Source organism: Marmota monax, unplaced genomic scaffold (assembly GCF_021218885.2).
Source record: "Marmota monax isolate L192 unplaced genomic scaffold, Marmota_monax_Labrador192_F-V1.1 WCK01_AAM20220418_F8-fsc00133, whole genome shotgun sequence".
Taxonomy (NCBI): Eukaryota; Metazoa; Chordata; class Mammalia; order Rodentia; family Sciuridae; genus Marmota; species Marmota monax.
The window spans coordinates 2944164-3050189 of record NW_026694821.1 but is presented as its reverse complement, the minus strand read 5'-3'; the positions used below and the strand labels follow the sequence as shown (position 1 = coordinate 3050189).

Genomic DNA, 106026 nt, shown 5'->3' with positions numbered 1-106026 from the left:
TTTGGTGGTAGCCACTGAAGCTCTGGAAGACTCTCCTTTCCTCCAGATACTCAGGAGTTCCCCCTTTGGACTCCCCACTTCCACAACTCTCAGAGGTCCAAAGGACACACTGCTTCCCTTTGGACTTGGGAATTTTCCCACTTCCTGGGTGGTAGAGATGAGTACCCTTACCATCTATGACAACCGAGCTCAGATGGATCCAGTACACATGTGCAAACCAGTATGACCTGCAGTTAACAGATGACTGTGCGCCTACACAGGCCCACCTCCTTTTTCTACTCCTCTGGTCATTGAGGAGCCAGTCTGTAACCCTGATCCTGTACTGACTCCCTTGTGCTGCAGCATAAGCCTCAATAAAGCCTTGTTTGGATGGTTTTATACTACTTATTCATATTTTCTATCTTAATTGAGCAAAAAACCCCTCTGATTTGTAACACTTGTATTAGGAAGAATTTCTTTTTTTTTTTAATATATTTTTTTTACTTGTTGATGGATCTTTATTTTATTTATTTATATGCAGTGCTAAGAATCGAACCCAGTGCCTCACAAATGTGAGATAATTGCTCCACCACTGAGCTACAACCCCAGCCCAGGAAGAATTTCTTAAGACAAATAAAGGAAAATAGGAAGAGAATAAACTAATAATTTGGCTTCATTAAAATTTGTAACTTTCATATTAAAACAAAAAGTCTAGCCACAGACTGAAATATTTATGAAACACATATCTGGTAAAAGCTTACATGGATCAAAAGAACTCCTCTAGAACTCAATAAGAAGATATACAAAACACCACCACCACCAACAACAACAAAATGAACAGCCCAGTCTGACTTCAGGAATGGATGGGTAAAGGTTTGGCAAATTTTCTCTCGACAGCAATGATAAGACTTAACAAAACTATCAAAATAATTATTTTAGAATCTTGGAAATAGATAAAAGGCATGCAACAAAACAAGAATCAAGAAAACCTACTGAAGCATGACAAAAATGAGGGGATGCTATGGCATTTTAGCCTGAGTCTGCTCCTACTCTCCTACCCACTAACCCCAAGTTCTGTAGCACTGCAATTGTACCAGGGTAGAATAGGCTGGGAAGGTTTTAGCCTCACTGCTATGGGGAGTTAAACTGATTTGGAATAGAATGTGGGGTAAACTCCACGTGCACGGGTATTTTTGGAAACAATACTTACACTGGAGGCAAACAATCACGAGAAAGCCAGTACTGTAGCACCATGAGGATGAGAGAGTGCTACAGAAGCAGTAGATAGGCAGAACCACCAGAAATTGAAGGCAAATGTTCATAGCAATTATTCAATATAGCCCCCAAAAGTAAAAATTCTCAAATTTCTCTAACAGATAAACTATGATATACCCAAAGCCATACTATTCTGTAAAAATAAGGAAATAATTAATATACACTAACCATGGGTTAAGGTGAAATACTATGTTGAGTGAAAGAAACCAAATGCAAAAGACCATTTTTTGGATATGATTCCATTACCTATGAAATATCCAGTAATGCCAAACCTATGGAGGTAAGTTAATGGTTGCCTAGAGCTGGAGGAAGGGGAAATAAGGAATGATTGCTAATGAGTAAGAGGCTTCTTTAGAGTGACAAGGATATTCTAAAATTAGGTTATGCTGAGGTCTGCACAACTCTGTAAACATACTAACAATTATTCGTATGTACTACTATTAGTGAGTGAATTTTATGGTATTATGTTATATTCAAAGAAGCTATTATAAATAATGGGATAAAGAACTGAACAAACTTTTTACCAAAGAAGTTTACCTCAAATGTGTAAGGCACTGGGTTCGATTCTTAGCACTGCATATAAAAGAATGACAAATGAACACATTAAAAAAGATGTAAAATGTCATTAATCGTTAGGTTAATTAAAACTAAAACCACAAAAAAATATCACTACCTACCCAACAGAATGACCAGAATTTAAAGAACTAACAACACTAAGTTTTGGCAATAATGGGGCAAATTGTAACCCTCATATATTGCTGGTGGGAATGTAAAATAGGACAGCTACTTTGGAAAATAGTTTGTCAATATCTAATAAATACTTACAACAGCAATTTCATCCCTAGTAATTTATTGAAGAGAAATGAAATCACATGCTCACACAATGATTGTATACAAATGTTCATAACCATTTTATTCATAATAGCCCCAAACTAAAAATAGCCCAGTCCCCCACCAATAGAAAGATAACAAAGTGTGGTATATTTATTCATACAATGGAACACTACTGAGCAAACAACGTTGATACTTCCCACAAATATTACGCTGAGCAAAATAAGACTTAGATAAATAGAATAATACCAAATTTCAGATATAAACAGAACATAAAACAGATTAGTGGCTGCCTGGGCTTGAGGGTAAATGGGTAGCAACCCACTATAAAGGGACTTGAGATAAATTTTGAGAGTGATGTGAATGTTCTCTACTTTGGTTGTGGTTATGGTTATACAGGTATGTACATCTGTCCGGAATCGTCAGGTAGCAAATTTATAATGGGTGCTTTTGTTGTGTAGAATTTGCAACTTGAAATAAAGCTGCTTTCAAAAAGCAGTGAAAGTTAGAAATCTAACACTGTGCTGACTGAGGAAACAGCCTTCTGAAAATTGAAAGAGACTAACAAATCTGGCTGGCTGGCTCTTCTGCAATCCTGGAGCTTGTAGGACACTTCCATCTGTTCTCACCTTTGCTGTGACCTGGCACAAGGCATGAAACCATTACGTCACCAACAAAGGGTTTTTCCCATGACTGTAATGACCTTACTCCTTGTGACATCTGACACAAATGCTTATTCAAAAACTATGGATTTCAAACACCCACATTACGTGTTTGCTCTATTATAACTGATTACCAACCTTTTTGCTGCTAATACTGAACCATAAACTTCATAGCTATCATTTCCCCCATCAATTTATATGCAATCTTACAATTATCAAATATTTAATAGGTTATGTGCTGAATGAACCAACACTTTTATTAACCCTGCATTCTAGTTTAAATAACAGCCACACACTGTTCTTCAGTGTGCAAAGACTTTTGAAGATAACCAACATAAAGCTAAGAATGAAAAAGAGAGACTGCAGTTACTTATATACTTCAGCCTCAGTGCTTTCTAATCACTGATGAGTTTAAAAAATGCAATTTTTGAATTACTAACTGCTATATTTTTCATTCCTGGTACTTAATTTCTTGTGTTCCCAGTTGCTTATGGGAATTTGCTCTAAGACTTGATGAAAAGTGCTTCTTCAGGAGTGAGAGAGAATGAGGATATTATAAACATTTTTGTTCAGTTTTGAGTGTCAAAAGTTGAGTTTTTTAAAATCCAAAGGAAGAGATAGAAGCCTGAAAGTCAAAGGGTATGGATTAGTCAAGAGCCAAGTTCTGGAGGTACAAAGGACTTGAAGGAATCCACAAAACTTTGTTGTGAAAATCAAGGATCACAGCCTAGCTACCAGGCAGTTTTATTCTATGAACCAGAATTGGGAAGAATTCTTAAAAATACCAGAGCAGTGTTTTCACCCAAAGTAAAAAATATGATCAAGAATCACTGGCTCAGGAATCCCTGCTTGGGAATCCTAAAGCAGAAGTGCGTATTGTCCTCTTTCCCAGTGTGTAGACCAACCTTAAATACTAACTCCACCCCTTACCTGACTCCATTCACCATGGCATTTCAGCACAGAATCCCTAGGCAAGCCAAATTGCAACTAACTCAAGATATGGCAGACCTGACTTACTGCTGCCTCTCATTCTGCATTTTGCAGAGTACTCCCATTTTGTGACAGAGGGTCTTGTGGACAAGCTTAATGGTCATGGCAAAAAGTCAACTATAGCTAGACGGTATGACATTCATGAAAATGCCCCCAAAGAACTCAACCCCAGGGGAAAATCTGACTAGAACTTACTCATCAGAACTGCTCATGGTTCATACTGACAAGTAGGTAAGAGCTTACAAACATACCAACTCCTGAGACTGACCAGTTAATCAAAGCCTGTGTGCCCTCACCAAAAAACTATAATCATAATGAAAGCCAGTGCTGTCTGTGAATGCACATAAAGAGGATTCTCAACATCCTCAACCTTTTAAAGATATTTAAAGTTTTAAGATACTACCTCAATTTTAATAATAACATAAGACAAGTATTGTGCACGTTTAATAGTTAAATCAACTTTGAAAGAGATCCAATAATCTTAACAACGTAATTACAAGGTCTTCAGAAATATCCAGGTACAGATAAAGATAGGAGTCAAAAAGATTCTCAGAGTAAAGTCATCCATACCCCTACTATTCAGTACAGTAGCCAGTGGTCGCCTAACTCTTAAGCACTTACAATGTGGCTATTCCAAATACAGATGGGCTGTTAAGTATAGAACATATAGCAGGTTTCAAAGTCTGAAAAAAAAATGTTAACACTTGATAATTTTTTATATTGATTACATGCTAAAATGATAACAGCTTGTGTATTTAAATAGCTTAGTTATTTGGTATTTTTCTGAAATATAAATTTACACTGTTGTGAAGTCTATGTTGTTACCTTAGTAGTCAAACAGCTACTAAATGATCAAGCCAATCAGAAAGCATTTTTTTTGGTTAGCAATTCTTTAAATTCTATATAATAATTAGCAGTGTATTCAAAAGTTCACAGAAAATGTTACCACAGGAATAAGGCACTATATGGCAGAATTTTAAAACTTTTATAATTATAGCATCACTAAGATACTTCAGAAAAGTAATTTTAAAAGCATTTTTATGTGGGAATCAAATCTTAAATCATGTAATATTTACAAAAACAGAGGTTTTTAACATTTTAGGCCTTGCTGTCCTGAAGTCATAGGATATCCACAAGAGAACCTCTGAAACAATTTGGAGAAATTTGTAAAAACTTATATTGGTGTTCCCATGGCCATTGACTGAATAATCTGTGGGGAGAGTTGCTTCCTTGAGCCACAAAGCTATCCCAAGGTTGCTGTTCCTCCAAGAACTAAACGTCAGTCAACCAGTTGTCATTCCTTTCTTTCACGAAATAAGAAGGATCATGATGTGGCTGGCAGCAAATCATAGCTTTCTAAAAAGGGTTAAATTTCTTCTGGTCCCTCCTCCTACTTAGCCTAACCCAACCTATCCAAAACAGCAACTTCTATCAGTAGGGCAGGATCCATCTTTTCCATATATCTATTTCTGTTAAGACCCTATTTTCCAACAGTAGTTCTTTTTGCTGAGAAAACACATAAAAGTGCAGGATACAGGAACCAAAGACAAACACCTCAAGAATGAGTGAGTGCATCTAAGTATTTCATTAAGCAACTCTGGGAAAGCATGGTCCTATTCCGACAGGCATCTGAAGCTACGGGCAGAGAGGAATTCTAGGAAAGGTCCCACTCCACCAAGCTAGACACTGTTCAACTAGTTTTGTGTTCCCCAATTACACAATTACTGATAACAGTGTTGGCAATATTTGGATTTACACTCCTCCTGAACCCTAAAAGACTACACATGCATTTATCACACTTCCTGCTTTCTCACAACTTGCCAAATATTCATGTCTGGCTTCTCTCTTGAGGCTCTGCCTCCCACTTAAAATTTATTTCCTTCAATTTAGAATTAGTGTTCCTTATTTCTGATTCCCCAACAGATACACTGGCATAATCCACTTTTGCCAGGTAGAGATTCAACCTTTCAAGATGTGAAAAGAATACTAGAAGTTATACTCCTGGGCTTGTCTCTCATTTCCTTATATGCAAATGACTTCTAAAATGAATCAATTCTACTCTCTAAATCTTTAACCCACTAAGTTTCAAGTTTTCAATTGTGTGACTATTTCAATGAAATTGTAACAGGTGCATTAAAATGGGTTGGGAATCATAATCTAGAGCTTTTATCATTTTATCTGAATTATTATAAATTTCCTAACACTTCTCTCTGCCTCTAATCCCATCCTGTCTAATCTGAAATGTATGATTGTCTTTTTCCTTCCTAAAATCATAATTTGGTGTACCTATCTCTGCAAGATTTTTTATTTGCTTACCTCTCTAGACAGAGTAACTCTTGAAGACTGTCATGCTTTTCTCCATCTTGGATATGTGCTGTTTTCTGCCTTAAGAACACCATCCCCAAACTTCACACTTGGCATATTCCTTTATCCACGTTCCTTAGAGGTATGATCTATTTGTTCTTAAAGACTTACCATTCTCGTCTAGTCTGAGTTTAATAACTCTTTTGTATCTTCACAACAGCTTGTGTTTACCTCTGCCAGCATTCATTACTCTCCTTACATGCTTGATTATTTTTTGGCTTCACCCACTATAAAATAAGTTCCTTGAGGGCAGCCATCTTTCATTTCTGTATTCTTGGTCCTAGCCATGCACAAATTGTATAATGCTTAATTTTTAGTTACTGAGACAATAGTCACTAGATTTTATGAGCGTGGAAATCAGAACCCATAATGTTCTCTATTAATATCTTAGCTTCTTTAAACACATCAATTAAGGTCTTAAGATATTACTATCACGCTTCATGACTGGACAGAATAACAAAAACTTATTCATAGAAGGGCACAGAATTTTTGTTTATATTAACCACAAATATTATTAAGAGCTTACTATGTGCCTCATCTTACATATATGTACCTTCCCACTTAATACAATAATCCTTATATAGGAATTGATATTACCTTCTTTTTTTTTTCAACAGAAAAAAGTGAGGATAAGAGAAATTATCTTGCTCAATGTCCAGCCATCTGGCTCCAGAACTCAGGTTCTTAATTACTATGCCACAAAATTCAGTACCTCTGATATCATGAAAACTATGCTTCCAAAGATTTATTACTCTTCTAAAACACAGCAGAATGCTACTAACTACAACTTTTAAAAGTTATGACTGTATACTATACTAGCAGAGCATCCCTCCTCAAAACTTAACAGCTCTCCAATCATATTTCAATTATAATTTACAGGTAGGTTTACATTAGAAATTTCAAAGTATATCTTCACTTAAATAATGAAGAAAAATCTCTTTGTCCATTGCCACTACAATAATTTCTTAAGCTGTTACAGAATTTTAAGTAGTAATTTTGGAGTCAATTTTGTGGTAATGGATATACAAAATTAAAGAAGCAATAACATCAATTAATTCATGGTGACTTTTCAGCATTCAGATATTTCTCAGTTTTATTATAATATACTGTCAACTTATGGACAAAGGAAATATGACGATTTTCCTTAAAAGCATTATTTTCTTCACTTCTAAATAATGGGATAATTTAGCAAGATCATTTGGAAGTTTATTTATTAAAATATCAATAATGAATTGTTCCATTTTAGTTTAGAACACACTAATACAAGTTGTTCCTAATACATTTTCTCTATTTGTTGTGACTGGTACTTTTTGTAACTTATTTAACAGAAAAATACTTTCAAATAGAGGAAATTAAGAGGTATTACAAAAGAGTTGTGGAAACCATGGATAAAGCAATAAAACAACAGAGGTAAATAAATTCCTATCATTACCATGATTTTCAAACAATGAAACTCACATAAAGAGTCACTGGAAAGAAATGTAATGAAGTGATAATCAGTATCATCATCAAATTCCAATGTACTTTTTGTATCTCCCTCTAGAGTATGCTAACTCTATTATATGCACCCAAATACTCAAAATCGAATAATAATCAAACATTTTCAAAATACTGAAACCAAGTTTACTGATAACAGGATACAAGGCAGCACTGTAAGTTTATCAAACAAATGATCAGTGCTCACCAATTTCAACATACCAAATCAGAAAAGGAAAGCATGAACATTTAATTACAGAAGAACTCAGTCACTTCTGATGCCAAGAGGCAGTGTCCGTGACAGGTACACCTCACTGTCTAGGGCAGAGCTAAGAAACATAGTGTGGTTAAAAGTTACTATAGTATCACTTAAAATGTTTCCATTTATTTCTGAAATGTTAGTTCATGTCATGCTATTCTCTCTCTATGAACAAAAATCTATCTCATTATTAGCCATTGGTCTAAAATTAATAATGGCTTAAATAACTGAAAATCAAACAATTCCTCTAAGTACAGTAACATTGCATTTTCAGCTAAAATTAAATAATTAAATACACCTGGTTTTGTCAAAGCCTTTTACTGTCCACAGTTAACTTAGGAGTTCAGGTATTTCCCATTTAATACAGGAATTGGGTGATTGAAAAAACATTCTGTTTCCTAGCTTAAGCACAGCATTCACAGAATATGGTACTCAAGTACTGTTTGGGAAGTTATTACCAAAAATGTTTTACCAGCTGTCCTGAATATGAATCACTACTTGTAGTATACCAAGTAGCACTTTCCTTTTAAGAAAACCAAGTGGCAACTCAGTTTTACAATGAAAAGATCTGGGTAAAGAAGGAAAGACAGTAGATAGTAAAATGAATAATATAATCACTGTTATTTACAACATTGCAAAAAATATATATATCGGAAGTTACGTACCTTAGGAAAAATAGGAGGATGGGCCAAAAACAAAGCACAGACATGCTAGTTTTTTTGTTTTTGTTTTAAACTAAGAAAATATCTGTATAATAACAAGGTACAGTGAACAAATGACACTTCATGTTTAATTACTCATTATTACTATATACTGAGTTTACTTCAGTATAAATCAAAATTGCAAGAAAATGGCCCAAATGAACTAGAAGACTTCTAGCAACTAACAAATTGTACTCATATTTAATAAGCACCATTTACTTCTAAGTAGTTTTACACAGTTTCCAACACTCTGATTTAAATGGAAACTTCCTCTGTGAAAGAATAAGATAATTTGGATATTATTACCAATGCATAGTGTGGGTATAAATTAGGTGATAAATCCAATTATTCTTGAATTTTAAAAAAGTTTCATGCTTTGTTCAAATGTAGCTTACTGTTGAGAAAATTCCCATCTTCCACTCTCCAAGTCAGTACATAAAAGTAGATAGTATTTACATTGAATTTACAGTATTTTTCACTTAAAGGAATAACCCTATGTCTTGCTATAATATCTAAATGATTGCCCTTAAACTTCACCATATCCTTACTTAGAAACACAGCCATGAGTCAAATAAGCTTTGAAAAGAATTCTTCCATTTTCATTAACTCATTGAAAATGAAATCTAATATATACTGCAGATATGCTAAGGTGGTCCTCATCATTTTGGGGCTACATTCTAGTGGGCAAAAACTGAAATAATCATACAACATTTAAAAGAAATATAAGATTTGCACTTAAGAAACCAAAACCTATATATTATGCAGCAGTTAACGACATGACTTTTCAATGTTTCTTTTATCACCAAAAATCAGTTATAGAAACAATTGTTTATATTTCAATCTTAAACATGGCTCTTAAAACAATATATAATATGATTTGTAACTAAATCTGCAAAACATATGAAGACTATAGTTAGTCTACTATTTCTCTGGTAAAGAGTCAGACAAAACAATTTTTCTGTTTTAAACATTCTGGCAAACAGAAAAAAAAAAGATGGATCAAAGTAGTATGACAAATTGGCAATAAATCCATTATGGACAAAAAGTGGCACTAAAGTGAAATTTAAAAACATATTGCTTTCTATATATGCACATGTAACCTTATTTGAAGATGAGTACTTACAAAGATTCTTCTAGAAAGCTATAAACCAACTTGATAATCCAGGCTTTTAATTTCCATAATATTTAGTGTTCAGTAGTTTCAGCTGAATATTTAAATATCCAACATAATTTTATGTCCCACTTATACTATTCAGTGTTTGCATACAGACTGCAAATATTATAAGAGATATTATAGAATAACACTTATAGTATTTTCCAGAATAACTTTGATTTTGAATAAAAACTGGAGCATTTGAGCTTACCCCTCCTCCCGCCTCCTTTTCCCTAAATTCTTCATTCTAAGAAGTCATTAGAGATTGAATTTAAAATAAAAATAACAACTTTGTAAATGTTAACAAAAAGGGATTGTTTTAAACAGATTTCAGTAAAAATTTCTATATACAAACATTAATAATCAAGTAGCATCGACAGTGACAAACACTAAACTTTCTTTAAAATCCCAGGAGCTTCAATTGTAGCAGCTGCAGCACACAGCCTTATGATAGACATAGGCTAAATTATTAAGACTGAGAATATGGGACAAGGTAAACAAGGAAAAGTGAACTTAAGCCGGTACAGTTCAAAAAGTAAAGTTTACAAGTAAGCTATATCAGAAAATCAACTGCCAGAATATAAACAATTAATTACCACAGCTATAATAAATCTCTTAAGAATGGAAGACAACAAAGTAATTCTTATCACAATATACCAGTAGTAGAAAACAAATTAATTATTCACAGTCTAAGAGGCTTTCCTTGGGGGAGTACATGAGGGGAGGGTGCAAAAGCTTACACAATTGAAAATGTGAAATAAATTCAAACTAAGATTTTATGAAAAAAATTTAAGAATGTTTCCCTTGAGGGAAAATAATTTTCTACAACTACTAAAAAAAAGCACCTATGAAACTGTGCTGTTGGCTGACACAATGGAGGTTTTGGATTCTTTGCAGCAATTGCAGCATAACAAATGGCATTTTTCACAGCATAACTTGAGGGAAAATGTTATCTAGTTTGAAATCATACAGAAAGCAATTAAAAATTATTTTAATTATTCATAATACACAAATTTTTCTGGGTAGCAGCAGTTGCTCCTGTGCTTGCCCTTTTAGAAAGTATGAAACAGAAGCAATAGAGTAGGGAAACAAACTAAAGGAAAATAAGAGCAGCAGAGTTAAATTAAAAAGCAAATACTTAAATACATTAAAGAGAGCTTAAAATAAGGAAACAGTATTGTGCAACTCTCAATTAAACTAAGTAAAGTGCACTGCCTAAATATTTACTGATAACATTTTCCCTATGTTGAAAATGCAAAATCTACTTATTGTTGATATATTTTTTTTTTCTAAAAGACATTCACTATTGTAGCCCTGATAGCTCTCTTCCAGTATTTTTAACCATTCAGATATATTTTGGGGGAATATTTATTCACATAATTTTGCTTAATACATTATTTTTTCTACACAAGGCTCAATTTAAAAGTCTCTAACATTTTCAATAAGAGTAATAACACATTAATAAATTATAAATGAACAAAATCTTTGTATTTGCTTTAAAAAATCATTTATCAAATGTTAACTTCCAGATTATCTGGAAAATTAAAGGTGTGAATTGCTATAAACCTGACATCCCAATTTTAAATCCTGATGTTTAAAGGTATATAAAATACCCCTCAAATTATTCCAACTTCCACTTCAGAAATTTCTGTTTTACTCTTTTTCATAAATTCTAAGCTTATGCTCTGCTACACATTTTACCCAAATGTGGGAAAACTGCCTGGAGATGCAAAGTACAATAAAATAATCACATGAAAAAAGAAAAAAAAATACCCGTTAAAACAAAAGTTATTATAGCTGGCAGCACTTAAAATGAATAATTTATATTATTTTAAAAGTTGCATAGCTGCAAGATGATTGCTGATTAAATGTTGAGCAGTTTTATTTAAGAGGAAACAATATATTTTATAAACTACAATTCAGTAGACAATTTCTACATTTATTTAATTAAAATGTAATTATGTAACTTGATTTATTCTTTGGGCAGCATTCTGATAATATTTAAACCTTTAATTTAAAAACAAACATATTTTAGTTTTCCTATGTAGAAATTAGTTTTCCACACTTGGGGGAAAAAATGGAAGAACTTGAGATCATGGTCTACATTCAGAGAATGTTTTACTGCTTGATTACATTTCTTGGTTTCACATTTAAGACTTTATGAGAAGTAACTTATATGGTTTTTCAATTTAAGAATAAGTGAATGCAAAAACATTACGTTGGGGGAAATAAAAGAGACCCCAAATTAAAGAAACAAAACAAAACAAATCAAAACACAGCTAGTTGCGCAGCTCTAGAGAACTGAATAAAAAGTAAATCAACTTTTAAATCAGTTAACTTTGGCGTCTGAATACAAAATGTTCATCAGTATTACCTATGTAGATGACTATTAAGGGATGTGCAGCATTTTCAAAATCCCTGTGTGTCCCTTATATGCAAGTTTGGTACACTGAGTTCTGTGGTTACTGTCCTCTCTTCAGCAGGATGTTTTTTCTTTTTTCTTGTGTGATTGTCCATCTCTGTATTACCAAGTCTCACAGAACTCAGATTTCTGGCTGAGTAAGCCTGCATTTTTGTTTTTCCAGAGACAGATCCTCAAATCCTCTAGATTTTTCAAGCATCCTGAAAAGACAAGAAAACCTATGTAAAATAGATAAATTTAGTTTAAGCTGTGGTTCATCATAGTAATACAACTCAATACATGATATCCATTTCCTCATGAACATGGTTTTAGTAATTATAAATTTTCATATCCTATTTACTATTCCAAAAACTTGTAAAACTAATGTTCTGCAGAAGAAATCAAGACACAGAAGGACCAGTTATAAAGTTTAACATAGTTACAAAAATTTGCCAGTACCTAACAGCTATTCCTCTTCCACAATAAAAACTACATGAGGATAAAGAATACACACAAATACACAAACTTAATTTTTCAAACTTCCCCCATGTAACTAAAAATCTCAATATAAAAATAGCAAACAATTTCCTAATCAAGACCTGAGATATTCATGTATCTCTATTTTGGGTAGATAACTGAATTCTTAGTTATAAAAAATGTTGGACCTTGTTGTTATATACTTTCTTTCTGATTTTAGCATTTTAATAACACCAAATCCTCTTCAAACCCATATACTTTGCCTGTAGGCTAGATAAAGGAACAAAGAATTTATCACTTGACAAATAAGAACAGTCAGGAAAGAAACAAAAATGTGAGTTAAGATAGATTATATATTTTATATATATATATATATATATATATATATAAATTCTTAAAAATGATTCTTCAAGGCCTTTAGAAGACTGACCTCACTGGTACAAATTTCTGTAGGGAACCAACTACACAGTTCAACGTGCCCCACATAGTAAGTTAGTTTCAAAACTTACAATTCTATATTTTTAAAATCCCACAAAGATAACATTAATATGTAAAAAACCAGAAATCCTGCTTAAAACTGACATATCTCTGTCTGTTGAATGAAGATGTGTGTTCCATGTGTCACATAAGCTCACTGTGACACTAAAGAAAAAATTTTTAATTTAAAAATTCCACCTCATAGAAAAAAACTATTGACGCCACCATGGGACTGAATGTTTGTATCTCCTCCAAATTTCCATGTTGAAATCCAATCTCCAGTGCAATAATATTAGGAGGTGACTGGTCATGAGGGCTTTGTTCAGGAGGCTACATTCCTTCTGCTATCTAAGAATAAACAGAAGGTGCCACAAATGATGAACAAGCTCTCACCAGACCTGGAATCTGGTGGTACCTGATGTTGTAGTTTCCAGTCTCTAGGACTATAAACAATAAATTTCTTATTCATAAATTAACTGTATGAGGTCTTTTGCTATAGCAGTGTGAATTCACAAAGATAATTAAAAGGAAGAATCTTATCTGTAGGTGAAAGATTTAGATATATTAATTTGGCTTGTAAAATACTAAGATAAAAATTTCATTTTATTATCATTGGGTTTTAGTACTTAGTTCTAGACATGCTTCTAAAATTTTAGCCATAATTTTAATTTATGGGCCTAATCATCAGACAACACTAATAGCATTCCAAAGTATTCCCTTCAAAAACCTTTTTTCATAGTGATTAAAAACATACATGAACATGTACCCCAAATACCACTCTATCACAATACTTTTCTAACTAGCAAATATCCCAGTTCATATTTTCAATGTGTCAAGGAATGATCTAAGTTCACAGTAAAAGGTTCATCAATTGATAGTCTTTAACTACTCTACCACAAAAGGTTTTCACATTTCACATGCACAGCCTTACTGTTATGAAAAAGATCTCTCAATGCAGTTCTCATTTCAGTTATTAGGACTGCTATTAAATTACCTCAAATCTCTTATATCAACATTCTAATCTGCTACCCTAAAATAAACCTTATCAATACAGCAACAGAATTCCTTGAGTGTTTATAACCACAACACTTATATTTTTAAATTTAAGAGTAGGAAATGGTAGAACAGTACAGGACAAGACCTCAGGATATCACTTGTCATCAGTAACACTACACATTTAGCAAAACTATGAGTCTCAGACTCTAACTCCTGAAATAATTCCAAGATGAGCTAAAATGTCCTGCTTTGACATAAAAATCCAATGTGTTGCATCATAAAACAGTCCTTTCCTAAAAGCTTGTCATATACTTGAACATAGCAATTAAGTCAACTTGTATTTTTCCAAAACTAAATCATGCCATTTAATTTACTTCATGGATTATGAAGAAAAGCAACACCTGGTAAAATTATCCTTCAATTCACTAAACATTTTCAGGTAATGCAGAACAAAAGCTAAATCATCAGAGCAAAACTAATCATTTGGCTTCAAAATCACACACACACATATACATACAGCCTACTACTACAACATGCTAAGAATATAAAGATGAATGATTAAATTGACTGAATAAATTCATGATGTAACTTTCTGAAGAAAATGCTTATACTTATTTATAATAAAATTTCTAAGAACATAGTCTTTAGAGCCAGAATTCTATTCAGTTCAAATTCCAACTCCACTAATAAACCAGCTATGTGACCTTGACAAGACTAGTTTTTTAAACTTTCTCTACTTAATTTCCTCATCTGTCTAAAAGTATTAATTCAAAGAGTCAATGTAATAAAATATTAGCTCAAAGAGTCAATGTAATAACTAAATAAGAAATGGATATAAAGTATTTGGAACATTTTTCTGGAACATAACAATTCTAAGTGATTAGACTTAAGTTACATTAGTTAAGAACACATCTGAGGTTATGCTCAAGAGTGTGAGATCTGATTAATTTGCTAACTAACTTTTAATTGATCTGTAACTTCTGATGAAACTTTTCTTTTTTGTTCTTTAAACCACTTTATTGAGGAATAAACAGCATACAAAAATGGCACATATTTAACATATGCAACTTAAGAGCTTGGTACAACTTGCTGTTTTTTGTTGTTGTTGTTGTGCTGCTGGGGACTGCCTAGCATGCATGGTGCACTGGATTCAAACACTCCTCTCTACCACTGAGCACATCCCCAGTCCCTAGAAATTGCTTCCATTTCCCCACCCCCCCCCCTTTTTTTTCTTTTACAATTTGCTTTATGACATCATGGAACTTAGAATACTATGAACCTCAGGTTTCTTGCTGGGAAAACTGGGTTATAATATGTACTTCATGGGTGGTGGTGGTTGTTTTATTTTTTTCCCCAATACTAAACTATAAATAAACAAATGTGGTTTAAGAGAATGTAGCAGTTACTCAACATCTGATCTATTTAGGAATGAAAAAAGTTCTTTTTAACATTTTTTTGTTGTTGTTACTTTGGGTTCATTTGTTTGGTGTTGGGGATTTAACCCAGAGGCAGGTATACTAAACACTGCACTTTACCACTAAGCGACACCTCTGACACTTTAAATACATTTTTTAAACTGAGTTTTCTACACAACAGTCTAACAAAATATCTAAAACATACATATACACACAGGCTCATGCATGTGCATCACAATGAATAAGGATGAATAAAAATGATGACTGAAAATGTGTAATTCAAGACAGCTTTTTAAAAAGTAAAACAACAAATGGAGAATTACCTATAAAACAGGAATCTGATGCTTAATCTGAAGGGTGCTCAGGACAAGATCTATTTACTTCAAACCATTCATCTATGCAGCTAGAAAAGAACAAACCAGAAATTAATTTAAAGATACGTCTAATAACTATGTCAACCATAATAAAAATGTTTACTTTCTTGACTTTAACATATGTTTGGAAGAAAAAAATTTAAAGACCATATTTGGTATATTCAAATAAAACACAAGCAATCTTTGTGAGATACTGGGTATTTTATTTTATTATTATTATTTTTTGAGGTACAGGGGCACTCTACCACTAAGCTATATCCCCAGTCATTTTTATTTTATTTTTAGACAGGGTCTTGCTAACTTACTCAGGCTGGCCTTAAACTTGTGATCCACCTGCCTCGGCCTTCCAATTTGCTGGGATTACAGGAGTACATTACTATTCACAGCAAGCACATGTTTAGGGGGAAGCCCCTCTAACCTGGGTGTCAGGGGGAGCTATTCTATGCCACTAAGGAAAAAAAACCTTTCCAAAATTACACCGTGAAACACTTGAAAATTTAAACAGAACTATTTCCTAAAGACAATCTCAAGAACTACTCAAGAACTATCAAGAACTACTATTTTATTCAAAATTAAAGGACCAATTTATAAAAATATTTCTTTTCAAAATAGTTATGCACATATCAACCTTTTCATGTCATTTATCAAATTTTGATTCTTGACAACATCATTTTTAAGATCACACTTATATGATTACTGAACATTTATTTTAATTCTATCCTGCTCTGTAATGCATATACATACACAAATAAATATACTGGCATCCATTTGAATTTAGAGTATTTCACAATCTTGTTTTTTATTAGAAGTTAAATTTTAGGGTGCATGTAATTATCCTCAATGTAGATCTATACTCTCCAGTATAGCCATAAGGAGTAAATTTAAATTTATTAAGAAAAAATCCTTAGTCACATTTCAAGTGTGCAACAATGATATGGCTGGCTAACGGCTACTCTATCAAACGGCACAGATTCAGAACTTTACATCACTGTATGAAGTTCCAATTCATGGTACTACAACAGATGATAAAATCAAGGTCCTGGAAGGTTAAGTAACTTTCCCAACAGGCATTAAATTCTCCAAGCAGGATTCAAACTGTTCAACATTCTCCTTGGTGACATGTGTCAAATTTGCCTTACACCACAAGGTTAGCTTAACCTAATATGTTGAAGGGCAAAATTTGTATTTATCATTCTCATATCATAACAGGTTGGTTTAGTACATAAAAATGATAAAAACCGGTAAAAGAAGCCAGGCATGGTGGTACATGCCTGCAATTCCAGCTATTTGGGAAGTTGAGGAGGGAAAATCATTTGAATCCACAAGTTCCTGGGCAACTTAAAAAAAAAAAAAACCCACCTCAAAAACAACAAAGAAAAGCGAAGGGCCCCATCCATGTTTCAAATATTTAAAACAATTTCTGTTGCCATTAAGATTTTTGTTCTCTAAATTCATAACAGATTTGGCTTATAACATTGTTTTCAGCCAGCTCTCAACCACTTGTTATAAAAGCCCTCTGTTCTACCAATACTTCTGAAAAGGAAGGAGTGAGACCTGAACAAAATACTCCAGATACATTAACAATAGTACCTCTGAATAATAGCTATGTGACCTAAACTGAGTACTATTATTTACTTTTTATAGCCACGTAATACTGGCTCATAACGTGAAAGTCATCATTAAAATCCCAGGTGTTTTTCATATAAAATGCTATCAATCCACATATTCTCCATTCTTAAATAAATATTTTTCACTGATTATTTAAAATACTATATTCCCTTTCCTATCCCCAGCTTTTCATTCTTAGCTATTTTCTTACTCTATAACTATATACGTGTGTATATAGTTATAGAGTAAGAAAATATATATATAGTTATATATATATAGTTAAAACAACATATTATGCTTATTCTAACTTTGTTTGTACCAAGAATTGAACCCAGGGGTGCTTAACTACTGAGCTGCGGCTCATTTTATTTTTTATTTTGAGACAGAGTTTAAGTTCTTAGGGCCTAAGTTGCTGAGGCTGGCTTTGAACTTGCCATCCTCCTGCCTCAGCTTCCTGAGCTGCTGGAATTACAGGCACATGCTACCGTACCCATTTCTACGTGTTTTTTTTTTTTTTTTTAATTAATGCTTTTTTCCTCTCAATTTGTTTAAAATTTGTGATTGTTAATAAGGTTCACTTTTTTAAATTCCCATTGTATAGTATTCTGTTATATAAATACACCAAAATTTTTGTGTCTATTCTCTTCCATTACTTACAGACATTTCCAATGATTTACAAACATACTCTGAAAGGAACTTGCAACAGAATATAAATTAATTTTGTCACTACTCAGTTTGAACTGTATTTTTTTAAAAATATTTTTATTTATTTATTTTTTTAGCTGTAGTTGAACACAGCATCCTTATTTTTTTTTATTTATGTGAATGTGGTGCTGAGGATCAAACCCAGAAACTCCCATGTTCGAGGCGAGCGCTCTACCGCTGAGCCACAACCCCAGCTAAACTGTATTTTTTTTTTTTTTTTTAAATTATATTCTGGCATGAGGTCCTAATCTCTCCCTGGTCCTGTACTTTGTGTTGTCTGGAGCAAAAGATCAAAAAATTTTCTAAGGCATATATCTGTAGGTGGAATTACTGAGTTGTAGTAAAAGTACCGCACACACTAAGTTGCTGAGGCTCTCAACCACTTGTTATAAAAGCCCTCTGTTCTATCAATACTTCTGAAAAGGAAGGAGTGTCCACTAAATAGATGAATTTACATTTGTTTATTTGTTCACTATTTGAGGTTCCTTTTTTCTGAATCATTAACAATTTTTATAATTTTTCTACTTTGATTTATCTTTTTCTTATAGATGTTTAGAAAACTATTATTCTACAATATAATATACATGTTTTTGATAAAACTTGCTTTCTACAAAATCATACACTAGAAGTAACAGAGATTATGTGGAAAAAAAAAAACAAATTAAGGGTAGATCACTCAATACAACTTTGCAACCAGAACAAAGACATTCATATCTAATAAATAAAACACAATTGTAAATATAGAATGTTTTAAAAACAACGGTGAAGTTGGCATCAGTCAAAGAGGATTAAGGAAGGATGTGATGAGTTACAAAGACAAAACTGTGAATAAGTACTGCTAAATCCCATAGGCTAACTTGAACTAAGAATAAGAACATGGGGAGATGGGTATTCTTTTATGGCTTATTGTGTTAGCATATGTTTTTATTTGCTGTTATTCAATGCAGCAAAATTTTATGTGCTAGGAAATATCATATATAACCCAATAAAAGATGTCATTATATTATTATCGCAATGAGTACAATGAGTTAACCACATTAGGAAAAGTGACAAGAGTATTATTTCACATTTAAAACCTCTGTTGTTGTGTTGAAAGTCACATTCCTAGATCAGTTTGTGTTTGCACAGTATCATGTCGCAAGTAAGTTTTTGATTTCAACATAATCAAATTTATCAATCTTAAGTTTTGTGCCCCCACCCCACTCCAGGAATAGTATTATCTTAGGAAAAATAATTTTTTACCAAGAAGTCAAAAACATTTTCCCATATTCTTTCCCCAAGACTTCAGATTTTGATTTTCACAGTCTGGAATTGACTTGTATTTCAAACATAAAACAGGAATTCAACTGTTCATATTAATAAATAATCAATCAAAGCACCATCTAATGAACAGTTTATTCTTTCTCTATGACACTGTAATATTATCTCTGGCAAATCGATTTTTTCATTTATTCAACAAACTTTATATAGCATCTATCAGTGCCAGCACTTCCCAAAATTGAACTCATTTAAACCCTTTTAACTATATTAAGTTGATATTATTGTCCTCATCTTACAAATTCAGAGAGAAAAACTGAATAATGTGACTAAGAACACACAGGGAATTAGTGGAGGAGTGAGAGTCCTGACTTCAGAATTGATGTTCTTAACTCTCATGCTACGCTCTTTGTCCATACAGGCATATGAGTATTTATGAACTCTGTTTTGTCCCAATAGTTTACCTGGGTCATTTCCATACTATCTTAATATAGTCTTGCAATAAATGTGTATAGGACAAATCCTCTAACATGGTATTTTTCATGAGTATCTTCACTGTTCCTGCCCTTGGCTCTTGATTACACTAAAAAAAAAACAAAACTAGGTGAGGTTTGATTGGACTAGTATTAACTATATAGAGGTTTAGGATAAAATAACATCTTTCTGACACTGAGTTTTCCTATACATGATATGATATGATGGATACCCTCTATCTTTCTATAAAGTTTTAAATTTTTGTCTAAAGCAAAGCGTTGCATCTTTTGTAGAATTTATTCTGAATATATACCTCATAGCCCTTGTAGTTTCTGGTGCTTTAATGTTATTATTTAAAGGAAAGTTACATTTTGTTTTTTTTTTTATTGGGATATGAATACAACCAATTTCCACGTTGATTTCCTATCTGGGAACCCTGATGAACTCAGTGATTTTAATAATTTATCTAATATGTATTCTTAGCTTTGTTTTAAAATCATTAATACATAAGCACAAAACTTTATAAAAGCTTTCTCACATTTATTGAGTTGGGGGGTCTTTCTCCTTCATTGATGTAGTCAATGACATATATAAATTTTCTAATCTTATGTTTTCATTAGTAGCATAAATCCCATTGGTCATGAAGCATTATTTTAGATATGTATTATTACTTTTTTGGTACTGGGGATTCAACTCAGGGGCACTCAACCACACTTCATGTGTGCTTGAAAAGAAAATGCATTCTCTAATTGTGAAATACAGATACACTCATTAGTTTAAACTTGGTAAACTGCAGTTCTCAATTCTTCTTTTTTGTGTACCCACTTGATGATAACTGTGTTGAAATTTCCTATTATTTTGGTATATTTGTCTATTTCTTCTGATAGCTTGTAAATATTTTGAGGGTATGTTTTTAAAAAATAAAAGTTTTACATATTTTGTATCATTATTTAGTGACTATTTCTAGTAATGCTTTCTGATATAAAGTTATCTTTGTGTGACATTAGTTTAGCTTTGTTTTATTTATTATTTGCCTGGATATAGTTTTCTATCCTTATACTCTCATATTCATCTATATCCTTATGTTTAAGTGTTTTGTTAATCAATAATATGTCTCAACCTTTCAAACTATATTTTCAGCTGGTGAGCTTGTTCTTTATAGATTTGTTTTAATTGTTGATATATTTTACCTCCTTATTTTGCATTATTTACACTGTTTTCTTTACACTTTCCCTAGCTGCACTTTAAGTAAAAATGCTACCTTACTTTGAACCCTACAGTTTTAAATTGTTTTTATAGTCACCTCAAATAGTTGTAATTTGTTTGTTTGTTTAACCTAAAATACAGTTCTGAAAGCAAAACGACTGTGTAAAAAACCAGACAGGCTCTGAAGTTAAGCAAATGTCAAATCCGGCTAGGATTTTATCTCTACCATTTAGTAGCAATGCAACCCTGAAAATATTCCCTGATACCTTAGTTTATTTTCTCTATTGTAAAGTGAGATTGTTACAAGGCTTACACAAGATACCTATTTAAGAAGCTATGGACAATAACTGGGGTCATGGTAAATGCTTACAAAAAAGAATAGCCTTTTGAATACAAAAGATGTGGAGTTCAAGTCTTAGATAGCAAGAGAAAAAAGGCCCTTACATTTTAAAAAAGTTGAGGGGAGGGGTTTCAATGATGAAAACAACCTTTCTGACCTAATCACAATGTTTGAAACTATGATAGCCATCTTTTGCTCCAATATCAACTTGGTTAGTAGAAAAATAAACTTACCTTTTATGATATATGCATAGGCAAGGCAGTCGTGCTATAGTATCTCCCTGCTGCAATTCTTCAAGACATATTGCACATTCCCCAGCATCTTTACTCAGTACATCCTCTGTAGGGTAAAAAGGAATTCAGGACAATAAAATTAGTTAGCAAGTTGAAAAAAGATTTATGTGAATGCTAGTTTACATACAGTAGTGATCTCAGCATACTTGAAGTATCTTTTATCAGAATTACACAAAACTCAGCATCCATACTAAGAATACTACTCATGAATAAGTGAACCATGTTTATCTCCATTGACATCACTATCCCATGTTTCCATTTTATTTATGCATTACTATAAGCAAGAATAGTACAGAATCTTAAAACTTGCAAAGGATTTTGCTCTAAAATCAATTAAGTCAGTTGTCTGGAATCCATTTTCATTCTCCTACTAAGCACTATTAGTTTGGTTTCCAAGAACAGTTCAGAAAAGCTTAGAGTGTAACATGATTGAAAAGACATGAAAATAAAATACAATTTTTAAAATACAAAAGGAAGTCACCCTGAATATGAGATTTTTACAAAGCTGCTTGGCGGGAGGGGACTGGGGCAGACAGAAGGAAAACAATAGAAAGGAAACACTAAAAAAATTTAGCAGAGGCCTATAATTCCAAATAATATGGTATAACCCTACCACTTCAATTTTTTTTTCTTTAACCACAAAGATCAAAGGTTTTATGAAAGAGACTTTTGGAAATTTGAAGATTTTAGACATTATATGCAGCAGTTCTTCATAACTATTTTCCATGACAATGCCAAGCCAACTCCAGACAGCAGTTACTGGCTTCCAGAGGGCTCTGCAGGTATTTTAAAGTCCATAGCATACTCAAAATTATTAAAAGGTAAACTCCTTATTATGAAGCAAAAGTTCTTTAAAAAATGATTCTCAACTCATATTTTATAATGAAACTTTAAATTACATTTAATGTTAAATTTTATTTTTAAAAGGATCCTGCCTTAAATAGAGCTAGTCAGATATGCTTTGTGACTCTTAAATGCAGAATAACTAAAACATGCTATTACTGAAGAGTATAAAGAAAAAAAATGTTCAGAACATGTGGCTACCCTTTAATGATTCATTTTGGGAAAGCATATTCGGAGAAAACACAACTCTATTTGGTCCACAGAATGGAAAGTACCAGCTAGACAGTGGGGGAAGATGGGCAGCCCATAGGACAACTTCTACAGAATAAGGAAAGGAAAAGCCTGGGTGAGAAGAGTTAGCTGAACCTAGGGAATATCCAGAGTGATTTTAGCTAATAACCAGGGAGCTCAGAAGCTACTATGTTATAGAGACTTAAGCTGGAAAAGATTTCTAGATAAGCAAAGCTGGATAAATTGAAAATGAGGTTTATTTTCACTTCCCTTAAGTTTTCTTTCTACATTCTTGACCTTGGAAGTCTCACCCACTAGTCCCACCCCATCCAAATTGAAAGCCTTTTCTCAATTGCCATTTTTCTCTTAGTATCCTGAATATCTCTCAATGAAAAATTCAGACAGGGAGCCAGTCTAGTGTGAAGCACCCAACTAGGATGGCATCAGTGAAAAGAAGAAAAACAGGAAGAAACACTAATAAATTTTAGTAGTAGTCTCTAATTCCAAATAATATGGTATATCCCAATCACTTCAATTTTTTTTAACCACAAAGATCATCAATATTATAATGAAGAATTATGTGAATATAAGTTCTATAATGAGCTTAAAAATATCAATCAGAACATTTTATCTTACATAAGACATCAATAATTATAAGACATATCATTAGTTTTATAAATGGAGTAAGAAAAAAATGCCTTCATTAAAAAATAAAACAACACTAATTTTTATTTATTTATTTATTTTTTAGTTTTAGGTGGACAAAATATCTTTATTTTATTTTTATGTGGTGCTGAGAATTGAACTCAGTGCCTCACGCATGCTAGGTGAGCACGCTATCACTTGAGCCAAATCCCCAGCCCCACAACACTAATTTTAAGAAGCATCTCATTTTAAGAGATAAAGAAGTGTAACAAAGAAGTGCTATCTTACAACTGATAGAATAGGGCATTACATTTTCTACCTTTAGGAAAATATTAACAATTCACCATAAATTAAGAAAGTGAGATTAGCTTTTAAAAATAAAGAAACAGTACTGCAACATTTTTGCCATAAGCCCAAAGCAACATTCCCAATGAAAATAAATAGAAACCTAAAACATACAGACTCTGAATAAAAAGGAAAATAATTTATCTTACAACATTTTTATGTTGACATATGACCAGTTCTAATTCCTTTATTGCAATAGATTTTTAAAGTCAATTTTTAAGATCAGAATAATTTTAGTATTTAATTAAAATATTTTACATGTAATTAAAAAACATGTTATTAATTTTAATATTATGAATTTTATTCTACTTATAAGAAAATTTGTACAAAGACATTTTCAATCTGTACATAATTAATGAAAATTTATATATATATATATATATATATATAAATGTACTATATAATGCCATTTTAAAATTGACGGGGGCAAGGACTATCCCTCAGATGCTTTGCAGGAACTAATTTGAAAGAATCTTTATTGAATTCAGAATACTGTATTAAAGTAAGCTAATTTAATCATAAGCTCCCTTAAGCCTTAGTAATAAAAAATAATCAGAATTATAGAAAACACAAATTTGTATTGAGAAAGGTACATGTATATATAAATGAAGCAGCCCAATATCTACCAACACAGCTTCTAGTAACATTATCTCTGCTCAGAGAATTAGACATTTTCATATTGCAGCCACTGATTGCTCAAGTGTGTTATGATAAGCAACTCTAAGACAACTCACTGTTACTATAAAACTTCATCACTGATGCCTCAAACAGCAAATACTTAATTTTCAAAATTTAAAGTCTTATTTCCAATGGAATCAGTCTGTGCATACTTAAAAACATTTTCAGTTTTGAAAATTCACTGTGCAATGTAATTAACTTCTGCCTTCCTAGGGGTCTACTATAGTATTCCCCTCACTCACTGCTTATGACATTGACCTTTCATTCAAAGTTTAGAGGTTTTGTCTTCACAAGGGGACTAGGTTTCACAACTGTGAAAAAAGTTATAAGTAATATGATATTCACAGTTAAGTAGGGTCTGGAAATACCACTAAATCCAGGAAATGGAAATATCTTCAAAATAGTTTGGAAAAGATTATTAAAAATCTTTAGACAATCAATTAAAAACATTCAGGATATGTACCCAGAGGTATTTAGCAGTCAACACTTTAGGTCAGCTACTAACTAGCCAAAATTTATATAGAGAAAGGAACATCAACAGATTTAACTACCAGAGTTGGCTAGTCTGGGTTCCCCAGAAGTACTAATAGGTGCAGTCAGGTGAGATTGCAGATAGGAAACTAAACTTGTGTTGCTTTTTCAAAATGTCATTCTTTCATCACCTATCTAAGCGTCTGGAACAGGAAAAAAAATCAGTGCATTGCTTTTCAGTCTCATACTTCTTTTACTAACTATGCATCAATTTAGACATACAGATAGAGTAAAAGTTTAAAGACTAAGAGGGTAATGATTTTTTATTAGAAGTTTGGCACCAGAATCGCTTAGGGAATGAAAAAAATTATATATGTGAGACCCTAAAGATTCTGCAATATATGCCTACCAGAGACAAGAATGCTATTAAAGAAATAGTATGCTGAAGCAGAAAGAGCATTAAAGCTGTGAACTTAATATGAATTTCCATCCTGTTAGGTATGTAACCTCAAAAAATGTTAGTCAACTTCTGAAATGTCATTTAACTCTTCTCTTTAGTATTACTATATTATAGAAATAACATTTTAAATAATCAATATGAAACTTTTTAAGTTACAAAAGACACGATGTAATAATTTTCTTATTAGAAAATACTCTACGGACCTCCCCAAGAACAAAGTCAATTATCTCCCTATTTGTTTTTCTCCCCATCCTGATGGTCCCTTTGTTTCAAACTTAGTTTCATCCAATAATCCCACACTGACCAAGAACTTCTATCAAGTATGTCTGACCTAGCCATTTCTAAACACCTGTTATGATTGCCAGGCTGGGAACAACTCCATGCAAACAATACCACTGAACTGATTTATAAAAGTAGTTTAATTCCATACTTACAGCACTTACAAGTATTCACTCTCTTATGCAGTTTTAAACATACTTATCTTAGATTAATTCTATAAAGTAACTATTGTTACCTGCATTTTACATATAAGAAACCTGAGGCTCAAAGAAGTTAAATAACTTTCCAGAAATTACTAAATTACTAAGTTATGGGACCAGGATTCAAATTTGGTGCACCTAAGTTTTTAGCCTTTTGCCTACTTTATGAATTTTGCTGCAAGAAATAACTTCACTTTAAAGTTGCATAGATACTGATGCGAATGTACAGTTTTAGACAATCTTAAGTTTGCAATACTCAAGCTGGAAGTCACTACATATTTATAGGAAGACTTTTCAAAACTTTTCATGTTTTATTTTCTGGACTTATTAAACTGTTAAACTACTATTAGAATATGAGTTTACACTTAACTATCAACACAGTTTAAAATGGTCCTGTCCAATAGAACACTCTGAAATAAAGGTCGCTCTTCTGTCTAAATGGTAACTTTTAGCTACATATGTTCTGAAAATTGTTCTTGAAATGTGACCAGTACAACTAAAAAAAGGAATTTTCAATTTTATTTAATTTTGGCAAAACGTGAAATCTATATGGTAGATAATGAACGTACACTTATAAATTAGACTTCTGTAAATTCATATTTTACTTATATAGCCTCCAGCTCTTATATTTACATTGTCCAAAGAAATTACTTAAAATTCAAAGCAGCCAAATACGCAAAATTAAAATATTTAGCAGGTTCAAGCACATACTCAGATAGTCATTGTCAAGACAACATGAAAAAAGCAGACAGCCAAATTAAAAAAAAAAAAAGAAGAAATGAACAAATAAAACTGAATTTGTTAGAGGCAGCCAAGAAAACTTCATGCGAGAACTTCATAATAATCACAACTTTATTTTCAGATCAAGCATCCAAACAGGTATATGATCTTTTCAGCAAAATACAATGTCAAGCACTATTATGGATCAGGCATTTTACCTGAAGACTTATTTTTTGTTCTTGAACCCTCAATGATAGCAGTAGAAAACAAAAGCAGCTGAAATGTGAAATAATCCCTAGAAAAATCAAGAATTAAAAAAATTCACAACATTAGTAGGAAGCAATTACTCAAAGAATGAAAAGTTTGGATCTACAAAGTTTATTAATAAATACTTTCAGATATTAAGTTATCTTTAACTGGTTTAAAAGAAGTTAATACTAATATTCTATACTTCAGATCTATCTATCTATTTCTATGCTCAAATATCATAATGGGGTTTTAAAATGACATTTCACAAAGGGAAGCTACCATTTTCACTGTAAGTTAAATATATCAATAAAATTATGGGACTAACCTTTATCAATTTGCCTAAAACTGAAATGTTCCCCATCAGGGTCAGCTTTTATCCCTTTTAGAACCTTATTATTTTAGCTTAAATAGGAATTACTGAATTCTCTGCCTAAATGCCACTGACAAGTATTACACTGGTGGAAATATAAAAAAGTTTAAATAAGAATTGATTATTAAACATATAGCTACCCTTCAATCTGTACTGTTAGAAACAATGGAGGATTAAGATTAATTCTTCAAAAGGAGATAGAATTTGCAACTCCTGATGAGTTTAAAAAAAACAAAACTGTACTCTGGAATATTTTGGAAATTGACTTGGCAACTTCTCCAAGAAAATGCATCAAAAAAAAAAAAGGAACTCAAACCAAAATGCTAAAAGGTAAAATATATGGAAGGTATTCTAACTCCATACTCAGGAGACTTAGCCTTCTTGTGCCTTACTTTCTTCTTAACTTGAAGTTAAAACCAAACTCAGAATGAATATTATATAAAAGTACATTTATAACAAGCTACAAGTAATCATACAAATCACCTAAGAAATCATTAGATTATCAAATTATCACCCAACTTCCAATCAAACTAAAATAATTTTCCTATGCTCTTTGCTGTTGGAAATAAACAAAAAAGCCCAAACTCAATAATCACATTGATTTGGCAAATTCTAAAACAGTGATTTTTCCAAATGAGTTGTCCACATGAAAAAATAGTTTTTTGTAATTGCTGTACACATACTAAAATGGAATAACAAGACTTTGAAATAAGATTCTGGGTTCATTTGTCTTGAATCACTAGAGAGAAAAACATTAGTCCTGGGAAAAAATAAAAAGCTAGTATATATCTGATTTTCAAGCTTACTACTATATACTATTTAAATTAGATAAATGTATTGATAATGTATATAGATTCTTAGTGGCATTGGAAAAGAAGTCAAGGAATTAGAATTTCTAATATGATAATAGCAAAAAACCAAAACAAATAAATGAAAAGAAAAAAAAAAAAAACACCCTGCATGTATACCTTAGTCCTTGTTAGGCTCAAATTCCAATTCTTGCAATTTACTTAAGAATATAATGGGGAAAACAAATACATCTTCGGGTAAGGTACTACTAAGAATTAAATAATACTTGTCAAATGTCTATAGAGCAGGTATAATCTGAATACTAGGTTTGTGATTACTGGAGGGTGGGGGTTGGCAGGGACTTCCCTGAGTTTGTTTTCTGCAACTAGAGTGGTAACAATACAAGAAACCTGCTTGACCTGTCTTAGAACTGCTGTGAAGATCTAATGATAATTTAAATTAAGGCAGTCTCATGGAAAAAGAACAGGCTTGAACTTGGAACAAATCACAAACCTCTTGGAGCCTCATTTTCTTCAAATAAACTGTAAGTCATAAAACCTACTTCTCACATGGTCTTTAATATTGATGATTAAAAATAACAGTTAATAAATGTGAAAATACATAAGAAGCACTAACTAAACATTAGCTAAATATAAACAAATTGATACTACAGCAATATTGAAATAATCTGAAAATTTTCAACTCAAATTAGTATTACCACGTGTAACAAGTTCATATGACGAAATTTTTAAGTATACTGATGTACTGACTCCTTTAACCCAGAAGATTCATATCAGCCAACCAAGCAAAAAGCACTGAATATATGCTGTTTGCCAAGAAATGCTTATATGCTTATTAGTACATGAGTGAAGTTTTAAAAATATGTATGCATAAGAAAAATATTTTAAAAATCCATTCCTGATATAAGCAAAGTGCGAAATATAAATATCTGAAAAAAAAAGACGCTGAAAAACAGCAGCTCTGACATTAATAGTTATATACCATTAACGATGAGAGGTCTTTCTTGATCCTTTTTTACCCTGCTACTAAAATAACTGTACTGATTGCTGGATCCTGAAAAATTTAAATCCAGATTTAGATACAGGTTCCAGATTTCTCTGGTAATGAATCCAAATGAAAATCAAGGAAGAACAGTGTTATTTCCCCTCATCTAGGAAGTGGGTGAAACAATACTGATTTGGAAAGAAGTTTATTTTTCTTAATAGCGTTGGTCAAAGTTTTCTAATCCTTAAATTGCCAGCAGTCAGCAATACCTGAGCCAATCTATTAGAAAATAGAAAGAAGCCAAGGATGTAGCTTAGGAAACAAACAAACATAAAAATCCCTAGAAGTTCGGATTTAATTTGAAGAAAGGGAAAGTGACTTGATCAATCTGGAAAAGGCTGGGGAAGAAGAGAGTAAGGAAAAAAAAAAGTACCAAATCTACTAGTGATAGTATAAATGGTTACGTGCTGAATGACAGAACACTTTATATACACTGTCCAGGATTAAGAAATAAACATATTTGCCATGAATATTGAAAAATACAAGAAAGCAACTGTCTGAGCAAAGGCAAAGCTATAAGAGCTCAAATGTGAGGATAAAACTTAAAGCAGAAGAGAAAAATATTACAAAAATGAAGATGAAACTAAAAAAAGAACAAAGAAGAAGAGATATTTCTGAAACCACAGTTAGGGATGCAGGGGGACAGAAATTTTTAAAATGAGCTGGTATTAGAGTTAAGAATTAGGAGAAAAAAAAAATTTTAATATTTTTTTTTTTAGTTGTAGGTGGACACAATATTTTATTTCTATGTGGTGCTGAGGATCAAACAGAGTGCCTCATGCATGGTAGAAGAGTGCTCTACCACTGAGCCAGAACCCTAGCCCAAAGAAAAAAAATTTAAGACAAGAAAAGGAGACCAAATGATGCCTATCTATTGTCAAAAACATTAAAAAACAAGAAAAACATATGAAAATATTATAGAAAAGCAGATCTAGATCTACATTTTAAGGGCTAACCGAATCTATAAAAATGCTAAAAAAAAAATCAACATTATTAAAAATACATCCTAATAGATGCTTACCAGTCAAAAATATAGGTTTCCTTTCCCAGCACCAAAAAAAAGGGATCCATGGTGGCAAATGATTATGTCAACTTTTCAAAGAAGAGAGAATAAGGTTGGTCTCAGATTTCTGTATAATACTATTCTAAATTTACGAGCCTGTAAAAATACTTATTCATATTCTCAAGTTAAAAAGTATAAGCCAAAAATTTTACATCCAAATTTGTATGCAAAAACCAAAAAAAATAGTAGATAAGTAGTAAATTAAAGTGAAAGGACTGGCAATGAGAACTGAATACCACAAAAGTGGGAACTATCATTAAATAATGTCTTAAAGTATCTACCCACCAACATTATTAGAAGGTGAGGGTTGTTAGGGTAGGAGGAAATTTTAAGTTTAACTATACCACCTTATTTTTAATAACTAGGGGGTCAAAAGCACCATTTGAAACTGATAAAGCAAACCCAACATACAGTGAGTAGTGTTTTTTTGTTTGGTTTTTTGTTTTTTTGTTTGTTTGTTTGCTTTTTGGTGGTTTTGGGATTGAATCCTGTGTTACTCTACCAACTGAGCTGCATTCTCAACCCTTTCTACTTTGATACAGGGTTTGTTAAATTGCCCATGCTGGCCTTAAACTTGTGATCCCGCTACTTCAGCTACCTCAGAAGCTACACCATGTGCTTGGCAGAGTACAATGTGTATTTAACAATACAAAGTAAATTCTGAGATAATGTAATAACTAAAATTAGGACAGGGCTGAGGGTGTGTAGCTCAGTGGTAGAAAGCTTGCTTAGTATCCCATGTTCTAAGCCCTGGGTTCTAGGCTGTGGGCTTAATCTGTGGCACCATAAAGATAAATAAATTGAAATAAAATATGGACAGAGTGTGGAAAAAAATAAGAAATATACTAATCTCATCACTGTTCACACAACAAAATTAATAGTATCTGTGTTGCCAGGTCCAGTGGCCCACTCCTGTATTCCAGCTACTTGAGAGGCTAAGGCAGGAGGATTGCAAATTCCAGGCCAGCCTGGGTAAATTAGGGAAACTCTGTGTCAAAACAAAAAATAAACACCTGGGAATGTAACCCAGTGGTAGATTCCCCTGAGTGCAATTTCTCCTACTGTCAAAAAAAAAAAAAAAAAAAACTACCACCACCAACAAAACCCCACAAACATAAAACAAAACAGAACAAAAGAATGTTGAAGAATGAAGATTAAGGGTATTTCATAAAGTTGTGATCACAAAAGTAATCACTAAAAAACAATATATAATTATTCCTAATTAAAAGAAACAGAACAAAGAAAAACTATCCACTTAGTGAAAAACAGTTAAAAAACCACAAAACTGAAAAGAATTAAAACTGGTTAACCATATCAAGAAATATAAATGGGTCAACCAACAGAGTAAGAGGAAAATAAAGATTAGACATAATTCCAAACAAAACTCAGAAAAACTAGGCATAAGAAAACCAGAAGAAATCAATTATTAGTAGATAATAAAAAACACAAATATGCAAATTAAGAACAAGCTGAGGAAATACTCACATTTTGATAGAAAGTAAACAATCCAGAAGAGACTACTTTGCTCAACTGCATGAAGTAATGAAGTAGATGATTTTTTGGAAAATATTAAAAAACAGATTAAAGACAAATCTTTCAAAGAGATTAATTTCCATAGAAAATAAAAATGAATGACCCTTCAAAAAAGACTGAGGCCTAGCTACTTCCATAGGGAATTATACTAAACCTTTAAAAGCATTTAATTTAAATGCTACTTAAATGCCTGTAGAACACAAAAGTCTCCTAAGTTATTCTTTTCTGAAGCAAGCATAATTTTGATGGGCGTGGGGGGAGAAAGCCAAATGAAGAATAGAATCTGGGTATTAGGATGCCACATAAAAACTAACTTGGCAAGAACACAGTGATACTAGAACAAAACTAAATCAGACTAATCAATGCAAGAGAAAAAGCCAAGAATAGATTTAAATACCTATAAGAATGTGATGCACAATAAGCAATCATAAACACAAACATACATGCATCCCTGACTAAGCAAGGCTATCAGGAATACATCCCATAGACATATTCACATAAACTCAAAAAAAAAAAAAAAAAAAAAAAAAAAAAAAACACAAAGAGTAATTTAAAAGGCTTTCTACAACAAACTGGTTAGTAATATTTTGGTGTATCCACCTATGAAATAAGGTAATTTTAAGGAAAAATATTTGTAAAAGTTTAAAGACTAAGAGAGTCATGATTTTTTATTAGAAGTTGACACCAGAATCGCTTAGGGAGTAAAAAAAAAAAAAAAAAATTATGTCTGATGAAAAAACCCTCAAGGTTTAAAGTTATGTACCAGCATGGTATTACTCTGTAAAATGTGTGCTAGTAGTATTGGGTACCTTTGAAAAAAAGTGAGGTACCAAGGTGAGAGAGAGATTTTTTTCACTGCATATCCTTTTTATCTCTGTTTTGGTACAATACAAAAAGAAAGTTAAAATTAATTTTAAAAAATGAAAGAGAAAAGCGAAGATATCAGGCAAAAGCAAATAAAAGAAATCACGGCTGGAAAACAATTTTCCATGGGTCTCGCTCATCTTTCTGTGCATCTGTACTATCTTTTCAAGGATGTTTGTATGACAAATAGCCCTGGAAGGGAAAGCTACTATCACATAGGACAGACATGCCAATGTCTCAAAAGACAAATGTACCCAAAGTTGAGGGTTTCTCATTTGTAATGCAACTCTCTTAAGTGTGCAGATGTCACCTGGTCCTCTTCACATTGCCATGTGGAAATTAAAGCTTCAGAAACTGACACCAAAAAAGGCTAACATTCTTGCTGTTGTTAATGCAATGAGTAATGAAGTTCTTTGATTTTCAGTGGGAGTCTTATATCTTCTGCCAGGAGCCATGCAACTAACTTGTTAGCTTACAAGCTAGGGTAAACAGATCCTTTAGTTTCTATTAAACTTGAGTCAAAATAACATTAGAGGGCTACAGGTGTACAGCTCAGTGGTAGAGCACTTGTCTACACAGGAAGTGCAAGGCCTTGGTGATCCCCAGCACTGTAAAACAACTACCACTACCACTACCATTACTAAGATTACTACTATTAAATAAAGAAGCATACAGGACTAAAAACCTGTACAGGGTATAGAAGATAGAACAAAAGAGTTTCTATCCAAAAAGGATTAAGCCAAATATTGGTGCAAAGGGCATAGCTATGAAATACATAAAGCCAGAGAAAATTGTTGCAAGGCAAATAATACCAAATAATCACAATGGCGACACTTTGACAAATGTTTTCCTAAGTTTATCAGAATATGTGAACCAAAGGTCCACATTCTGTGACCTTGCTTATCTGTAAGTAAGGTAATTATTATAGGTATTTAAATCTATTTTTTATTTTATTTTAAAAATATAAGCAAGGATATAAAATATTCCAATAATACAACCAAACACAATTTATGCAGGTGTGGGCGGCGGCTCTGCCCTGCCCCTCCTACCACGCCAGCGGACCACTGGGCCTGTTCTGCCGGTCGGTCGCAGGTCTGCCCACCTTGCGGGCGTCGGTGGCGGCTCCGCTCCGCCCCCACTCCAATTGGGGTCACGTGACCACCATGCCGGTGAGCCACTGGGCCTGCTCTGGGCGCGGGCGGCGGCCCCGCTCCTCCCCTCTGGCTCGACGACAAAGCGAGACAGACTCGGGTGTCTGTGACTCACCCTCCCTACCAGGAGACCAACTGTTTCTGTCGCCGCTGGTATTGATGAAGTTCTCTCCTCTGCCGCTTTCTGATGACATCAGATCTCTGCCATGTTGGTATCCCATGCGAATGGCAGCATTTCGTTCCCTTTGCCGTGTGACCAAAGCAACGGGTGAGTCCTGACTGGCCCTCACAGGCCCCGTCTCAGTCCCGTTGCCACTGCCCACGAAGGCTCGGTTGGTATTTACCTCACAGTACTCAGCAGGACCCGGACCGAGAAGCAGTTTCCACGGGCTCCTTAGCCCTGGGCCAGAGCAGTTCCGGGAGCCGGAACTCGGCCGCTCCGTGCTCAGTGCATGCTCTGATAAGAGCAGGCTCCAAGAAGCAGTTTCCGTGGGTTATTTAGCACTGAGCCTGAGTAATTTATCTGCAAACCGCAGGCGAATGGCAGCCTGAAATTACCTGTCCTATAGCTGAATGAGCTGCGATCAGTCGAAAACAGGGATCGTGATGACGTCAGCTCTCCAAGATGGTGGCCGCTGGCCTCCTCTGTGGTCTGACCAGTGTGGAGAACCGAATTGGACCGCTTCCTTCCCCCGTCTCAAACCCAGAATTCAGCACTGAGTACAGTGCTTGCACAGCTGGCAGAAGCCCGCAGAAACTGCAGCGCTGTATCCCTACGTTGCTATCTCCTCGTTTCCCAGCGCGCGCCGCAGACTCTAGCCGCGGGGCGATTTGCCGAACAAGCAGCGTGACCCTCCGTGCGGACAAATCTCTCGCGTTTGAGCCCCCGTAGCCGATCCTCGTGCGATGGAAATCCTTCCTCCAGGTTCCGGAGCACCCCACTTTTGCTGGAAATTCCTAACAAGACAGCCTTTAGTCGTCCTGACTCGTCATTCTCCCGCACAGTGACGCGGCACACGGGGGCAATGCACTCCCCTCGCCGCCATCTTCTCCCTGCATTTTTATTTCTATACAGAATCAAAATGCCTCTATGAAGCTGGGTGCGGGGGCACATGCTTGTCATCTCAGCAGCTTGGGAGACTTAGACAGAATTTTGGGTTCAAAGCCAACCTCAGCAATGGCAAGGTGCTAAGTAACTCTGTGAGATCCTAACTCAAAATGAACTACAAAATAGGGCTGGGGACATGGCCCAGTGGTCGAATGCCCAAGTCCAATTCCCTATACTCCCAGAAAAGAAAAACAAAAGAAAAAAAAAAATGCTTCTATGAAGATTTCTGCTAGAATTCCATTTCTCACTTGATTTTCAAAATAACCATGAAGATAGGCGCCATCCATATCCAGTAATATTTTTTAAATGTTTTTAGATGTTGATGGATCTTTATTTTATTCATTTATTTATATGTGGTGCTGAGCATTGAACCCAGTGCCTCACACATGCTAGGGAGGAAAGAACTCTACCACTGATCCATGGTCCCAGCCCTCTAGTATACTATTTTTCACAGGATAGAAATGCAAGATCAAGATCACATAGCTATTAAGTGACATAATCGGGCTCTGAACTCAGAAAGTTGAATTCAAAGTCTGTACTTTTACAAAGTACCACTACACTTCATAACATTTAAAACACAAACTGTATGCTATATGTTTACAGAAGGGCAGTGAAACTGAATTTAATGCCATATAAACTGGGCCTAATATTCAGGAGGCTGAATGAGATTTAAAAACAAGTTTGTCTCTTATATGACCATTTCTGATTCACTAGCTTTAAAAAAGCAAAGAACTACTAAATTTCAAATTACTCCACAAAACAAGAAGCCATTTTAGAAATGTTAACATAAATAGAGTTACAACATTATTATTTTGGGCTACTTTCAACATATTTGAAGATGTTGAACAAGGAAACTAAGACTCAATACTCATAAAATTTATATCAGTCACTGACTGTACAAGGGATTACTAGGAAAACAATGAAACACACGAAAGAGAGGGAAAAGTATATAAAATAGGCAGTTTCTTTTTGTTTGGAATTTGCTTTATGGTGTCTCTAGCTATGGATTTATTTTTATTTATGGCAGTCCAGATCATTGTGCTCTTTATTCTCCTTTAATCTTCCTGTTCTTTATTCTCCATTGTATATATTTAGAATTTGTTATCTATATGTAATACATATATTTATATTGTTTATATATTTGTTTCATATACTTATATGCTCATTTCATAATATTATTTATATTTACCTATATATAAATATAATGGAGACTGTAAAATTTTACTGGTGTCTCATGGGGATTTTGCTTTTGCCTCTTCAAATTCTTTTAGAATATAACCTACTCTTTTGTATAAAACAGAATTAAGAAGGCCCAGCGGCCTGCTGAGGGGCAGAGCCGCCCCCCACCCCCCGCGCCTGCCAGGTAGGCAGAACTGTGACCACCAACAGAAAAGGCCCAGTGGCCCGCGGAGGGGCAGAGCTTCCAATCACTCCTGCAAGGTAGGCGGGCCTGCGACCCACCGGCAGAAGAGGAGCAGGGGCCTGCTGAGAGGCAGAGACGCCCCCTCCCCCCGCGCCTGCAAGGTAGACAGAACTGTGACCACCCACAGAGCAGGCCCAGCGGCCTGCTGAGGGGCTGAGCCGCCCCCCCACCCCCCGCGCCTGCCAGGTAGGCGGAACTGTGACCACCAACAGAAAAGGCCCAGTGGCCCGCGGAGGGGCAGAGCTTCCAATCACTCCTGCAAGGTAGGCGGGCCTGCGACCCACCGGCAGAAGAGGAGCAGCGGCCTGCTGAGAGGCAGAGCCGCCCCCTCCCCCCGCGCCTGCAAGGTAGACGGAACTGTGACCACCATCAGAACAGGCCAGACCTGCAACCGACAGACAGAACAGGCCCAGTGACCTGAGGAAGGGTAGAGCCGCCCCCACCCCCGCGCCTGCAAGGTAGGCGGACCTGCGACCCATTGGCAGAACAGCCCCAGAGGCCTGCAGAGGGGCAGTGCCGCTGCCTGCGCCTGCAAAGTAGGCAGAACTGTGACCACCGACAGAACAAGCCTAGCGGCCCGCAGAGGGACAGAGCCGCCGCCCGCGCCTGCGATGGAGACTTTGCAACTATACAAGACCAATATAAATATATAGGGGGAAAATTCAATAGCACAACAGTTTCACCAAGTAGAAAGGAACGCGAACAGTATGAAGAGACAAGGAAAGAAAGGACCACAAGCAATGCAGGTCAACTCAACATTAGAAGAGGTAACAGCTGCAGCAGATGGAATGTCAGATAAAGAATTCAGGATATACATGCTTCAGATGATCTGGAGTCTCAAGGAAGACATCAGACAGCAAAATCAGACACTTCAACAATGAATTACATAAACAAATCCAAGAAGCAAAAGACCAACTATACAGGGAGATAGAGGTTATAAAAAACAAACAAACAGAAATCCTAGAAATGCAGGAAGCAATAAACCAACTTAAAAACTCAATTGAGAATACTACCAGCAGAGTAGAACACTTAGAAGATAGAACATCAGACAATGAAGATAAAGTATTTCAACTTGAAAAGAACATAGACAGCTCAGCAAGACTGTTAAGAAACCATGAGCAGAACATCCAAGAAATATGGGATAACATCAAGAGACCAAATTTAAGAGTCATTGGGATACAGGAAGGGACAGAGTTTCAAACCAAAGGAATGAGCAATCTATTCAATGAAATAATACGAGAAAACTTCCCAGACTTGAAGAATGAGACAGAACCCCAAATCCTAGAAGCCTATAGGACGCCGAATGTGCAAAATCATAAGAGACCCACACCTAGACACATTATAATGAAGATGCCCAACATACAGAATAAGGAGAGAATTTTAAAAGCTACAAGAGAAAGGAAGCAGATCACATTTAGGGGTAAGCCAATCAGGATAACAGCTGATCTTTCAACACAGGCTCTGAAAGCTAGAAGATCCTGGAATAACATATTTCAAACACTGAAAGAAAATGGGTTCCAACCAAGAATTGTGTTTCCAGCGAAATTAAGCTTCAGGATGGAAGATGAAATTAAAACCTTCCACGATAAACAAAAGTTAAAAGAATTTGCAGCTAGAAAACGATCTCTTCAAAACATCCTTGAAAAAACAGTACAGGAAGAGGAAATAGAAAATAACAATGAAAACCAACAGTGGGAGGTAGGACAGTAAAGGGGGGAAAAATAATCAAAGAGGAAAACAAACCATGTTTAGTAACATAAATAAACAAATATGGCTGGAAGAACAACCCATATCTCAATAATAATCCTAAATGTTAATGGCTTAAACTCACCAATTAAGAGACACAGGCTAGTAGAATGGATCACAAAACAAGACCCAACAATATGCTGCCTACAGGAGACGCATTTGATAGGAAAAGACATACATAGGCTGAAGGTGAAAGGTTGGGAAAAATCATATCACTCATATGGACTTCGGAAACAAGCAGGTGTGTCCATACTCATATCAAATAAAATAGATTTCAAGCCCAAGTTAATCAAAAGGGATAAAGAGGGACACTACATACTGCTCAAGGGAACCATACACCAACAAGACATAACAATCATAAATATATATGCCCCTAACAATGGTGCAGCTATGTTCATCAAACAAACTCTTCTCAAGTTCAAGAGTCTAATAGACCACCATACAATAATCATGGGAGACTTCAACACACCTCTCTCGCCACTGGACAGATCTTCCAAACAAAAGTTGAATAAGGAAACTATAGAACTCAATAACACAATTAATTACCTAGACTTAATTGACATATATAGAATATACCACCCAACATCAAGCAGTTACACTTTTTTCTCAGCAGCACATGGATCCTTCTCAAAAATAGATCATATATTATGTCACAGGGCAACTCTTAGACAATATAAAGGAGTAGAGATAATACCATGCATCCTATCTGATCATAATGGAATGGAACTGAAAATCAACGATAAAAGAAGGAAGGAAAAAGCATGCATCACTTGGAGAATGAACAATAGGTGACTGAATGATCAATGGGTTATAGAAGACATCAAGGAGGAAATTAAAAAATTCTTAGAGATAAATGAAAACACAGACACAACATATCGGAATCTATGGGACACATTGAAAGCAGTTCTAAGAGGAAAATTCATTGCTTGGAGTTCATTCCTTAAAAAAAGAAAAAACCAACAAATAAATGATCTCACACTTCATCTCAAAATCCTTGAAAAAGAAGAGCAAAACAACAGCAAAATAAGTAGAAGGCAAGAAATAATGAAAATCAGAGCTGAAATTAATGAAATCGAAACAAAAGAAACAATTGAAAAAATTGACAAAACTAAAAGTTGGTTCTTTGAAAAAATAAACAAAATCGACAGACCCTTAGCCATGCTAACAAAAAGAAGGAGAGAGAGAACTCAAATTACTAGCATACGGGATGAAAAAGGCAATATCACAACAGACACTTCAGATATACAGAAGATAATCAAAAATTATTTTGAATCCTTATACTCCAATAAATCAGAAGATAGTGAAGGCATCGATAAATTTCTTAAGTCATATGATCTGCCCAGATTGAGTCAGGAGGATATAGACAACCTAAACAGACCAATATCAATTGAGGAAATAGAAGAAACCATCAAAAGACTACCAACTAAGAAAAGCCCAGGACCGGACGGGTATACAGCAGAATTTTACAAAACCTTTAAAGAGGAACTAATACCAATACTTTTCAAGCTACTTCAGGAAATAGAAGATAATTAGAAAGTATTTTGAAACCCTATATTCTAATAAAATAGAAGACAGTGAAGACATCGATAAATTTCTTAAGTCATATGAGCTGCCCAGATTGAGTCAGGAAGACACAATTTAAACAGACCAATAACAAAGGAAGAAATAGAAGAAGCCATCAAAAGACTACCAACCAAGAAAAGCCCTGGACCAGATGGGTATACAGCAGAGTTTTACAAAACCTTCAAAGAAGAATTAATACCAATACTTTTCAACCTATTTCAAGAAATAGAAAAAGAAGGAGCTCTTCCAAATTCATTCTATGAGGCCAACATCACCCTGATCCCGAAACCAGACAAAGACACTTCAAAGAAAGAAAACTACAGACCAATATCTCTAATGAACATAGATGCAAAAATTCTCAATAAAATCCTGGCGAATCGAATACAAAAGCATATCAAAAAAATTGTGCACCATGATCAAGTAGGATTCATCCCTGGGATGCAAGGTTGGTTCAATACACAGAAATCAATAAATATTATTCACCACATCAATAGACTTAAAGATAAGAACCATATGATCGTCTCGATAGATGCAGAAAAAGCATTCGACAAAGTACAGCATCCTTTTATGTTCAAAACACTAGAAAAACTGGGGATAACAGGAACTTACCTCAACATGGTAAAAGCTATATATGCTAAGCCTCAGGCTAGCATCATTCTAAATGGAGAAAAACTGAAGGCATTCCCGCTAAAATCTGGAACAAGACAGGGATGCCCTCTCTCACCACTTCTATTTAATTTAGTCCTTGAAATACTAGCCAGAGCAATTAGACAGACAAAAGAAATTAAAGGCATAAAAATAGGAAAAGAAGAACTTAAAATATCACTATTTGCGGACGATATGATCCTATAATTAGAAGACCCAAAAGGGTCTACAAAGAAACCACTAGAACTAATAAATGAATTCAGCAAAGTGGCAGGATATAAAATCAACACGCATAAATCAAAGGCATTCCTGTATATCAGCAACAAAACTTCTGAAATGGAAATGAGGAAAACCACCCCTTTCACAATATCCTCAAAAAAAAATAAAATACTTGGGAATCAACCTAACAAAAGAGGTGAAAGATTTATACAATGAAAACTACAGAACCCTAAAGAGAGAGATAGAAGAAGATATTAGAAGATGGAAAAATGTACCCTGTTCATGGATAGGCAAAACCAACATCATCAAAATGGCGATATTACCCAAAGTTCTCTACAGATTCAACGCAATGCCAATCAAAATCCCAACGGCATTTCTGGTAGAAATAGATAAAGCTATCATGAAATTCATATGGAAAAACAAAAGACCCAGAATAGCAAAAGCAATTCTAAGCAGGAAGTGTGAATCGGGAGGTATAGCGATACCAGATTTCAAACTGTACTACAGAGCAATAGTAACAAAAACAGCATGGTACTGGTACCAAAACAGGCAGGTGGACCAATGGTACAGAATAGAGGACACAGAGACCAATCCACAAAATTACAACTTTCTTATATTTGATAAAGGCGCTAAAAGCATGCAATGGAGAAAGGATAGCATCTTCAACAAACGGTGCTGGGAAAACTGGAAATCCATATGCAACAAAATGAAGCTGAACCCCTTTCTCTCGCCATGCACAAAAGTTAATTCAAAATGGATCAAGGAGATAGATATCAAATCAGAGACTCTGCACCTGATAGAAGAAAAAGTTGGCTCCGATCTACACATTGTGGGGTCGGGCTCCAAATTCCTTAATAGGACGCCCATAGCCCAAGAGTTAAATACAAGAATAAACAAATGGGACTTACTTAAACTAAAAAAGTTTTTTCTCAGCAAGAGAAACAATAAGAGAGGTAAAAAGGGAACCTACATCCTGGGAACAAATTTTTACTCCTCACACTTCAGATAGAGCCCTAATATCCAGAATATACAAAGAACTCCAAAAATTAAACAATAAGATAACAAACAACCCAATCAACAAATGGGCCAAGGACCTGAACAGACACTTCTCAGAGGAGGACATACAATCAATCAATAAGTACATGAAAAAATGCTCACCATCTCTAGCAGTCAGAGAAATGCAAATCAAAACCACCCTAAGATACCATCTCACTCCAGTAAGACTGGCAGCCATTATGAAGTCAAGCAACAATAAGTGCTGGCGAGGATGTGGGGAAAACGGTACACTTGTACATTGCTGGTGGGACTGCAAACTGGTGCGGCCAATATGGAAAGCAGTATGGAGATTCCTAGGAAAGCTGGGAATGGAACCACCATTTGACCCAGCTATCGCCCTTCTCGGTCTATTCCCTGAGGACCTTAAAAGAGCATACTATAGGGATACTGCCACATCAATGATCATAGCAGCACAATTCACAATAGCTAGACTTTGGAATCAACCTAGATGCCCTTCAATAGATGAATGGATTAAAAAACTGTGGCATTTATACACAATGGAGTATTACGCAGCACTAAAAAATGACAAAATCATGGATTTTGCAGGGAAATGGATGGCATTAGAGCAGATTATGCTAAGTGAAGCTAGCCAATCCTTAAAAAACAAATGCCAAATGTCTTCTTTGATATAAAGAGAGCAACTAAGATCAGAACAGGGAAGAAGAGCATGAGGAAAAGATTAACATTAAACAGAGACGAGTGGGGGGAGAGAAAGGGAGAGAGAAGGGAAACTATGGAAATGGAAGGAGACCCTCATTGTTACACAAAATTACATATAAGAGTTTGTGAGGGGAAAGGGGAAAAAAAAAAAAACAAGGGAGAGAATTAAACAACAGCAGATGAGGTAGAGAGGGAAGATGAGAGGGAAGGGGAGGGGGGATAGTAGGGGATAGGAAAGGTAGCAGAATACAACAGTCATTAATATGGTATTATGTAAAAATGTGGATGTGTAACCGATGTGATTCTGCAACTTGTATTTGGGGTAAAAAATGGGAGTTCATAACCCACTTGAATCAAATGTATGGAAGATGATATGTCATGAGCTTTGTAATGTTTTGAACAACCAATAAAAAAATAAATAAAAATAAGTAAAAATAATCTTACTGCATTTAATCACAGATTTCTAAAGTAAAAATTGAACTTATGATGATATAAAATATACCATGATCCATGAAGTTTGAAGCTCAATAAAATCAGGACTAAGAATCTGCTAATATTTAATTCATTTTTTGATTTGTTTTGAATTATTTTTGAAGATGTTGAACAAGGAAATCAAGACTCAATCAATACTCATAATATTTATATCAGTCACTGAGTATACAAGAAACTACTAGGTCCATAAACAAAACAATGAAACACATGAAAGAGGGAGAAAAATAAATAAAAATAGGCAGTATCTGACTTGATATAAGGGCAATATAATGTTGATGTTCACTGAGGCATTTACACATTTTTTTCATTCCTACCAAAATACCACTTCCAGTAAGTAACATTACCCAATCGTTCAGGATCCTTTCCTGCCACAATTGCCCTGGGCCTCCTACCTGAAGCTCTGCTGAGCCAGCTTCCTAAGCCCTGACAATTTCCACTTAGCTACCCAATTTTCTTCTTTGGATACTAGGATCTGGGTGTTCACAAACATACTATGAATTTTTTATTTTTATTTTTAGTTGTAGAGAACACATACCTTTATTTATTTATTTTTTTATTTTTGTATGGTGTTGGGGATCGAACCTAGTGCCTCACACATACTAGGCAAGCGCTCTACCACTGAGCCTCAACCTGGCCCGACATACTATACATTTTAAATAAGAAAGTTGTTGTGGGCTAATCTGAAAATCAAAATAATATTTAAATAATCAATTTAAATTTGATTTTAATTATCAATTTAAAGTGAGAATGCATTTTTAAAACTCCAAATTACCAACTCTTTCTATTCAGAAATGTGTCTATAAACACATCCAGATTGAAACCAGCCCAACTTCTCTCCTTGTTGTGAATGTTTATAGACATTTAAATTAATACCCAATTCACAAATAAATTTCAAAATGTCAGGTCTAGCTACTTCAGGAAAGGCTATAGAAAGATATAAGTTAATAGCATTATGCTGAAAAAAATTTCTTTTTTGAGAATTAATATAATTTAGAGGTCCAATCAATCTGACTGGGAATCAACATTTAGGAATTCAAATATAAAACTTTAAGCTTAGAGTCCAGGTGACTAAAAAGATTCAGCTTCAGAGATTCCTTGACTCACCTTGCTCTAAATGTCATAATACTAGATACCTTGGTTAGACTTTAAAGAGGCTAGTTTTCACACAGATTCGGCACTGCTATAAATGGCAGTCTAGGGGATCTGCCCTTAAAACAAAGTTTCCCCATAGTACAGAGGCATTTTACTAATCTGCCACCTTTCTATGACCCTCCAAATCAGTCCAGTAAAAGCTTCTTTTCTCTTCCATTACTCATACAAAGCCATCATCCAAGAATTAGTTTTAAAACTTCAAAAACTACATATAAATTTTACGGAACAAGCGAATGTTTATATAGTTTAATATTAATAAAAATTTTTAAAGATTCAAGCCTCGCTACATTAAGAATGGCTGAAACTTCATTAATTTTTCTCATGTTGTTTACTAATTTTAGATTTTGGAAAACTACTAAATACTTAAAACTTTAACCTTTGGTTTACAGTATCCCCAAGCAGAAAGTTATATATGGGTTCTTTGAGACACCAATCTAGCAGAAAATTTAATGACTTGAACATAGAAAATTTGAAAATTAAAAAACTGTTAAATACCAACACCTAAGAAGACTGTATTCTAGATTTACAGAAAGAAAGTGTGCAAATACTTTATTGTACTTTTTCGATTCAAGGCTTAAACTTTAAGTATGTTTAAGTATGTTTATTGATTGACTACTGTGCTGAGTATTGAACCCCAAGCTGACGTCAGGCATACTAAGTAAATGCTCTACCATTAAGCTACACCCTCAACCCAGACACTTGTAGTAAACTTAATTATGGAGTGTAATGAAAGGATAACGGAGCAAGTAGTGGAAACAAGCCCATTTTTAGCCTCAAACTATGAATTTGAGTATTTTTTTTCTTAAGTAACAGAATTTTAACTAATTATGCAAAATAGCCAATTCAATTTCATAATGTAAGAAGGTTAGGATATTACCAATAGGAACATTTACTACACAAAATAACTGTAAAAGCCATTTTCATTGGCAAATGAATGGGAAAGAATATTCTACTGTCATCACTATAATAGTGTGGCTGGAACACTAACTTTGAGGTATGGCAGGTACCGATTCCTAAACAATCTCTAAACACCAATCCAAAGTAATATGTTCATTTCAATATTAAATTCTACCTTTCCCAAGATTTCAGTTACCTCAGAAATCTCCTGATTAGTAAACTGCTTGTACACTTACTATGTTTTTCATGTAATACCTTTAAATAACCAATAAATTTTAGCTCAGAGAAATCAGTGACACTATAAGCTCCACCCGTAATTTATTCATTGTTATAGTCCTACTTCCTAACACATACCTTATACATAATAGATGCTCAAAAGATACTTGAAGCATCCAGTCCATCTTTCAACTAGCTTCACTGTTGATTAATATTCTATTGACTTATTTCAAACCAAATTTTACATCTAAAATTTTTCTTCTGAATTTTTCGGTTTATAAAATTTTGAGGGGAAGAACTTTCACTTTTCTCTTAGTCAATTTATTATGAAAAAACTACTTGATTTTTTTCCCAACGTTTATTCCAAAGTATGCCAAGACTATACGTAAGATCTCTCCTAGATACTAAATAAATAGCTAGGGATTTTGGTCCAGAAAGAATAGCACAGTCTAAAGCACCAGACCTAACTAAAGTGCCAACTACCCTCAGGAATTGCAGAATAGAAATGTTTTGGGGACAAAGACAGAAACAGATGTAAATGCATGGCATAAGTGGAGTTCATCTCTATTTCATTCCTTTTTTTCTTCCATTTAGCCATCTATTTACTATACTTACAAACTTTTATTCTGTATTCCTAAATACGTATCCTTTGTTTATCATATACTTTAAATAATTAAGAAAAAAGCTGCAATTTCATCCATGCATGCTTACTTTAGAAAAATGGTCATTTCGAAAACTACTTATTACTTAGGCTTGACCTGAAATATTTTATTTCAGTGTAGAAGTTCCCAAAAGAATTTTCTGGAGTAAGGGAACTAAGGGAGTCTTTGAGATTCTTTTTAGTTTTAGAAGGTAAAAAACAATTTTTATATTAACACTAAACCATCATTTGCCTTTTTCATTCCCATTGTCTCTGTAACAATGGAAGTATCCAGAAGACACATGAAGTGTCATATCACAACAAACTGAATGTAGAAAAGATAGAGAATTCTTTGTCATCAAGCCAGACATCACAGTTTACAAAGATGTAAGATGTAAATGTCACTCTAGTCATTAAGTATTTTTTGACTTAGAAAATTTACCTTTTTTCACTTAAAAATTATGTCAACATAATTACATTTAATGCTTGAATTAAGTAAAAAAAGGTTAATTCTGTTAATTCCTAATATGCCAAACATTGACATATATAACCTAGTAAACAAAAGCTCTCTAAAATTCTCAGTAATTTTTTGAGAGAAGGGTCCCTGAGAACAGCTCAGAATGACTAATGGTCTAGCAGAGGGCACAAGGGCCTTCCTACCATCTAAATTTTACTGAAAAAACGAAATTTACAAAATGTAAGGTAATTCTATTTAAAATTATTAGGACAGTGGACTTACCATTATAGGTTATTCTTGGCTTTGTTAAACACATCACAAGGTGCAAATCCATTTCATCAGAGGGTACAAATTTTGAGCATACAGGGCACTTAAATCCTAAAAAATAAAAGAAACCCAAGTCACTTGACTATTCTTAATAATCCAACTATGATTTTTAAAAAGCATCTCAAACTTCAATATCACACAATAATGCATTATAGTACTTGTGTACAATTTAGTGAGAAAAGTTTGTGACCATATTTAAATTAGTTTATTAAAATCATCCTATCATTAAAAAAAAAAGAAACAGGTTCAAATGAGAATTCTCACTCTTCCTAATGTTCTGGTCCAGTAATTCTCATGTTTCTAATTTCTTGCATTAATCTATCGACACATATAATTTCATTTTATAGTAGCTTTCCAATACGACCATCTTAGTGAAAATTACCTTTCCCAACCTGAAAAGGTACACAGAGTCACAAGTTTTTACAGTCTCATAGGACCTTAGAAACTACTCAATATTTTTAGAACTTATAAGGAAGAATGTGAAGGCTTTCAGAACAGCAAAAACAGCCTACAATCTAAGACTCCTCTCATTGACATCTACATTAGTAGTTGCTATGGTTTGGCTAGAATATGAGTAAGTCCCCCAAGATTTCCTGTGTTGGAAGTTTCATCCCCATGTGGTAAAGAGGGGATGGGACCCTAAAAAAGTGGGGCCTTGTGGGTGGTCTTTAGATCACTGGTGGCATGCCCTCAGAAGGGATTAAAGTAGTTCTAATGGAATTCTAGGGTTATAAAAGTCTGAGCCTAACCTCTTACTGGCTCTCTAGCTTCCTCCTGTCTGATGATGTGATCCCTCCTTGCCACTGTGAGGCCTTCACCAGAGCCACACTAATACCAGCCAGTACCATGCCCTTGACCTCCACAACCATGGGCTAAAGAAACCACTTTTCTAAAGTTACCAGACCCATATTTATAAAAATATGTCAAAATATACTCATGTACATCTAAAAAGAATAAATAACATGAAGAATAAATAAAGTTACTCAGCCTTGGGTATTTCATTATAATAACAAAAAAACAGTATCAAGTGGTCTTTTCACCATACTGTTACTAAAGTCATAACACAAGTAACAACAGCATCAAGCCAGGGCACATTTTTGACAAATTAAATATTAGTTCGTCTCCCACAATTATTAGTTTTAACTACTAAATATTTGCCTGAAGTACTCCATTAAAAATAAACCTACTAAAGGAGACAATCGGTCATTAGTCAGTTTTATTCTACTACCTTACTTACCAAAGAAAACTGTCTCGTTCCCTGATTCCTTACTGCTTAGGCAGTCATCATGTTTCCCTACTGTCTCACTATTCTCCCGACACTCTCCACCCCAACACGGTAAGACGCTTGAGCAGAGCTGGAATATAATCCCAATTTGTAGTTTGGCTAGGGACAAATGAGGAGTGAAACAAAAAGAGTTCCAAGAAAAACTGATTGAATCAGCCTAAGAAAGAGTGAGAGACTATACTAGTCAATAGTAAAAAGCAGTAGCAGCAAAGTCAGTAGGCAAGAGAGAGTGGAGTGTCTCTTATTGACTTGTGTGTAAACTGGACTTATAAGGGAAAAGAAACTATAGGCAAGCATGGGAAAGGGTCCACATGGGAGATCCTGGAGCAAACACACAGAGGGAAGGAGGAGCAGCACTGTTAGAGACAACTAATATAACCAGTAGTGAAAGGGCATTCTGCAGCTCTCTAGGTTCAGGGACCATCTTCTTTCTATGGTGACGTGATAATGGCAACCAAATGAGTTAGACCACAACCATAATCTCATACAGAACTTTACAAGGATTTGAGAAAAGGTTTTAGCATAGCTTCTCATCCAAGTATTCAATTTCAAAAATGAAATATATGCTTTTGAACAACATTTTAAAAATCATATTAAGGGCTGGGGTTGTGGCTCAGTGGCAGAGTGCTTCCTTCACAAGTGTGAGGCACTAGGTTTGATCCTCAGTACCACATTTAAAAATAAACAAAGATATTGTGTCCACATATAAAAAAATATTAGTAAAACCCCATATTAATTGCATTTGAAAAGAAATGTTTTACTTCAACTTCCTGAAAACCACCATAATGAAAAGTGGGGGAGGAGGATTCATTTAAAAAAAAATCAAACTACAAAAAATTAGTAATTGCCTACTACAGACTACATCAGATACAATGAAATTTGATCAACTTTGGAGAAGGCAAAGAGGCCCTCAAAGCAGCAACTAAATTTCAAGGACCAACAATCTTTTTTCCTTGGAAATTTAAAAACTTGCTGCTTTTGAGGTTAAACAGGGCATAAAACAGGGACAGAGGTGAACAATGTCAGAACTACTGATCAGAATTATCTGAGTAATGACACACAATCCCTAAATCTTTAATAAATGTACATTATAAAAAGCTTCACTGAGATCATCCAGCAACCCTACGGAGGAAAAACAGTATATACAAAAAAACTACTGGAATTTACAATGTGAATTTATTTTATTTTTTTTTAAAATATTTATTTATTTATTTATTTTAGTTCTCGGCAGACACAACATCTTTGTATGTGGTGCTGAGGATCGAACCCGGGCCGCATGCATGCCAGGCGAGCGTGCTACCGCTTGAGCCACATCCCCAGCCCCTACAATGTGAATTTAAACATCGTGTCTCTCCTCTCCCCAAAACCCACTAAAGTGACAAGGAATAAAATTCTAGAAAAAGAACTTAAGGAAAGTCAGCAGCAAAACAGAAAATTAAAAAAATACATGAACAAATAAATAGGACTGAGAAAATGGATAACCTGAATGCTGAAAAAAGTAAATAAATTCTCACTACGGAATCCATAGCTCCATAACTCTTCAGGTAATGATGATACAAACAGACCCTTAGGGCTGGGGCTGTAGTTCAGTGGTAAAGTGCTTGTCTACCACACATGAGGTGAGGCACTGGGTTTGATGCTCAACACCACATAAAAATAAAGGTACTGTGTCTATCTACAAGTTAAAAAAAAAAAAAAAAAAACCCACAGATCTTCAGGCTCCCAATCCATGACATCCAGGCAAGCAACTACCATTCTCCTACCAGAACAAGAGAACAGAGGTTTATTATGGAAAAATGAACCAAGAAAGATATATAACTGAGGATACCAGGCATGGCAATGGGCAGGAAGAAAATATAGCTCAGTTGGTAGAGTGCTTGCCTTGCATGCACAAGGCCCTGAGTTCAATCCCTAGCAAAACACACACACACACACACACACACACACACACACACACACACACACCTGGCCACTGAAAAAAGTCCTTCTCTATCTCTACCCATTAAGAATATGATAGATTCTTAAGTCAAATGAAACATCAAAGATTCTTGCCTATTGTAAGCCTTAGTCTTGCATATAAAACTTCCAATTAACTTTTTAAGGTCTTTCTCTATAGCACCATGCAATAAAGAGGAAAAGATTAATCATGGTGAAATTAATCAAAACCAAATCCAAAAGACAAATGACAAAAATTTTTGTAATATATATCAAAAACAAAAAGAGGCCAGGTGTGGTGGCACAGGCCTGTAATCCCAGCACCTCGAGAGGCTGAGGCAGGATCATGACGAGTTCAAAGATAGCCTCAGCAAAAGCAAGGTGCTAAGCAACTTAGTGAGACCCTGTCTCTAAATAAAATACAAAATAGGGCTAGGGATGTGGCTCAGTGCCCCTTACTAAGTTCAATATCTAGTACATATATACAAACACACCAAAACACTTAAAATTGAAGAAAAATAAAAATCAAAACTGTTAGAAAAATGGGCAAAAGTTCTAAAAAGATATTTCACCAAAAATATATGCAAATGACACTTAAATGAAAAACTGCACAGCACTTGATTAAAGAACAAAAAACACTTTTAAGTTCTTTGCATTTCTTTATTCTCATGTTAGTGACTTTAGGAGAGAGGAGAGAGAAACAGAGATGTTTAACTCACTGTATTTAACTAGAAATCCAGGTGGTTCTCTGTAGACACAAGACAGCTTTCTAGACTTGGGCTCTATTTTACAGAGATACCATTTCTCATTAGATCAGTGAAAACTCAAAAGTTTGATAACACATCGTTGATGTGGCTATGAGTAAATAAGCATATGCTGCTGGCAGGATTGTAAAATTGTACAATGTCTATAGAAAGGTAATTGGGCAATATCAATCAAAATTGTTTTTTCTTCTGATCTAGTTCTAAGAACCCACCAAGAAAGTAGAACCCCAACATTTAAAAAAAAAAAAAAGTAATTTACTGTGACACTATTTGAAATAGTACAATATTGGAAACAATTTATTTGATTACACATGAGATTTGGTGAATCTGGTATATCCAAAAAAGGAAATGTGTGAAAAAGAAATAAAGATCTCTATGAACTGAAATGGAGTGATATCCAGGATATATTAAGTAACATACTATGTTAGCAACTGTGTAAGAAAGGGTAAATAAGAATTCATATATGTGTGTGTGTACATCTGGAAGAAAAACAAAGCATACATTTCAAAATTGGATTAAAATGCAATTATCCATAGGAGGTGAGAATGGCAAGACATAGGTAAGAAGATATTCTGAATATACCTTTCAATAAAGCTTTTGATTTTTGAACAATATTAATGATTTGAAATTAAATATAAAAACAAATCACCAATGATTGAGGGAAAAATCCATACCCTTAATTACAAAACAACAAATGATATCAAACAGACTGCAAGGAAAAACACGCTCTATCCACTAAAAAGGGCCCAGCAGTAATGACAACCCAGTATCAATAAGCAGCCCCAGCATCTAGCCCTAGGTTTCTGTATCATCATTCCTCCACAAAAAAGAACCTGAGTTCCTTGGGAAAATGGTAGTTTTAGGTCCAGGACAGGGAAATTACAATATCTTGTTGTGCCAGTTTAAAAAGGTTCCTTCTTGGCCAAATTTGGGCGATTTGAGAATCAAAATAATGCACAGATTTTAATATATTAAGTTTTAAAAGAATGTAAAAGTACATATGGATAATTAGACATTCTGAAAATACTAATCCAATAATCGCTTAAACTAAGGTACTATTACAACAGAAAAAATGACTTGTAATCACTTAAATAAATGTTCAGCAAAAGGGAAAATTGACATGATGTGCTCTCTGATGTAATGCACTGAGGATGTAATATACCCATGTATATTCTTGCCAAATATAATCTGAACATAATTGTAAATAAATTTGGAAAAACCTTTAACACACAAAGGAGACAATAAAACAGTTAGACACACTAGGCAAGGGGAGCCTTTCAGAACTCTCAGAAAAACTATAATAAAAGTCAATGCATGCAGCAGTAGAAAATTTCAATAGTGCCTACTACTGGTCCCAAATATTATAAGATTTCTATTTATTGGGGGCTTTTGTTTCTATTTATTTGATTGCTTCTATTTACTTGCTTTGGTTTCCATACATCAAAGAATTTTTCCAATTTCCTTAATTATCCCAATAATTAAAGATATACTGCATCGAAGAAACAAGAACAGGAAACTATAAAATAATAAGAGAACCAAAAGAAAGCACTTGAAAATTAGAAATTTGATCAAAATTAAAGATTTATGTAGAAAGGTAAAAGAACTACTTGAGGTAATAATGCCAAATGTTAATAATTAACATCTACTATATAGCAGGAAATCATTTAAATACTTTGAACAAACTATTTAATTTACCTTTACATCTCTGAACTAGGTACAAGCATTTTACAGATGGATAAGTAACCAATCATTTATCTAGAAAATTGTCACAACAGAATTCAAGCAGACTTTCTGGCTTCAGAGCCCAAATCCTTAACTATTACTCTACACAGCATTTCTAACTCCTAAGAAGCAGAACCAGAAGTCAAAGACAGTAGATAATAAAAATCAGAAGGTCAATCCAGCTGGTCTAACATCCAACCAAAAAATGGAGAAACTGAGAAAAGAAGAAACTATAAAGACATAATGTAACATTTTTCTAGACTAAAGTTCATAAGTATGTAGACTCAAAGAATGTAAAAGAAACAAATGAAAATAAAAAGCCATATAAAATGTAAAGTTACATTACTATGAAAAAACAAAGCATTAGAGATTTTTAAAAATCTATTAAATATTTTCAAAAGATCAAAGCAAAATATCTAAAATAGTGTCCCAGACCTTTTTAAATTTTTGTCTTTAATGATATCACTACTTTTGGGGAGTTTAGGTGAAACTATTCTTCAGAATCAAAATGGCACTGGTCTTTTCAACATTAACACAATGTCACAGAAAGACAAGTGAAACAATAACTTCAAAAATTCCAAAAGGAAACATTTCATTTGGATTATGTACCTAAACTATTGATACATACATTTGATACATACATTTGATACATACATTTTTTTCCAGACAGATCTTTAATGCACACTTTTCAAGAGACTTCTAGAACACGTACTCCATTAAAACAGGAGAGCAAATAGATCCCTCACAGGAGAGAGATGAAGGGAAGTCCTTAGGTGCTAAATATGTGGCAGATCTAGAAGTATTTAGTCCAGGTTGGAAGAGGAAAAGTGAAGAGAAGGAGGGAAAAAGGAAACCTCAGGAATTATTCACAGAATAACATTTAATCTTTACTGGAGACACACTAGGCAAGGGGAGCCTTTCAGAACTCTCAGAAGGAAAAATAAATGGGAACTGCGAAATTTATATCCTCAAAGACTTAGGACACAATGACAAGATGAATCAAAACAACAAAAAATCAGAAATGTGGGAGTGGGTTGGTACAGGGGATTCAACCCAGGGGTGCTCTACCACTGAGTTACATATTCAGCCCTTTTTTACTCTGTTTCCCAGGCTTCCTTCAAACCTGTGACCTCCTGCCTTAGCCTCCCAACCTGCTGGGATGATAAGAGTGTGTACCATCATGCCTGATCTAAAGGACTCTTGATTGGCACCCAGATCCCGCTAAGGTGCCACTTTTCTCCAGGAATCTTTCTCTAATGCTCCACTCCAAAACAAGCTTTAATCATTGTCTCCCTTTGTGTTTCTTCTATGCTTGACAATATTTAATACTGCAACACAGTACTATACTAGTAATACAGAATTCCTCAGGTATGGTAGTCGCCATTTCCTATCTCTAATAATGGAATTAAAGATTTATAAGCAAAAGACTCTCTTGATTAAGCTGCTCACTTAAAGAGAATATAGGTCTAAGTAGAAAGAAATCAAAAGTGATGTAACTCAGCTCTTATAATTGCTCAGCCTTCAAGATTTCTGCCACAGCATCCTGGCTCAAAGAGCATCTTACGTTATTACACATGTACACACCATCTTTTCTTACGCTGAGCTTTTCATATTACCTCCTATTATTATCCAACTACAAATCTGGTAAAACCATTTAATCCTTTTCCTCCAAAAGAACACATCACCCATTAAACCCTTTTTGCCTCTGCTCTTGATTGTTAATAAAAATAAGAAAAACAGGTATACTGACAATCTATTGTCACTCAAGCCCAGATCATGACTCACCATCTTAGTGAAATCTTTAAGAGAACTCAAAACGAGAATGTCCTTCTCTGACCTACTATATTTCTTTTATTAATAATTCTCATTTGATGTCATTAATATTTCTTCCATATAGATCCTAACAAGTCTGAGAATACCTGTGAGACAGAAATTCTTCTAAATACTTTATTCACCTTGCCCATCAGACTAGACCTATATAAATCAACAATGAATAAATATCTAAATGGATGCAAAAACAAATTATATAGTTGTCCTGAGTTCTACAGAGGCAAGAGTGGTACAATTAAAGCAGATTACGGAATTCTAATTACCAATAACCATAATTTGACAATCAACAGAGCCCTAAGCATTGTTCATAAGAATGAGCTATTTTTTTTTTCAAATTCATTTTAAAGGTAAAGTTGTTTTAAACATACCAATAAAGGTAAATAAATTAACTTTTGTAAGTAAAGTTTTTTAGAGTATGTAATACATAATGCACATCTAAAGATCTGGATTCTAAACTGAGCAGACATACATCACTTGCTGATTGGACCTGTTCCAAATTTGGCAAATACAGAGTTATCTTTTTAAAGAAAAACTTCTCCAGAATATGCAAGTTAACTAACCTAAATAAACAGATAAGAGCAGTTTCATATTATCTGTCTTTTCTCTGGAACTATCATAGTATTTTTTGTTTGTTTGTTTTCCTTTTGTGTGTGTGCACGTTGTAAATTCAAGGCCTCTCATGTGCTCTCAAACACTTTAGCACTGAGCTAAATCCCCTGTTCACTGTCATGGTTTTAATAAGTAGAACTGAAAAGGAAAAAATGCTCAAGAGGCCAAAGGAGAAACCTATACTGTTTTAAAGTGACAGCTACTTATTAAAAGACAAAAATCTCTCTCAACAAAATGAAAACAGGCAGACAGCAAAAGTTCCAACAATACAGTGTAGCAGAATACATTCCAAAACAAGGTGGCATATTAATTTTTTTTTTTAAGGCACCAGGGATTGAACTCAGGGGCACTTGACCACTGAGCCACATCCCCAGCCCTATTTTGTTTTTTTATTTAGAGATTTTATTTTATTTTGTTTTTTATTTAAAGCTTAGCACCTTGCTTTTGCTGAGGCTGTCTTTGAACTCATGATCCTCCTACCTCAGCCTCCAGAACCACTAGGATTACAGGTGTGTGCTACTGCGCTTGGCTTGCATATTAAATTTTATTCTTGTTCATTAAGCATTTTTATCAAATATCTAATTCTCTAATCATCACCCAAAGCAACCCTGAGGGAGCTTACAAAACTATTATATACCAACTTGTTTAAAAAACATACTTGGAATGTCATGACCATATTTTAAGTCTACCAGGAAATCATCATTTTCTACCATCTACTCATTTCTACCTCTTCTGAAGAGAAGGGAAAAAAGAAATGAATAATTCTAAGTGAAAATTTGGTCTGATTTATTTTGTATAGTCTCAAAGTCATTAGTATAACTATTTTGATACACGGTAGGCATTTGAATATTGGAATGAATGAAAGACTATCCAAAGAAACCCTATTTTTTCACAGTTAAATATCAGCAAGCTGAAATGATTCATTAAAAGTCTTACAATAGTCATTTAAACATGCCCTCAAAGGTTTCTTTATACTTAAAAAAAAAAGTAATTTCATTTTCTTCTTTTCTCCTCTGATGAGAAACAGAACAAAGCAAAGCAGAAACACTTGTGGGATTATTTTTAAATGCTTTATATTTAACAATGCTCTGTTTTCCAAAAAGAGCTACTTTCTATGCTCACAGCAATTACTCCCACTCCATGACTCAACTTCATGAGAATGAGAATAGGTGGGTCCTTAGGGAGCATCTACTCTAATCTTATTTTAGAGATAAGAAAACCCAGAGAGGTAATAATGCTTGCAAGAAGTCATAAAACTACTCAACTGCAGAGCCATAACTAGGACTCTTTTTATTATATTCTTCAGCCTCCCCTCTATCAGACCTCTTCCATAGGTATTTATAACAAAAAATTTATAACACTTTATATATAAAAACATTATATAATCATGCAACCATCATAGGGGGAGCCTATTCCAAGAATGTTTTCAAGAAGAGATATTTCTTGTGAATGTTGGCAAGTATCAATAAAATGAAAGCTAGGATAAGCAAACATATTATATACTAGATATGCCATGAGTGAATCAAAATCGTTACTGGAATTAAATCCTGGACATTTTAACAAATGTACTTCCCATATTTACAGAAATATTTAGAAACCCAGAGAAATTAAGTATTTGAGATTCAGTAATAGCCTCCACAAATGAAAAAAAAAAAATTATAGCCATTGTTAAACTCATACCCAAGAAGTGCATGCATAAATTTTTATGTCTGTAGCACATTCACTAAAAATAACACTTTAGATACTAACTTCCCTTTTTGTGTATTTTATTTAGAGACAGGGTCTCACTGGGTTGCTTTAGCACCTTGCTTTTGCTGAGGCTGGCTTTGAACTTCAGATTCTCTGCCTCAGCCTTCCAAACCAGTGGGATTACAGGCTTGCAACACCATACCTGACAACTTCTTGCTTTTGTTTACTAAACTGAACTCTGTGTTCCTCATCCTATCTCATTTACTGTCTAGACTACTGTATCTATAACCTACAAATCTAATAGATTAGAATAACTATAAAAGATCTTAATGGTAGATGACAACTGACAGAAAAGGGTTCCCTGAAACTGCAATTTGTGCATGCTCCTATTATGTATAGAAAAGAATTCTGACACTGGAAACTATAGCTGTATTAGAAAATAAAGGTTGTCTTGACCCACATGGGTATATCCCCGGGAAAACCAACAAATAGCAAGATTTCTCTTTTAAATTTGTGTTGAGTCAATTAGATTAAACCCTCTTATAGATGAATATCAAATAGGACACAATGTGATTGCTCTTATCAGCTTGAAGAACTGGAACTGAAGAGCCCAAAGCTACATATACAGTAGAAGACTCAACTTAAACCATGGTAGTTTGGGACAGGTCAGTTCCCATAGAAAATTAAATTAAATTCATGTGGTAATACTAACAAGGTGTTCTTAATTTATTATTAAAGAATATGCCAGTAATAGAACAAGGACTTAGGGATCAGTGATTTAACTAATATTAATGGGTTTCATAAAATCTAATATACCAAGTGTCTTCTGCCACTAGGGAATTTGAAAATGCTCCCACATAACCACTAGGGTAGAAGAGAGGATAAAGCAGCAGGATGCTGAGTCAGCACAAGACAGACACAGGAGTGCTGTGGTTTGAGCTTGTTCCCCAAAGGTTTATGTGATAAGACACTTGTTCTTTGGAGAAGTGATACTTTGAAAGATGGTAGAACCTTTAAAGGGTGGGGCCCAGTAGAAAGTGATCGATCACTGGGGTTATCTGCCACAGAAGGAATTACTATAGTTCTTGAAGGACCCCAATTAGTTCCTATAGAAGTAAGTTGTTTAAAAAAAAAAAAAAAAAAAAAAAAGAGCAAACCTGTATTTAGTGTAACAAAGGCTTTCTTCATAATGGCTGACTCTGGAAACTACTTCTCATTAATATGTGTTCATTACTTTCTATTCTTCCAGGAATTAAATCTACATTAAATATTACGCTAGCCATATACTGGGTTGATAATTCCCTGTTTTTATGTTTATTCTCGTCTCCTGAATCTGCAAATTCACAAATGAATGAAATATAGCATTAAGCCTTAAGGATTTAATGACTCCAAAGGAATAAAAAAAAAAAAAAAAGAAAGAAAAAAAAATCTTACAGCTTTATACTATTTATCTTAAAAGTTTCTTAAAAAGAATTGCACTTGGGGTATTTCTGGGGTTGACAAACTATGGGCTTGCAGGCCAAATGTGGCTTGCCACCTGTTTCTGTACAGCCCTGGTGTTTTTTTAGGGCTGGGGATATAGCTCAGTGGTATAGTGCTTGCTTATTGTGTATGCAAGGCCCTAGGTTCCATCTCCAACATTGCAAAATAAAAGAACCTTTTTAATGGCTAATTTTTTAAATGTAAGAAACTTACATGATACATTAAAATCATAGAAAATTCACATTTCAGTGCACACTAGTGACGTTTTATTGGAAGACAGTCACACACATTCATTTATATACTGACTATGGCCCACTCCACGTCACCAAAGAGGCCACAGAACTCAAAAAGGTCTGTAAAGCCTACAATATTTGCTACCTATCTCTTTATGGGAAGTTTCCCAAAACTAAAAAATTTCAAAAGTGTCTGAATGTCTGTTTAAAGGGGAAACTAGAAAAAAGCCCTTCAAAAAAGTATGGTTATGACAAAAATTCTAGTTGTAAACTATCAATGAACTTGACTATAAAATCTGCTAGTCTTTCACAACACTGAGGCACAAGGATGGCAATCCAGTTAAGTACTATCACTGACTTCCTTGTAGCTGCACATGTTTATTTTCAAGCCATCACAAACCTGGTAGATTTTACCTCCTGGTTATCTCTTAAATGCAACTTTTTAAGATATCCACCACCAACCTAAATCTAGCTATTATTATTTTCTCTTAGTTACCATAGTAACCTCTGTACACATCTGCTTTTGTTCTCTCTCCCTCCCCTAAACTTTTCTTATAGCTTATCTTCAAAACACAAATTCAACCTCACCCCCATGTAAAAAACATACACACATACACACACACACACACACATTTTTATCCATTATACAAAGATTTAGAACATCTGTTCCTATCCAATTTTAATCTTGTTTCTCTTCTAACTCCTAATCCACATTATTTATTTTTATGCTGCTGGGGATTGAACCTAGCACATACTTGGTGAGCACTTTGCCATTTAGTTATATTCTTGGTCCTACATTTGTTATAACATATATTACATCATACTATGTATCTATATTTACTAATTAGCATGATTCTGTATTTAATTGAATCACTATAAAGCAAAAACAACCAAAAATTACTAAGTAGTTTTTTTGTACTGCTTAATAAACATAATAAACTTCCCATCTACCATGGGAATGTTTCCCTATATGTTCATTTTTATCCAACAATGATCAAAATAGTAGACTCACTGAAAAAAAAATTCATTGCTTGATTCATTATAAAACACTGTGTTAATTTAGACAGAAATATAATGTTCCAAGTACTAAACTCGGCACAACTTAAAGACTGCCAGTGGCAGATGTAAAAGACTGTATGTCTAGGCTTTTGAAGAGTTCATTTTAAGAATAAAGAATCAGATAAATAGAGAGAAGAGAAGCTGGAGAAAAAAAGAAACAGAGGGGGGTGTGTGTGTGTGTGTGTCTCCTGTCCAATGAAATTCAAATGAAGGCCAGTAGAGTAGCAGAATGGAATCAGGGGAAACAAGAAGGGGAAGTATTGGGGAAAGATACTGACCAAATTATATGGCTGTATGTGTATATGTACAAATGTGTAACAATGAATCCTGCTATTATCCTACTATGATATGTAACTAAAATGCACCAACAAAAATATGGGAAAGATAGATTCTAGTGATTAACTAATAAATCATGATACAGTTTTATCATTAAGTGTTAAAATTTGAGCACTCTGGACACTTGATCCCTAAAAGCAAAACCTGTATTAAATAATCATTTTAAGAAACCTAAATTTCTGATTCTGTTGGTAAAAGAAAACATTTGGTATGATTATTTGACAAACTGAATTCACTAGAAGAATTCAGAGAATGATGAAAGACTATAATCAAAAGATTTAAATCTAAACCACCCACCAATAGTGTCCACATGATAACCACTTATATATTGTTACCATTTTAGAATTTCTATATATTTTAACATGATGCTACTTTAACTCTGTACAAAGGCCTTAGTAATTAAGACATGTGTCATCATGTTAAAAAAAAGTGATACATATTTTAGAAATGCATGTTTAAATATATGGGGTGAAATGACACAACATCAAAAAATTTGCTTAAAATAATTCAGAGAAAGTAAAGCAAATATGACAAAAATATAATGAACTATTGAACATGGATGACATGAAGTTTATTATTTTATTGTACCATTTCTACTTTTGAGCATGTTTGAAAACTTTCTGATAAAATTTTTAAAAGTCTTCAATAAATCTAAGTAAATTTTTTTCAGTAATTCTGTAAAGCCAAAATCCAACTGCAGTTAAAAGTGAACTTGGCAAGAAAATACTTCAATTCTAAATTTAAAATAAAATTAAAAATAAACCTTTGACAATACTCATTATTGAAGAGGATACAGGAAACAGAGTCTCAAACACTACCATTGTTAACTAAAACTTGATACAACCTCAGTGGAAAACTTTTATCAATATTAAGCAAAAGGTACACATAACTTCTGATTTACCAATTCTACTTCTAGGCACATATCCCAGGAGCAGTAGTTTCTCTAATTTTAATGTGCATAAGATTCACCTTGAGAGCCTATTTCAGTTTCTTAGACCACAGCCCCAGAGACTGATTGAGGGTGGAGCTCATGAATATGCACTTCTAACAAGCTCACCTAGGTGACAACAATTATGTTGCTAGTGGAGAAGCACATTATTTTAAGAAATACTATCCTAAAGAAATCTGTGGCTCATGTGCACCAGAATGCATGTTAAATCAAATATTCACCCCAGCAGCAGTGTTCTTAATAGCAAAATGGAAACAAATACCCAATAAGGGAATGTTCAAATAAATTCTGGTATATTCATAAAAGATAACAGTATAGACTCTATACTATAAGCTCAACGAAAACAGCTATATATACAAATATCAATGAATTTTACAAACATAATATTGTGGGAAAAGAAGACCCAAAATAAAAATGATTCCATTTATATCAAGCTGGCAAAACTAAACATATTCTTTTAGAAATGCATACATAAAAAATAAAACAAAGAAAAGCAAAGAAGAAATTATTCACATAAAAATAAAGGTTATGACTACTCAGAAATCAGGAAGACATACGGGAGGGTTTGGGGAGTACTGACAATGTTCTACTTCTATACGTAGATGATAGCTGCATTAGTATTCATTTTTAACTATATTCTGTCTGTTTTATGCATTTTGCTTTTGCATAATTCTCACACAAAAATTTAGAGATAACTTATTTCCAATAGAATTCTATCAGAGTGGCTTCCCAAAGTTCACTCTTTAAATTTTAGTACTGTAAATACAGCTGGATTCTTTCAATTGATTTCTTTTAAATTATATTTCATAATCTAAGAAGTTTAAAGAATGAAATATTAAGCATGCTGCTAAATGCAAATTTCGTTAAATTAAAATAGAGTTTTGAGGCAACAGTAATGATAAATCCTAAAATATAGTTCTACCTTTTAAAAATACTTTAAAAGCTTCTAATATCCTGATTTTAAAAGGAGATATAATGCAATACAGAATTGGATAGAAAACTTAGCAGATTAAGAATCAACAGATTCTAAAAAAAGCATATAATTTAATGGACTTTGACTCAATTTTAATTCTGCTCAAAAAAACCCTAGTAATATGCTTTAATATAGAACAAACATCTTAGAGAGATCTAGCTGGCAAACTTTGAAAAGATTCCAAATTCTGTAGTAAAAATAAAAGTAGTGCAGGTTTGAGACTACTCTACTTCCCACTCCAACTGCCCTCCCCAAAACAAAAACAAAAACAAAAACAGCAGGAGGAGAAAAGGAGGGTGCAAGCTCCAAGAAAAACATCACTATGAAACACACAAACAATGGATGCCAGTTGACACAGCATGCAGGGACAGGAGTACCTTAAAACTAAAGTTTTATCAGTCTACACACAAACAAGGCAACAATGAAAACCCGGGAAACCACAGAGACCATCTGAAGTCTACAAAGTTTTCACCAATATAGGTGAGGGTAAAAAAATCCTCACTAGGTCAAAAACTTTGTAAATCTTATTTAAATACTTACCATTAAACTACTGGTTCCAGAGGAATAGAGGTAGCAGAGTAGAAAAAAGAGGGAAAACCCAATCAATACTAAAGATAAAAAGTGGCAATACAATATCAAACTAGGCACCTAGAATACAACAGCAAATAATACAAAATACCAGGTTTGGCAGCCAACTTTCTAGTAGTATTGAGAGGTGGGTTATCAATGTCCCATTTGCCTCTTATTCCTGCTCTGCTTATTATATGAACACAGAACTACATAATTGCTTTTTCAATCAGCGGACCTGGGAAGGTTGAGAAGGTTTCTAACTTTAAACATGACATGTACAACTAAAATTGCTGTGGGAATCAAGAACTATTTATTACCTAAATTCCATTTGATTGAGCAACTAAACTACCCAGTATTTAAGGAAAATCATATTTACTCATATAAAATAGCTGTTTAGCATAAACTTAAGTAAATGTTTAGGACTTCAAGGAGTATAAGTGGGTTTTTTTAATTTTCTGGTGTGGTTGATACCTAACCAATATCCTGAGGAAAAAAATGAAAGGCAGTAATATTTAATGTACCTCACTCATACATACCTCAGATACCATAAAAGATTGAACTTTACTCTTCCTAATTTTAATAGCTTTTATTATTATTTTAAGCATTTTATGTAACCCTTTGCTTACTACTAGCTTTCATAAAAAAATTATTTTAATAAGGATTTTAGTTTACATTTGAAGAACACTTTACTATGAGCCAAACATTTTGCAAACTGCCACATTATGTCATCTCATTTTCAAAACAACTTTTAGAGGTAGGTACTATTATTAATCATCACTTTAATATTAAGGAAAGAGAGGCTTACAGAGTTTAAATGATTTGGTCAAATCACAAAGACCCAACTATAGATCCAAAAAACTAAACAAGTAGGAACAAATAATATAACAAGAAACACCAGTGGTATGAAAAAAATCCCAATTCTTCTGATTTTCAAGAGTATAAGAACATAAACACACTAAATAATATACCTACAATTTTAAATGAAAAATTAAAGACCAATATTATTTTAAAAAATTCAATTCTAGCCCAAAGTAAAAAATGCTAGAGAAATGTTTCTTGCCACCAACTGATCTTCCTATGAATGCTATAACATTGCCATGAAAGATAAATCACACATATGTAAAACATGTCTGTTTAATAAAAAAAATTAAAAAGCAAATTCCCTCTTGCTACAATGAATTCAAGAAATAAAACTATTGGCTTATAAGAAAGAAACTGTGGGTGGTTATTTGTTATAAAGACTTTAAGGATTCCTTTAATCAATTTTTAAAATATTAATAGACTAGAAAAACAAATAGCAAAAATACTGTCCAAAGTAAAAGCTAAGTAAAACAAGGCATATCATCTTGTAATCTTATCTTTTAAAACATCTGAGAAAAACTAGTATTGTTTCCCAATTTCCTAAGAACAATTAAAGCTTTACATGGTTTTGGAATGCCCAAAACTTCATAAAGTCAGTATATTGTCAGTGATGAAAGAATCAATACTTAAACAGCAAAATGTTGTACCAAGCAGTATTCTGGCAGATGTTTAATAACTTCTCTTATGGGGGGAGGGGGGTGACAATTCTGATTTGCAGTGCTTCTGATTTTCAAAATATAAATAAATAATCTCTACCACATCTGACTTGGGAAAAGATGTGCAGCAGCAAATTGTTATACAGTGTTCCTGCCTCACAGAAACAATATATATCAATTTCAAGAACACAGATTTGAATATTCCTAATCCCAAACTCCAAAAGTTCTCCAAAATCCAACTTTTTAAATGCTGACCATGATACCACAAATGGAAATTCCACACCTAACCTCATAAGACAGGTCACAGTCAAAATGCAGGTATACTAAAATATTGTATGAAGTTACCTTAAGGCTATGTGTAACAATATTCAGACTCAGATTCTACCCCAAGATATCTTATTATGTATATGAAAATACTCCAAAAATTCAAAAATATTTGCAAAACTTCTCCTTCCAATCATTTCAAATAAGGGAAATTTAACCTATAATAGTAAAATGTAATAACATAACTAGGATGTGATGGGTTTTAGGTATTTATTATCTTTGTTTTAATGTTATTTAAGTATAATTTTATAAAACTTAAATTATGGTTTTATTTAACATCTGCTTTGCCAAAGTCCCCAAAATTTATCAATTCCAGGAAGATCTGGTTCTAGCACATCACTGCCATAAAGCTCCCTTTTAATTCATCCCAGTCCTTTGTTTACTTCCTTTATTTTCCTTTTTTTTTTTTTTGATGGATTTACAAGAAGAAAGTCATCATGTTTTCCTCAATCAGATCTCTCAATGATTTCTCCTAATCTTCTATAAATCTCCCCTAAGCCCATCGATCCCTGTTCAAATAAGACCCAAACCCAGGCCCTAAAATAATAAACTGGTAATATCCCCTCAAGTTTTCCCAGTCCTATTACTGGAAAATGCAAGCAAATAGTCAGTTGCATTTGCTACAAATATACTTCCCTCCACCTATTCCCTCAACAGCATGATAGTTTTTGCCTGACAAGCACTTTTGTAGTTTCCTAAAACCAGAACAATTTACATTTACACCAATATCATTTACAACCCATATCACTTACAATGGTATATTATTACTTTATTTTTTGCCAATCTGACAAGCATAAAGAGCTATTATATTACTACTTTAGTTTGCATTTCCCTGGAAAGCAATTTGGCAAATCTATGAATTTAATAATGGTAAATGCTTTTCCAGGAACACAGAGGAATAGGTACTTGGACCTACAGTCCAAATAAAAACAACTCAAAATCCAATGTTAAAAAAAAAATACTAAAAATCAGCCACAAAAAAAGTTATCAAATTTCTAGACCAGAAAATAAGAGGTTGGAAACACAAATGAATAATTAAAAGTAGGCTCTTGCCGTAAACTAGAATGCCCAGAAAGGGCTGAGGGCTGTTAGTATAAACCGCAAATAACCCTCCTATCCTTACCACCATCTCCTAAGCAAATTCAAGAAAAATCCATTCAAGGTTGACACTGGTTGGGGAAGGGTTAGAAAAATCAACTCTGGAATCTGGAACTACAAATAGACTGCTGCTTCTGTAGACTGAATTAAAAACTCCTAAGAGGTCTAAAGCCACTAAACTGATATTAGAATCACATGGAACTGCTACTGAAATACAGACTGTTGCAGTTTATTTTAGTAGATCCAGGGTGGGTCCAATAATCTGTATAACAAGTTCATAGGTAATATGAAACCATGTCAGGACCACTGATGTAGAATGATTCAAGTGCCTCAGTTTGGAGGGTTAGGGGAGAGATTTATGATAAGGATGGCACTGCAGATTGGAGGTTCATAAATGGTGTTAAGTCGAATGGGTATCAATATAGAAAAATTTAAAATAAGACTGGACTCCTATCTTATATCATATTTAAAAATCAATTCCAAAAAGATTAAAGTTTTAAGGCAAAAGGCAAAACTACAATGCTTTCATTATAGTTACTTAAGAATACCTTTAATACCTTGGAGAAAGGAAGAATCTAAAAAAGTAGAGTGAAAAGTACAACATTAAATATGCCCATCAAAAGTTTCCATTGGAAAGGAAAAGTCTCGGACTTGATTTAAAATTCTTAGGAAAATTGTGGGGAGCAGAGATAGATGATATAAGTTAAGGCGAAAATCTTGATGAATGTTGGATATGCTTGATAAGGACTTACAATACTATTTTAACTCTATGTATATTTTTTCTTATAAAAATTTTAAAAAGCATAAAACTCAAAGAAGACACAGAGCTTACATAACTAATAAAAAGAATACAGAATATATGAAGAAATTTTATGAATCACCCTGAAAAATAACTCAAAAGAAAAATAAGCAAAAGGCAGATACATGAACAGAGGAAATATTTATGGCCAATAAATAGGCAACATGGAAAGAAAATAATTATCACAGTGAAATACCAGTTCCTTCCCATTAAACTTAACAAAAATTAGGAAACCTGACAAAGGTAAAAGGTAATGAGGATATGGAATAACTAGATATTTAGTCACTGCTAATGGGAATGGAAACTGACATAAATCACTTCAAGAAACAGTTTGGTATTTGCAGCCAAAAAAGTGAAGACCTATCTACCATGTACCCCAGCAATTCCCCTTATCTTGGAGAGCTCTTACATCTGAGAGGACCCAAAGACTTTCCAAGGCATCAATTTTTAAAACACCAAAAATAGCTAATTTCCCTTTTCCTAACAATGACTTAAGGAAAAATTTGGCCCTCTCTCATTTTATAAAAGAAAGTCATTCCCATTCCAAATCTTATTTTGATACACCACTGTTACAGTGATATAAAGCCTATCTGGCACCAAAGGAAGAGGCTAACATGTACTTTTTTTTTTTTTTTTTGGTATAAAGGATTGAACCCAGTGGGGCTTAACTTCTGAGCCACACCACCAATCCTTTTTTATATTTTATTTAGAGTTGCTTAGGGCCTTGCTAAATTGCTGAGGCTGACTTGGAAATCACAATTCTCCTGATTCAGCCTCCAGAGCCACTGGGAAAACAGGCCTGCCCCACGGAGCCCGGCCTAACATTTACTTTAATCAAAGAATCCTAAAACCCCATCCCTTAGTCCATATCGTTAAGAAATATGCTAAGCAATAAAATTCTACTTTCATGTTAAATTTTGAACAATTCCAATGCTATTTTTATTAATTGTAAACTATTAACAGTTGCAGTAAATGTTGATCTTTATAGCCTAATGGCAAATAAAAAATTAACAAAATTTGAAACATGGAATTTTATGTTTAAATACTATTATTTATATATCCTACTGGTTACCTTAAGAGCACTGTGAGTTTTTTTTTTTTTTTTTAGTTGTAGTTGGACACAATACTTTTATTGTATTTATTTATTTATTTTAATATGGTACTAAGGATCGAACCCAGCACCCCGCACGTGCTAGGAGAGTGCTCTACCACTGAGTCACAACCCCAACCCCTTGAGTTTATTTTTAAGCATTAGTATTTTCAGTTTTTCTGAAACTGTATCCTCTGTGATACTCAAGTATTATCATAAAAAAAATTAGATGTCAACTTTAAAACATGCAAAAGGTATTTTTTTTTTTTTAATTTGGCAGGAGAGGGGAAACTTTATTTTTTTTTTTCTTTTTTTTTCTTTTTTTTTTTTTTCAATTTTACTCCATTCTGAATGGAAATTTTTTTTTATTGGTTGTTCAAAACATTACAAAGCTCTTGACATATCATATTTCATACATTTGATTCAAGTGGGTTTTGAACTCCCAATTTTACCCCAAATACAGATTGCAGAATCACGTCGGTTACACATCTATATTTTTACATAATGCCCTATTAGTAACTGTTGTATTCTGCTACCTTTCCTATCCTCTACTATCTCCCCTCCCCTCCCCTCCCATCTTCTCTCTCTACCCCATCTACTGTAATTCATTTCTCTCCTTGTTTATTTTCCCATTCCCCTCACAACCTCTTATATGTAATTTTGTATAACAATGAGGATCTCCCTCCATTACCATGCAATTTCCCTTTTCTCTTCTCTTTTCTCTTCAAATTTTTCTTTTTTTTTTTTTCTTTTTTTTTTTTTTTAATTTTTTTTTATTGGTTGTTCAAAACATTATAAAGCTCTTCACATATCATATTTCATACATTAGATTCAAGTTGGTTATGAACTCCCAATTTTACCCCAAATACAGATTGCAGAATCACATCGGTTACACATCCACATTTTTACATAATGCCCTATTAGTAACTGTTGTATTCTGCTACCTTTCCTATCCTCTACCATCCCCCCTCCCTCCCCTCCCATCTTCTCTCTCTACCCCATCCACTGTAATTCATATCTCTCCTTGTTTATTTTCCCATTCCCCTCACAACCTCTTATATGTAATTTTGTATAACAATGAGGGTCTCCCTCCATTACCATGCAATTTCCCTTTTCTCTCCCTTTCCATCCCACCTCATGTATCTGTTTAATGTTAATCTTTTCTTCCTGCTAGGAGAGGGGAAACTTTAAAAAAAAAAAAAAAAAAAAACTTGAAGAACACTGATCAAGATAGAGCACACATGTACCCCAGAAGTCATATATACAAATTTCCTGGCAGCATTGTTTATGGTAATACTGCAAAAAAGGAAACTACAGAAATTCTATCAATGGTAAATAAATAAATTATGATATATTCATTCAATGGAATATATCAATATGAAAATGAATAATATAAACAATAACGTGGATGAACATACAAATAATATTCATATATTTAGATTGATTTTTAAAACATTTAAAACCGAGCCTACTGTTTGAGGATGTTTACTGTGTAGGGATACATAAATGGATGGTAAATGATGAAAAAACATAAGGAAACAGTGGTTATCATGGTGGCATCAATACACAGGACACAAAGGGAGGCTCTATGAAACACAAATGTTCTATTTCTTAGAATGGATGATGGTGCACGAGGATTCACTATATTAAGATATTCATATAACATACTATATACATTTTTGAGTATAAAATGTATTTTACAATGCAAGTAATTTTTAAAATTGTCCTTCAAGCCACTGTAATCCCAGTGGCTCAGGAGGCTGAGGCAGGAGGGTCACGAGTTCAAAGCCAGCCTCAGCAAAAGAAAGGTGCCAAGCAACATGGTGAGATCCTGTCTCTAAATAAAATGCAAAATAGGGCTGGGATGATGTGTCTCAGTGGGCCAAGTGCCCCCGAGTTCAATCCCTGGTAACGACCATCACCCCAAAATTGTCCTTCAACCCAGAATTCCCCCTCTTGGTAATTTATCCTATAGAAATAATGGCATCAGTATGCCATTATGAACAGGACTGTTGTTTGTTAGTAGCAAAAATTGACCATCTATAAAAACAGCTACTATGCATTAAATATTCCTACTAGGGAGCATCATGTAGCCATTAAAAAGAATCTGAAGAATTTCAAGTATAGTACTTGAGGGATTTTCACAATATTTTAAGTGAGAAAATCAACATCTGACACGTTATCTGTAACAGAAATCCACTTTTATAAAACAATGGCCATATATTATTATATCCATGTAAATAGATCACAAAGGATCAAATTTATCTGGCAAGTGGGGGTGTGAGGGATAAAAAAGGTGAAGAAATTCCCCCCAAAAATTGTGTATGTATGTGTGTACACTGAACATACACACATTAAAGAATTACCAAACTGTTAAGTGGTATTTGCCTTGGGGAATAGATTTTTACGTAATTATATTTTATGTATTATTTCAATATTTAATAGCATGTATGATTTTATAGTCAGGAAACACCAAGAAAGACACTGTCAAAGTATTTCTGGGCTCTAGAATAGATGACAATACATATCCCAACTGGTAATATCAAAAAAGAGACAGCCCTGGGTAGCCAGTTCATAAAATGGAGAGTAAAGTCATTAAGCTGCACTCATCCTGAGTAGTTTTTTCCAACATGTTTGAAATGTATTTTTCACCTGGTAATGTGCATACAAATCACCTGGGCATTTTTGAAATGCAAACTGTTTGAGTAATTCTAAGGTGTGACCTGAGATTCTGAATTTCGAATGAACTCCCAAATGAAGGTTATATCGTTGATCCACACACTACAGTTCAACTAGTAGAACAGTGGGCACTTGGAAGGTGCTAGGCCCTGAAGTCAGTACTTAAGCAAATATTTTATCATTTAATCCTTTTTACAGTCTTTTGGAAATAGGTTTCATCATGCCCATCTACAGACAACTAAACTGAAGCTCACAGGAATAGCAAGAAAACAGAAGGGAAATATGCTATCCAGAGTAAGTTAGTTAATGAATTACTACCTGCCTTGGAATCTCTTCAAGAGAAACACATTCTTTCCTACTTTTAAGAAATAATCTTTCAGGAGGATACCAGAGTTCCAGGAACTTATACTTCATAGCAAATGGGACCTAGAGCCATAAAACAAAAGAAGCACAGGCATATAAACAGCAACACCCAGAAACCTGTCAGAAATGCAAACTTTCAGGCCCCATTCCAAACCTATTGAATTAGAAACTCTAGGAGTCAGATTCTGATTCTCAACCCTCTGATTCTCATAGCCACTGAGAGCCACAAAACATCAACAAAGGATTAAGGGAAAAGGAGCAGGTGTCAAGTGACTGTAAAATTAATTTGGTAAGTAGTGAATTAAAATGAGTTATCCAAGGTAGTGCAAGCCTATAATTATAGCAACTCAGGCAGAGGATTTCAAGTTGGAGGCCAGCCTGAACAACTTAGTGAGTTCTTGTCTCAATATAAAAAATTTAAAAAATAAAGCATAAGGGTGTTACTCTGTGGTACAGTGCCCCTGGGTTCAATCACAGCACCAGAAAATAAATAAAAATTTAAAATGAGATAGTTTTTTAATTAAAGAACTCTGTAACAAGTGGCAAACTAACCTAGCTACAGCACTCTTCCTTTCAGTGTTCTACAAGATAACCTTTCAATGATACTGTCCAAAGTGTATTCTGTTCCTTACATTTTAGGGCTCACACCTGGAATCAGATAGACCTGAGTATAAATCTGACCTCCATTTGTGAAAGGGTATTATCTTATTGTCTTTTTTTCCTTACATACACATGCATATACACACTAATTTAGTAACAAAACTCAAACACATACTTTATTATTTCTTTTCTAAGCTCTCTATTAGATTATATGCTTGTTTCTGAAGGATAAGGTTTTCTTCATCTTTGCCTTCCCAATACCAGAAAGTAATCTATTGTGGCAGACACTGAATATTTCTTAATAAATAACAAAGAAAAATCAAATACAAACACTAAATACGAGAATTTAAAAAAAAAAAATCAAGTTTCCTGGATGCTAAATTTTAAGTGGGCTAACACACAAAAACATTACCTAAGCCCTGTGCTGCTTTTGTTTATAAAAGTCCATTGTCTCATATTCATATGTAGGTTAAGGAATATTTTCCTCTAAGCCTTGCAACACATAATCTTTTTAAAAAGTCTTTAAGACATTAAATATATGGACACATAGCTAAAATAAGAATAATATCAATGGATGGTAGAAAATTAGGTCCCCAACAAACCTCAACTTTCTGTGAAGAAAATCTGTCAGATTTCTCAAATTCCATCAAGGGCTCCTGACAAATGAGAACTGCTTTCCAAATACCAAGGAGTAAACCTGACAGAACTAGTTTACCACTCATCTGGGGGTGGGGGGGGGAGTGTAACAACCACCTTCTCTGAACAAGTAGTAGCATGTCCCTTTCTATAAGTACCTTTATCATTTCCTTTAGTGCCCTAGCCTACAAGAGGACACTTCTCTAGGTTGCTTGTAACACACATTTAATCACCTTATTCCAGTCTGTTAATGGAATTTTGCTTGCACTTGTATATTCAGAGGCAAGCCGTGGACATTGTTTAAGGAAAAAAAAAAAAAAAAAAAAAAAAGCCTCATTATTCTATAGTCCCACATTATATGGGAAATTGAAGTCTAAGAAAATGAGAGATGAACATAATTAAGCTAGTATGACTGACTTCAAAATAAAACTGTTGCTACCATACCCAGTGCCTCTTCCAAAACCACAATATATCAAAAGTGAATGTACAGCAATAGTGACCAAATGATATTGTGATATTGTAAGCATGTATGAATATGTAAAATGAATCTCACATTCATGTATAATTATGATTCACCCATAATTTTTTTTAAAAAAGTGAATGCAGCTAACCATGTCCCAGATTGCCTTTATGGCTTTTCCTCAAGACTCTTTCCTAGTTTTTAAAGATTCTTTTTTCCCCAGATAGTAAAGGAACCCAGGCTGAGGTGCCATGATGCCAAAGGCTTTCCTCACTCTAGCAATTTGATAAGGAAGGCTGAAGAGCAGAAGAGCAGATCCTATTCCTGCTCTTCTCTCAACCTTGAGTCCTGGATTCACATTTACAACTCAGTAGGCTGTTTTACTGTGACAGGGCCAAAAGAACTCCATTTTCTGGTTCTTCCTATGTAAGGCTGAAATTTCTTTTAGCCTCAGCAGTTGTTTGGAATTGTACAGAAAACATAACATAATCTTTGACTCATTTATACTTCCTGGGCTTAAATATATAAACAACACAAATCATAGGTAGAAAAAAAAATGTATACCTAGCCACTGTCGACCTAATTTTTAAAAAGATTTAGACTAAATCAAAATAAATACCCAACTCATGAATCTTTATTCAACCACTTCTCTACATTCCTTGACAAGTAGAGTTGCTACCACACTTGGAAACACTGATCCTAAAAACAAAGTTCCCTGAACTTTGTCCTTTTTCCAAGGATTTACAATTTGTAAATAAACCAACCACTATCTCACTTTGCTGCAGTGACTCCTATCAAATATTTAATGTCAGGGCTGGGTTGTGGCTCAGTGGTAGAGTACTTGCCTCACACATGTGAGGCCATGGGTTCAAACCTCAGCACCACAGAAAATAAATGAATAAAATGAAGCTTTAAAAAAAAATTAATGTCATCCCAAAACTTTGCTTATCAGATAATTTAAAGAATGGACAAAACAAATTGTTTGTGTTACATTGTAACTAAGTTCTCTCTTATTAGTGATATCTACATACTCAAGCCTACAATATTTATCATTAAACACTTTGGACAGTCTTAGTTTTAGTGTCCACAAATTAGAGTACAGTGTTATTATCATACATAAACTGGTAGAGGGGTGGGGTGAAGTGGACAGAGCACAAGAAATGGGAATAGCAAGAAACTTTCCCATGACTGCCCCCCCCAAAATGTACTTATTTTACACTTAGTCAAACCTTGAACTCTTGACATAAAAGAGTACATGCTATATGGTTCCATTTATATGAAGTTCAACAATAGGCAAAACTAGTCTATGGTAACAGAAATAGGTAATATTAATAGCCTCTTGGAAGTATAGGGTTATGACTAGGAAAAAGAATGAGTGAATTTTTGGGGGATCATGAAAGTATTCTCTTGTTTTGATAATGTGTTAGTTGGTTGTAAGGTTTATGTATTTGTTAAACCTCTTTAAATTCTATACTTCGGATCTATGCATTTCACCGAATATGAATTAATCCTCAATTTTAAAAAAGGAATAAAGTAGCTGCTTCCTTCCTATAAACAGATCAGTGCCCAAGGATAAAATCAGAAAAAACTGGATTGGGGGGGGGGGGGGGGGTCCTGAAATAGTTAAAAACAAAAAAGATTACAAGATGAAAGTGACAATTATGAAGCTCCATGAAAATATAGCTCATGTCTGTTATATTCACTACTATCACGATTTAGCACGACTTAATAATTTGTTATATAAATACAAAAGAACTATTAAAAAAATCAGAGTACTATCCCTCCTCAAATAAGTACTTAGACATGAAAAGAATTCCAAGATTAATGGCTCTTCATCAACTTAGGTTAATAGATCCTCTTTGAGAATCTGATGAAAACCAAGGATTATTCCTCTAGAAAAATTAACATAAAACACAAAATTTTGTTGTATACATCAAGCTTCATTATAGGCCTCCCAATGATGTCTCTATATCCTACTTCTCAGAACTATGTTAGGTTACTTGACAAAGGGGAATACAGGCTGCAGATGGAACTAGTTGCCTTAATCAGATGATCTGAAAATAGGTTACCCTGGATTATCTGGGTAAACCCAATGTAATCACAGGGGTCCTGAAAACGTGGAAGAGTCTTGCAGAAGAGTCAAAACAGAGAGATGGCAGTATAAATAAACAGCCCAGTGCTGCTGGCTATGAGGACAGAGGATGGGGCCATGCAGGTGGCTTCTAAAAGCTAAAAAAGGTTAAGGAAACAGACTCTCCCCCAAAATCTCCACAAGCAGCTTACCAATATCTTGATTTAACCCAGCAAGACTCACTGAGCCTTCTAATTTCTAGAACTATAAGATAATAAAAGTTGTGCAGTTTGAAGCCCCTACATTTGTGGTAATTTGTTAAGACTTCTGGTAGAAAACTAATAATCATGGTGAAATGAAAAAAGCACTAATTCAGGCATTAAGAATTATCACCTAAAAGTCAAATGTCTTAATATCTCAAAGCCTTAATTTTCTCATTTGTAAAATTATGTTTTGTCTCTTGCTAAGTATTAGCTGAAGAGTATGTCAATATGCTTTTTAAATGATAAAATATCTATAGATGTGAACTAGTCATATTATTACACAAGATCATATTGATCAAGATAACATCCATACTGGCATATTAAAATACATTCAACACCATATACAGCTCAAAGAGTTCTAGAAACAAAGCTCCAACTGTATTGAAACTATTCCTACTGTGTATTTTTGAAAGCTTTCTATCAAGAAAAAAATTCAGCCTTTTAATTTCTAGAAAATCTTTACAAATTGTTGGTTACATTTTAGATGGTTAAGAACTAAGTCTATTATGTATTTCTATATTCCATATAAAACACACCAAATAGCAATCTGTAAAAACTTTTTAAAAAGCATACAGATACTATGTATAAGAAATTGTTATGAGGGGAAATCAATATTGATACAAGTATGTCACTTGCAGTGCTATTAATTCTAAATTATAAAACAGGATTATCTAAATAAATACCATCCACAAAATGTTTTTTAGATTATCTATTACCTTTGACTTCTCACATTTTACTATCATAATAAATACCTTCTTCCTACTCTTCACTACTCTTAGAGTACAAATATTTCAAATAATAAAAGAGAGACAGTCTCTATGAAATTCAAACCAAGGCTGAGGTAGGTGAACTGTGAGTTCAAGATCAGCCTCCGCAACTTAGCAAAGCTCTAAGCGACTCAGCAAGACCCTGACTCTAAATAAAATACGAAAAAGGGCGAGAGATGTTGCTCAGTAGTTAAGCAACCCCTAGATTCAATTCCTGGTACCAAAGGGAAAAAAAAAATCAATCCAATATATTTGGTAATAAAGTTTTTTCTTCTTCATTTGTAGGATGTAGAAGACTTATATATACCATTTTGATTTAAATTTGTAACCCTGTACCATTAAAATTGACACAAATCTTATGTGTAAAAAATTAGTTTTATAAGTCAATGACACAAAGGAAATATTTAAAATGCATAAACACCCAAAACTATTGTGGATACAGATTACATAATGAATTACAAATCAATACAAAATGACAATAGAATGTATTTTGACGTAGTGCATATATATGGAGCTTAATTTCCAATCTTTGTGGTTGTATGTGATGTGGAGTTACACTGTTCATATATTCATGTACGAACATAAGAAAGCTATGACTGATTCATTCTATTGTCTTTCAATATTGTGAAAAATGGGAAAAGCCATGAAAAAGTAATTAAACACATGGAAAAAAATGCCCATTTTGACAGCAATCAGGAGATATAAATATTAAAAGTATCAAGCCAAACAGTAAAGTAAGTAGAATTGTATCTAATAAAAAAGGATACCACCTAATAATAGCAAAGTTATAGAAAATTATACTACTGGTATAGAATAAAGTATGCCTATCAATGTTAATAGCAGCTCAATTCACCTACCTAGGTACTCTTCAACAGATGAATAAAGAAAATATGGTACATATACACAATGGCATATTACTCAGCCATAAAAAAAAGAATGAAATTACAGGATTTGCTGATAAACAGATGTAACTGAAGACTATAATACTAAGTGAAATAAGCCAATTCCAAAAAACCAAAGATCATAGGTTCTCATGTTAACTCACAATAAACCCAGGGGGTGGGAAGGAGTGGGTGTTCACTGGATTAGAAAAAGGGGAGTGAAGGACAGAGAAGGGGGATGGAAATACGAAAGACAATAGAATGAATCAGTCATAGCTTTCTTATGTTCGTACATGAATATATGAACAGTGTAACTCCACATCACGTACAACCACAAAAATTGGAAATTATGCTCCATGTATATGCAATACGTCAAAATACATTCTATTGTCATGTATAACTAAAAAGTACAAAGCAAAAATATATACCTTTGGGGAGGAGGGTTCAATATCTATTAAAAATTAAAGTATTGGGGCTGGGGATGTGGCTCAAGCAGTAGCACACTCGCCTGGCATGCACGGGGCACTGGGTTTGATCTTCAGCACCACATAAAAATTAAAAAAATAAAATAAAGATGCTGTGTCCACTGAAAACTAAAAAATATTAAAAAAATTTCTCTCTAAAAAAAAAATTAAAGTATGCATTCTACTGGACTCAAAATCTCTAATTCTAGTTATCTGCTGTATAATAATTTTTCTGGTCTTTCTTCCAGGTTTCTGGCACAAAGCTTTAGAACACATGAACTTTCCCAAGCACCTGGCATTATTCATTGAATCCTTTGTATGACATCTGACTTACTGCTAAAGACATGATTCAGAATGAAAGCTAGTCACAAAAAAAAAAAAAAGCTATGTAATAGGAGAGTTGGGCTTTGAGCCTGCCCAATCTACACAAAGATTTTCAGTTGACTGGCAAATTTTTCTTTCTTTCTTTTCTATGTATGTGTGTCTGTCTATATCCAAGGGGATTTGTATTTATTTATTAGTTCTTTGTAGTTATACATGACAGTAGAATTCATTTTAATATAATTACACAAGCATGGAATATATCTTATTCTAATTAGGGCCCCCATCCTTGTGGATGTATAGAATGCTGGAATTCACCATGATATATTCATATATGTACACAAGAAACTTATGTCAGATTCATTCCACTTTCTTTTTCCTATCTCCTCTCCCCTTCATTCCCATTTGTTTAATCTACTGAACTTCTTTTCTTCCCCCTCCCCAAATTTTCAATTATCATGCCTATTTAATGAAATCCAAATGAAAAATAAAAAAGTCTGGACATCTAGGCTTGGAAGAGCACAGATATGCCCAGGAGAAAACCATAGCCTGACTCTATAAGGAAAATAAACTGTGTTTAGAATTCCCCCTAAAACTTGCATTATAGTCCATTCATTTGATTGATCCTCATCTATATCCTTTATAATAAAAACGTTAACTATGAGTACAGTATGTTCCTGAGCTCTGTAAGCCACTGTAGTAAATTATTAAACCAGAGGAATAATAATAATTAATAATTTAAACCAGAGGAATAACATGAACCCCTAAAACTAGTAGCCAGGTGTGTAGCCATGCAGGTGGCTTGGAGACTGCCCCAAAGTGTTTTTGGCATGTGAAATAAAAACAGACTTCTTGGGATGGTACCCTTAAACTTTAGTCTGACACTAATTCAGAATAGTATCCATCCTATTGAAGTCTGTACATGGGTATAAAGACATATAACAATGAATATGAATATTTGAATATAAATGTTTCTAACAAACTGGAAAAACAGGAACATCCTAAATAATACAATAGTTAAATAAACTATGGTACATGTATACTATTGGATTTTAAGTACACAATAATTAAAAAGAAGAGTTGCATTTATATGTTCCCCCATAGGAAAAATCCCCTAAACACATTAAACAGAAAAAGGTTTTAGAAGACTATCATATGACTGCATTCTAACCAATTAACAACTTCCATCTCCATCACAAAATTACAAATAAAAAAATTAAACTTTTTTCCTATGTACTATAAGTATGTAAGAGTGTTAAAAAGTCAGGAAGTATGTATACAAAAATGATAATAGTTACATTAAGGAGAAAATAGGATCACTAAAGGGGAGAACTAAAAAGTGCCTTCCATTTATCTGAACTAACTGAAATTTGTAGTGATTTTTAATCTCTTCTACATTAAAAAGAAAAAAGAGGATTTCCAACTAAAAATGATTGGCTGAATGTATTCAGCAGCCTCTGTTCAGTCCAAACATCTTATTAAAATAATAAAAATGTAAATTTTAAGGGGAATAAGGTTATTTTAAAGGATAGACTGTAAAAAAAATAAAAATAAAAGCAATTATCATTAGACTTTGGAAAGAAAATGTATGAGTGATCACTATCATTGCTGAACCAGGAAGACAGAAAAGCAACTGGATTTACACCAGGGACAAGAACTGGCCAGCACAAAACATCCCCAGAAGCAGGAGTGAAGGCGGGCCTGAAAAGAAATTTTCACCTGCTGGTCTGTGTGAGAAGCTTTAGCTCTTCCAGCTGTCCTCCCTGGCTTCTAGAAGGTAGGCAACCCTGGCATTAGACTGGAGGTTTGCAATTTGGAGGGGGAAAGTTTCCACACTTGGTGACAATGTCAGCAGCTGAAGGCAGAGGTACTATGTTGATATATGAGACCATAGGATGGAGATTAAACAAAAGTATCATGTTGAATGCTGAGACTCCAAATACTTTCACTCTACTCTTAGAACCCCGCCCCCCCCCCAAAAAAAAATTATGTCTTGACCTAGACACAGTAGCACATGTCTGAATTCCAAGCAACTCAAGAGGCTACAGCAGAAGGATCACAAGTTTAAGGTCAGCCTAGAAAACTTAAGAGACCCTGTCCCTAAATAAAAACTATATATATATATATATATATATATATATATATATATATATTTTTTTTTAATATATATACCTCAGCAGTAAAGTATCCTGAGTACAACCCCAGTAGAGCAATCAAAAACAAAACCCCAAAAAAACTAACTATGAAAATAAATTAGGGCTGAGATTGTGGCTCAGTGTTGGAGCACTCGCCTAATACATGTAAGGCACTGGGTTTGATCTCCAGCACCACATAAAAAAATAAATAAAGTTATTTTGAGTCCATCTACAACTGCAAATATTTAAAAATAAATTAATTAAATTTCCTCAATACTAAAAACATGCTAATAAAAAAGTACACCATCAGGCAACACATAGAAGGCAATATTCATAATTCATATTTCTGGAAAAAGATTTCTGTGTCCATAATATATAAAGGATTTAACAACTCAATAATGAAAACCAGAAAAAAGGTTAGAATTGTAGTTCAGTGGTAGAGCACCTGCCTAGCATGTACTAGGCCCTAGGTCCCCAGATGGGGAGGTGGGGAGTCTTTCATGTAAGAAAAATCATAACTGGAAAATATGACCAAGCCTAAGAGAAAAGGCAATTAATTTAATATTCTTAAGAAAAGAGACCAGACAGATGATTCTACATACAGAGAGCTTCCAATCAATTTTTAAGTACCCCACTTTAATGTACCAGTAATCAGCCAAATATCACAAAACACTTAAACAAAAAAACTTAAGCCAAGAGAAAAATAACTGGGAAGAAAGTAAGCAATTAGGAAGGGAAAAAAGCATACACACATAAGTAAACATACATATATGAACATATATAAACAAACATGCAAAAATACACATAATAGTCTCAGAAAAAGATGTTGTTATCACACAAAAAAATGTAATGTATGGACCCCCAAAGCTCAGGAAACAATGCCAAGAGTAAATAAATGGGGCAGCATCAAATTAAAAAACTTCTGCCCAGCAAAGGAAACTAAGAAATGCGAAGAAAGAACCTACAGAATGGGAGAAAAATCTTTGCTACTCTCTGACAGTAGATTAATATCTAGAATATATAAAAAAACCTGAAAGACTTTGAACCAAAAAACCCCAATTAATAAATGGACAAATGAATTAAACAGTCACTTCCCCCAAAGAAGAAATACAAATGGCCAACACATGTATAAAAAAAAAAGTTCAACATCATTAACAATTACAGAAATGCAAATCAAAACTAAAATGAAATTTCACTTCATACCTGTCAGAATGCCAGTCATCAAGGATACAAATCATAAATCTTGGAGAGAATGTAGAGAAAAAGGAAAACTGTTAACACTCTTGGTGGGACTATAAATTAGTACAACCACTATGGAAATCAGTATGGAGTGCCTCAAAAGATTAGCCATGGCAACACTACATGACAGAAAGAATTAGTTATCACACCATAGTGATACATGCATACCCATGTTTATATAGCAGCACAATTCACAATAGCCAAACTAAGGAACCAGCCTAGGTATCTATCAACAAATAAATGATCAACAACAACAACAACAAAATGTGTATGTACACAATGGAGTTTTATGCATAAAGAAAAATGAAACTGTTATTTACAGGAAAGCAGATGCATAGTGAGAACATTATGTTAAAAGTGAAATAAACCAAATTCAGAGGGTCAATGGTCATAAGTTTTCTGTAATATGCAAAAGCTAGAGAGAAAAAAGGAAAAAGAAAAGTGGGGAGTGGGTTCCAGGACCTCATGAAAAATCAAAGGGAGATCAATAGAAGAAAGATACCAATGAGTAGGAGATACTGAATGAGGGGGGAAGTGCTGGGGAGTGACGCTGGCCAAATTACATCGTTATATTGTGTGTATGTCCAAATATGTTAACAACAAACCATTATGTACAACTATAATGTGCCAATAAAAAAGTGGGAAAAAAATAAATGTATGAAAAAAATCTCACAAAAAGAAAGTTCATAAAAATAAAAAACACTGAAATCAAAAGGTAAAAATTATAGAAACAAAAACCAACTTAAGTATTATAACAATGGAAGAAAAAACCTTCCAAAAAAGAACAACAAAAAACCAGAGACTTAAAAAAAAAAAAAAAAATCAAGAAAAGATTAAGCAGAGAATCATTCTAGGTATTCAAAATCTAAATGAGAAGAAAATATGGTGGAACACACAGAAATAATTTTTTGAAACCGCCCAAAAATGAAGGACAAAATTTAACAGACTTACAAATATGCTTTAATAACACATTCCTTCCAAGATCCATAATAACAAAAATTTATAACCCTGGGAAAAGAACCTAAAAGTTTGGGATTTGGGGGGGAGGAAGGGGTCACACAAAGAATCAACAACCAGAATGACAACCATATACTCAACAACACATCTAAAATCTGAGAGAAAATAATTTCCAACCTAGAACTCAATGTCAAGCCAAAGCAGTAATCAAGAATGAAGGCAGGCTAGGCACATGCCTATAATCCCAGGTAAGTAGGAGGCTGAGGCAGGAGGGTCACAAATTTAAGGCCAGCCTGGGCAATTCTCTAAGACCCTGTCTCAAAATAAAAAGGGTCAAGGGCGTAAGCTGAGTGATAGAACACTTGCTTAGTATGTGTGAGGCCTTAGGTTCAATCCCCCCACCCTAAGGGAGGGAGGGGATAAATATGTTTTGACTCTGAAGTCTCAAAAACTTTTACCTTACATACATTGCTTCTCAGTAGGACATAGGAGATTGTGTTCTGCCCCAAAACAATGGAGAATATCAAGAAAGAAAAGACACGACATCAAAGTATTAGAATATTGATCATAAAAGGGAAATGGATTCTCCTGGACCAATTCAGAATGGGGAGGTCAGAAGGCCCCAGAAGAGACTTTATCAAGATGAAATTCAGAGAGGATCTAATGTATATGAACAAACTGAGATTTACATTACCAAGGGAGGGCTGTAAAACTAAATAATCTTTCAAGAAACTAAGCAAAAATTTTAAAACACAAAGATTGTACAGGAAAAGAAAAGCAGCCAATGTGAACTCCGAATTACTAAAAGAAAGTTCGATATGTTCTACAGAATAATAATGTATACAGAATAAATAACATTTAAATACTATAACTGTTAAGTAGACTAACATCTCCAAATAATTTAAGGAAATTTATCTACCCTCCCTACTTTTTATGAGACTCAAAGGAGATAGTTCTTGTGAAATCACTTTCCTCATCTATGAATTACTACATAAAAGCAATGGTATTAGTTCAATATTTATGAAGACATTAGTTGTGGTTTGATTTTACAGAAACAAACAACAATCCTTAAAAATTCTGTATATGGTCAGATGGAGCAAGAGTGGACAAGGGGAGTTATAAAGGAATTAAGCCTTGAAGGTGCTCTCCTTGTTGTTAGCAGGGATTGAACCCAGGGGCACTCAACCACTGTGCTGCAACCCCACTCCCCCCCTTTTTTTTTTTTTTTGCAGTTGTAGATGGACAGAATGCCTTTATTTTATTTTTACATGGTGCTGAGGATTGAACCTAGTGCCTCATGCATGCTAGTTAAGCACTCTGCCACTGAGCTACAGCCCCAACCCCTCACCCCTTATTTTTTGAGTTAAGAGTCTTGCTGAGTTACTTAGGACCTTGCTAAATTGCTGATGGCGGCTTTGAACTTGGGATCCTCCCGCCTCAGCCTAGAGTCACTGGGATTACAGGCATGTGTCATCACTCCTGGCTACTGGAAGTGTTTTGAAGAAATACTGTGTTACAGATCTGAGGAAAAACAAATCAAGACCAAGGACCTCTCAGACTAGAAGATGCAAAGGCAGCAGCAGAGCAATGAATAATTGCTTTATTAAAGATGCGACATATCATACAACAATTATCAAGAGTCTGAATCTGGGATGGGTAGTGTGCTTGCCCAGCATGTGGGAGACCCTGGCTTCAACTTAAAAAATAAAAAATAAATTTTAAAAGCTAAGCCTTCAGATTCTGTCCTGAAGCAGCAGTACATACCTAACAAAAAGTCTGACCTGCCTTATCTTCTTACCAATCATCTTAGCCATCTCCAACCACCCACAAAACAAATTTGAAATAATCTAAGAATACTTTGTAGCAAATCCAACTGGTTATTTAAAAAAAAAAAAAAAGGCTCTAAACAGCATAATTTTATTCCTAAGGCAATTTTATGATTGTTCCCACTTGTATAACCCACATTATACTTATTTTCTCTGGTTCAAAAATTCCATTTACATATATTAACACAAATAAAGACATAGTCACACTGCTTCTTTCAGAAGCAATGTTTTTCAAGTGATTTAAATATGACAATAATTTTGGCGATCAACAACCTTGTTTAAGAACATATAAAGCGCTTGCTTAGGCAGCACACATTAAAATTGGAATGATACAGGGAAGATTAGCACAGCCCCTGTATAAGAACAACACACAAATTCACAATCCAACCACATTTTCTTAAAAAATTAACATAAATACACAATATTATTAAATATATTTTTGGAAATATTCAATATGTACAAAGTTTTTACCACATATATGGCACAGTAAACGTGCTGTAAAGCTTAATTCAAATATTCACAGGAGAATCTTGTTAGAAAACACATTTTTAAAAATAACTAAAAGTTTAGATTCTTTTTGCAAAATCTGAGAAACTGGGAAGGAAATAGGGCATGAGAGTAAAGTACATGGTCCTCCTGACCATGAGCTAATCAGAGTCCTTCTGATAGAGAGAGAAATAATCCCCTCTTTTTTAAGCCTCCAAAATCACAAAGGGTTAGAAGTAAAGATGAGCCTGCAGGTCATCAGCTTAAAAGGCCTATATTCAACAGAATAGGATAAAGTAGGGAAAAGCAAAATGAGATTAGAGAATCTACACAAATTATGTGCATGGGTGTATACACATACATACATACACACACACACACACACACACTGCATTTTGGTTCCAGTGGTCTTGGTTCTTTGCACCTGTTCCTTCAATTCTGTGCACAACCCTAGGATCCTTTCCAATAATTAGAGGACAATATATTATTTTTCACTTGTTTTAAGCTATTTCCATCATTTACAACTCATAGATTCTATGATCACAAAACAACACTTTCAGTTAACACTAGAAATAACAACAGGGTATTAAAAATGTTAAAGCTATACTTTAAAATAACTCTCAAATGAAAATATCAAAACATGTAGTTAAAATTTATTCCTCACAGTTGTTTTTAAAAGAAAATGTGTATATACATATGAAAACACATAGCATTCAAAGCTATGAAAAGTGACTTATTACACTGAGAGGTAATCATAGCTTTAAATGTTTTAATCATTTAAAAAAATAAGTGAAAAATAAATTAAGAAGCTGAGAGAATGAACAAAATTAATTTTACAAAATAGGAAAAAAAAAAGAGATAAGAAGTTGAACTAACGAAACAGAAATCAACAATAAAAGTGGCACAATGGCACAGGCCTGTAATCCCAGATACTCAGGAAGCTGAGACAGAAGGAAGTTCAAAGCCAGCCTCTGCAACTTAGTGAGGTCCTAAGCAACTCAGTGAGACCGTGTCTCTAAATAAAATACAAAATACAGCTGGGGATGTGGCTCAATGATCTAGTGGCCCTGAGTTCAGTCCCCAGTACCAAAAAAAAAAAAAAAAAAAAAAATCATGCTATAAAAAATGTTATGTTAAAAACTGATGGGGTAAAAAAAACATGTTATCAAAAAATTGTCCATGGATCCAAGAAATCACAAGGGAAATCAGAAGACATTTTCCACTAAATGTTAGTAAAAACACTTCAAAATCTGTAGAAGTAAATTTAAAATCTTATATTAGAAAAATCAAAAAGGTTCAAAATCAAAATATTGTATAGAATGTCCCAAGTTTTTGTATTCCAGATGTGTATACATGAAGAAAGTAGACATCAATGTTTTATTCTGGTTATTTTTGGTGATATGACTACAAGTAATTGCAACATCTTCTACACGCTTTTCTGTATTTTATTGTTTTCTACTGAATATGTACTGTATTATAATCTTTATGATTTAAAAAGTTAAGTGACTTTTTTTCCTTATAATTCAATTCTAATCATGGCCTCTTCCTCTGTCTCTTAAAATCCTTACTCCTAGGTCTATCTCAGCAATTTGACAACTTGGTAAAAGACTGTTTCAAAATAAAAAATAAAAAGGGCTGAGGATGTAGTTCAGTGGTAGAGCACTGCTGGTTTCAATCCATAGTATCAGGGGGAAAATATACATATTTACAAATTCTACCATTATGTATAATTATAATGCACAAAAAAAAAATCATAAAATCCTTGCACCTCAGATCCTATCCACTATACTCCTGGTTGCTTGTCTCCAATTAATTCACTTTACATTCTCACTTCCAGACTCAGACACATGACATAATTCCATACATTTTCTCTAGAAATAACCTGAACTACTATATTTTTTTGGTCTCATTCAACTTCCCAACCTCACTGCATTAATGAAGGCTACTTTACCATCCATGCTAATTGTTTTTATGAACATTCACGACTTAATGGGGAAAAAAAGTAGACATAAAGTTGAACAAATCCTGAGATACCATACTAAGGTTTTTAAATATTAGCCTATGCCCTTAAAAACAAGATTTATATTCATCCCTTAGTAATCACCCACTTATTAGATCCACTTATAATCCTCAAATTGATGATTTCTCAATTTTTTTGTAAAGTCCCAAGTTAAAGAATCATTTTCAACTTCTAAAAGGATGCTTCTATCCAGATGGAAATCTGACAGCCACCCAAATTTAACACACCTAGAAGAACTCATTACTTCTGAAAACTGTTCTTCCCATCTTTAATATTGCTTAAAGGTGTCACTCTGCACCTAGATTCTCAATTCCATCATTTCTACCTTATAAATCTAGATCAAATCCAATTTTTCTCCTCCCTTGACAATAATTTCAACTTAGGCATCTTCCACAAATTTTCTTTCTTTCCTTTATTTTGGCGGTATTAGGGATTTAACCCAATGGCTCGACCATTGAGTTATATCCCCAGGCCTTTTTATTTATTTTCAGACAAGGTCTGCCTAAGTTGCACATGCTGGCCTCAAACTTGTAATCCTCCTGTCTTAGCTTCCCAAGTAGCTAGAATTACAGGTATGCACTAAGGTGCCTAGCCCACCAATTACATTCCAAATTTTCTAGCTTAATTTCCTGCTACCACATTCTCTGCCTAAAAAACAATCTGGATCAGGGTGGTGTACAGTTCAAAAGCTAACACTCCACCACTACAGAAGATTATTATCCATGTACATGTATTATCCTACAATGGTACCCCCTGGCCTAATTATACTACCTTGCTTTCAAACTTGATTAAATAAAATAAATGGAGCACTGTAGAATTTCAATGATCAGCCCAAATTTCTATTCTCTAGATTCATGTGTTCACCATTCCTCCACACACCCAATAGTCCAGATGTGGTCAACTTTTCAGTATACCCTATCAAAGTCCCAGTCTTTTGTGGATTTTTTTTTTAGTCCATAGTCCCTCTCCTCCATAAAATTTTTAAATCCTTCAAACAGTTGAAATGTTACCTTTCTCTGTAAAGCATTCTTTGACTACCCTGGATAGAGATCCTTCACTAAATGTTTTGTTAAAAGTCCTATTACAGAACTTATAACATTGTATAATCAAAAAGGTCCTCTAAAACCCAAGGGAACATTGAGCAAGAGCAGGAAGAAGCCTTTCATGTTTATACCCATGAAACCTAAAATTCCCAGCTCCTGAAAGAGGCTCATTCATGTTTACTAATATTGTACTTACTACATGCATTATTGCAACTTTTTTAAAAGTTTTAAAAAAATGAGCTTTTTAAAAAATTAAGGCAGTTACATGTTTACTGTACTACAAGTCTATTAATCAGTGTGGCACACACTTTAAAGAAACTACTTTGGATTCCTACTTTCTGGTGTTTAAACCTTTGCAAAACCCCCACCCCTTGTGTGTGAACCAGACTCATAGTTTGCTTTTAACCAATGAAACCTGCAATAAAGGCCTGGTGTACTGATGACATAGATATAGTACTAGTCCATCTTCCTACTCTCTCTACTTGCTGGCTTTGAAGAAGCAAGCTTCCAAGAACCCAAACCACAAGACAATTCTGCCAAACAATTGGAGGCCATCTGAAGACGGATTCTTCCCCATCTGAATCTCTAGATAATGCAATCCTAGCCAACATTTCAAACGGAGTCTTGCAGAGGACTCAGCTATGCTATGCCTAGATCCTTGACCCATAGAAAGAGAAATAAATGTGTGTTGCTTTAAGCAGCTAAATCTGTAGGAAGCTGTTAATAAACATCATAGAACACAAATACAATTGGAATATAAGACATTTCTGAACCCTTTGTTCAAATAAAGGGCTATGTTTTTTCCAATTTCTAAACATATAATGATGGAACACATAATGCAAAATTAAAAGACTAATATTTTAATTAAACTATGTGCTTAGGAATATTTATGTAAGAAGATAAATCTTAGAAACTACATAATGTAGTTCCTACACTTCTCTTTTAACCCTTTAATAAACCCAATTTTAAGTATATCCAGTGTATGGAAGAACATTAAGGTAATTTACCTTTCAAGATGAATAAGTAATATGAAAGTGGACATTGAAATAAAAACCTACTTACTGGCTACCAAGCAAAACAATTAATTGGAGAAGAGCAGGGGACTTGCTGGAGACCAGAACTACAGCAGCCAATAAGCATCTAAGTACCTAGTATTTACAGCATGCAGTTCTAAGATCAGATAGGGTCCATGCAACTATTAACATTCCTCCCTCCAGCTCACCTTCTACCTTGTGGTCGAGGTACTTCCAAAAAATTCCCAAAGCAGAAACTTCTATGACAGAGATCACACTTTATCATGAAACATATTTAAAAATACTTGAGATTATAAGTGAGAAACATTAACCACAAAAGTTCCTTTTCAAGACTGGCACGGGTAGCAGTTAGAAGTGTCATTTTTCTTAGGAAGAGGCAATTCATTCCTCTTCTGCCACTCCCTATAAATGGCTTCTATTGACTAAAATAAATTTCAGAAATAGAAACCATATTAACTATGTCATCTATCCCAAATCCAAATATTTTGGCACTTGATATTGCTAAGAAGTGATGACTGAGAACAATTCAGTAATTTGAGATAATCTACACCATAAAACCTCATATCCATGTTAAAAATCAGGTGAAGTAAACCTTCTCAAAAATACAGATCTTAAGATATGTAGTTTTAAGAGTATGGCTTTTAAGAGAAAAACCATACTACTTTGACATGAGGAAACAGGCTTCATAAATAACAGGAGGCACCTGAATTCCAAACAGAATATTGCAAACCACAAACTCAAGACAATTAGACAGTCAAAAGCAACACTGTACTCCTGATTGATTGTCTTCAATTAATTCACTTTACATTCTCACTTCCAGTCTCAGATACATGACACAATTCCATACAATTTCTCTGGAAATAACCTCCACTGACTGCTATATTTTTATAGTCTCATTCAACTTCCCAACCTCACTACATTAATGAAGGCTACTTTACCACCCATGATAATTGTTTTTATAAACATTCATGACTTAGTGGGGAAAAAAGTAGACATAAAATAAAGTTGAACAAATCCTGAGATACCATACTAAGATTTTTAAATATTAGACTATGCCCTTAAAAGCCAGTTTTAAAACAAAAGGGATGGGCAATATTAGTAGTAATCAAGATGGCTTCTCTTCATCTTAATAGTATTAATCTCATCAGTCCGAACAAAAAGAAAAAAACTATTCCATTTTTTAAAAACTCCTATACAGATTCTAATCATAGTTTAATGTCCAAGAACTCACTTCTAGGAAATTTCTACAAACTGAAATATCTGGATCAAGCACCTCTTTTTCAGTTCTCTAGAGAGATAATTAAATAAGAGTATATAGCCAAAATATATGTCTAAAAAAGAGTAAAACATAAAACCATAACAGAAAACCTCCTTGTTCAATTTGGCAATTATGATAGAACTACTAACAAATGGATTTGCTACTAGACTCCTAAGATTAAAAAAAAAAAAAAGAAAAGAAAGAAACGTGACAGTTTTTCATTTTCTATAAATTACTTAATAGCCCATAAGAGAAAGATTATTAGCCTCATATTTTTCTTATGAGAATAATACAACTAAAATAAGTTTTAAAAAACAGTTAAGAACTTTTCATTAATTTAGAAATATTCTTTTTCTCAATTTTCAGATGGAGTTCATTACATATACCCAAAGTTAAAGGACATGCTAATATCATAATACATATAAAAATTAAGCCAATGTAAAGTGTAATCAAGTCGAATTTTTTAAATTATAAGGTTCATCATTCAGCTCCCTAAGTCTCAAAATAAGAAACATGCATCTATTGTTTTCCTCATTCCATGCACTGACATACAGAAAAAAATCTAAGACAATGTCACTAAAAAATGGGTTTTCACATAAATCTATTCCATCTGTCTCAAGAATTTAAAGTCACAGCCCTATGTTCTGATCTTTTCATTTAAGAACAGGTATCTTCTGATACTCTTCCAGCCTTTCTCAACTGAGGTTTCTCATGTGAATCAGTAAAACACAGAAAATTGATGGTTTCCTCAAAAGTCCCAAGAATGATACATAACCAGAATCATTCTGAATACACTCGGAGAGAAAACGTTATATTCATTGCACACATTGGAGACAGGAGTGTTCAATTCTCTACAGAGATCTAGTTGGGAAAGACTGCCCAAAGTTCCTCACACTATCCTGTCTTCCAAACCCAAATGCACTAGATCTATAAGCACATAAACCTAAAATTTAGACTTAAAAAAAAAATGCTTCACCTCCAACTTCCAGCAACTAGATCTTTTTCACTTGCTAATTTATTATGAATTAAAAGCATGGGTGTCAACTGTTTGCTCTGGTCTAAAGGGAAGTATTAAACAAAATAAACCCATGCAAACATACTTTTTGTCAAAGTGAAGTATAAGCCCTTTAAAATGCAGTAATCAATATATTAAGTAAATAATTAATTTGACAAAACCTTCCCTATTTCCTTTTACATACTCATATCTTTTGATAATTAACACTGCTAAATGCAAATTTTTATTTTAAAAAGAAAAAAAAATTTAAAACCAGTAACAGTCCTTATCTTCAATTCTCTGGAAACTGCTTTACAGCACCTTCAGCTGTGTTGTAATCAAGGCACAGTAAGGACACCACCAATTCTTTTTATCAAAAACAAGATTTTAAAGATGGCCCAACTGTAGGAAAACAACTGATATTTTCATTTACACAGCAAATATTATCATAAATAGGTAATTAAAAAGTTAGCCACTCCTTATTAAAGTAGAAAGCGGTATTAAAAAGGTGGGAAAACTAAACACGACATCTTTAACTTATTCTAGTGTGAATGCTGATAGAAAACCAGAACAGATATATGTTCTTACTGAATATTCTATTTTACCAACTTTCTACTCAAAGTAATTACATTTATAAACACATGAGTAAAGAAGCTATAAAAATGGAGGGGATAAGTGTTTTCCCTGTTCTGTGCTCAGCTGCATCAGGAAAATTATGCAATTATATGGGAATACTTATCTTCTATGTGTTTCTTTCTTTTCATAAAGGAGGGAGGAAAGGTGGTCTTGATTCAGCATAAAACAAAGAGGCAGAATTCATTTTCCTCAAATGAAGCGCACCCTTTCTTTGGTAAGCAGTTTCCTACTAATTTTTTTTTTTCCCCACAAGTGACTTTTCCTTAACCATAGTCAATACTGCTCTTCAAAAGAACCTAGCCAATTACTGCCCCCTTGTAGGCAAAGTTGTGATAATTTTTAAACGCTCTCCTAAAGAAACTGCTTAGGATTATTTAAATTTCTAAATTAGGCAGGGCTGACATTAACCATTATGCAAAGTAGCAATTCACTGAGGTTAAAAAAAAAAAAACACTTTCAATCAACACATGCATCCAATTAACATATATGTGCTAGGTGAGCCCATTTAGAGACTTAGGGATCCCCGATTTTATTTAAAAGTCGGTCCAATGGAAATGATAACTTCCTTCTTTTTCAAATACTCAAAAGTCCATTTGAGGCCCTCGACTTTTGGCTGCTCCCCACTCGGTCCCCAGACACAACTACATTTAGCAGCGGGTCTCCGCCTGACTTCCTGGTATTAAAAGCCAAAACCACGAGGGCTGTTTCGTCAGCTTGTTTTAAAACAATACTAGCTCCATTCTCCTCACTGGGGGTGGGTGGGGAGGGAACTTTCCCTACAGAGGAGCCGCTACCACCCAGGAAAGAGTCCTCACGAGGTTTAAAAATAGAAACCAGGCGTCTGAGCCGCCCCGGCACCGCAGGGGTTAAGTGCAACTCGGGGGGCAGGACGGGTTGGGGTCGAGCCCCGAGTGCCAAAGCTGAAGGAGAAAAGGAGAAGGGTAAAAATAACCGGCGGCCGTGACCCACGTGCAGCTGCGCAAGGCAGACGGGAGGGCCGGGCGCCGAGCGCGGGGAAGGGGCCGTACCTCCAAACATGTGCGGCGAGAGGTGAGCTGGGAGGGAGCCGATCACCAGGCGCGGCCCGCCGGGGCCCCCGCCCGCCGGCCGGTCCCTGCCGCCGCCGCCGCCGTCCTCGGGGCTGCTGTGCACCGAGTCCTGCGAGCCGTACGGACCGCTGCTGCTGTTGGGGATGCTGAAGGAGGACTGCGCGGCTCGGGCCCCCGACGCCACGCTCCCCACGGCCCCGCCGAGGGAGCGGCTGCGCGGGGCTGCCGAGGCCGCCGCTGCGCCGCCCGAAGCGCTGGGCTGATGTGCACTAGGCACCTGAGCCGGAAACCTGCCCGCGGCCGCCTCCCGAGCCCCGCCGCCGCTGCCCGCGGTCTCACTGGCCCCTCCGCTGCTGCTGGAAGGTAGATCCGAGCCTGAGTACGCACGGGTACGGCCGTTAGCGGCGGCCGGGCCGCTCTGCTTGGCGCCCATGTCCGCCCTGCCCCGGGCCGGGCCCGCGCGTAAGGCCCCGAGCGCCGGGAGGGAGGGAGCGAGCGGAGGAGCGAGAGGGCAGGGCCGAAACGCCGCGGCCGGCCCACTGGGACCCCCGCACGTCCAGGGCCACCGCCCGGCGCCCCGAGGGGCGGTCGGCACGCGGCGCGCTTTTCTCCTCGGGGCGGCGGGCGAGGCCGGCGACCTGACTGGGCGCAGGAGGTGAGGTGACAGGGAGGAGGGCCTGGTTCGGCCGCGGCGGGCGCCGCTCGCTGGATCCGGCGCAGGAGGTGGCTCAGGTGACGGTGCGGCGGCCGCTGGTTTCGGTTCTGGTGCGCCACGACGGGCCGCTGCCGCTCTCTGCCACCGCGCTCTGCGCCCCCGGCCTCGGCACCGCCTCCTCCCGGGCGGTCGCCGCTACAGCCGCCATCCTCCAGCTCCCACGGCGGCTCGCGGGTGAGTGGGAGGCGCCCGCCCAGACTCCGCCGGGGCCACCTTCCCTCCTCCCCCAGCTACCCAGCTGTTATTAACCGAGAAAGAGGAAAAACGGGTGGCGCGTGAAAGGAGGAGGGAGAAGGGGCGGCGCGCGCTTCCCGGCAACCGTCGCCTCGTTCCCCCCCAGAGAAGGAGGGGCCGCGCGGCGTCTGGGCCGCGGCGGTGGGGGCGCCCGGGAGGGGAGGAGGTTCCCGGGCCTCACACCGGAAGGCGGAGGAGCAGCGGGGCCTCGGGCTGCGGCCAAGCTCGAGTGTTTGGGTCGCGCGCGGTGGCCCCGCCCCCGCCCCTCGTACCGTCCAGTGGATTGGGCGCGCCTTCCTGGCCCCGCCTCCTGTGCCAAGGCCTGCCCGTCCCAGCTCCGCCTAGCCAAGGTACAGCGGTGTGGTAGGTGCTGCCACCCGCGGACTCCGTGATGGACGGGTCGTTGGCACCGCCCTCCAGGCCAGGGCGCGCCCCCTCCTCTACAGAGGGCCTCATCCCTATTGGAGGAAAGGATCCCCTCCGGGCGCCAATCAAAAGGCGGCCCCTCCTCCCGCACGTGGTCCGTGGTCGTTGGAGAATAGTGTCCCCTTCACCTTTAGCTGGTTGAATGGCCGTGTCCTGTGTCCGAGTCCATTCGGTTTGAGGGGTGTTACCGACTTCGTTGGTGTTACTCTGATTTTTTAAAAAAATTTAAAAGTCAGAAGCTCAACAATGCTGCTGATAAAAGAGAAGATTGAAAACAGAAGAAAGAACTGAGAAGGCTAAAGCCAGTCTGGTCTGAATTTGACTTATCCGGTGAGGGACTACAACCCGGAGGAACGCAAAATTGGAAGAAATATGGATAATCCAGCCTGACCTTCTGTGGTAGGGTGAAAATTGAGATACAAAAGAAGCTGCACCGAATTTGAGAACTGGTACCTAGGCCCAGCATGAAACAAAGATATGTATAGAGAGCAAGTAATTTTACCTTTTTGGACTTTAGCATCCTTACCTGGAATGTTTGTTTTAAATCCCCTGGTCACCTGCAGCTTTAAAATCCTACAGTTACTCTCAAATGGAATTCAATAACATTCTCAGTGCATTCCTAGTGATGACATAGTATCTTGATGCAGAGTAGTCTAAATAGCCAGAGGACAGCCCTTTCCTTACCCTCCCATTTTGAAAATGCTTGAGGTGTTCTGTATGTGAAAATAATAGCAAATGGTATTTTTGTGCAAAGTATAAAAATAAATATCCTTCTCTTTTTTTCCTTTTCATATTTGCAATAAGTCATTTATGTAGTGATTTTCATCACTTTTTCAAAGGGTATAAAAATTAAATTTTTAAACATCTACTGGGGAGGTTGAGGCAGGGGAATACCACTTATGGCCAGAAGTTAGAGCCCATCTTGGGCAGCATATGGAGACTTCATCTTTAAAAAAAAAAAATATGTGTGGGTTTTTATATTTATATATATATATATATATATATATATATATATATATATACACACACACACACACACATATAAACAAAGCTACTCAAAGCTTTTTATGTTAAGATGTGTTCATCATTTTTACTTTTTCATAAAGATGTTTCCCTTCACCCCAATCCCCTCCTTACAAACATACGTCAATATTCCAACTCATTGCTATATAACTCCTTCACATCATTAATCATGTTATTGTTAAACGTCTTGTTGCTAAGCAGTGGCTAGATAAATTGATGTCTGTAGCCCCGCCCCAACACACACACACACAACGCAACACAGTACCCGGCACCTATGACAGTACAGTAAATGTTCAGTAAATGAATGCATGAGTGACTGACTGTATCCATCTTCACCAGTCCTACTAAAATTATTTGAAAGGTCACTCATGAATTTCACCATGTTCTTATTCTCCTTAACATCTCCCATGTGGTGGGCTCACCTCCTATCTCCTCTCTGGATGGAACTTTTTATTTTTCCCATAAAGATTCTGGAGTATAAAACTTTGGCCTTCTCTGTTCTTTCCTTGGCCCTCTTTCTTTGCTTTTCAACCATCTTATCTCTCTCTCCAAGTACTAATCCACATAAAAATGACAGTATGTTTTATAGTCAACCCAGCAGTTCTAACTTCACTTAGAATTGGTAGCTTCTTTATCATACCCTATCAGTTCTTCAAAAATTTAAAGTACCTATGAATATACACATATATGTAGAAATGAAACAAATGTTACACTACTCCTGCTACTTGGGATTCACTACCTTTTCTATTCTGTTTTGTTTCACTTTTGTAAAATGCTAGTCACTGCCTGAATTGATTGCTCAACCCACTAATGGATTGTAATCTGCAATTTGACAAATGATGGTCTAAATCAGTGCTTTGCAAACTTTAGTGCACAAAAGAATCATCTGGAGACTTTGTTCAACAGACTTTTGGACCCCATCCTCATTGATTCTCATTATGTAGCTAAGGGTTGAGCCTCGAGAATTTGCTTCTTAACAGGCTGCTTTGATGCTGGTACTTCCATCAGATCCTGGGCCATCTTTGGAGAAGCACTAGTCTAATGATGTTTTCCTGTACATAGTCAGAACTGTTGTTTCAGTGTCTCAGTGATTCTTTAAGGAGACCAGAGCCCTAACTCTATAAAATTTCTAATATTTGAAACTTTCATTTTTTTCTCAGTGCTGAGAGTCTAACTTGGGGCTTCATGCTTGCTAGGCAAAGGCTTTACTACTGAGCTACATCCCAAGCCCCGAAACTTTTTTATATACTGTATATTCTCCCTCTTCACGTGGTCAAATGATGGTATTTTGATCAAAGCTATTGAGGTTTAAAATTAGTTTGAACATATTATTAAGGCACTTCATTTGACAAAATTACTAGCCAGAGACCCCACTGAAACAGGTGTGCTAGTTGTATGCTTATCAATAAAAATAATAACTGAACCTAAGTGAACAGTGTGTTGTTACCTAGTTTGAATTTCAGATGAAGTAAGCCTCTTTAATTGGACCCTTTTTCTCTTTGGTGCTCATTTTTCTTTACTTGCCCTTGTTCTAAAGCTATGCCAGATCAGATCTTTGAGGTATGGGACAGCAGATTTGCATAAGGCAGAAGACCTGTGGCACCACTTAGACTGGGGCTACACCTCCCAAAGCAGCAGACCTGCTGCCAGTAGCATTAAAATTGTCATTGTTCCACTTTTTTACTCAGTATAGCTTTTAATTCAAATTTATTATTATTATTATTATTACAGTACTGGAGATTGAACCCAGGAATGCAGTACCACTGAACTACACCCCCAGTTCCTTTGTATTTTAAATTTTGATACAGGGTCTGGCTAATTTGCCCAGGATGGCCTCAAACATGTGATCCTCCTGACTCAGCCTCCTGAGTAGCTAGGATTACAGGTGGGAGCCACCACACCTGACTCATTATAGTTTTTAAAAGATGGCCATGGTTTTGCCCTTTTTTAAAAAAAAAAAGTTCATACACTATCTGCTCTATCAAAATAGGACTAGATATATAATTAACTTATCTTTAAACAGGGTTTTTTCCTATTATATTTTTAAATGGGCCATGTAAACATAAAAATTTATCTTCATACGATCTACAAAAAAACACTGTTTCAGGGTTTGGAGTTGTGGCTCAGCAGTAGAGCTCTAGCCTAGGGTGCGTAAGGCCCTGGGTTCTATCCTCAACACCACATAAACATAAATAAAATAAAGGTATTGTGTCCAACTACAACTAAAAAATATTTTAAAAAACACTGTTCAAGGGCTGGGTAAAGCAGTGGTAAAGCACTTGCTTCACATGCATGAGGTCCTGGGTTTGATCCTCAGCCCCACATTAAAAAATAAGTAAATAAAGATGTTAATAAAATAAAAAAGAAAATATTTTTCAAGATTTTAGTGGTACCAGGTACAGTGCAACTTGGGCTGAGGAAGGAGTATCGAGAGTTCAAAGCCAGCCTCAGCGACTTAGCAAGTCCCTAAGCAACTTACTGAGACCTTTTCTCTAAATAAAATACAAAAAAAGGGACGAGAATGTAGCTTAGTGCCCCTGGATCCAATCCCCAGTACAAAAAATAAAAAGTTTTTAATGGTGATTAGAAACATCTTAAATTCTAAAACCAAAATTAGAGTATTTAGGAATCACATTGTTGGATACTATTTCTGAGCACATCAATAGCTTATATCATGTTTTTAACAAACTTTTGTCCTCCCTTCCCTGTACCTTCATTGGTTGTTTAATAAGATGCAAGGGACAGGAGCCAATCATGACAGGATTATAAGCAAACACCATGAAATAGGGGTGTTGAAGCCGGATTTAGGCATTGGTTCTGTTCTGGCTAAGGGATTTGGGGCAAGCAACTTAACCTGGCTCAACCTGTTTCTTGTACAGAACATACATGATCTTGATACCAGTCTCTGAATGGTTGTGAGTCTCAAAAGATTCAGTATCTATTTGAGAATACTCATAAATGTATTAATAGGTAAACAATGTCATCCTAGCAGGGTGTAATAATTTGCATAATGCCCAGAGCAGGTTGTGACACTGTACAGTTTAAAATACACTTACTATGAGGGCTGAGGATGTAGCTCACCGGTAGAAGCACTTGCCTAGCATGTGCAAGGCTCTGGGTTCAATGCCTAGTAATATATATATGTATACTACCACATGCATATGTATACATATAAATTATACAAAATAGCAAAATCAAACTCTACTGTCATGTATATCTAAAAAGAACAAATAAAAAATACTAAAATAAGTCCCAGTATATGCATGCCAATGGGTATGTGTTTTTATATATATGTATATCACATACACATATACACACACATATATGCACATGTGTGTGCACATGCATGGGCCATAAATTGGGGCCCTTAAGGACTTACAGGTAATAATTGCATAGTAGTTTTTACTAATAAGAATGTACATCACTGTACATTATTATAATAATAATGACAATTCTGTTTTTCTCCTACACAATGGATAGATGTATATATAGAAATGAAATTTGAAAAGAAATTGTCATTAAGAGACTAGAGTAGCTATTTGAAATTTTAATATTTACAGCTTTTACTTTAAACTTACTTTCCCCCCATGGGGGTAGTTAACACTTTGACTAAGGAATTTTTGGTGTCTAAAATAGGTTTAAATGTGTCACAGAAATGTTTCATATTTATCAGTTGATGACCAAAGCCCTGTTTATGTTTAATGTTGATTCTGGAATTATTTTCCTTCAAAAAGCAACTGAGACATAATATCAGCAGATGTTCATAAAAAATAATTCTTTTTGGGCACAGTGGTACACACCTGTAATCCCAGCTATTTGGGAAACTGAGGCAGTAAGATAGCAAGTTTGAGGCCAGGCTAGGCAACTTGGTGAAACCCTGTCTCAAGCAATAAAGAGGGTTGGGGATATAGCTTAATGATAGAGGGCTTCTGGGCTCAAACCAGAGTACTGTCAAAATAAGCAAAACAAAAAACCCGTAATTATTCTTTATCAAAATAGTCGGAGTATTAATAAGAGATTAAATATTTATATTATCTTTCATTCTCAATTCATTCAGTTTAGCTAGCAATTTAAAAAAAAATCTTTAAAAGCCCTTATTTTATCATAATACAATATGTAAATCAATGGATGTGTAACTGATGTGATTCTGCAATCTGTGTATGGGGTGAAGGTGGGAGTTCATAACCCACTTGAATCAAAGTGTGGAATATGATATGTCAAGAAATTTGTAATGTTTTGAACAACCAACAATAAAAAAATTTAAAAAAAAACAACCTGCTTTTTAAAGAAATTCTCTTAAATTCCATAAATAACATGGTGTTGTAAAAAGAATCCCAGTCCTTTATTGGGGCATGCTGTTGATAAGACATATAGTTTAGTGGAAAGATGTGTCATGGGTCAATACCAAGGGGATTTTCCCAGCCTACAGAAGTGAAAACTAGCATGGAGAAAAAATAGCTCCCTGCTACATAATGCATGTGGTCCCTCCTCCAGTGCATATGCACTCTTTCCCAGCCTCCTGTCTCTTGCTTAAATCACTATGGTTATACATGAATGATTAAAGTATTAGAGGACATTTTCCCTTACCACCTTCTCCCTCAAGGGTAGCCAAAAGCTTCAATAAAGGCAAGCCCCATATTTTAGGCCTAGATTGCATAAGCCTCCCAAATACAGGAACTCTGTTTCTGCTTTATTTTTAACTCGCCATAGTGTCTCCTTCTAGAGAGCTCTAAGACAATCTGCAGGTAGAAGTCTTTAACTACTATAGATCACAAGGGGCAGGCAGCAGTGATGAATTCATGTCATGATTTACTACTGACTTAGCCAACTGCCATTCTCACATTAAATTTATGTGTCAAGTTGTTTGTCTCCTATATATTTCAACCAGGGCCATCTATACCTTAGGTGACCGATTTCCTTTGAGTGACTACTGAATTGTCTCAGCCACCAAGGTAAGCCAGGTGGGAACCGGTAAGGTCATAAATGCAGGATTAATTTTTTCCCAGGAACAAGAAAGAAAATAGTGCACTGGTTAACTTACCCAACTTCTATTTCCCAGAAGCTAGCTGGGGCTCTGGCTGAACCTCAGGGATTAACTGTCTAAACTGGATAGGATTTGGAACATAGCCCTGAGCTGGGTCATCCCTGGTGTATGGAAACATCAGGATACATTAGGACCTATACTGGAGATGTCTTCATTCCTTAAACAAATAGTCTGTGCATCTCTAATGTGCTTGGCACTGGTGTTGCAGAGTTAAACCAAGTAAGGTCCCTGCCTTTTACCTTTCGCTTCTAGTGAGGGGGCCTAAGCATAGATAAAGAAGTGATTTAGAGTGCAGCATGGTAAATGCATATTGGAGCCATGCAAAGCAATGGGGGTTGGATGAAGGACAAAGATGATCCTAGAAGTAACACTGAGCCATTTTGAGAGGGAGTTGACTGACTGTAGGCATTCCCAGCTGAGGGAACCTAGAAAAAGGGAGAGCATCTGAAGAATTGCAAGCAGTTCATGCTAGCTGGAATAAAAGAGTAGGAGGTGAGGCAACTGGCTGGAAAAGTAGGTTGGGGCCTCGTCTAACCAGCTCACTGTGCTGGCTACAGACTGGAATGGATCCAAAAGGCAAATGGGTAGTAACAGAGCAGTAACATGACTATATTTATAGTTTGGAAGGAGAGCTCAGGCAGTATTTTGGGGATTGGATTGATGGGAGAAGAAAAAAGCACAGTGAAGGGAAAGACTTGTTAGGAGGTTGATGTAGTCATCCAGGGAGGAAGGAAAGAAAACTGGATTAGAGCAGCTGTCGGTCAGTTAAGCCCTTGAGAGACAGCCTTGGCAGGCCTTAGATACTGCCACATGACCAAGAAGGAAGAGGCCAGGGTGGTACTGGCACTAGGGAGGGATATTAAGAGATTGAGCACGATTGAGAAGGGGGAAGTTGAGTTGAGCTTTATGTAAGTAGAAGGAAACTAGCCTGTAGGTTTTGGGGTTAAGTTCTGCTGGCCCCGCCTGGGGATCCACATAGGTTGCTGGGCCTATCTTTTTGAGCACTGAATTTCATTGAATTCAGTGCTTCTCCATGCAGGAATCGTAGGTCCTGCTCTCTGCATGTGCTTTCCCTGTGCCTACACAGTGATAATCCTAGGACAGATATCCGCAAAAGAAGGGTCACAAGGGGGCAGTGGAATTAGTGCTCAAGTTGGAAGGTAACCAAATAGTAATATTGGGTGTGGCAAATTTAATTTTCTTCATTTTTAACATTCCATAAGCAAAGGAAATTTAGGCCTTGTTATTTTCCAACACAGTCTACTATATAAACAGCAGTTGTCTATGGCACTGAGTCAGCCTATTAAAAAGTTCATCACCTGAAAAATTGCATCATGTTATTTTTAAAATATTGATGTGCTAGAAAAATGCCCACCCCAAGATGTTCATGTCCTCATCGCTGGAATCTATGAATATGTTGCCTTATATGGCAAGAAGGACTTTGCAGTATAAGTAAATTAAGGATCTTGAGATAGGGAGATTATCCTGGTCCAATGTAATTACAAAATTACAAGGTTCTTCGTAAGTAAAATTGGGGGGGGGGTGTTAGGAGTGGCAAGATCAGAGTGATACAAAGAAAGATTCAATCCACCATTGTTGGTTTCAAAGACTAAAGGGGCCATGAGCCAAGGAATGCAGGTGGCCTCTAGAAGCTGGAAAAGGCAAGGAAATGGATTCTCTTCAAGTGCCTCCAGGTGGACACAGCCCTGCCAACTTCTCAATTTTAGCCCAGTGAACCCCATTTGTGACTTCTAACCTCAAGAACCAAAAGATGCATTTGTGTTGTTTTAAGGCACTAATAAGTTCATGATAATGTTACATCAGCAACAGGAAACTAATGACTAGTCTTTATGATTTCAGAAATCCCCAGATTAAAACTCTTAAAAAAAAATCAGTTGGGTGCAGTGCTGCATGCCTGAATCCAGCTAATCAAGAGGCTTGGGGCAGGAGGATGGCAAGTGCAAGACTAGCCTCAGCAATTTAGCAAGGCCTAAGAAAATCAGTGAGACCTTGTCTTAAAAATAAAAAAAAAACTGAGGGCTGGGGATGTGGCTGGGTGGTTAAGCACCCCTGGGTAAAACCCCCAGTGTGAAATAAATAAATAAAAATCAGTAAACAGAGCCACTAAATCCTTATTTGGTTATTCATATATATTTTGTTTCAGCTTCCTGCTCCCACCGTGACACAGGGTTGTGTGGGATGCCAGGGTTTCCTCAAGTGGGGCCTACAGGTAATAGCATTTAAGGTACTAAGTGGAACTTTCTATCACCTGCCTGGGAACATCCTTGCAAGATCCTTCCAAATGCAAGCATTGAGATAAGAAGGTCACAGTGTTAAAAAAGAACAACTTTGGTTCAGGTGTTCTGTCTGTGCTATTAAATACTCTGGAAAGTCGAAAGATGTAAGTAGACAAAATATTTGGTGAAATTACTGTTCTAAAAATAGCCCTATGTTGGCCAGGACTTCTGGAAGGGTGATGTCTTTTACATCTCCTCCTGCTAAGGCAAAAAGGTGGCAGTTGGGAAAGTCCACACTGACATCTAGTGATACAAAACTGCACTGCCAAGGACTCCAAAGGAAACAGTTTGCATCAGTGGACTCCTGGATCTTGCTTCACCTATTACCCCGCAAGAGGGCTTAGGACTCGACTCGGTGCCCCTTTCCTGGTTGGGGTGAAGCAGTCAGGGCTTCACTACATTGGGCTGTTTAAAAGTTTTGCCTCTTAGTTTTTGTTTTGTTTTGGTTTTGGTTTTTTTTTTATGTTCTGCATACAAAAGCTAAAGATTTCACTTCTAAAAGCCTCTTTGTGCTTCTGGTGGCAAGACCTGTTTAATGCCATTATGTTTTCTATCGTGTTCTCAGTGATGTCCTAAGCAAGGAATAACCTATGTCCAAGGATAGGACCTGTGCAGCAGGATCTTGCCTTCTTTGCCCTGAGAACTTTGTCTGCATTTGATTTTCAGCAACTCGGAAGCCTAAAGCACAGAAGAAATGACAAAGAATGCCCTTTCAATTTTTTTCCATGCATAGGTGAAAATAAATCAAGAGAGAGAAGGTTTTTATTTTCTTACTTAACCTGGGCAAAATTAGAAGAAGAGTATATTTTGAAGGCTATTGTAGTAGCAACCAGATTAAAAATACTGATGAGGGGTTACACAGCAATGTGAATGCACTTAATGCCACTGAATGGAACAATTAAAACTGGTTAAAATGGCAAATATTATGTTATACATATTTTATCACAATTTTAAAATGTGATGAAGGGCTGAACAGTGGCAGTTCCAGTAGGAATAAAAGGCTGAAGAGTGGCAGTCCAGTATTGATCAAATGATTGCAGATCCATTTTCATATCATTCTCGTAAGCACACTGTGCAGATTAAGTGCAGATGAACAAATACTAAACTCTTGAGAATACTAATGCCAAAAATACTCCTACAACCTCCTCATTGAAACAAACAAACCTAAACATTATGAAAGAACCAGGTTTTACAAGGAAATGTGGTTTTACTTTCATACGGTAGAACATTTTTTTCCATGATCTGTAAATATCAAAAGCTTCAAGCAAATCATACAGATGGGAAAATAAAATGTGCTACACTAAAACACACAGATTTAGCAGGAAAAGGGCAAAAACAAAAAAGTTCTAAGAGGCATCACTGATTCAGTTTTGACTGTTAAAATTGTATGAGAGAGGCACAAATATTTCCAGAATTCAGTTATTTCTGCGAGGCAAGTAAAAAAGGGTAAGATAAATAACGTTAAGAAAGCAGCTCCAGACATGACTTGTGCAAAGAACAAATCCAAGGGTTTGGGAATGATGATTGGTGACAGAGTTTGTAATAAATTGAAGTTGTGATTCAGTGAAATACTAGGGAGGCATTAGAAGAGATCTAGGATTTATTTCTTCCATTAAAAATAATGTTTCAATAAAATATTCTCTGGTACATCTTTTAACTGGTGGCATAGTACTAACAGATCTTTCTCTGTTTCTTCAACCCTCCCGTATCAATTACTGACTAAAGAAGTGAAAAGTCCTGTCAAGACCACTGTTGATTAGGAGAATGACAGCTACAATTAGGATTTCATTTTAATACCGCATGCTTTTTTATACTGAATTAAATGTCACCATAAATTTATTTGTTGATAATAGCTCATGAGTTTCAGCAGCAGAAGAGTTTCTTTTGGAGCTCACAAAGAAACTTAGAATGTACAATATGAAAATATAAAAAGAAAGCTGAATGTGGTGCCATGCACCTGTCATCTCAGCTCCTAGGAAGGCTGAAGCAGGAGGATCGCTTGAACACAGGAGTTCCCCACCAGTCTGGGCAACATAGCCAGACTCCAGCTCAAAAAAAAGTAAAAATAAAAAGCCCCACCATGCAGAATATTGACTTAGCTTGACATCCACGGGCTTCAAAGAAACAAGAGTTTCTAATCAGAAAAACAATTTGCCTAATGACTCTTAATAAGAGTTTCTTAGAAAGCCAGGCTACATTCTGTAGTATTTTTTTAAACCCAGTCATCATGCAGAGGAAAAAAAAAAGCAAGTGTCTATGGCCTTCAATGCATAGCATTAAAATCCACAGCCAAATGGTGATGGTTCGATAAACCAAATAATAGAAACTGCTTTGTTTTTCATATTTAGTGTAATCTAGTTAATGGTTTGTGTATAATTTTCTAGACTACTTAATGGATTTTTTATGACTTAAAATAATTATCTTCCATGCAAGGCATAGCATAAAGAATCTAAATTTCCTCCTTTGAAGGGTGAACCTCAGGAAGAGGTTTATATCTATTAGAGCAGCAATTCCAGTCACTGGTCTACAGTCTGTAAGGAAGTGTTCCTGGTGAAATAAGACAAATCAGGACAGTGTGGTAGCTGCTTTGTTATATATAAAAAGCTAGATGTATTCAAGGTACAAGATTATCTTTAAGAGTATATCCTTCCTACTCTTATGATAGTTCTAGATGGCAATCAATTTGGGAGAAAGATTAGCGTTTTTGTTGATTTTTTCCCCCCATTTTAATTTTTTTAAAATTTGGAACAAAAAAATTTGGCACCCTGATATTGATTGGTTCCTGAACTTTTGAATTTGTATTGAATTGTGAAACCATTACTCAAGAGAGGAATATTTCTCACCTTTATTTTTCCTGGTTGCCCCCCACTCTGGAGTGATAGGACACACCCATCAATCAAAACCTCAAGGAAGCTTGTTGTCAGCTGGAATTTAGGCTCTTAAAGTGAGAGAATGTTTCAGAATGGCTCATCAGAGATACCAGGCAAAGGCCCCAGATCATTCTAATGGGGATCTTTCCTCTCCAGTGGCTCTGCCCCCTTCCTAAGGGGGAAAAAAATTGAGAATTCTTACTCAGAAGTAATGATATATCCAGGATATTTTTTTAAATTTATTTTTTGGTTTTCGGTGGACACAACATCTTTATTTTATTTTTATGTGGTGCTGAGGATTGAACCCAGTGCCCCGCGCATGCCAGGCAAGCACGCTACCGCTTGAGCCACATCCCCAGCCCTATCCAGGATATTTTAATGAGACTATAAAATACCTGAATACCTCATTTATTAATCCACTATCTCAACCTCTCTCCAGGGCTGTGTGATAACTTTCCACAAAGATGAGCAGGACTTCTAGGGTAAGCAAGTCCTGAAAAATCCAACAACTAGAGCCACACAGGTCTCCTTTATCTCTAACACCAATCCTTCACACCAAATGTGAATCTTTCTTTATGCTTCTAGGCCAAGCCATTTAGTTATTCTGGGTAGTTTCCTCAAGGAAGAACTGAAGAGATAAGGTCAAGGTTATGACTAGTATATTTTTCTCTCATGACAGAAAATAGTTTTTGTTTGTTTTTTGTGGTGCTGGGGATCTAACACAAGGCCTCAAGCATGATAGGCAGGCGCTCTACTATGAAACTGCATCCCTACCCCAAGAGAATAGTTCTAAAAGACCACAAAATATCAAAGTGCATGCTATTTGGTCAAGGTAAACCTTGTTTGAAAAAAAATTAGAAAATTATGAGATTCATTAAATGATCTCTATAACCCATTAAGGCTAAAAATTCTTTTTTTCCCTCTTGTTACTGGGGATTGAACCCGAAGTGCTTAACCACTGAGCCACATTCCCAGCCCTTTTCATGTTTCATTTTGAGACAGGGTTTCACTGAGTTGCTTAGGGCTTTGCTAATTTGCTGAAGCTTGGCTTTGAACTCTTAATCCTCCTGCCTCAGCCTCCCGAGCCACTGGGATTACAGACATGTGCCTCGTACCCAGCTACAGCTGAAAATTCCATAAGCCCCACTTGTCAGCATGGAACTCTCCCTTCACCCATGCTAGCTCACTGTTTCCCTCTACAAATCCCAGAGCTCCTCTTTGTCTTTGAACCTGACACCTAAAATGGTATCCTCCAAACAATCTGCCTTGACCCCTTCAGGCAGATTGAATGTTCAGCCTTCCTCTGGGTTCCCCTGGGCCCTGAGATAATATTTCACTGAGTACTCATTATACTATATGGCAATTGTTTGTTTGTCCCCAGAAATGGTGCCTATACTTGAGTGCTATTGGTGGCACAGGAGAGAGGAAGGAGGGAGGGAAGAAAGGAAGCAACAGCTGTGTTTAACCATCTGCCAGATCTCTGAATCTTTTCCTGCTCCTGCCTGCCACAGGCCGTGGACTGTGGAGATGGATGACAGGGAATGGAAGACTCCTCTCACTCAATTTCAACACGTTACTCTTCAACAGCATGACTTGTTTTTATTACCCTATTGAGTTCACATGGGTAGGTTTTGGCAGCAGCAATTATTCTCCTTATTACTCTACAGATGAAGAAGAAATAGACTTGGCTCTGACATGTTGGATTTTCTCAAGCAAGTCCCATATGGAAGATAAAAGCTCTTAATTCTAATCAGAGCCAGCTGAAATACACTTGGCTCCCTACTTCTTTAAAGCTTCTCTTTCCAAATGCTTTGAGGACATGCCAGGAGTTGCACCAGATTCAACAGAGGTTTGGACAAATTGCTACAGGATCACTGGGAAGGGGTGACTTCTGGACAGATGTGGAAGGGAGCAGACATGATAAGCTATTTCACAGAAGAGGTACTAGTTTGGCTCAGGGCTGAAAAGTAAGGAGTTGACAAGTAGGAAATTGGGAAGAGAATGGCATGGACAGGGACAGGAGTTGGGAATAGCTTGGCATGTTAGAAATGACAGGTGGGCAGATGGAGCTAGAAAGTTAGCTTGAGGCCAGATTGTAAGCCAAGCCAGTCTTTGGATTTTATCCCATTAGCCATGGTAGGATGACCACATAATTCATCACCCTAATGCGCCCCCTTCAAGAGTGAATAGGCATGCTTACCGGGTAGAATGACTGCACACACAGAAGAAGACAGCCCTGTTCCAGACCAGGAGGACGTACAATCACTCAAGCTTTGGGAATTGTAAGGCCTGACCTTGATCAGATCTGTGTATTGTAAAGGGAATGCTGGCAGCCATGTGAATTGGAAAGGAGAGGAGGTGCCTGCAGTAAGGAAGAGAGCTAGGAAGGCAGGGTAATGAAGAGGAGAGACATGAAGGAATAGTTATGTCAAAAATAAGATGAATTAAACATGGAGATGGCAGCAGGGGTGGGAGGGGTTAATAGGGACTCAGCATTTCCAGACTGGAACAAGAAAAGAAAAGCAAGTCTTGAGGAAACAGTTTGTACAGTTTGAGGCATGGTGATATAAGGGGACAAATAGATGAGGATGATGGGAACACGGGGTTCAGAGAATAATTTTAGGGCAGGGATCATCGCTCAGTGGTAGGTCACTTGCCTCACATGTGTGAGGCACTGAGTTTCATTCTTAGAACTGCATAT

At 35.3% G+C, this 106026-nt stretch overlaps 1 protein-coding gene and 1 non-coding gene across 4 annotated transcripts; one reads left to right on the top strand and one right to left on the bottom strand.

The window, feature by feature from the left end:
* Positions 1-7295: 7295 nt before the first annotated feature.
* On the bottom strand, positions 7296-91278 carry Znrf2 (zinc and ring finger 2). Of its 3 annotated transcripts, XR_009225095.1 has the most exons (6): positions 90696-91278; positions 46226-46321; positions 21654-21759; positions 19865-19983; positions 15780-15859; positions 7296-12312 (listed from the first exon to the last, which is right to left on the bottom strand). XR_009225095.1 is itself a non-coding variant. In XM_058573155.1 (5 exons), exons 1-4 carry the CDS (start codon positions 91147-91149, stop codon positions 15802-15804), a joined length of 714 nt encoding a protein of 237 aa, XP_058429138.1. In that variant the 5' UTR covers positions 91150-91278; the 3' UTR covers positions 7296-12330; positions 15780-15801. The 3 variants fall into 3 exon arrangements, 2 of the variants coding, with proteins under 2 accessions (XP_058429138.1, XP_046281970.1); XM_058573155.1 differs by lacking the exon at positions 19865-19983 and having other exon boundaries at positions 7296-12330; XM_046426014.2 differs by lacking the exon at positions 19865-19983.
* LOC124080234 (U6 spliceosomal RNA) lies at positions 82492-82594 on the top strand. Its single transcript, XR_006847642.1, has one exon. It is a non-coding gene; the product is annotated as a U6 spliceosomal RNA (small nuclear RNA).
* Positions 91279-106026: the final 14748 nt, after the last annotated feature.

Coding starts and splice junctions, on each gene's coding strand:
- Znrf2 (XM_058573155.1), bottom strand. CDS start 91,149: ATGGGCGCCAAGCAGAGCGGCCCGGCCGCCGCTAACGGCCGTACCCGT. Junction 21,760..46,225: donor GCCAAGAATAACCTATAATG/GTAAGTCCACTG, acceptor TTTACCCTACAG/AGGATGTACTGAGTAAAGAT. Junction 15,860..21,653: donor CTATGCATATATCATAAAAG/GTAAGTTTATTT, acceptor GTTCTTTTCTAG/CTGCATAGATGAATGGTTTG.